The sequence below is a fragment of the Nelumbo lutea genome, chromosome 7 (assembly GCF_056320005.1).
Source record: "Nelumbo lutea isolate HS-2025 chromosome 7, American lotus-T2T, whole genome shotgun sequence".
Classification (NCBI taxonomy): Eukaryota; Viridiplantae; Streptophyta; class Magnoliopsida; order Proteales; family Nelumbonaceae; genus Nelumbo; species Nelumbo lutea.
Window position 1 is genome coordinate 61,575,875 of NC_142690.1, and position 109,671 is coordinate 61,685,545.

Consider the following 109,671-nt stretch of genomic DNA (forward strand, 5'->3'; position numbering starts at 1 on the left):
GCTAATACATTTGACCCAAAAGTTGAACTATTGATCTTTGCCAAATAATAAAATAATTTCATTTTTGGTCAATTCTAAATTATGTACTAGCATGGCCCGTGCGATACACAAGAAAGCCCAATATCCAATATCATGTCATAAGGGATTAAGAGAAAATGTAAATCTTACATCATTTTGTCTAAAGAAAAAAATAATGAAAAAACCATAAATCCATTTAAGTCAACAATATTATATTTCAATTGAACCAAATCAATTTGAATACAATCCATGCATTAAACTGAGAGTGTGGGCATCCAACCATACATCAGGAACACCTCCTGCATACATATACTAGAAATATTCCCAATATGTGGTTGAATGTTCATGCTCTTAAAGTGCTAGTACGTTTTTTTGCTTTCAAGAGATCCAAGCTCCTGGTGAGAGGCCAATTTCCTTGATGATGTGCAATTTCCTATAAAATTGACAAATTAAAGAAAATTGATTATGTGCAAAGTTAGTATTAGGGCAACTTAATTTGGATTATACTATTTTATTGTACATTACACATTGGAGACTACACACCAATTGTGGAGGGAATAAATGATTATATTTGACCCAAAGTAGAAACTCCAATATCAAAACCACCATCTCTCCTCCTTATCAGTCTCTTCTTCCTCCTGTAATTCTGTATCAATTGCTCCAAATCTATATAAACTCCTCAAGTTGGCTAAAAAACCCAGAATCTGTGATCTAGGCTTACAGAAATGAATTGAAGAAATTCAAATGGTTAACTCAGCAGATGGAGGTAACTATACAGTGGGTGATGAGGGAGGCAAATGCTTTTGCTGATTCTCTAGCTAACCAAGGGGTAACTAGGGAACAATTGTACTGGGCCTAATTGTAAATTTATGATTTTTATGTATCAATGAGTGAGGCTGCACCTCACGCCTCATTTTGGGATGCTTGTAACGATCATTTTATCATTTGCTTCTAATGAAATCAATTGAATTTTATCTATAAAAAAATGTGTACAATCGGGCTGAGATCAAGTTAAGATCAAGGTTTTTAAAAAACGAATTGGAAACAGAACTGGTCAGGGGACCAATTTTTGGTTAAGTGGTTCAATCGTTCGGGTTGAATGATTTGATCCATGATGTCATAAATAAATTAAAAATAATAAAAATATATTTATAAATAATAAAAATAACATAAAATTAAATAAAAAACAGAAAAAATACAAAAAATAAAACTATATAAATAAAAAATAATACAATACAAAACACATAGAAAATATAAAAATAAAATATAGAAAAATTCTAAAAAATACAAAAAAAAATAAAAAATACAGAAAAATAGCTTGAAATAAACCCTTAAATCTCTATGTAAAAATTAGTGCTCACTAACCAAGGGAATGTAAAAACCATGATTTTGGGTTGTGAGAGATGTTTGGTTGAAGATTCTTCATTCATGAAATGAAAGACCCCTTTAAGGAGGAGGAAATTGATTTATTGAGAACAAAGATTGTGCAGCAAGACAAATAGCCTGAAGAGACAAACTAGAGCAAGCTAAAGAAGACAAACTCACTAACCAATTCTTCATCGTTTTTTTTCTTAGCAAGGCGCACTTAAACCGGAACTCACCCAGCTTGGTCTGGTGTTTTTCCAAAAGAAAAAAAAAAGAGACAAAATCACGAGTTTGGGTTGTGAGAGATGTTTGTCTGCTGCAAATTCGTCAGACAGCCACTGCAAACTTGCTTGCCATAACTCTTAGTACTGGAGCCCGGAACTCCGGAAGTGCTACAAAATACACTGGTCACCGTTGCAAACTTGCCGTTGCTGGTAGCTGTTAATCGCCGTTGGTCGGTGTGTGTTTCCATCAGACGCCAGAGGTGCTGGCAGCCGTAGGTGGTCGGTTGGGTGTGAGGGTTGAGAGGAGGGAAGGGTTACCCTAAAAGGCCTTAAACATTTGATTTTAATTTGGGGATATTCAAGTCATTTTATTTTTTATTTTTTATTTAAAACAGTGAAAATAAAAAAGGAAAACCTACAAACCAATACTCAGGTTGAACGGTTTTGTGGTCCGACCGCTTAGGTCAATGGTTTTCTGACTTTTTCAACGTTTTTTTAAGAAAATTTCAGTTTCTAGTATAACTGGACCCGGGGCTGACCGGTTACCAGTTTTCCAGTCTGACCGCCCGGCCATAGTTAAGATAAGGTTGGGCTGGACTAAAACCGGGTTCTGATTACCTAAGGACTAAGCCTAGGCCCAACCCAAAAAATAAAACAAACCTGAAGTCATGGCCTTGAGCCCAGCCTGCTGAGAACCGAAAATCCAAGCGCACCCATCTAAAATTTAGTTCTGGGTAGGTCCAGGCTCTGGTTGGACCCACCCAAGCCCCTATAATCTCCACCATTAATATTAACAGAACAAGAGAAAGACAGACTATCCTCATTAGGCTAAAATTAATTGTTACATCTTAAAATTCTAATCTTTCGGATTTATAGATGATAGGACTGCGATCTTAAAAAGAATAAGACAACAACATATCATAGTTGGGATTAGAAAATATCACACCAACGTATATCTGATAAATTCTTTAACTAAATCAATCCAACAATTTTACCCATAAAAGGATAATTACCTGGCTTGTTGTCTCTGCGTTCTGGTCTTTTATTTATTTATTTTTTTCTGGTACTGGTAGAGTGGTAGGCAATGTTAACATTTCCTTTTAACTACACTGTCATATATACAAAAACTTCATCATCAGTGATCAGTGAAGATGCACCACCACATAATAGGAGTAGAAACACTGAAACAAAATGGGTCAATTACAGAGCTTCCCTACCTCACCTGCCATTTTGCCTTGTGGAGGAGGATGTGGCCAATCTGAGCCATCCACCCAAAATAGCCTTTCGATTGGCCACATGTTGAACTCTCCCTTCCTCATCAGGATTTCAGATTTGATCCTCTCACCGTTTTTATAATATTTTGCAGCCATGTATTGAGAATATTTTTATAATTATATGCTTTTATTCTTGGGGAAATATTCCTAATACACAGCTGTAAGGGGCTGTGAGAACCAAATTCAATTTCCCACAGCTGCAAGGAGATATTCCTTCCAATTAATAATGGCCATTGAAAGTTTCAATATATTTTAGTATGAATGTTAGTGAAGAAGTGAAGGATTTATTCTGATCCTGTTGCAAGGATATAGGTAGAGGTAAACATGGGCCGGGCTTACCACCTGTAATAAGGGTGATAGCCCGGGCCTGGGCCTCGTTCCAGGCCAATGACTTTTATGCATAAAAGATTAAATATATAATATTTTATATTGTATGCAATATAATATGCATATAAAATTTATTTTACACAAAAAAATATTATATATAATATATATTATAAGTGTCATATTATATTATTTACATATAAAAATATAACATAAAATAACATATACAAATGTATATATGTATGTATGAGCCAAAACTTAGACCGAAATTTAGAATTTTCGGGCCGACCTGAAAACGATCATCTCTAGATAGATATATGGCTCAAAAATGAAAAAATCCCACTTTTGTAGGTAAGTTCTTCTTGAATTGTGGAAACCCGTGATTTAAGTTGGGGTGTATAGCTGATATGGACGGTTTGGACTAAACAGCTAGCCAGTGCAGTGGGCCATTTATCTGATGGACGGTTTGGATTGGTCACAAGATTGATACGCTTGGCAGAAATATGCAGATTTGTGTAGGGAATTTCTCAACTTGACCCCACTAGTGCATCACAAAGTTGAGTTCTTGTTGCAATTTGTTTATACCTTTTTATATGGAAAATAAGATGGTGATCTCCAACGAGTCTTTATTGACATTTTATTTATTTAGAGTTGGATAGTGAAGAAATTTCAAATGATGCATTCATGCATAGTTTTAGCATTTTGAACAACAATTATTTTGTGCATGATGCATGGAATACAATGGTCTGGCATCAGTGGCTCAGCCCAGTACTAATTAGACCTGTTCATGGGTCGGGTTGGGCCAAGTTTGGGCCAGGCTTTGCCACTTTATCAATAAAAAATGTACAGATCCGAGTCCGAGCCTTGCTTGAACATTGGGTTTAGATTTTGGGCCCGAGTCTGGATCTTATATAAAGTTTGAAGTCCGATCTGCACATAAGTAGTAAATTAATAAATTAATTTGTCATTCCTAATTTGACAATAATTTAATAAACAAATATATATTACATATATTTATTATATATAGCATAAATATTTTTTTATTATATGTAATAGTGTCGGACTGAGCTTATTTGAGAAAGCTTGAGCCCAGCCCAAAAAATAACGGACTGGGCTGGGCCAGCTCATCGGGCTACCTGGTCCATAAACAGATCTAGTCCTCATATGACCGACTGGACTCTAATGGGCCGGGTGACATCACTGCTTTTGCCTCTGCTGTTACTGTTCAGTATTGTTTTCCCTGAATTATACTAACCCAACTTAAAACTGCATAAATGGGACAATTCTGTACTTGAAAAGAAAAGAATACCCAAAAAAATTGTGACCAATTAAATAATATCATAAATGTGATAATCAATTAAATGGTATTTATCAAAATTTATGAATAGATTTTATTTGATAAAGCTCTTCCAATATCATGCCTTTCTGGCATCCTAGATTTCCCTTTAAACATAATTGTCCGGAAAATAAATTCGTATCATGAGAGAGCAAAGAAGTTATACACAAAGATAGCCTCTCCCCATCCTATCCCGTTGGGTTTCCATTTCTTCGATTCCCTTCCAAGCTCTTGCATTGAGCCGATAGTCGTTGTGTTCATTCAAACATCTTGTCGCCATTCAATAATTATGGCCTATAAGGGCTTAGATGCGCTCAGATCATTCCATGTTATTATTGATACCAAAGCTTTTTTGTGTAAGCAAGTACTGGGGCCTATAACCTATCCCATTCAACATATGATGATAATTAAAGAAGAAGATATATATATATATATGGCATTAGTCCATGAAAAAAAAAAGAAAATATGAAAGCAACTGAACAAGAAGAATATATACTTTTATTTAGAAATTTATCAATTATGTTGTGTACAACTTGAATTTTGTTTTGTGCAATATTAAGAAATAATTTAACTATGAATATGACACTGAATAGAATTAAGAAATAATCAATTACAAAGGTTTAGACGACAATAATGATGTTCTGCACGACCCGATCACATATATCTCACACCTGCTCTTCGATTATTGTATGATTGGTAGATGTTGCTTCTGCTTGCAATATAAAGCAATGAGCAATCAACATGTATGGCACATTATTTTATGGAGACAATTTTGCTGATGTAGCATCTAGCTGTTTTTTTTTTTTTGATGAAAATCCCCTTAATTAGATTAATTTATTTATTGATCAATAGCTTCAATTATCCCCTCTACAATTATTTGGGTTGTCTAAAAGTTATCTGATTCATCTTTTTTTTTTGGTATTCTAAATAGGGCCCTCTAATTAGACATTTTATGGGAGATATTCCTGATGTGTGGCTACAGGTGCTGTGAGGTGCGCTTTATGTGGCTACAAGTGTTGTGAGGTTGATGTGTGACTACAAGTACTATGAGGTTGGTTCGAACTAGACCTGTTCATGGGCCGAGTAGCCTGACGGTCCAAGTCGGCTCGACCCGATCTAAGTCGAGCTTGGACAAGATTTCAGGCCTACGGGCCCGAACCCAATTTGATAATGTATTATATTAATACGAATATATTTTATATAATAAAAAGCATATATATAATATTTTTTTTCTCTTTTTTCAAGTAATAATGAGACTTCATTATTTTTTTAGGTTTTGAGGTCTTTTAATATAAATAAAACAGCTTTTAATTGAATAAAAAATTCATATTTTCCAAATTTCTAACCTGGCTCAGATTCAGGCCTGAGCTTTGGGCTTTATATGAGATCCAGGCTAGGACTCAAGACCTAGGCCCGATAGTTGAGCTAAGCTCGGGTTCGGGCCTGAACATATTCTATTAATGTAGAGATAAAGCCCAACCTGTGAACATGTCTAATTCAAACCACATAAAAGTTATTTTTAAGCCACTCTATTTATGTTATACAATATCGATCAAAGTAATTTCCAATTAATGTTTCATTAATGGTATGTAATATTTTGATGATTTCTAAACCAATGGATAAGATTCACTTTGGTATCATAATACCTTATGCTTAATGGTATGAGCTATTTGTTTTGCGCCGCCCACCTAATTTGTGATGGGAATAAAACTTCATATTTGTAAAGGGGATGAAAATGTAGCTCAAGTATTTCTACCTGAAATACATTTCACACTCATCATATACAAAAACAAGTGCAATTTTAGCATAAATAATTGGGTCAGGCATGGAACCCACCATGTCACAGAGAGTACATGCCCATCTTGATTGATGTACTACCTCAATTATACAGTGCACATAGGACTTACATATTCATGCATAATGCACATCAATTAAAAGAAGTAGTCCGTCTGGTTATAATTCCTTATTTCAATGCTAGGGGTGGCAAATGAATGAATTGGGTGTGAATTGAGTACCAATTAAGTCATTCTTATTGACTCACTAATCCATTTACCACCCATATTAATTGGGTGTTAGTGAATCACAACCCATCCTGACCCACTTTAATCCAATCCTTTTCCATGACCCTAATGGACTATTTGACCCACATTGGCCCCCGAATCAAATGGGTGATTTTCAAGTGGGTAGGCTGGATGGGTCAAATGGATAATGGATTTGGGTGAAAATGCCAACCCTACAGTGCCATGTGGCTATAGTTGCAGGCTAGAAACTTGGGTTGTTCAGACATTTGTCTTTCTCCTTCAATACCATGTGAAACATGATCAGGTGGTGAGACATATCAAAGGTGTCGGTGATATCTGTCACCTTTAATTGCTCCATTTTCATAGGAAGAAAAAGAAAAGCTAGCTCTAGCTGATGGGTTGAAAATGGAAGCAGCTGAGTTGGATGATACAACAATTGATCATGTGGCAAATCCGAAGAAACTCCATTCATGAAGAGTTCAAATGGTGATAGGGCCTTCCCGCGGCTTCCACGAGGCAGAAGCCAACCCATATAAAGGATGCTGTTTATTAATTTACATTTATATAATATATTGCTCACGAGAAGTTGCCAAGTCTACTCTCTCTCTCTCAGGTCAGGTCACACAAGCAAGAAGCAGGAACATTGATCTACTTCCAACCTGTCTCCATGACTTGTCTATTTGGTTGAGCTAGTATGGCAGTATTATTACCAAAACGCCCTATATTAATCTTATGTGAAAAACACAAAAAATATATACCTAGGCCTATCAATGATATCTTAAAAGCCGAGATTCGATCCAATTATCTCATGTATAGATTTTACAATCTACATATGATTAATAATAAGACCTGATTCTAATTTGACTCTACCTGAATGAATTAAAATTCGAATCTGATTATATTATAATATTTATTGATTTTAATATATAAATTTTATATAATTTTTTTTCTATTTTAAAATTAAAGCGAATTAGATAATTAAAATCCAATATCTTCAAATGGGATCAGATTTAAATGCAAGTTTTAAAAAATCTGACCCAGTAGAGGATAGTATTATCACTTCACGTCAGCATTATTATGCGATGATGTGTGTACAATGTTGATGAAGAGTGTAGGTAGGCTTTTGTGTTGCAAAAGTCATACAAAAGGAAAAATGACCCACATGGGTTCTATGACTTTTCATTGGCTTTCTCTCTATCTTATTTGGTCGTCCCAAGTCCCAACCCACACCAACATACGTAGTGAGTAGTTACCGGGAAAGACGCCTTGATTTATGAAAACCACATGATCCCCTTCTTCCCCCTTTCCCTAAAAAATGTCTTCAACGTTTACAATTTTTTTTTTTTTTTTTGCACTAATACTAATGAATGAGTGTAAATGAAATCGAAAAAAAAATGCAAATTATTGTTTACTCAAAAATGTCAGCAATACAAGCAAATAAATTAAGTCAAAACTCAGGAAGATATGCACTCAAAGCATTTCCACTCCCATACTTTTGCAGCAAGGAAATGAAATTGCACTTTAGGCTGAATTTGGAAAGAATACAAATACAAATATGTAAAGTGCAAAACCTTATATATTGTATGTATTTAGGCTGTACATATTCGCATTTGTACTGTTTCCAAACTGAATTGTACTCTTTCCAAACTATATTTTGTATTATTTTATATGTATTTATATTGTACATATTTGTATTTGTACTCTTTCCAAACTGAACTTTAATACTATATATTACGAGCAGTACAGTGTTCAGTCTCCGGTCTCATCAGAGGAAATTTGTTGACCCCAAACCCATCAAATTAAAACCTGATCAAATGACTCTAAGCTTGTTGTTCTGAAGCCATCTTTCCCTTGCACCAATTGGGTTTTGATCCATTCAGACATGACAAATGAGAATAAGGTCTGTTGTGCTGCTCCTTCATATAATCATATTATCATGTCCAAATGTATCAGCTTAGCGAACGAGTAGAGGTCTTAATTATAATTGGGTCAAGTCTGAGGACCGGGTCTACCATTACCCGGACCCCAACCCGACCCATTGACAGCACTATTTAGGACAAGCCTGAATTATTGGTTATAATTAATGTTATGCAATCAATTGGTGTTGGTACTTGGTATGTCCCAGTAAACTTCTAATTAATGGGTCCTTGTCTTTATCTCTCTCTCTATATATTTTTTTTTCTTTGAAGTAAAGAAGAAAAAAAAAAAAAAAAAACCACGATCTCCATCATTTTCAAATCACGGGAGGACCGTCTTAATCCATAGTTATCATTTGAGCGAGGAATGAGTTGTTTTCGTTACTTTATTTATTTCAGAAGAAATAGCAAAACACAAAAGTCTAAACACAAATGCAATCCATAAACAACACACAGCATACTATATAGCTAGGGTCTAGGAGAAACATAAATTGAAGGGGGACCCAAATAATAATCATATTTAGAAAATATTAGATTGATCAAATCATAAATTGAAGATGATCAATAGATGATGATATTGTGTATAGTATCAGACATTAAATTACAGAATTAATGAAGAAGTAGGGAACGAGCTCAAGAATATTACAATTTAATGATGATGAAAAGCTCAGAATTAATCAATGGAGAAGGTAATTAAGCTTGATTAATTGAATATTAAGCGCAGCTGGAGGGTGCAAAACCCACCCTCTCTCTCCTGAGATCCAGCTCCCAGAAGAAATTCTGTTGCATTATGTTGCCAATTACAGAGATACCCGGCCAAAAAACAGACCTGAAGCCAAGACACTTGATCCCGTCGGCCACATCGATCAGGTAGCTCTTCACCGGCGGCAGCAGTCGAGCTCCACCAGCAAAATGGATTCCCAGTCTAGGCACTAGACCCTCATCAAATGCTTTGTCCACCTTGATACAAACCTCAAATTCAGGCACCTCCGCTTTCTTGTACATAATCAGTGCCACCTTCAGAGCATCGATCACAAGCCGATAAGCCGGTTCAACTAGTAACGTTAAGCTGGTACCTGAGTCCAGAATCGTTCCTCCGTTCTTATCCAAATTCCATACGCTCAATGGAATTCTTAACAGCACACCACCTATGGAGATGCCGATCACATTGACCGCGTAATATGGGAGGACCTTGCCCACCATCAGCTCTGTGTATTGCATCTCCGGCGGGTTCACATTCACAATATGGTTGCGGCCGAAGACGAGATAATTTGACACATTCTTGGGGCTCAGGTGATCGACCAGGCAGTAGGAGAACTTGCTGCCGAACACTTGTAAGACTTTAGCGGCGAAGGAGTTAGGACTGTATCCCAACCCAAGTATGCCATCAACAACATTACTGAACTTCTGGCCTTGTGTTGTCTGGGTGCATCCCACCAGGACATGGTGGATTTTCATCTTCCTACCATTCGTGAGTCTCACAGTCACAGATTCATTGGCGAAGAAGCCTTGTGCCGATTGCCCACTTGAGTAACTATTCAGATGGCGATGAGAAAATTAATTAAACCAGATTAACAGTATTACTATATCACAGTACTTATTAACATCGATACCTATCAAGTTATATTCAGTAAAACTCGATCGACCGAGATCGATCAACCCAGTTGACCGGTAGTTGTATATATGTATTAACAGTGAGTACTACCGTCGCTGCTTAATGAATTGATGAAGATATATATACATATGGGAATTACTTGGTCGAGACGAGCGAGAGACATGTCAGCCTGCTCGCTTTTACTTGTCGGGCATTGGTTGGTTTTGTTTTCTAGCTATTTTCTTCCCTCCCTTTAATTTTCAGGTGGCCAAACTCGATCAGCACAAGCAGCTGGCGGAATGATCCAATCTCCGATTTATTTTTCTTAGTTCCCAAAACGGGAAAATTTTTCGATCGAGCATATATATATATATATATTAATATACGCTAGCTACTTCGTCATCTATAGTTCCAATTAATGATCAAGTTTGTTAAAACTTTGAAATAAGTTGATAACTGATCGAGATCCCAAGGGAAGAAGAAGAAGAAGTCATACCTGTAGTCATACTTACAGGGGTTCAATGGCTTGGGACAATCAGTCAAGGAAAACATAACAGCGAGATCATTCTTGCACATCTGAGACAAGCATGGTATGGTTGTGAAGGATGATGACAAATCGGCGTTAAAGAACCTACGGCGACCAACTTTCCTCCCACAATTGCGACAACCATGAATGCAATTCATCCAAGTGAGGTCACTCCCAGTGTCAGCGACGAGCAGCACATTCTGCGCTGGAGTCCCCACTCTAAATGGAACAAAGTACAGACCCTCCCCGGCAAACGAGCCGGAGAACATCGGAACCGAAGCCCCACTTGAACCAATAACCTTACCAGTCCAAGCTGCCGCCCCATTCTGTCCATCAGCTCCACCCTCTGCATCCTTTCTCCGTTCAGTCCGTTGACCTATCCTATGGTAGATCATCTGGGTACGTTGTTCATCCAATCGAACCAGTTCCCTCACTTGTTCAAGACGGGTTTTTGGCAACCCCGCACCCAACCTCCCGGAAAGCTCCGGCGAATGCCTGTGAATCATTTCAAACCGCATTGTGTCGCAAAATGCCGGAGTAATCGACATGAACCCATTAACGGAAACTAACAAGGCTAAAAGCAGGAGAGACGACATTAGTTTCGGTTTTAGCTCTCGTGAAAAAGAAGAATAAGAGAGGCAAAAAAATCGATTTGTTAAGCTTAGAAGGGTATATTAATATATTAAGAATATGGCGACCGAGCTGAGAGATTATTACTCTGGATCTATAAATATAGGACGCGGCTTTGGTTATTAATAAACATTTGTATAGATTTGGATTTAGGATTCAACATCGTCGCTCTGTTTTATCTTAGTCATTGTTGGTAATTTAGGGGATGTTTGGTTTTATTGCCGTTTATTTAATAAACATTTTGTATTTTTTTTGTCTTAAAAAAATGAGAAAAAACTGTTTATTGATGTTTTTTTGACAGCTGGCGGCCGTTATACCATTAGGAATCACATAATCTGAACGAAAAAACGTCGCTGTCGGGGGAATATTAAAATGAAGCTTTCTCAACAGATGAATTTCATACAAACTAAATGATTTAACCAAATAGTATTTTAAGAAAAATGCCTGTGTGGCACTCAATTAGGAGTGTCAATAAACCGGTTTTGGATTAATCCTCGTCCAAATCAAAATCTATTTGATCGGATTAAATGGATTAACAAGACATATTGAATTACATCAATCTAAACTTAAAGTATTTATTGAATTATATTAGACACATTGTTCATTCGAAATGAATTTATATTGTATTGAGCTAATATCTGATTAATTAATAAAAGATAAGAATTTAAGTGTCAATGGATGAAGTGTGGGTTGGAATCAATCTAAACTAAAATATTGAATGGGTCAGACGTTAAATTGGACCGATCTAAAATGATCTAAAATATTCTTTGAATGAATTGGACCAAATCCAGTCCATATATATATACACCCCTACACTCAACTGGTGTCATTTTTCAGATAAAACCACAATGGAAGCTGGAACCAAACTCCATCTTAGAGTTATCATTCCATTTTTCATTTTCAATTTTACTTTTTTTTTTTCATTTAAATATACTTCAGATTTCAGAAGAATTGTAGAAATTAAAAAATAAAAATAAGAATAATGGTGGAGATCGACAGGAGAATCTCAAGTTCACAGAAAACTACAATCCATAAAAACAACATCAAATTTGAGAAAAAAAAAATTAAGGTGGGGCCAAAGCCCAAAGATGAACCTACAGGAGATATCTCATATGATCACCTGAGTAGAAGATTTCAATAGGTCCCATAGTAATAGTAAGGGGCTAAGGGCACTCAATTACGGGAAAACCTAGGCTGTCGACGGGTGACGGGAATTCCTGTCACTTGCCAAATTCCTTGTGACACTTGTCCTCTCTCTTAGGTATTGTTTGGCATCGTGGTGTTGTGCATCCGTTTCCAGTCCACGTATGCACCACATAGGCGTTTAGGCTCCAACGGTCAAAAATCATATTTGGCTAGGCCGTTTTCAGTTAAAAGTGAGAGGAAACAAAGACGCATAGGAATCCGCAAAACTCACAATTGCTTGAAACACCAAAATGTTTCAAGCAAGAGATCAACGTTTCTCGTGGAACCGAGCAAACAATGAGCCCTAACAAGAGAAGAAATAGAGTACTGCCGCTCGTTGATTCATGTTTGGAGCTCTCCCATCTTCCATTCTCATTCTTGATTCATTTTTTTTTTTTTGTTTGAATTAATCTTTAAGATTATTATTTGTAGTAGTGACATGGGGGAAAGGGAGTATAGAAGAGAATAACTTCTGTAGAATATAAGAAACTCCAACGCAGCTACAGGTAGAGTTCATTCTCGTCTAGCTAATGAGCGTGTTTTTTTCTTAGGCTCAGATTGAAAGGAGTATAAATACAAATTTGTAGAGTGTAAAACCTTATATTTTGTATGTATTTGCACAGTACATATTCGTATTTGTATTCCTACCACACTGTGCCTTAATCTGCTATGTGAATGGTTCTCTCATTTGCTTTGTGAAAATTTGTCTATTATGGTTTAGATATATAAAACATAGCTTCGGTGCTTTGTATCTCTTTATCTTCTGTGATTATTTTCCATACTCAATTTTGTATTTTCGTTGAACATATCTTTGAGTTGTTTGCACTGAATGGTTGTTGTGTTTGATAGGCTCTTTACATTTATATTATGTACCGGTTATTGGGATATTATGTTTAGTTGTTTATTATGCTAAATTGCTTTGCAAAAAACACATGACTAAAGGGATATTTCTATCACTGCTCATGTGTAAAGGGAGAGATGACACTATACATGGCAAAAACTGAAGAAAACTATGGGTGTTGGTTTTCATGTTACTCAATGAGAGGGAATCATTGGGCTTCCTTCATATGGGCAGACCAATACTTTGATACACACCAAATAGGGGTGGATTTGAGCTGAGCCAAGCTGAATAGTACTAGGCTCGAGCTAGGCTCAAGCTTGAGCTTGAGCTCAGTTCGAGCCAGAACCTTGAGGTTGAGCTTGGCTCGAGTAAAAAATTCATAAGCTTAGTTCGGCTCGAGCTCGATTTTGAGACCAAGCCAACGAAACTAGTGGTGAAGGTTGATTGCGTCATCTCCAACAAAACTGATGAGTGGAGCTTCCTACTACACCTCCTCAGGTCTATACTCCGGTCCTTACAAGATTGATATCCCTGAGACGACTTCCAATCTATTGAGGAGTTGACCACCCCTAGGCTTCTTCCTCCTACCAAAGAGGGATCTATATCTCTTACCAAAGAGAGCTCTAGGTCCCCTACCAAAGAGAGCTCTAGTCTCCCTGCTAAAGATGAATCAACTACTATTCAAAGAATTCCTACCATAGAGAGACCAATCAAAGCAAAAAGGAAACTCTCCTCTTTGGAAGTTTCCTAATGAAGCTCTTGCCTTAATTTATTATTTATATTCTTGTAATTGTTTCTAATTATTTCATTATTCTTTTTGTATATATACAGCCTTATACAAGCTCCTAATGGTTCAATGAAATTTGACCCATTCTTTTAGACCACTTTCTTCATATTGTTTCTTTAACTTTGTATCAGAGCCATGGCTTACAACACCTCCATTGCATCTGAAGCAATGAGACCAAGCTCATCCCTTTCCCAAACCTCTTCTCTACCTATGAGCATCAACTCAATTCCCAACATCATTCATTACTTGACAATCAAGATTAATGGTGACAACTTTCTCCTCTGGAAGGCCCAATTGCTTCCTATACTTTGAGCTCACAAGCTGATGGGGCTAATTGATGGATTGGCCAAGCCTCCTTCAGAAGAGATACCTGATCCTAATGACAAAAGTAAGAAAATTTTGAATCCTAAATTCTTTACTTGGGTACAATTAGATCAGCTGGTTCTAAGCTGGCTTGTTGCTTCTCTAACTAAGGGAATCCTAGCACAAGTTGTTGGACTTTCCATAGCTACCGAAGTCTGGAGTGCTTTTGAAAGGTCATTCTCTTCTCTTTCTCGATACAAGGCACTACAACTTAGGCGCCAGCTTCAGAATCTCAAGAAGGGAAATCTCTCCATTAGTGATTTTGTTCAGAAAGCCAAGACCATTGTAGATAATCTTTCTACAGTTTCAGAACCAGTAGCAAAAGAAGATCTGGTTCTATATATTTTATCCGGTTTGGGAAGTGAGTATGAATCCCTCATTACAGCCATCACCTATCGAACTAATGCAGATTAGCTCGACATTAGTGATGTTCTTGGGTTACTTTTGAGTCATGAAGCTTGGCTTTTACAACATAATTTTTCTAGTGAGAATCCTAATGCGAATGTTGCTATGAATAATAAAAATGTGACTAACAGTTTTCAGTCCTCTCAGAACTCCTATAATCAAAATAGGAGTGGCAACAACCGTGGTAGAGGCAAGGGGCATGGTGGTCAGCCCTCAGGCTGCGGACAAGGTCATGGAAAAGGAAATAACATTGTCTGTTAACTTTGTAATAAACTAGGCCATGGAGGACTGAACTGTTACAAAAGGTTTGATCTCTCATATCAAGGAGAGAGCAGTTCGCATCCAGCAGATCCTACAGCTTTTCACGGCAGTGTCTCTCATAACGGTTCTATGTCTAGATCATAGTTTGATCCAATTTGGTATCCGGACAGTGGTGCCACTCATCATATGACACCGGATGCTGATAATTTACAAGTTTGGACTGAATACCAAGGTTCTAATCAAGTCTAAATTGGTAATGGAACATGTTTGACTATTAATAGTACAGGGTCGACTTCTCTAGTTAGCAATCATAATCAGTTTGCTTTGAAGAATATTTTTCATGTTCCTTCTCTTACTAAGAATTTGCTCTCTGTAAGTAAATTTACCAAGGATAATAATTTGATCTTTGAATTTCATCTGGATTTCTTTGTCTTGAAGAATCATACGAGGAGAGTTTTATTCCAAGGACCCAATAGAGACGGACTCTATCAGTTTCCTGGCGCAGTTCAGCACAAGACAGAGAACTTGGCAGCTTTTGTAGGCAAAAAAACCTCCTTGGCAGAATGGCATCAATGACTTGGTCATGCTTCTCTAAGAGTTGTGACATATATTATTTTTAAGTTTGGTTTACCTTATTTTGGATCTCTTAATTGTTCTTTTGTGTGTGAAGTTTGTTAGTTGGGCAAAGCCCATCGTTTCAATTTACTATCATCAAATACAACTTTTTCTTCTCCTCTTGAGTTAGACTTTTCTTATGTGTGGGGACCTGCCCCTATTTTGTCCAATAAAGGTTTTTGTTATTATGTTTTATTTATGGATGCATATTCAAAATTATCTTGGATTTTTCCACTTGAGATGAAGTCGGATGTGTTTAACACCTTTCTTAAATTTAAGAATCTTGTTGAGATGTTATCTTGATGATGCTGGAGTGATTGGGGTGGTGAATTTCAAATTAAGATGTTCCAGAGTGATTGGGGTGGTGTATTTCACTTTCTTTCTCGCTATCATGATAATGTTGGTATCACTCATTGTCTCAACTGCCCACATATGCATGAGTAGAATGGTAGTGCTGAATGCAAACACCGGCACATTATTGAGTCCACATCGTCTCTACTGGCATCCTCCTCTCTCCCCAGTCCGTTTGGGCTGATGTTGCTGAAATTGCAGTCTTCCTTATCAACTGATTGTCGACTCTGGGTCTTGGTAATCTCTCTCCTTATGAGAAGTTGTTTGGCAAACCTCTTGATTACTCTATGTTAAAGGTGTTTGGTGGTAAGTGTTATCCTTTGCTTCGTCTTTATAATTCTCATAAGATGGATTTTCGATCTGCTCCATGTATATTTATTGGTTACAACAACAGTCACAAAGGGTACCGTTGTTACAACCCCGCTACCAGCAAAGAAATCATTGCTTGCCATGTTGTGTTTGATGAACATTCCTTTCCTAGAATGGTACCTTCATCGCCACCTTCCAGCTCTACTGCTCCTACTAGCGTTACTCTCTCTTCCCTAGGTCTCATTAATGCTGACATGTGTCTAGCTCGCCATGTTGTTCCTACTACTCCTCTTAATCCTGGTCCTCTTGATCCAGCTCACCATGTTGATCCTGCTCCTCCTGATCTAGCTCACCATGCTGACAAATATGTTACTTCTTCCTCTGCACCAGAACAGACAGTTTCCACTAGCACTGATGTATTACCAGCTTGGTGCACCAGACCTATTCAAGAACTGCTCGACACCACTCCTGTCATAGGACTTCCTTTGCGCACCCATTCCATGGCAACAAGGATTATGACCTCCACATCAGCACAGGCTTTATTGGCTACTCGCTATCCAGTTCCGTCTGCTCTACTTCATGATGTTGCTTCTCACAAAGAGGAGCCCTCTTCTTACGGACAAACTGCTAAGTCCCCATAATGGCATTCTGCCATAGCTGTCGAGTTTCATGCATTGATTCAAAATGGTACTTAGGAGCTGCTTCCCTATGATACTTCTATGAATGTAGTTGGATCTAAGTGGGTGTTTAAAATCAAATGGCACCTTGGTGGTTCAATTGACCACTACAAGGCTCGCCTTGTTGCATAAGGCTTTACTCAGGTTCCAGCGGTTGACTTCACTGAGACCTTTAGTCTTGTGGTTAAACCTGCGACTGTGCATACTATTATCTCACTTGTAGTTTCCCGTGGATGGGACATTCGCCAGTTAGATGTCCATAATGCCTTAATGGTTTTATCACCGAAACAATTTATATGTGTCAACCGAAGGGTTTTGAGGATAGCAATTATCCTCATCATGTTTGCAAGCTTCACACGGTCCTCTATGGACTCAAACGAGCTCCTCGGGCTTGGTTCTCTTGTCTAAGCAGTTGCATATATGACCTTGGTTTTTGTAGTTCACAATGTGACCCCTCTCTGTTCATCTACAGTCAATAACAGATTATCATTTACATTCTTATTTATGTTAATGATATTATTATTACTGGCACTTCTTCTACTCATGTTTCTCAACTTATTAGCAGTTTATCTCAGATGTTTGCACTAAAGGATTTGGGGTCGTTGCATTATTTTCTTGGTGTTGAATCTCACCGTGATGCCACAAGGTTATTTCTCTCTCAGCATAAGTACATCTTGGATATCTTGCTGAAGACTAACCTTACTGCAACCAAACCAGTCTCCAGCCCAATGGCTACATCTTCGTGCCTCTACGGTTGGATGGCAAACCCTTACTTGATCCCACTCAGTACCAGAGCATTGTAGGTGCTTCTCAATACGTTACTCTCACCAGGTCGGATGTTGCTTTTGTAGTAAATAAAGTTTGCCAATTCTTATGTGCTTCTATTGAAGGGCATTGGGGCGCAGTTAAGCATATTTTACGGTACCTCAAAGGTACCATTGACACTGGATTATTTTTCTCAGTATATATGTCCAACAACTTGATTGCGTATTTCGATGTTGATTGGGCCGGATGCCCAGATGACAAATGATATACTAGAGGATATGGCATTTTTCTTGGCTCTTACTTGATCTCGTGGAATGCTAAGAAACAACCTACTATTGCTCGCTCAAGCACAGAGGCTGAATTTCGAGCCCTAGCTAATGCCACCACGGAACTCTTGTGGCTGAACTCTGTATTTTCTGATTTGGGGGTCAAGCTCTGGTCTCCATTGGTGTTATACTGTAATAATATTGGAGCCGCATACCTTGCAGCTCATCTCATTTTTTGTGCTCGCACTAAACACATTGAGGTTGATTTTCATTTTCTTCGGGATCTTATTGTTAAGAAGTCTCTGGCGATGCAGTTTCTTCCCACTTAGGACCAGGTTGCTGACATTTTCACTAAGCCACTCTCCTCTCACCGGTTCGAGTGGCTTCGGTCCAAGCTTCATGTGCTTCCAGCTCACTTTCGCTTGAGGGGGCGTATTGAGGAGTTGACCATCCCTAGGCTTCCTCCTCCTACCAAAGAGTGATCTAGATCTCTTACCAAAGAAAGCTCTAGATCCCCTACCAAAGAGAGCTCTAGTCTCCCTGCTAAAGAGGGATCAACTACTATTCAGAGAATTCCTACCATAGAGAGACCAATCAAAGCAAAAAGGAAACTCTCCTTTTTGGAAGTTTCCTAATGAAGCTCTTGCCTTAATTTATTATTTCTATTTTTGTAATATTTATATTCATGTAATTGTTTCTAATTCTTTCATTAATCTTCTTGTCTATATACAGCCATGTACAATCTCCTAATGGTTCATTTAAATTCGACCCATTCTTTTATACCACCTTCTTCATATTGTTTCTTTAACTCAATCCAGGCCCAAAACAGAAACTCTCCCACTGAAATCCTTCACATATTCGAGAGTATCAGATACTTGAGGTCAAACTTCCAACTGGAGATCTTCATTTAGAGAAGGATGTGGTTGTGAGATGGAGGTCGGAGTTCGGGAAAATATTGAAGAGCTGCATAATTTTTGCGGTCTGGACCATCAGAGAAGCGACTGGCGATGGGGGAGGCAACGGAGAGACAGGGATGACATGGGCTTCAACGATGAAGACAAAGGGGAGGACTGAAGTTGAGAGTGGGTGGACTATTAGCGCTTTGATTGCGGCTTGGCAAGGCATTATTTGTTAAGAGATGTGATTAGAGAGCACAAAGAGATGAAAAGCTTGGTATTGAAGGATAGAGAAGAGGAGGGGACGATGGTGATGGATAAGGAGGGGCTGAGGGAGTTCGGGAAGCTGCAGTGGAGGAGGAAAGAGAAAAATAGAGACCGGAGGTGGGGAGATTTGTTCAAGGTTTGTAGGAGGAAGGAGATGAACAATGTTTCTACCATTTTTCTATATATTTTTTTAAAAAATTACCCTATTCTAAAAATTATTTTAAAAAGATTATTTTTATTGATAATAATACCTAAAAGTTGCCCTTATCAATTATAATCCCTATATTTAACTTTAAACGTGGTCTTTAGCAACGTCAAGGAACATGAACTTTAACGTGTAGTATGTTAACCTTTAACGTCCAAATCTAAAATAGTTGTTTTTTTATTCCATTCCTTTTTTTTCAAAAGGAAAAAACCTTCAAAAGTGAATCTTAAAAATCTCTTTAAAAAAAATCCTAAAAAAATAAAAAAACCTAATATTTGTTTATATTTATTTCTAATATTAAAAAGAAAAAGGAAAAATCTTGAAAGTTGTATCCTAAAGAAATCAGAAAACCTATCATCGTCCTTCCCCTGATCTTCTTGTGCTCTAACTTTTTTTTCTTTATGTTCTTTCTCTCCTATCTCACATCATTGTTCTGGCCCAGACGAGAAAATACAAAAATAAATATTTGAAGAGATTTCATGTGTGATTGGTGATTTCTTTCTTATTCTTTCTTCGTTCATATTAAAGCATTTTTGTTTTGTATTTGCATACTAGAGTTATGTACTCAAAATATTAAAATATGATAAAAAATTCTGTTTATGACTTTCCGTACTCTCCCTCTTGATTTTCTCTACCATGGATTATCATCAGATAGCAGAACTGTTTTATCTGTCATGATTCTCACCACTCTGTCATGAACGTAACTTTAATTATTAGTTAATTAATTAATTATAAACAAGTGGTAATTTAGGATTAGCATATGACGTATGAAGAAATTGATTAATTAATTCTGTTGATTGGATTTAGAATTCTGATCATAATTTCATCGTGAAAATTTTCTTCTATCATTTTAACTTTTCAATAAGTTCTTATTTTTAATCATGTTTTTGTTTAACTTACTCTAGGACCGAAATTGAATATCATCACAATTATTACTAATTACTAACCAATAAATCACTCAACTGAAATTGAATATCATCAAAATAAATAAAACACTTTGATCTTTAAGCATTCTTCTGTTGACCTTTTATAGTTGATCTGGTGGTATTTTTAAAATTTTATAAAAATTGAGGCTTCAAGGATCCTAAGACTATTGATACGTAGAGCCCAAAAATTTAAATTTGATGACACTAAAATCATTCAAATCTGATATCGTTTACCCTTTCATCCTAAGACCCGAAGTCAGAATCGATTTTGATTGTCCGATTAGAGTCATTTTGACCATGAACATCATTTTATGTCAAACCAGAAATTCAAAAATCATTAGTACATAGATCCCAAAAATCCAAATCCAACGACACCAAGATCACTCAAATCTGACACCACTTACCCCTTCATCCTAAGCCCTAAAGTCGGAACCGATTTTGATTGTCCGGTCGAAGTCATTTTGATCATGAACCTCATTTTACATCAAATAAAAAATCTGAGACCATAAATACGTAGATTTCAAAAATCCAAATCTAATGACACTAAGATGACTTGCATCCAATACCGTTTACTCCTTCATCTTAAGACCCGAACCCAAAACCAATTCCAATCATCCAATCAGAATCATTTTGCCCATGAATTTCATTTTACATCAAATAAAAAATCCAAGATGTGAACAATCAATGTCAATTAATTGGTTTTGGATTGAACTTGTCTAATCCAATATCAATTTGGACAAATATAAAGACATTGGATTTGATTAATCCAAAATATTTTTTAGATTGGATTGGACCTGATCGTGTGTAATAAATTTATATTGGATTAGGTTGAATTAAGCTGATATCTGAACCGTTATATAAGATAAGAATATAAATATCAATAGGCTGGGTTTGGGTTAAAACCAATTTAAATTAAAATAAATTTGAATAGATTGGACGATTCAAACATTAAATTGGACCGATCCATTTTGGATATTTTGAATAGATTGGACTGATTCAAACATTAAATTGGACTGGTTCAAACATTAAATTTGAATAGATTGGATTGAACGACTTACATTGGATTGGATCGGATTGGACCAAATCCAAATCCAGTCCAATTGACACTTACGATAGGTTCTGATTTGGTTAGGTTTCAAGTTTGAAGGTTTGGGCGCAAAGAAAAATCAGAGGGGAAAGGACAACGATAGGTTTTCTGTTTTGGTTAGGTTTCGAGTTTGAAGGTTTTTCCTTTTTTTCTTTTAATATTAGGTGTAGAATAAAAAACAAATATTTTTAGATTTGGACGTTAAAGGTTAACTAACATACTACACGTTAACGTTAACGTTACTAAAGACCACGTTTAAAGTTTTCCCCTCAATTCTGGTTTAAAAAACCTCACCATGATTCGTGCGCGGCGGAGTTAAGATGTGGGACCAGCATCATCGTGTCGTTAGGAACTTAGGATTAATGTCGTACCATAAATTTTCCTTTTATTTTTTCTTCCGCAAAAAAAAAAAGAGCTTTTTTATTAATCTCCATCACTCCGGAGTCTGGAGTTCACTACTCGCTTCCGACCAGGTGAGTCGACCAGGTGGGTCAAAAACATAAATATATACAATCTAAGGAGTGTTGAGAAGCAATTTTATTGCCACGGTGCAGTGTGCCGGTTTAACAGGTTTTAGCATTTATTTCCATGGGCCCCACTTATATTTAGAAAATTTGGTTTCTGTAATATATTCATGTATTCCTTTTAGAAAATCTTTGGAATTGGTTTTTTTATTCATTAAAAAAAGATAAAAATTCAAAAATAATTAAAATTTTTAAAAATGTATTTACATTTTTACATTTTCACACATAAATATAATTAAAATTTTATTCATGTATTTACATTTTCACACATACACACACATATATATATATATATAAAAAGAGAGGGAACTATCTGCATTTTCACTCTAGCCAATACCAATTATATATTTTATTTTTTTAGTTCGATTATATATCTTACTATTAAATGAAAACTTGTTAAATATAAATATACATATTTACTTAATTTGCTGGCTCCTCGATTTACCATCTCATCATCATCATCATCCAAGCAGCCTTATCTCAACCACATAGGGTGGGTTACATGAATCCTATTTCGCTATTTCCTTTCGTTTAATGTCGTGTCATATCCATTGTTAAATTATGGGGTTTAAATCATTTTATTGTACTTTGACCCATGTCATTTTTAGTCTATCATTCTTAGCCTTTTTAGGTTATATTTGGTTCGACGTAACTCTCGTTTTTGTTTTTTCTTTCCTTTTATAAAATTTTAGAATGGGATATAAACCGGCAAAATGATAAAATGCTGCTATAAATAAAATACTTTTTTTTTTCAAAATAAGGAATTCTTTTTATGATGAGAATGAGAATAAATTTTGAACCTGTCTAGCTATAAAATTAAATTTTATTCTTTTTTCATCAATTAAAATAATAATATATATAGGTATATATACAGTACTCATTAGCAAATATACATAGCAGATACATGAGAAACCTATGCCAATGAAACACAAATCAACTATGTGGGCCCCACATCAATAACACAAAGTATAAAAAGAGAAAAAAGGGAAGAAGCTTTTCGCATTTGGTTGCACAGAGAAAATATTAAATGAAATTTAAAGGAAGAAATTAGGACATATTTAAAAGCAATTGCTTAATTGATTAGGCTGTTGTGCAAATGAAGAAAAGAGCTTGGAACTTGTAAATAGAAATAGAATTTATAAATTGTAACATTAAATAATAAAATAGTATCATGAATAAGTACAAGATGTCTAACTATTTTATTGTACTGTTCATCTTCATTCTTCAAGGAAGCTCTATGCTAGTGGTCATAATCCTTCGGTTGGCCTAGGTCTCCAAATTACCATTGGCAAAGATTTTTAGTGGAGGATGGCCAACGGTTAAAACAAAATATGGCCTTAGCCTCTCAAGTTTGAATTAAATAGATCAGTTCTTCTTCGGGGGCATTCTCTTTTTGGATTTCAAGAGGGGGTAAGTTGGTCAATGGGATTTTGGTTCCCATTGACCAAGAATACCATATTCATTTTTCAGATTAATGTGGGGACAAGGGAAAGTTTATTTTCGTGGGTATCACTTACCTGGTACCCATCTCTTAGGTGAGTAAACAACTTTTCCACTTAGGAGAAAAATTGCTAACACTTGAATGGGATAAAAAATGCCCCTTTTAATAATGGATTTTTATGACCAAAATGGTCATTACCTTATCTACTTGAGAAATAAAAGAACATGGGTAAATGCAGTGTTTCCCAAGAAAAATTTAACCAGGTAATTGCATTTACCTAGGCAAATAACTTACCGAAAAATGAACGGGGCCTTAGGGGTATTGTCCATGGTCTTTCAAGTATGCATGTACTGAGCTTGCTTTTGTTGGACCCTTTGGTCCACCACCCACCCAATCTAAAAATTGGAACAACACTTAACAACAATTAAGTGCCACCAAGCATTGTCTTCTTCCCGTCCTCTTTCTTCCCTCCTTTCTCCTCTCTTCTTTCCTTCTTCTATTTATCCACCTCTCCTCTTTTGTTTCTTCATCACAGTCACTATAACCAACTCAGAAACAAAGTCATTATATTGCTTCCCATCCTTCCTCACTCCTCTCTCTCTCTCTCTCTCTCTCTCTCTCTTTCTCTCTCTCTTCATTTTCTTGAACAATGAATAGAGACCGTTGAACAAAGAAATAGTGGTAGTCAGTTACATATATAGATACAAGTAGTTGAATCCTAACAAAACACTTTAGTATTGAATAGATGAGGATAGGCATGAGCCAGGTTATCATGAGCTGGATGGATGCTTTAGCTGGGTGTTACTCGTCTCATATCCCCCCTTAAGTAATATGGGGATTGACCACGTTTAACTTGAAACAGAGTAAAACAAAACGAGGATGGCTCAATGCCTTGGTAAGTCCATCTGCTAGTTGATCAGTAGAGGCAACAAACTGAACTCCAAGATGCCATTTGTTGACGTAATCTCTCACAAAATGAATGTTGACTTCCATGTGCTTCGGTCGAGAATGGAGCACTGGATTAGTCGCAAGAAAGGTGGCACTGAGGTTGCCACAAAATAGGGTAGGGGGAGAATGCAATGGAAAGCCTAGTTCGAGAATGAGAGAGCAAATCCATAAGGTTTCAGAGGCAGCAACTTCAAGGGACATGTATTTAGATTCTGTGCTTGAACTTGCAATTGTTTGTTGTTTCTTCGAGCACCAAGACACCAGATTGTTCCCAAGAAAAACATAGAAGTTGCTTTGGGATTTTTGATCATAGGGGTTCCCTACCCAATCAGCATTAGAGAAGGTGGAAAGTAGATCAATAGAAGATGGAGTGATGCATAGGCCATAGTGCATAGTACCCTTAAGATAGTGCAATATGCATTTGCCAACAGTCCAATGGAGAGTGGTGGACGCATGCATATATTGGCAAACCTTGCTGATTACGAGTGCCACATTAGGATGAGTGATTGGGTAGGGATCACCAATAGCGCAACGAGTAGAGCCAAAAGAGAGAGAGGTATCTTAGCAGGTTTAGCATCGAGTATACCCACTTTACTAAGCAACTCATAAACATATTTATATTGTGATAGAAACATGCCACTGTTTAGGCAAGTGACCTCAATTCTCAAAATATAATGGAGTGGACTGAGGTCTTTTAAAGCAAACTTGGAGCTCAAGAGAGCTATGGTGGAAGAAATCAACTGAGAGCATGATCCAGTGATGATGATGTTGTTAACTGATGAAGGATGATTTGACCCGATCTATGAAACGACCACATGTGGACACTAACTCGACATAAGCGATAGTTCAGCATCGCGACCCAATACAGCTAAGTAACGGGCCCATAAAGCAGCTCGCTACGTCATAGCGCGCAAAAGGAGGAGCTCATCACGACGCTAGCGCCGGGTTTCCCGAGCTACCTCCAAAGGGATATTCTAAGGCAATTTTAGCTCGCGAGCTAAGAGAACCAACTCGCCCGAGCTCCCAAGCAGACAAGTCATCTCGAGGACCAATTCTACTAAGGGTACTCCTGAAGTATTCCGAGCTCGCTGCAAAGTAGCTTGCGAGTGGGCCGCACGAGCATTCCTCAGGAAGCTTCTATCTGACAGGACGTACCAATCAGACTGTGCCATATCCCTTTCTGACGGTGCAGTCCCTGTCCTTTCGATAGTCTACGCCCACGTCTTTCAGTAGGCGGAGGCATGCCTGTCACTTCGAGGACGTGTCACTCACCCGGATAAGGAGTACGTCGTAACGGCCACCTGCGCAGCCTTGGCAGGTAACGACTGTAGCAGGGGGCCCAGTGGCGATTATGCCCGATCTCACAAGGGCGCCCCTATAAAAGCCTTTAGGGCAGAGGAGAAACTTTTGGTGGAGACCTCTAATTTCTCGAGTATAGTGATAAAGCGCGACCTACACTCTTGGCCTTCGTTTTTTCTCTTTGCTTCCCATGCACAGTACTAACTTAAGCATCGAAGTATTCCCATCGGGTAAATCCCCGGGAATCCTTTCTTTCATCTTCTCAGGTGTCGTTCGTTGCCAACAAGGAGCCAGCCAGCAGCCAGCTAGGAGTGCCCGTATCGCGCTACATCATTTGGCGTCATCCGTGGGAAACGCTTCAAAAGGCTTTTCTCTGTAAACTCTTTCAGTTCCTTCTTTTTCCTTTAAACAATCCAACATTCATGGCTTCCTTTAGCAACGTCGGACGAAGCACGGAAATGGATAACTCCAGGGAACAACCCCAGCTTCCTATTGTCTGTATCGGACGGTTCACCGTCCCCCTCTCAGCGGACAAAATCCCCAGCTTGAACGTGCCTCTCACAATGGCACTTGTCATCGCCCCACTCCCTACTACAGTCGGAATGATGTTCACTGAACCTTCGGTCGTGCCCCTAGTGGCCAGCCCGAACCAGCTGGAGGATCTGATGCAATGCATGAGAGCCATGCAGGCCCAAATGCAACAGTTCCAGCAACTTCAGCTCTATCAACAGCATGTGCTGCACCAGGTCTCCCAGTACCAGTATCAGCAGCAGTTCCCCCAGCTGCCCCAACCTCAGCTTCAACAGCGTCAGCTCCAGCCTCAGCACCTGGCCTCGCAGCAAGCCAAGTCTCATCGCCAGAGTGAACACTCCAGCTGAAGAGAGGCCCCCCAAAATCTCCCAAAAAACCAAGCCTCCCCCCACGGTAGACGGGAGAGACCGGCTACCCCGATCTCGCCGCGGGCGGACAAGTCGGGAGGACCCCGGCTCGGCAGGTCAACATCGCCTCGACAGTCGAAGTTTGGAACCCCGATCCTTGAGAACCGGTTCGAGATCCTGACAATGGACTCCAAGAAGGCCCCTTCTATCCGTAGCCATCCCCAGCGGACCGGGCTACCCCCGGCGTAAACCGTTCTGGATAGCACAGAGGTGAGCAACACGAATGCCAAGCCCGTCAAGAAGCAAAGATGCCACCGCCGAGCTCGCCAATCTGTCACCCGCGATTTGCCCGAGCTCATGGGCAAAGAAGAGGTAGGCTCAGCCGAAGCCAAAGCTCCCCTCCTCTCAGTTCCATCCCCCCTGTCTTCCGAACTCCTGGCAGTCCCGAGGCCCAAGGATTTCAAGCTCCCCTCTCTTGACAAGTATGACAGGTCATTCGACCCGAGTGATCATATAGATGCCTTTCAGTCACAGATGCACCTGGTGTGAGCCAGTGAGTCGTGCATGTGCATGGCCTTCTCCACTACATTCAGTGGAGCAGCCCGCACATGGTGCTAGAACTTGGCCCCCGGGTCGATAAGAAGTTGGGCGCAGTTCGCACAAGCCTTCACGTCCCACTTTGTCAATAGCAAGCGGTGCTCGCGAACTAAAGAAAGCATCTTCAACATAGAACAAAGAGAGGGAGAGTCCATCAAGATCTATATCAAGCGGTTCAACGACGCTTGTATGCAGATACCGCGCTTGGATCCCGTCGTATGCCTTGTAGCGGCCAAGAAGGGCGTGAAGTACAAAGAGTTCAAGTGGCACATGGTCGTCAACCAACCCGCGACCATAACTGAGTTTATGAAACTTGCAGATAAGTTCATAGCCACCGAAGAGGAGATCAACCAGAAGGGTGAGGGCGCACCCAAAAAAAGAAAGAGAGAAGGGGAGCCTTCCAATCAAGAGGACACCCGAAGGAAAAAGGAAACAGCTCGGGGTGCAAAGCCGGGTCAGTTGTTCTGAGCTCCTACTCTGGACCGAGCTGATTACACTCCACTGAACGCGAAGCGGGCCAAAATCCTGATTGCGATCAAGGACGCCCTGTACGTGAAGTGGCCACCCCGTCTGAGGGGGAATCCCAATGAGAGAAATAAGAGTCTATATTGCAGCTTTCACAAAGACCACGGTCACAGTAACGGGAATTGTAAAAACCTCTGTGACGAGATAGAGGAGCTCATCCGTCGCGGATATTTGAGAAACTTTGTACAAAATAATAATAACAATAATAATAGTAATAGAACAGGTCGGCAAGGGGAGCATGGTAAAGACGCTCCCGAGTCTAGCAGCAGGCCGGCCGAACAACCGCAAAGGCAGCCTCCAGAGGAGAGGCTAGTTCGGGGGACCATCCACATGATAGTGGGAGGTTCAATTGTTGCGGGTTACACTTCAGCGGCAGCTTGGACGTCGGTTCGTGAGGTCACCTGGGAGGAGCAGAACCCCCCAAAGCGTCCAAGAATAGAAGAGCCGATTTTCTTCACAGAAGACGATGCGCGAGGGGTCCATTACCCCCACGATGACGCGCTCGTGATAAAGCTGAGAATCAACGACTTCGAGGTCAGGCACATACTCGTTGACTCAGGCAGCTTGGCCGACATACTTTTCAAAGCTGCGTTTGACCAGCTCCAATTGCAGAGAAGCGACCTGAAGCCCATAGACACTCCTTTAGTGGGCTTCAGCAGAGAGGAAGTCCGCCCCCTTGGGAAAATAACAGTACCTGTGGAGATCGGCACATGGCCTTGTGTGGTGAGATTCGAACACAACTTCCTAGTGGTAGCGACCCCCTCTCCCTACAATGCCATAATAGGTTGACTGATCACCCATGTCCTACGGGCGGTGGTCTCCACTTACCACTTGACTATGAAGTTCCCAACAAACTTCGGTGTGGGAGTAAGGTGGGGCGACCAGCTCAAGTCCCACAAGTGCTATGTTGCCGCCCTAAAGGGGAAAATCAAGGTGGCCGATGACCTTGAACTGGAACGATCCACGGAGCAAGGCAAAGAGCCAGCCGCACCCATGAAAGAAACAGTCGCAGTCCCAACCTCAACAGCAGGCCCAGCTTGGACGCTTCAGATCGGCTTTTTCGTACAGGAGCCCCTACAATCCGAACTACTAAGTTTTTTACTTCAAAATTTAGATATTTTTGCATGGTCTGCGGCAGAAATGCATGGTATAGACCCCAGACTCATAACTCACAAGTTGAACACTGATCCTGTAGTTAGGCCTATTAGGCAGAAGAAATGCAACCTAGCCCCGGAACGGTGGAAAGCGGTCGACGAGGAAGTCGAGAAGCTCCTTGTAGTGGACTTCATAAGAGAAGTTCAATACCCGAGCTGGGTAGCCAATCCGTCCTGGTAAAGAAGGCCAACGGCAAGTGGCGCATGTGCGTCGACTACACTGACGTGAACCAGACTAACCCGAAAGACTGCTTCTCGCTCCCCCGAATCGGCCGTCTGGTGGACGCGACCTCAGGGCATGAGTTGCTAAGTTTCTTGGACACCTATTCGGGTTATAACTAGATCAAGATGGACCCGAAAGATGAAGAAAAGACTGCCTTCATCACGGAATTCGGCCTATACTATTACAAGGTTATGCCCTTCGGGTTGAAAAATGTAGGGGCAACCTTTCAGAGGCTTGTAAATAAATTGTTTGTGCCGTTAATCGGTAGAAAAGTAGAATGTTATGTAGACGACATGGTCGTCAAAACCCAATTCTCACATGAATTAATACAAGACTTGCATTCTGTTTTTGAATTTTGCATAAGTTTAACATGAGATTGAATCCAAACAAGTGTGTGTTTAGTGTGACGTCGGGTAAATTCCTAGGATACATCATTAACCGGCACGGCATTGAAGCCAACCCGGATAAGGTTAAGGCCATCTTAGACATGAGACCACCCTGTAAGTTGAAGGAGTTTCAGAGGTTGAATGGCCGCATAGCCACCCTGAGCCGCTTCATGTCCAAATCGACAGACCGTTGTCTGCCGTTTTTTAAGGCAATCAAGAGCAAAGGGTTCAAGTGGACCCGATACTGTCAGCTTACGTTTGACGATCTCAAAGAATACCTTACTAGTGTGCCGACCTTAACCCGGCCCGAAGAGAGCGATGTTTTAGAATTCTACCTCTCGGCGAGCGACGAGGTGGTCAGTTCAGTACTAATAAAGAAAGTAGATCGGGTCCTGTGACCCATCTATTATGTTAGTAAAGTGTTGCAGGGAGCAGAAACGAGATACCTGGAGATGGAAAAACTAGCATACGCATTGATAATTGTAGCTCGGAAGCTTCGCCCGTACTTCCAAGCTCATACTGTTATCGTCTTTATTGACAAACCTCTGAGGCAAGTATTTCTTAAGCCCGAGGTCTTCGATTGGTTAATGAAGTGGGCCGTTGAACTCAGCAAGTACGATCTCTAGTATAAGCCGCGAACTGCCATTAAGGCTCAAGCCTTGGCAGATTTCATCACCGAGTGCACATTCAGCTCTGAAGCCCCCAGGCCAGTTGAGCATGAGGCTCCCAACTCAGGCGAGCCCGAAGCTCCCAGGCCGAGAAAGTTTGAGCCCTGTGAGGTAGTAACTAGTGTGGCATCTCTCCTAGTTTGGCCAAGCCCGAGCTAGGATGAGGAGCCTGGATCCTTCACGTAGATGGCTCCTCAAACCAGCAGGGCAATGAAGCCGGAATAGTTCTGCACGGCCCAAGTGGCACAAAACTGGAGTACGCGCTACGCTTCGAGTTCACGACATCTAACAATGAAGCGGAGTATGAGGCATTGATAACTGGACTAGCTCTAGCCAGAGAAGTAAAAGCCAAGCACATCGTTATCTGCAATGACTCCCAACTTGTGGTCAACTAGGTTACCGACGAGTACGAAGCTCGCGAACCAACCATGATCGCCTACTTAGAAAAAGTCAGAGAGGCCCTGGTCAACTTCTAGTCACACTTTATCAAACAAATCCCTAGGTCAGAGAACGCCGAGGCTGACGCCCTGTCCAGTTTAGCCAGCACCAGCGACATCACCATGAGAACCGTGTACATAGAGGACCTGCCTCAGCCTAGCATTCCCAGGGGCAGAGGAGGTCGTTTTCGTCGTTCAAGCAGAGCCGAGATGGATTGACTCGCTCGCAAGTTTCTTGCTACATGGGACCCTCCCTGCAGACCACAATGCAACTAGAAGGGTGCGGCGCCAGGTAGCCAATTTTGTCATGATAGACGAACAACTATACCAGAGATCTTACACACTTCCCTACCTGTGTTGCTTGTGACCTACCGAAGTCGAGCTCGTACTCCGCAACACCGATGAGGGTTTATGCGGTGGGCACTTGGGGGCAGGGTCCTCGCCCAAAAGGCAATCCGACAAGGGTATTATTGGCCAACAATGAAAGCAGACGCTATTGAGCTCGTCAAAAAATGTAACAAATGCCAAAGACATGCCAATATTCACCACCAACCCGCCGCCGACCTCAAGTATCTCACCAGCCTATGGCCCTTTGCGCAGTGGGGCATCGATCTACTTGGGCCATTCCCGCCAGCAACGGGTGGAAGAAAGTTCTTATTAGTGGCGGTGAACTATTTTACCAAGTGGGTAGAAGCCGAACCCCTTGTGACGATCACAACCCGAAATGTCCAAAACTTCTTTTGGAAGAACATTGTATGCCGCTTCGGATTACCTTGGGTTTTGATTTCCGACAACGGCAAACAGTTCGAGGACATCGAATTTCAAGATTGGTGCCGAGACATGGGGATCCAACAGAACTTTACTTCAGTTGTGCACCCTCAAGCAAACGGTTAGGCAGAAGTCACAAATAGAGCCATCCTCCACGGGCTAAAGGCACGGTTGGACCGAGCTAAAGGGTTGTGGGCAGATGAACTACCCAGTGTTCTATGGGCCTACTGAACCACGGAGAAGACCACCATGGGAGAAACACCCTTCAATCTCACCCACGTTACCAAAACAGTGACCTCCACAGAGATCGAAGTACCTACGTTGCGCCTAGAAGCATATAGCGATCAAATAAACGAAGATGAGCTACGTACCAACCTCGACCTACTCGACAAAGTAAGGGACCTCGCATACATTAGGACCGCAGCCTACCAGCAGAGAGTAGCTCGGTATTATAACGCCAGGGTCAAGAGGCAAAACCTTCGTGTTGGCGACCTGGCCCTTCATAAAGTTATGGTGCCCGAGCCCGGCACTGGCAAGCTCGGGTCCAACTGGGAAGGTCCTTACCGAGTGAAATGAGTGTTCGGGGAAGGAACATACGAGCTTGAGATCCTTGAAGGGAAACAAGTACCTCGAGCATGGAATATTGTCAACCTGAGGCAATATTATCTGTAAAAATCGAGCGGACTACGGGTCCCTCCCAAAGTCTAAGGGCCAGAATACCGAGCTAACACGACCTCGGCACAAGAAGACCCCAGTTGCCGTTTTGGCCTGGGAGAAATCCAAGAGTGGACTATGGGTCCCTCCCAAAGCCTAAGGGCCAGAATACCGAGCTAGTATGACCTCAGGACCTAGCCGCCTCTATGGCATGGGCAAACTCCGCGATTGGGCCACGAGCCACTCCTTCAGCCCAAGGGCCAAAACACCGAGCTAACAAAGACCTCGGCGTGAAGAAAGACTTCAGTGGCGAAGGCAAGGTATGAAATATCAAAGGCGTAAGTAGCTCGGGTTCAAACCATGCGAAGCATAGCTCGCCTCGATACATTGGTCGAACTGAGGAATAACCAAGCAATGCGTAGCTCGGTCATACATTGTAATCACTCCGCGGGATACTACAGGGGCCTTAAACGTGACAAATCGGGATAACGCCTATCGAAGAGGCATACTTCGAGTATGTAACTTTAACAGCTCTAATGATGAGATTGCTTTGGTAAAAATAAAGAGAGTTCATTATACTCAGAAGAAGGAAGAAACTTTCATTGTCAAAAAAGAAAAAAAAAACAAAAACGAAAACAAAAAAAAAAACAAAACAAAACGATAAAGAAAATAACAAGTGCAGTACCCGAGCTAAACAACTCAGGAAAGGTTTGATCATCATAAGGCACAACCACCCAATTGAAAACTTGTGAAAGACCGGGTTTACGGCACCCGGAAGCCACACAAGCCCAAAGAAATGCCACCTCAAGGATCCGCCTCCTCATCCTTCGGAGAGTCAGACTCGTCTTCATCCACTTGGTCTGCTATCTCAGGGGATAGACCCTTCATAGTAATGCCGTCGAGGTTGAGCCTGGAGAACTTCTTCCAAACCAGCCACCGGCAGAGCTTAAACCCTTAGTGGTATGAACCCGAACCATACTCCGCCTGGAGGTCATGAAATTCCTAGGAGTCTTTAAAATCCCAAACCGCTTTCTCTCGCTCAGCCTCCATCATCTGATCAAAGTTTTGGGTCCGATTCAGAAGCTCCCTCTCCCCTTCCATCCTCGACGATTCCTCCCTATAGCGTGCGCTTTCTGTAAGTCGAGCGATTTGAGCCTCCTGGTCGTGGACGAGCAACTCCTGAGACTCGCTCCCCTTGCGGGTGTGATGGAGCTCGCCTCGGATCCAGTCGAGCATGACCTAGAGCTTCTGGTTGGTAGCACGCTGGTCGAGGGCGTCGACACGATGGATGCACGTCTAGAGAGCCATGGCATGGATGGTAGAATTTACCTATCGGCGAAAAGGAAAGATTAGAAGACAACGGAAAAGGGCAAAACAAGAGAGAGAGAGAGAGGGAAAAAGGTCACTTACCACCATGCAGTGGGTAGAGGCAAACGCGGAGAGATCCCCGGGCTCCATGTTTCCCCACTGAGCAATCATGTCATTATTGATTGCTTTCCGGCTCCTTCGGCGAGCTACCAGATAATCGTTTACCCCTTCCCAATTTCCCACTAGGAACCGGGGGTAAGGACGGGGCTGAAGGGGGTTAAAGGGGGCCTCCCCTGGCTGAGGGAGCTCGCTTCCCCCATGGTTAGTCCCACTAGTCCCCTCAGGAGGGGGCATCGGAACCTCAGGCGGAGGAGAGGGCAGGACTGAATTGGCAGACCCGAACTCAGTGCTTCCCGAATGCGGGGTTCGGTCGGGGTGCATCCTCTTCACCTGGCATCTCTGGCTGCCCGAGAGAAGGCGGCACGAATCGGCACTAGACATGATGGCTGCCACAAGACCACAAGGTATTAGTCCAACAAGAAACAAAATGCATGTGTACACAATAGTCACAAGGCACTATGCGACCTAAAAGACCGACCTACCCGGGCTCAAGCCTGCCTGCACGAGCTTCTCCTCGGCTAAATAGTCCAAGCAATGGAAGCCTACTGACGCCTAGAACAGCATCGTTTTCCGAGTCTCAGGGTCCAGCTCGGCCCCGGGGTCCTGGATAGCGCCCCTCCAAGCAGTGGGGAAGGGCCACCCCTCGGGATTACGGACCACAAAGTAGTCTTGTTTCTAGGCGGGAATCTTATGTGGCAGCTCGTATAAGAGCTTATAGCCATGACAGGGGGAGAGGTAATAAAAGCGCCTCTCCGGAGGAACCCCAGGAGCAGCATTCTTTATACAAAGGATAGAGGCAAAAATATCAAGGTCCAAAGGAAGGCAGTACTCTTGACACAGGGATATAGTCCCAGCTATGTTCCGAACAACGTTGGGATGAAGCTGGTCAATAGTGATGCTGAAATGATTTAGTACCTCCACTATCAAGGGGTGCAGGGGGAGACGCAAGCCAGCCTCGAGCTGTTCTTGGAAGATTACTATATCATTAGGACCGTGCTCCCAGGGGAAGTTGCCAATAGGGAGGCTGTAAACCAGGTCCCCAGGGAGGCGAAAGTAGAGGATCAGAGACCTGAGTCTCACCGCTGTCATTAAGGAAGGGCCAAAAGTGTCAGGCTCCCTCCCCCTAGAAGTAGACGCCATGTCGCCAAAGGCCTCCCGAGCCTCTAGGATATGCTCCCAAGCTCCTCCCGAGCTCAAGGGAGCATCATCTTCATTCTGGCTATCGCCCCTGTGATAGGTATGGCGTGGGTACCCAGACATGGCTGACGGCGATTGGGACTCACCAGAGTAGACAGAATGGAGCAGACTGGGGAACTCGAGTAGACTAGGCCAAGTACGCAACCTTAGAATCCAAAAGATGGAATGGAAGAAGATAGGGCCCGAGGGGGTCCCCTATTTATAGCCCCCGTCCTTTCAAACTGATGGCCTGGATCAAAGTAGATCCAACGGTCCACAGACACGCTGACCGCACGCCTCCTAAAAACTGAAGGCGATTGGCGGCACATCTTCCACAATTAAGGTAGTCGCAGCCGCACGACGTTCGGAATTAAAGGCCACCTCAGCACGTTTTCGAAATCCAAAAAGTCAGGGAAGTCAGAAGATCCCTTGATCCCCGCAAATGCATTTAATGGGGGTAGTCAATCAGGTTTGAATTTCGGTCAAATCAGCCCATCGCACTTCATAAACTCCCCGTGCTAAGGATGATTTGACCCGATCTATGAAACGTGGACACTGACTCGATGTAAGCTACAGTACAGCATCGCGGCCCAGTACATCTAAGTAATGGGCCCATAAAGCAGCTCCCTATGTCATAGCGCGCAAAAGGAGGAGCTCGTCACGACGCTAGCGTCGGGTTTCCCGAGCTACCTCCAAAGGGATATTCCGAGGCAATTTTAGCTCGCGAGCTAAGAGAACCAGCTCGCCCGAGCTCCCCAAGCAGACAAGTTATCTCGAGGACCAATTCTACTAAGGGTACTCCTGAAGTATTCCGAGCTCACTACAAAGTAGCTTGCGAGTGGACCGCACGAGCATTCCTCAGGAAGCTTCTATCTGATAGGGCGTACCAATCAGACTGTGCCATATCCCTTACTGATGGCGTAGTCCCTATCTTTTCGACAGTCTGTGCCCACATCTCTCAGTAGGCGGAGGCGTGCCTGTCACTTCGAGGACGTGTCACTCGCCCAGGTAAGGAGTACGTCGTAACGGCCACCTGCGCAGCCCTGGCAGGTAACGGTTGTAGCAGGGGGCCCAGTGGCGGTTATGCCCGATCTCACAAGGGTGCCCCTATAAAAGCCTTTAGGGCAGAGGAGAAACTTCTAGTGGAAACCTCTAATCTCTCGAGTATAGTGATAAAGTGCGATCTACACTCTTGGCCTTTGTGTTTTCTCTTTGCTTCCCATACTCAGTACTAACTTAAGCATCGAAGTATTCCCACCGGGTAAATCCCTAGGAATCCTTCCTTTCATCTTCTCAGGTGCCGTTTGTTGCCAACAAGGAGCCAGCCAACAGCTAGGAGTGCCCGTATTGCGCTACATCATCAACATACACCGAGATAAATAAAGAGTCAGTAGTATAATGCTTATAAAAGAGTGAGTCGTCATCTTGTGAAAGTTTGAAGTCAAGTCCAATTAAGAAATGAGCAAGCTTGTTGTACCATGCACGAGGCGCTTGGTGTAGGCCGTATAAGGAGTGTTTCAAGTAGCATACATGGTTTGGAAGTTGAGGATCCTTGAAGCCCAGTGGTTGATACATGTATGTAGTTTTTGTGAGATCTCCATGTAGAAATGCATTTTCCACATCAACTTGATGAACATGCCAACCCTTAATCACTAGACTGAATGTATAATGAAAGTCCACCCCTGATTGTTGAGAGAAGCCATGGGCTATGAGGCGAGCCTTATAATGAGACACATGTCCATCAAGACCTCATTTAATATGAAACACCCACTTGCAAGTGATAATGTTTTGGCCCTTGGGTTTGGGTACAAGATCCCAGGTTTGATTGCGTTGAAGGGCATCAAATTCCTCTTGCATGGCGGAGCGCCAATGAGGGGTAGCTAGGACCTAGGTTATAGATGAAGGTTCAAATTCAGGTGAGAGAGGAGGGTACTTTGTTGCAAGAAAGGCCTTTGGTTTGAAAACTCCACTCTTAGCTCTAGCGGTCATGGGGTGTGTGTTGGAGGGTGGTGGAGGTTGATGAATAATAGAAGTGTTGGGTAGTGCTGATATAGGTAACAAGGGTAGGTTATTATGTGGCATGGTCATTGTTATGAGATGGTAGAGGTGAAGAGGGAGGGGAAGGTTCAGTATTGGATGGAAGAGGAGAGCTATCGGAGATATCTGATTGTGTATTTATGGTGGGATATGGTTTGGGTAAAATAATGGAGGTGATGGGTAGTGGGGCAGGTTGAGATGGTTGTTGTATTGATGCAAGGGAAGAGGGCACCTCCTTGAAAGGGAAATGTGTCTCATTAAATAATACATGGAGAGATATGTACCAGCATCCAGTTGCAAGTTGAAGACACCTATAGCCATGATATTATGGTTATAACCCATGAAAATGCAGGGGTGGATCTGAAGTCCATCTTATGCTGATTGTAGGGTCTCAAGTAGGGAAAACATTCACAGCCAAATACCTTGAGGAAGGAATAGTTTGGTTTGGTGCGAAAGAGTTTTTCCCATGGTGAGACATGTCCAATGACTTTGTTGGGCATTCTATTATATAAATAAGTAGTAGTATAAAAGGATTCCCACCAAAAACACATGGGCACGGGATGCCTATGCTAGCAAAGTTAAACCAGAGGTGTGAAGGCAACTAAGCCGATGTGAGATACCACACTGCTCAAGAATGGGATGACAAGAAGAGAATTCCTTCCCACCATCATTTTGTAATGCCTTATAGAACATCCAAGTATATTTTTAACATTAGCCTTGAACTTGATGAAAGCATTTAAGGCTACAAACTTTAGTTTAAGAGGAAAAATCCACAAGTACTTACTAAAAGCATCAACAAATCTTATATAGTAATTAAAACCATCATGAGAGGTAACTGGGGAAGGTCCCAAAATGTTTGCAAATATCAATTGTAATGGTGCAGTGATAGTAGATGAACTAGCTAAAAAGGGTAACTCGTGACTCTTACCCATGGGACAAGAGGAACAAAGACTTAATGATTTACTTGAGCTAATTGGCAATTTATTCTTGAGTACTACTTGTCTAACGATGTTGGGTGTTGGATGTCCAAAACGTTGATGCCAAAGATCTATTGAGGTTCTTTCTCCTACGAGAGCAAGATTTTCTGCACTTGTAACTTGATCATTCCACAGTTTATAGAGTCCATTGCTAATCGACCTTTCCAGTAGGATCTTTTTCATTTATCGATCATTCACAACAAAGAAACGAGGATGAAATTCAAAAAGCACATCATTTTCTATAGAAAATTGAGCATTGATAATAGATTTTTGGTAATTTCTACAGCATGCAACACGTTTCTAAGAATGAGAGGTCATGAAAAAGATTGTATACAAGAAGAATCGATATTCTTAATTTTCAAACATACTCCAGTTGTCATTCGAATCTGATCTGTCCCACTATAGGATGAGTGAAGTTTCAAGTTACCAAGATCTATAGTTAGGTGGTTTGTGGCTCTAGAGTCTGGATACCAACTCCCATCATTATCTGTGGAGGCAAAATTGATTGAGTTTGTTGTTTGATCTGAAATAATAATTCTTCGTAGTGTGGTTTTTCTTTTTACAGATTTGACATGGTCCAAGATTAGTATTGATCCTTTTATTTTCGTCAGTGGTCTGTTGTCTTTGTCTAGGTCAATTATCTTGACCTTTGTTTTTGTTGTTATTGAATCTAGACCCTCCTTGTTGATGTCCACGTTGAATAACATGGATACTTGATACAATATGATCTATGCTAGCCCTCAAGGCTTCCATTCTAAGTGCATGATTATAAAGCATGCTTTGAATGTCATCAAAAGTAAGTGAATCAGTTAGAGTACTCACATATGTGACGAATGCTTCATAATCTGATCCAAGGCCAATTAAGGTTTTAATCACCAAGTCTTGATTAGTGATGGGTTGTCCAACCATGGAGAGACTATCCGAAATATTTTTGACCTTTTGTAGATATTCATTCATTGGCATGGTGCCTTTCCTTAGGTTCATCAACTCTACAAGAAGTTGTATAACTCTGGCCTTGGATTGGGAGGAAACTATCTTTTCTAGAGTGCTCTGAATGGCTCTGGTTGTGGTGCAGCCAATGGCTTCGCCGAGGAAACTCTCAATGAGTGTAGATAGCATCCAATTGAGTAACAGTTGGTCTTGTTTTCCGCTACTGGGTGTACTCTGGGTTGGGAATCTTTTGACCATCCACTTCAATATTTTGAGGTGGACACGATAGTGATCCATTTGCATATCCGATCAAATCTAAATCATCTAATGTTGGCAACACTTGTGATCTCCAAAGCATATAGTTATATCGATCTAGCTTCACAGTGACAAGCTGACCAAGATTTGTAGTGAACATGCATCCGATTTGGAGTTGCTCGGCTTGGGTTTGAAGGATTGAAATAAGGGAGGCCAAAGTAGAGCAGGTGTTACTAACCATGGTGACCTATAACTCTGATACCATAAAAGACAATGCAAGAAAAGAAATAATGGACGAGTTTATTGAATTGTTTGAGTTACATATATAGATACAAGAGGTTGAGTCCTAACAAAACACTTCAGTATTGAATGGATAAGGATAGGCATGATCCGGGTTATCATGAGCTAGATGGATGCGTTAGTTGGATGTTACGTGTCTAATAGTAGCGATAAAGTTTGATTACCGATGAAATAATGCTTATTGACTAAGGGTGAGCATGGGTCAGTTCAGTTCGGTCCTATGGCAGAACCTAGAATAACCTACCCTATAGGAGTTGGTTCTAGGTTTCTAGAATCAAAATCTATCTTGTGAAGGTCAGTTCTAGGGCCTACCTATGGAATTTGTTCTTCCTTTAAAAACTTATTTTTCAATTATGATAATATATAGTTTAAAACTTATATTATTTTTATTGATTAAATTGAGTAATTTAATGTGTAGATCATCATAATTTATTAATATATGGTTCAGAAATTGTCACTATAATTGAATTTTCATAAATATTACCTTTTATATTATTTATTATACATATTACATATTAAAATGAAAAAAAAAATGATCAAATCACTTAAGAAACTCAATGGTGAAGTGAAACAATGGCTTTTGTAACCACAAGTGCTTGGGTTCAAATAATCACATCGTTAAAAATATTTTGGGGTTTATTTCAAGGCAAGTTTGGTTTCAAGGTTTGTTCTGTCAAGGCCAACCAAGGCCGATTAGGGTAAGGTAAACCCGTAGACCCTGGAATCGACATGGGTGGGGGTCAGTTCCAAGAATTTGGATCAATACCCTACTGTGTAACAGATTGGGTAGGGTTGGTTCCAGACCAATTCGAGGTCGGTTCTAGTTAGGACCTACCCATTTGCTGACCCTTATTAGTGACTAGCACTCAAACAACTTTAAGCCATCTACCATTGGTTGTCATTATTTTTTTCTCACTTGAGAACATGAAGAAAAGAATGACAAGGGAAAGGAATGAAAGAAGAAGAAGAAGACGATGATGGTGATAGGAGGAGAGTTGTAAGCAAATGCCATTAAGCCTCATTGATGGAATTGCACTCTCTGATTGGAGGGTCCATGATGTGGTGGAACGGAGGGTCCAACAAGTGCACGTTCGCACATGACTAAATTAACTATTTCAGTTTACTTTCTCTCATTTTATCACCTATTGAAGTTGTATCATAGTTTTCTTTGAAAGACTGATTCATTTATTTAATCAATGTTTAAGTATTTTTAATAAATTATTTTAATTAGTTCTAAATTTATACTACTTTAAAAAGTACGAATAGCCTCAATAATATTTCTAAAATTTTTTGAGAACAAAATCTACCCTTTCATATTTAAATTTATTTATAAATAAAAGAGGGAAAATAGGGTAATGGGTTATTGATATTAAATGACTTGAAAAGAGATAATTTTAATATATTCAAATGCATTCAATTTTCTCTCATTAAATCCAACATTTAAGGTATTAACTTGCATTTACATTCGTTGAATCATATATTCAGGGCATTTTTGTTTCTTCTCATCATGAAATTCTATTAATTAAATCCATATATAATAAATTAATAACTTCAATAACACAAAAACTTTTACTTTTAAAATATACCTTAAAAAAGTGTTTTCATCTAGGTGGTGATAAGAAATTAAACCATTTTGGGTCAAATGGGACAATCCATGTTGTCATGATTAAATAATAAAATTCAAAAAATATAGAAATAAAAAATGGGAACATTTTTAACATCATTTATTTGACATATTAAACAAGAATAAGTATGATAAATAAGAAATGATTTTATTAATGATGGAAATGGAATGTAAAATTAAAACCATTTTCCTATTTTCACTCATTAAATCTCATATCTAAGGTAAATTCTCTCATTAAATTCTATATTTAAGATATATTTTCTCATCATTAAATTCTACTAGTTAAATCCATAACATTAATCTTAATAGCATAAAAAATAAAATTTCAAAAAAAAGGAATTTAAAAATAAAACCATTTTGTTCCCTCCAGTGGTGGGTAAGCAATTCTATTATATGGGGTCAAATAGGTTAATAAATAATGTCATAATTAAACAATAAAATAAATTAAATATATAATAAAAATAAAAATAAAAAGAATTGGGCATATCTCTAATATTGTACATTCATTATACTAAAGCAAAATAAGTATGAAATGTAAGAATTAATCTTACTAATGTTGAAAATGGAATTCTAAATTTAAAATCAACCTAGAAATGAAATGATGCCATAATCAAATAATAAAATTTTAAAAAATACAAAATACAAAGAATCACAAAAATAAAAAAATAGAGAAACATTTAGGCACATATCTAATGTTACATATTTATAAAAAATAAAATATTTGCATACATATTTAATATTATACATTCACTATATATTATACATAAGAAATAATTTTATCAACAATGGAAATGTAATACAAAATTTAATGTCGACATAGAAATCAAACTATTTTTCTTTTTGGGTGGTGGGTTAGTGATTTGGGTCAAATGGATTAATCGATGATATGATATCTAAATAATAAATCTTTAAAAAATAAAAAGTACAAGTAATCAAAAGAATATATAAAAAATAATATATTATTTATATCAAATAAAAATAGGTATGATAAGTAGAAATTATTTATATAATGTAGATGATATATATATATAATGAAACTCATGATGTCATAATTGAATAATAATAAATATTCAAAAGGATAGAATACAAAAAATGAAAAAGTGTAGAATTTTGTCAAAAACATTTGGGAACATTTCTAATGTGTTATATTCATCATATTAAATAAACATAATTGTTAAAATAAAAATTATTTTTATTTATGATAAAAATGGAACGCAAAAAGTTAATAATAACAATAATAATAATAATATGCTATTATAATTTAAAATTTTTATGTGCAATGCACGGGCACATTTACAATAAGCATTTAAGTCTAATTTTAATCATATTGTTAGTTTTATTAATTTTCAATTTCTATCTTAATTATGATATATCTAAAATTCAAGTAATTAATTAATAAACATTAATTATTACTAGTTTTTACAATAAACATTAATTATTAAGAAGAAAGAAGAGAGAAGAAAGAAGAAAGAAGGGAGGATGCTAATTAATGATATACAGATGATGACAATGCATTTACATGGAAACCGTAGAAATGAAAAATTAATGAAAGAAAAAGAAATTAAGAAAAAAAGAAAAATTAAAAACAAAAATTATAATCTTAAAAAAGCTCACCACCACCACCACCGCCATCATCATCATCACCACCACTATCACAATTTTAATTTATTAATCAATGGCCATGTTGAGTGCAAGAGGAGGGTGCAAAACCCAATCTCCGCTTCATGAAATCAAACTCCCAAAAATAATGTTGTTGTATCAAATTCCCAATTACGGAGACACCCGGAAAAGGAACAGGCTGAAAGGCTAAACACATCAATTCGGGAGCCGCTTCGTGGAGATAATTCCTCACCGGCGGCACAAGACGAGCCCCATCGGCGAAATAGATAATTAATTTAGGCACTCGTTCCTCGTCCAACTCTCCCGGTTTGACACTGATGCAGAACTCAAAATCCTCGTCGTCCACCCTGGTGTAATCCTTCAATCCCGGCGACGAAATGAAAGCGTCCATGATAGGTCTGTAAGCGGGTTCTGCCAGTTGCATCAAGCTGGTACCGGAGTCAATAATGGTTCCTCCTTCCCTGTCTTCATTCCAAACACTCAACGGAATTCCTAATAGCTCTCCACCAACCGAGATTCCGATCACTCTGACTGCATAAAACGGGGCTATCTTGTTGACGATGAGGGATGTGAACTGCATGTTTGGTGGATGTACATTGTGGCCGAACACTATGTAATTTGATACGTTCTTTGGGCTCAGAATATCAACCAGGCAATATGAGAACTTGCCTCCGAAGATTTCTACGGCTTGACCAGCGAAGGAGTAGGGACTGGCTCCCAACGCCAGCATTCCATGAATGCCGTCGGTGAAATTTCTACCTGGGGTTGCCAGTGTGCATCCCACCAGGAATTCACTCAGCCTTATCTTCTTACCAGTCGATAGGTACACCGTTACTGTTTCGTTAGCAAAGAAACCCTCTGCCATTTTCCCGTCGTAATAACTGCTCACAGTCAGTCATGATCAATCACATTCAACCATCCATCCATATCAAACAAATTAACCAATAACAAGTAGTGTATATATATATATATCACTGATTAGTATATTATTCATACAATTAAAACAATAATCAAATGATGATTATGATACTCATGAAGATAAGATAGATAAAAGAGTTGGATGGATTTTCAATGCAAATTGATCTGACCCTGAAATAGGCCAATTGAGAGAGAGAGAGAGAGATAAAAGGGTACGTACCTGTAATTATACTGGCATGGGGCTTCTGGAATGGGACAGATATCTAAAGAATAGAAGGGTGAGAGATCAATAGAGCATAGAGAGGAGGAGCAGGGAATTGGAGAAAATGTAGACGACTCGTTGGGCCTGAAAACTTTATTATTATGATCATCATCGTAACCCTCACAGTCGGGACAAGGCCGAAGGCACTTAACCCAAGTCAGGTCGTCGGCGGTGTTTGCAACAAGCAGCAACCTCTGCGATGGAGTCCCCATCTTCAGTGGAATAAAATATGATCCCACCTTGATATACGACCCAGAGAATATCTCAGTTTCTATTGAACTGCTGCTGAAGTCGATTTCTTCGTCATTCTCATTTTCTTCGAGGTCGTGCACCTTCGAATAATGATGATGATGATGATGATGACGATGACGATGACGATGACGATGATGATGATGTATAGAAACCTCTCTAGCCATCCTCCGTTGGCTTAGTACTCTGGAGATTACTTTGTTATGTTCTCTATCCACGTTAACCAGTTCCCTAGTTTGTTCCATCCGGGTTTTCGGCTGTTTATGGCCTAATCTGTCAGCTATTTCTGGTGAATGCCTGTGAATCATTCTCATCTGCATTGAGTCTGCTCCGGAGGCCGCTACCTGTTGCAAGCGGCCATTGATGGAAATCAGCAAGAATACATACAGGAGGGACATTTTTTGGTCTAATCCGGCCACCCTCCTTCCACTGCGCGATGGCTTGTATGTGAAGAAAAGAAGAAGAAAACCAATTAGGTTTTGCTTTCTTATGGTGTAAACTGACTAAGACAATGCCTACGAATAAGGCGTTTGATGAGCTCCACAGATTGTGGACCTTCTTACAGTTGAGAAGATGGGGTTAGCTCGACAACCAACAGAAATACGCGCCTTAATATTAATATCATCACCAGTCACCACAAAAACACGGGAGCCATTCATTATTCTCATTTTTACCTAATTACAGCCATCTTTGGGGGAAAAAAAAAAAATATCGCTCCTTCAATCAACTATAACAATACAAAAAATTGCTGATTTGGTCAACAATCCATTGATCCATACAATTGTTGAACTGTTGATATGTCTATATATATTCTTTTTTTTTTAATTATTGCTTTGGAATTAAGGATGGTAATATTTGGCCTGACACATAGTATCAAGTCAGCAGGTTTTCCTTTTCATTAATGGTGTCAACTTGTTTAACACGATTAAAAAAATGTGTCAATTTTGATTTGGCTTAATTAACATGAAATTGACCCGTTTATGATCCCAAAAAAAATACGAAGGTCGTGTCAATTAATTCATCAACATGCACAACAATGATCTATTTAGACTTATTGTTATTTTTAATTATATATATATATATATATATATATATATATTATGTATGCATATGTATAAAAAAATATATTCCCATCCTGCTAGACTGGAACATTGAAATTGAATGCTTATTATATTATTGAAATCTATTTATGATTTAATTTAAGGGTTGAATTGCATATGATACTGGAAAAATTTAGAGTTAGTCAATTGGTATCATAAAATAGATGATCAATCAGATGGTGTTCATCAAAATTTAGAGGGGTTGTTTTGATTGGTCAAAGCTCATTTGGTACCTTGTTGTCTTTCTAGTATCATAGATTTTTCCATTTATATTAAATATAGAAAAATAAAGAAGATTTGTATAGTTATAATTTTAGCAAAAAAAATTAGAAAAGTAAGCAAAAATATCATTTCTTTTTATTTTTTTTAGGCTACTTTGATATATTTTTCTAGGCCAATTCTGTTAAAGAATATCGACCTATTCAAGGACCTCACTTTAAGTTTTTAGGTTGAATAATGACAATTAATGTTCTCTTGTTGTATTCATGTCGAATTGAGGTAAGGGTATTTGGACACAGATTGACACAAAGACAACATAATTGATAAATTGTGTCAATTTTTCAATTACAAATATGACCCATTTGTTATACTGATAATATGATTCTGACCTGATTAGACCTGCATAATCTGTTTAGTTAAATAGATAATTTTGGGTTGATACGACACAACATGACAACATGTGCTTAATAACCCATCTAATTTTATACTAAATAACATTTATAACCTGAATTCACAGAAAACCAACACGATTAATGTGTTTAAATTAAAAAATCTTGATATAGGAAATGGATACCACCTTATTGGTAGGGGTGTCAATTGGACTGGATTTAGTCCAATCTGGTCCAGTCCAATCCAATGTGAGTTCATTACAAATGGATCAGGTCCAATTCAATCCAATAAATATTTTGGATCGATCCAATTTAATGTTTTGACCGTCCAATCTATTCAAATTTGTTTTAATTTAGATCGGTTTCAACCCAAACCTGGTCCATTGATAATTATATTCTTATCTTATATCAATGGACCGAATATTGGCTTAATCCAACTGAATCCAATATAAATTTATTATGGACGGACCAGGTCCAGTTCAATCTAATAAATATTTCACACCGGATTGGTCCAATCCAATATATCTTGTTGGTCTGTCCAATCTGTCCAAATCGATTTTGGACTGGATGTCCAGTCCAAAACCAGTCCATTGACACCCTTACTTATTGGTCATCCATTTTATGATACTGGTTTATTGATTCTAAGTTTCTACATATCATAGTCGAGCACATAAATATGTTTAGTATTATTGACTGTCTTTATAAATATGGTCTTCCATATCAGTTGAACACTTAGGCTGCATTTGGCACGTCTTTCTGCATGATCTTTTGGCTGTTTACAAGTTGGGAAGACCGATTTTTGGTCTATTTCCGTTTGGCGCATGGAAGATCTAGCCGCCAAAAGACGGAACGATGAAAAGACACGAAAAACCTATTTTGGGGTAATTTCGGGAAGCTCCAAATGAAGCTTTCCGCGTCTTTGCGTTTTATTCTTGCATGGAAAGATGCGAAAAGACAAACAGAAAGATGCATATTTGCCAAACATGCTTCGGACTGTTCAGATCTTCATGCAAAAAATCAATGCGTCTTTTAACTATCATAGCTACAAGAAAATGTTCCAAAAAAGACACACCAAACGAGCCCTTAGTAATATAATTGACTGTCTTTATGAATACGGTGGATATATGGTCTATTACCTGGTGAATCGACTCGCGAGTAAACTTGACTCGATAGTCTTCCGAGTCGAGTCTAGAAAAGCTCTCTCCTTACCCACTTCCAAGTTCCGAGTCAAGCCTAAATACGTGATACTGGGGGCATAGGGTTAAACTCAATTTAAATCCTCTTAATAATTTATCAGTTAATTAATTAACATAGAAAATTTTATCATTTTATGTAATTTATAAATCATGGGTTCCTTCACTAACATGCGCATGAGGAGCATTCTCATCTACAAGGTGCTAGATGTTTGACTTAGCTCTATCAGGCCAGCTAGTGGGAATTGGTTGCATAGTCTATGTATATTTGTATATTTAAGGGACAATGACCTTTGTGTCTCTTCCCATCTCTCTCTATATATATAAGGGTCTGGAAACAGAATCGGAATGGATTCCGATTCTAACTGTTTGGTTAAATAGAATTAAAATCTTATTTACATTCGTGTTAGAATGGCATTCCCCCATTTGAGGGAATGGCCATTCCCTGCCCTTCCCTTGAAAATTGAAATTTTATTCCTGTTAATTCCAATTCTCATTTCCATTCTTATCTGAACCAAACAGACTGAGATTTCAATTTTTAAAAGTTTTCAATTTTGATTCCGATTCCAATCTGGATGCGAACCAAGCAGACCCTAATATTGTTTATTTAACAGATAATCTTTATTCCCTGCTACATTGCATTTTTTTTTCTTTTCACCTCTTGTGACTGTGGATGGTCAGATATTGGAAATCTAATTAATTGGTTAAAAGGGCTTTAGGGTAATCTGCCAAACTCTCTTAATTATGGCTTTTGGGGTTAATTAGACTACTGAGAATGACAAAGATGGAAGGTCCAATATGTCACAAGTCAAAGCAATTAATCTCATCCGATAATGGGACTGGAATCAGGATACATAGAGGATATTTGTACATGACTTAATATAAAAGGGGCTTATCCCCACTAGCTACTTATTATTTAATTAAAAGAAAGATCAAAACGCCTTATAAGTCTTGCTGAAACCACATTATTCTTTCATTCTTTCATGTTAATTTATTTAAAAGAAAAAAAAAAGAACAAACTGCAGATAGTGCGTTTGGATTAATCAACAACCCAAGAAAATATTATTTTCTAATCTCCAATGGGCTTATTTTACTCTAGGTTTATTTAATTTAACAAGTCAGCATGTTTAAAATATTGGGTTTTTAATAGAACATGAACATGCTCTTTTTTTTTATATATTCCTAGGACCCAATCTAGAAGGAAATCGAGACCCCTTTATTTTGATTAATGTGACCAAGGGAAGATGGGCAAATATGTACACAAAATTTTCGGGATTTTCGGGAATGAGATGGGAACATAGTGGGGCACAAAATCCAATCCAACGATGGATTTGCTAGCATCATCTTGGGGATACGATCTTTATTAATTTTGCTAATGTTTCTTGATATAAACTAATTATGTTATGTTTGGTTTTATTAGCTAGAGAGAGAGCAAAGACTCAAAAAGTGTAACAAAACAAACCTGCAGCTGGTGCAGGCAGGAGAAATGGGAATATGATCTGTCTTATATTTCTTTTATTAACTTTAGAGAATAGTTGAGTTGAATTGTAGATGTTTGAAGTTGTGATGAAGCAGCTGTCAAGAACCAATTGTTTTCAATGCAGGAAATGGAGTGATGGACAAGATTTAATATAACTAATATTTGAATAATCACCGTTTCGGTCATGATTTTGAGATATTCTTCCCAACTTTGATTTTTGAGAACAGCTAGCCATTGTTTGAAGTTTGAACAAATGAGGTTAATTGATTTGTTAAAAGCCTCACTACAACAAAAATAGGGAGATTGACGAATTAGGAACATACAATATTTAGAGCTCAAGTCATTTGAAGTTATGTTGGTAGTGCCTTGTTGGAAGCAGATCTGGGCTCCTGCGGAGTTTTCATTTACTGCACAGAATAAACTTGAGCAATGAGTTGACAAATCCAGTTCATGGTTTTCAAAATCACACTGGACCGGACGGTCAGATTGGAAAAATTGGGAATCGATCAGGTGACTGCTTTTTGTTTTCCCCAAAATCGGATTTTCTTCAGAAATCGTTGATTTTGATCAATAAACTGCTGACTCAGGTGGTTACGGTTTTAACTGTTTTTTATTTTTTATTATTTTTTATTTTTTTGTTAGAACATGTCGACCGTTCGAACCAAACAGTCAGACTATTCAACCAGTTAACAGGACCCCTAACCGGTTCGGTCTCCGAGTGGATTTTAAAAACCACGATCCATCTACAGTAAGATTGCAAAATCTCCTTGGTAGTTAAGCCTTCTACAATAGATGGCCTCTCGATATTTTATATATATATATATCACAAAATTGGTTGTGATCTTGTGGGTGAAGTTGAATAGCCTTTATGTTTGATGTCTTTTATTTTTAAAAAATTCAAAGGATTCGACTCTGATATGGAAAAGATATGATATCTGAAAAAAATTCTGACTAATCAACTGGAATCATAAACGTGGTAACCAATCAGGTGTTATTTATCAAAATTCATGGATGGGCTTTGATTAATTAAAATTCTTCCCATACTATATCTTTTCCACATCATAGATTTCCCCAAATTCAAAAGGTTTATAAAACATGGACCAGTTCCACTTATATAAAAATTGAAGTGTTAGGAAAAGTGTAAGCAATTCCTCCTAAGGATGTGTTTTTTCACAAAAAAAAAAACAAGAGAAAAAGAGAGCCAAGGAAAAGGAAGTCTCATCAATTTAGGTTTCATTTGGATGAGCTTTTTGGAAGTACTTTTGTGTTCCAACAGGGGGAGAGAGAGGGGGTGGAGCCAGGGGGACCCAGGAGAGCCATATGTCCCCCCTATGGTTCAGAAATATACACTTTTAGTAGTCTTTCATGTAATTTTTCCCCTTCCCCCATTCATCACCTCAATAGTTAGTAGGGCCAAGGTTCAAAGTATCAAGGGCATATCGGCCTGTATTGGTATTTTTTTTAAGTTTTATATTTTTTTTTCAAAACTAATTCAGAGGGGTCACTTTAAGACCCGGCTACCCTCTAAACTATAGTCTAATCCGATACAATCCCTAAAGGGGTGTATCAAGAAGCCATTGGCATGATACATATCAGCCAATACAGACCAAACTTATCGATACTTTGAACCTTGACCAGGGCCCATCCATATTTATTCCCCACTCCCACCCCCAATCCATTTTAGTTTTTGGCCCCCTTAACTCCACCCCTGGAGAGAGAAGAAATTTGAAGTCTGGTCAAATGTGCTTTCTTGAAAGTAAAAAACAAATTTGCAACAAAAAGAACAAAATTATTGGCAACTTTGTGCTTTGATTATGTACTTTGCGCCAAATATACTTTTCAGAAAACACAATCTATGTGACCTTACCATGTGTGATGTAAAAACAATAAGGCACATACATGACAAATATATGCCACAATTGTTACCAATCATACATTGTAAAATATATGCTACAAGACAAAATTATGAATATAATAAAAAATATGCAATGTGACAAATTATATGTCACATGGCAAAATTTTTGACATATGGCCAATTATATGTCATGTGAAAACATTTGTGACATGTGGCAAATACACGTGGTAATATATATGGGTTTATGGAAAAAAATTGACACATGACAATATACACCATGTGTCAAGTTTATGACACATGGCAAAATATATGCTAAGTGCCATTAATTTGTACTACATGGCACAATTATGGATACATTTTTATATTATAAATTTCAATGAACAACAAATTTATACACGGAATTTATTATATTATAGGTGGTAAATCAACACTTATTTATGTTTTTAATTTTAAAAACAATGTTTACCAAAATATAGTAAAAATATAGAAACATGCTGACATGTTTTCGTACTCTGGAAAACATGAAAACAAAAACTTATCCAAACACAACCCTAATGTTTCTACAATCACTTCTCCTATGAATTTCTGAAATCTACCTAAACTTGTGTTGATATTTTTATACAAACAAAGGCATTAACAGACGATTTTCACATGTCTATGCTAAAATCCTGTTGTGGTTAATTATTTAAAACTCAATGTAAACAAGTGCCAGTTTCCCAAATCCTCTGATTCACAGTTGTTTGGTTTTATTGAAGGACAGACATGCCCCTTGGTCTGATTGGGCTTTGCCCATACCAAGTAGATCGATGGGCCTTGGATTCGTAATTGGATGGTTGGGAATTGGGTGATGCCCAGATAAACTGACAGGGCTGCTGTTTTTAATAAAATCAGTTTGGACTTTGGACTTTGGATCTGGCCTCCTACAGGACCTGGGCCATGCATGGATATATTCAGCTAGAGGTCGGTCCAAGTAGGTTGTTCTTGGCTTGTGAGAAACGATTCAATTAATAGGAGTCCTGTGCAAATGTTTGGGCCACAACTGTGAAATTATGTATGTTTCTCTGATCTCCCCTGGTCAGTCTACTAAATACCACTGCTGCCTGCGTCCTCTTCCAGTTATCAAAACTCAAAAGCTGATGAACCCGCCATCTCCCAGGCCCAGGCCCAAGTCTACTAAGGAACCACATGGTCGGGTCTAGGGGTGTTAATTGGACTGGATTTGGTCCAATCTGATCCAGTTCAATGTGAATTCATTACAAATGGACCAGGTTCAATTCAATCCAATGAATGTTTGGACCAGTCTAATTCAATGCCTGGACTGTTCGATTCATTCAAATTCGTTTTAATTTAGATTGATTTCAATTCAAACCCAATCCATTGACACCTATATTTTTATCTCATATCAATGAACTAGATGTTGGTTTAATGCAATCCAATCAATATAAATTTATTACAGATGGATCAGGTCCAATCCAATCTAATAAATATTTTGGACTGGGTTGGTCCAATCCATCCAAAGTGGTTTTGGACTGTTCGCCATTGATACGCTTAGTTGGGTCACCTTGGCCCGAGAGATTCTTATGGCCATTGAGATATTCATCATTCCTTACCATTCCATAGTCCATACCTCTGATCGAATTCTTTTAAGTTTTAACCAATGATGAACTCTATATTATTTTTACACATTATTACGCTCCATTTATTTGCAGCGCAATAATACAAATGTATATAAATACAAATCAAAGTGTAACTTCTGGTTCATAAGATTATTGCTTTGGGTTTTTATTTTACTTCATTTTTAAATTCTTTTAATTAATTGATTATATATATATATAATTAATTAATTACATATAAAAAAGGAAGGAAGGAATAATTATATTGGGTACGTATGTATACATGTGTGCTAGGTGCAATCAGCTAGTGCATAGCCGAGCTTGCCATTTATGAGATCAAATTCCCAGAGGTAACCCTGTTGCATAAAGCTGCCGATGAGGGAGTCGGCAGGCCAGGGTGTGGGCATGAAGCCAAGACACCTACCGCCCTCACCGGGGTTAATGACATAGTTCTTGACGGGGGGTTCAAAGGTGGCCCCATCGGCGAAATGGATGACTAACTTGGGCACCCTAGACTCATCAAATGTAGTAGTGTTATCCACAATGACACAGTACTCCAGACCTGTGACGGTCACCGGCGGGTAGCCCTCGAGGGCTGCCTTGAGAGCATCGACAATGGGGCGGTAAGCCATTTCCGGCAGGGCGAAGGCGCTGGTGCCGGAGTCAAGAATGGCTCCATATCCCATCTCTACATCCCATACATACGGTGGAATATCTAGCATAACACCACCGACGGAGATGCCACGCACATTCAGGGCGTAATGGGTACCCACTTTGCCCAGCACCAGCTCCGTGTATTGCATTTGCATCTTCTTGTTGTCTTCTCCAAACACGATATAATTGGACACATTCCTGCTGCTCAATACATCCATCAAGCAGTATGAGAACTTGCCACCCAATTGCATGGCTGCCCTGTAGGCGAAGGAGTAAGGGCTGTATCCTAACCCTATTATGCCATCTGCCTCTAAGAAGTCGGTGTTTCCAGTGGGATCCGTGCATCCGATCAACACTTGGTGGATTCTCGTGTGCCCTTTGTTTCTGCGCTTTACTGTTACTGTTTCATTCGCGAAGAACCCTATCGCTGTTGTACCACCTGAGTAACTACACATTAATTATAGATTTCATCAAACAACATTTTATTTTTATGTACGTAATCTAGCTAGCTTTCAATTCCCTAGCTACAAATTACATATATTTACTAATTATTGGAGTTCTTAATTACTTTATATATATATATATATATATTCTCTGATAATTAATGGGAAGATGCATGGTTGCCTTTGTGATTTAGTGCTTGCCCAATGGTGCAACGATGAATATATAGACTCCGGCCAACTATATCTAAAGACTTCGATTTACTCGATTTGCTGGATTGCGATTTATGTCTTAGGTGAGTTTGAACGATTAATTACAAGAACAATACAATTGGTGGGTTTACTCGATTTGAATCTGCAACTAGGATTGTTGGCAATCAACGAGGGTAATGGTGATGGATATGGGACAAGGTATTCAAGAGTACTAGACCCTGGTTTGATCGAGGAGGGAAGGACAAAATGAAAACTGAAGAGTGGGGAAAAAAGGAAAGCGGAGGGGGAAGAGAATGGCCGTAGTCGGGCTGATAACTGGTTCAATTCAAATGGTAGTGGAGGGTGTGACCTTTTATTCAATGATGAAAATTGAAAGTAGGCTGGATTTTATCCGAGCCGAATATTTGGTTATTCGAGCTCAGCTGACCACTAAACTATGAGGTTCAAGTTCGATTTGAACTGGAGACTTGAAGTCGAATTCAACTCGAATCAAGAGTTCAGAAGTTCGAGTTCAACTCCACTCAAACTCAATTATGAATCAAACATTTTATAAAAATAAAAAATTAATTTTATTATATTTGTAAAAAAATAAAAAATAAAAATATATAGTGTTTATAAAAATATTATATCTATATTACTTTAAAAAGTATGAATATTTCTAGATTTTCTGAAGATAAAATTTACTCCTCTATATTTAAATTTATTAATGAAAATGAGGGCAAATAGGGTAGTTGGTTATTGATATTAAATTAGTTGTAAATAGGTAATTTCAAGATATTCAATGCATTTAATTCTCTCTCTCTCATTAAATACAACATTTAAGGTATTAATTTGCATTCACCTTCATTTAACCATATATTTAAGTTTTCTTTTTTGTTTTTTCTCATCATTAAATTCTATAATTAAATCTATACATAATATATTAATAATTTTAATAACATAAAAACTTATACTTTTAATATCTACTTAGAAAAAAAAAATTCATCTGGGTGGTGGTAAGAAATTAAACAATTTGGGTCAAATGGGTCAATCAGTGTTGCCACAAAGAAATAATAAAATTCAAAAATATATAAAATGCAAAAAATATGGAAATTAAAAAATGGGAACAATTTTAACATCATTTATTTGATATATTAAACAATAATAAGTAGATAAACAATGTTTTAAAAACTGATCCAGAGGCTGACCCGCTTTTGCCTTCGGGTCACAAATCATCGATCCAACTATCAAGGTCAATCGTGTCAAACCACTATGTGCCAACGCTACATATGTATGTTTGTGTGCGTATGTGTAAAAATACATATTTTATCAATAAATAGTATAACTATGATTTATATATATTATAGTTTTGTTTTGAATATATTTTATAATTATGTTTTACATATATTACATATAATATATGTATTATGTTACATTTGTTTATGTTTTTAATTCATATTTTAATTTTTTTTATTTATAAAAAATATTAAAATTTGCAATTTGGGGGCTAAAAGGGTTTTTTTTTTCGCGAAAATAGCAAGGCAAGGCACCTAAGGCCCTTGGGACGTGCATATCTTAAAAAGTTACTCAAAAAAAAAAAGATAACCCCAATGAGACATCGGAGTGCAAAGTTATGGCTTCCAAAAGTTTGCATATAATTAAGTGCACAACTTGCAACCTAGTTACTAGGTCGAACAGGGCAATGGTTGAATTGCTCGGGTTAAACGGTTTTTAACTAAAAGGGGGAGAGTCAACAAAACCAAACCTAGGATTAAGGCGAGTGACGGTTCGAACAATTCAATCGCCTAGTTCAACGATAGGTTGAAAACATTGATGATAAATAAGATTTTTTTTATTAATGATGAAAATGGAATGTAAAATTTAAAACCAATTAGAAGTAAAACTATTTTCCAATTATCTCTCATTAAATCTCATATCTAAGGTATATTCTCTTATTAAATCATATATTTAAGATATATTTTTCTCATCATTAAATTCTACTAATTAAATCCACAACATTAATTTTAATAATATAAAAATAAATATTTTGTAAACAAAATCATTTTGTTCCCTCTCGATGATGGGTAAGTGATTCAACCATTTGGGGTCAAATGCATTAATAAATAATGCCATAATTATATAATAAAAATAAAATAAATAAAATATATAGTACAAAAATAATAATTGGGCATGTCACTAATATTGTATATTCATTATACTAAACAAAAATAAGTATGAAATATAAGAAGTATTTTTATAAATGATGAAAATGGAATGCCAAAATTAAATTTAACATAGAAGTGAAATGATGTCATAGTCAAATAATAAAATTTTTAAAAATAGAAAATACAATGAATCACAAAAATAAATGTTATACATAAGATATAATGTTATATATTTATAAAAATTAAAATATTGGGTACATCTGTAATATTATACATTCATTATATTGAACAAAAATAAATATAACACATAAGATATAATTTTATCAATAATAGAAATGTAATACAAAATTTAATGCCAACCTAGAAATCAAACTTTTTTTGGGTCATGGTTTAGTGGTTTAGGTCAAATGAATTAATCGATGATATGATAGTTAAATAATAAATATTTAAAAGTAATAAAAAAGTACAAGTAATCAAAAGAATATATAAAAAATTATGTATTAATTATGTCAAACAAAATTTAAGTGTGATAAGTAAAAATTATTTATATAATGTAGATGAAATATAGAATTTAAAATTGATCCTAAAGCAAAGTTATTTTTTTATCTAAATGGTAGGTCAATGATCTAACTTTTCAAAATAATGCATGATGTTATAATTGAATAATAAATATTTAAAAAAAGACAAACACAAATAATATAAAAAGTACAAAGTTTTGTCAAAGACATTTCGGAGCATTTCTAATGTTATATAATCATCATATTAAATAAAAATAATTGTTAAAATAAAAATTATTTTTATTTAAGAAAGAAATGAAACATAAAATTTATAGCATAGTAGTAGTAGTAATAGTAGTAGTAGTAGTAGTAGTAGTAAGGGAAAATTCCCAATAGGTACCTTATACTTTAGGCTGAGTGCCAATTTAGTACCCAAACTTTAAAACGCGACAATCTAGTACCCAAACTTTCATTTTGGGAAAATCTAGTATCTACTACTAATAAACTGTCAGTTATGTATGTCATGTGACCTCATGTGTGATTCAAGACTTCTAAAAATGTCAAAACTACTCTTGGACACTATTCATCATCTTCTTTCTCAAGAAAATGAAATGGAGCCCAAACACACTGTTCATCAACTTTTTTTCTCAAGAAAATGAAGATTAGGTTCCGGGAACCCAAATCTCTTGATGGAGGTGAAGCCTCCATCCACCACCAGCCAGATGTTCTTCACTGCCTCGAAGAATGCTTGTAACAATGGCTTCAACCATGTCCAGTGCCACCCCAACATCGCCACTGAAGAAGCTTTTCATCAGCAATCTAGTAATAGGCCCTTAACTTTACAATATTGGGGAGCTTAACGCGTACAATCACCTATATCTCCGCTGCAAATTCTTTATACTTCTGTCCTCCACCTTCACCCAATCTCCTCACCGCCACCGAAACGTGCAACTGCAACTGTCAGAATCTTTTCTCTTCCAGTATTCCTCTTCCCCTTTGTTCGAATAGAGTTGCAGTGGCGATGGCATCCCTCTCAGTCCCTTCCTCCTCCTCTCTTCTTCTTCTTAAGCCATGTCTCCAAAGCTCACTAATTCAGGACCATTAGTGTTCATTCTCAAAATTTGTCCACGTCAGCACAAATGCAGCTCAAATACTATTCATCTTCTTCACAGAGAAGTAAAGTGGCAGCAGATCTGAACATTGTCGTAACATTTGTCTTTTTGCATGCCACTTAATGGCTGGTTAATGTCGGTAGTAGATTGTTGCAAAATGAAAGTTCGAGTATTATATTGTCGCGTTTTAAAGTTCATGTACTAAATTGGCACTCAGCCTAAAGTACAAGTAGACCTATTCATGGGCCGGGTGGCCCCGACCCGGTCCCCAGACGGGCTTGAACAGGTATATAGGCTCGCGGGCTTAACCTCGGGCCAAAAAGCCTAGCCCGCAATAAATTCGAGTCGGGCTTGTGATTTGCCAAAATATCCCGGCCTGAGCCCGGCCTGGCCCGGTCCCTAGATGGGCTTGAACAGGTATATAGGCCCGCGAGCTTAACCTCGGGCCAAAAAGCCCAACCCGCAATAAATTCGAGCCGGGCTTGGGATTTGCCAAAATAGCCTGGCCCGACCTATAAATAACCCAAAAAACCTAGTTGAATACCCCTCTTTTTTTCACCTCTTTCCCTTCTTTTTCCAACCAAATTCTTCTTCTCCACATCCTCTTTACCTTCTTTATATATATTTTTTAATATAAATAAATTTTGAATTTATATATATTTTTAATGTAAATAAATTCTGATTTATATTGATTATTGAATAGGGAAAATTTCTAATTTTTTTATTAGGTCGGGCTTTGGGCTCGGGCTCGGGCTTCGGGCTTGTTATTAGGGCCGGGCTCGGGCCCAAGTTGTAGGCCCATTGGTCGGGCTGGGCTCGGGCTCGGGCCTAACATATTTCTGTTAGTGAAGAGTAAAAACCCAGCCCGAGCCCGGCCTAGCCTAGCCCATGAACAAATCTAAGTACAGGGTACCTATTGGGAATTTTCCCTAATAATAATAGTAACAATTGTAATTTAAAATTTCTGCACGTGCACATTTAGTACAAGTATTTAAGTTTATTTTTAGTCATATTATTACTTTTATTAGTTTTCAATTTATATCTTAACCATGATATATCTAAAATTCAAGTAATTAATATGAAAAAATTTCATGCATGCAATGCATGTGCCTATGTGTATGTGTTTATATATATATATATATATATATATATATATATATATATATATATATATATATATATATATATATATATGTATGTATGTATGTATGTATGTATGTATGTATGTATGTATGTATGTATAAAAGCACGATTAAGCCCGAAAGCCTGGTGAACCAAACTTTACTGGGCTTGAGTTTGGCTTGAAGCTCGGTTTAAATCGAATTGAGTCAAACTTTTCACAAGTTGACCTTGAATAGCTCATAAAAAGCTTGGCTCGTGGCCACTCCTATTGGAGAGGATGGGATGATAGAGAGAAAGGAGAAGTGAGAGAGAGAAAGATGGTGATCACCACTTTGGTAAGGTGTTTAGAAGATCTATTCACCAATGTGCTCAAGTGGAGAGAATGGAGTTTCTAGCTTGCAGTGAAATTTGAATAGGGGTGATTGGAATTGATTCAATGGCGTGCTTCATCTGCTTCGGCAATGGCTTTCATCAATTGTAGGGTTGGACATGTTGTTGGATCGTAGAGAGAGAGAGAGAGAGATGAAAGTTTGGAATCGGAAGAAATCATAGCCTAGCCATTGTAACTAGAGTCTTCACTTTGGTTACAGCATTTTGTATTACCATTGATAGGTTATCATGGATTGTAATGATGCGGCAAATTTGGAATTATGATAAAATGTATGATGCACTTGATATCACATGTAAATGGTCTTAAAAGTTTCACTAATGAAAACCATAGGGTATATTTAAATAGTGTAGGGGGCCTTCTTTTTTGGATTTTGAGAGGGGGGAAAGTTGGTCAATGGGGTTTTGATTCCCATTGATAAAAAATCCCATGTTTTATTTTCATATTTATGTGGGGATCAGGGAAAGTTTATTTTCCTGGGTATCAGGTAAGTGATACCCATCTCCTAGGTGGGTAAATAACTTTCCCACCTTGAAAGAAATTTGTCAACACTTGAAAGGGACAAAAATGCCCCTTGTAATAATGGATTTTTATAAATAAAATGGTCATTGCCTTATTTACATGAGAAATAAAAGAACATGGGTAAATACACTTACCCGAGTAAATCTTTCCTAGGAAACAATTACTTGGGTAAGTGCATTTACCCTGGTAACTTATCGAAATGCTAACGGGGCCTTAGTGAAAACATGGGATATATCAAGGGCTCATTTGGTTTTGGGTTAAGATTGGAATTGGAATTCCCTAGAATTAAAATTGGAATTGCCTATGCTGTTTGGTTTAGACTAGAATATGAATTGGATTCGTAGACATTATTGTTTGGTTCATTTGGAATCGAAATCAGAATCAACCAAAAATTTTCAATTTTGTATTAGTTTATTAATGTTTTATTACTATTTAATAATCAATATCTTAGTACTTTATTATTAATTTATTAACATTTTATGAATATTTATTATAAGTTTATTAATAATTTATTATTTTATTAATTGTTTATTAGTATTATTTTATTATTACTTGAATAATATTTATGAAAATTGGGGTTTTTTTGGTAAGGAATTCTTTACTTTTAGGTTATGTTTGATTTGAAGGAAAATGTAGGAAAAGGAAGGGAAAGACAGGAACCTATACAGGGTTTATAAAGGTTTTCTTCAAACTAAACATAGCATTAGAGAGACTGTAGAATAGGAATCCCATTTCCAAGGAGGGCCTAGAATGGTCGCTTCCCCATGTGGGAAAATTCCATTCCAAAAAAAAATGAGAATCAAAATGTCATTCCAACCAAATACATGGTTGGAATTGGAAAATGGATGGTTCTGATTCCGATCCCAAACAGGAAACAGCTATTCTTAATTCCTGTTGCTCCGGAGAACCAAACAGACCCTTTAAATGGTAATTTGGTGGCCTTAAACTTAATATTATTGTAGGTGTACCGTGTACGTACCTCATGTCATACCGACATGGGCTTTTGCGCTTTGGACAGTAATCGTAGTAGGCATTGAATTCTTGCAGACCCACCTGGCACATTTCTGAGGAGCACGGGATTGATCTTATGGAAGTCGACTTATCGGCGTCGAAGATCCGACGACGACGGTGTTTTCTGCTACAATCAGAACAGTTATGGATGCAGTTAGCCCAAGTGAGGGCGCTCCCTGTGTCTGTAATCAGCAACAGCCTCTGAGGTGGAGTCCCTACTCGAAATGTAGTCACGTAGGAATTTGTATAAGAATAGCTTCCAGAGTACAACTGCAGTTGTACCGATGAGGGGAGGGAGAGGACCTGCCGCTTCTGCTGCTTCTCAGTCGTCGTCATGTTCACCACCGCCTCTGCAACCTTCCTCCGATGCTCTCTCATACGAAAAACCATCTCTATGCGTTTCTCATCCAGTCGAATAAGTTGTTGTAATCGTTCCATCGGAGATTCCGGCGCCTTCACGCCCGTCTTCTTTTCGAACTTGGGATGATGCCTGTGAATCATGTTCAACCGTATTGACTCCTGGCAAACTGACGGTACCCAGAGGAAGCCATTGACATTGAGGAATACTAACAACAACAAATACGGATACAGGGGACCCATTTGGTCTCCACCTCCTTCGATCCCCAACGGAGGACGGAGGAGATGAATTCAACATACAACAACGAATAGAATGAAAATTAGAGATTGATAGATAGATAGAGAAAATGAAAAGAAAAAAAAAAAAAAGATATTTCACTACTACTAATCAACGGTTAATTTGGACGAATCGAATAAACAACTCAAACAAGGAAGAAGCTGTTAAAATATTTCAAATTTAGAATAGTTAGCTGTCAACGGTTCGTCCTACCAACTCAACATGTCTAATAATTAATTAAATAAGGACGTTGACCATATCTGTGATTTTCTCTTCTAAAACTCTCTTGTTCCAAATAACGTGCCTTATCTCTCTCTCCATCTCTCCCTACCACCTACACCATCGTAGGTTGGAATTTAACAGCACAAATGCCACAATATGCCACAACTAGGTTGAGGTTCAAATTAATATCATGCTTGGCCTAGTGACCAGCAACCTCCATTCTTGAGGATTCAACTGCGTATTTCCATGTTTAGGGGGCGTTTGGTAAATCTTTTTGTGTTCTTCAAAGTTTGAAATATCAAAGTTGGTCTTTCTTTATTTAACAATAAAAGACAAGAAACTAAAATAGACTTAATTTAAAATGACAAAAAATATAGGGGTTTTTATAATTCAGTCCACCCCTAGGGTGGAGCTAGGATTTCTAGGGGTGGACTGAATCGTGCCTATGGATTGATGCCACATTCATGGATAGGATGCGGTTTATATATAGGGGGGCTACTAGTAGACTAGGAGGGGGCTATAATTCAGATTTTTGAGGTGGATTGCAGTCCACTTAAGCTTCATCTGTCTTTTTGCACCTAAATCATTCATTTGACGTATCCATGGACCATAATAGACTAGGATAGTTACCAAAAGGGCCTCTTAATTTACTCTGCTTTGCTTGTTTAAACAAGTTATAGATTGGTTGCTCAACTTGAAGAAATAAAAAAAGGGTCATTTTGATAAAGCTCAACTTAGCTAAGATCTAAGAAAGAAGGTGCACAAACAAATTGTGTTGGGACCTTGAATGCACGAGAACTGTGCGAGGCAAAGACGGGTTCTGCGAGGGAACGATTGGCTTTGAGAGGGAACGTTAGCTCGGGGCTGGTGTGAGCGGAGGAGATTCAAGAACAATATCCGGTGGGAGTGACTTGCAGCGGCAAACATGGAAGCGGTTGAAGAGATAAGGGAGACAAGGATTCAAGAGGAAACGTGAAAGGTCTTAGTCAAGAAGACACTAAAAAAGGATGGATTGTATGCAAAGGTGCTAGCTGATAAACCCATGAATGTTGCAGGAGTTATTGACCAAATCAGGAGTATGTGGCGGTGGATCAAGGCTGAAATGAAAATGGAGAGGGCGAGTGACGATATTATGTGGATTCATTTTCTAGGGAAAAAGATTTGAAAAAAAAAATTGAGAGAAGAACCGTGGACAATCAAAGAGTATCCTCTGCTTCTTCAAAATCAATCCGATGAGATGCTGGTCCATCGGCCTATGGATGAGGATTCTAATGTTCCAATGGCATATTAAACAAAGGAAACAACAGAGCTCCTAGCCAAAGAAGTAGGCGAGGTTCTAGATGTGAATCCAGAAGAAGGAAAGCTGAGGAGAAGCAAAGATGAATGGAATAAGGGGTTAAGATTTAGGGTGAAAGTAGATACAAGGAAACCCCTAGCAACAGGCTCCAAAGGACTGCTTGCAGATGATAGGGAATAATGGTTCCCCTTCCAGTATAAGCACCTCCTTGTGTTCTGTTTCAGATGTGGCCTCCTAGGTCATGTTGAAAAAAATTGCAGGGTAGAAAAGCCAAACCAGAAGGTACTGGAGGAGCTGACAGATAGATTAGATGCGTATAAGTTAGACCAAACAAAAATTCTTGAAGGATATGGGCCTTGGCTTAAAACTGATGTTGGAGATCAAAAAGACCATTTCTTGAATGCAGGTGGTCGGGTGAAGAAAGGGATCGAGAAGATCCAAAGAAGAAGTCAACAGATGGACCACAAGATCTGGTCAATGAAGGCAAGGTTAGAGATGATCCCCAAGTTTAGGAAATTTCCTTTCGAAGCAAGCAGACATGCTTTTTCCTTTCCGGGTAATGGTGTAAGTAGTTCAATTGCTGAGATACTACCGATGGAACAAGAAAAAGGAAAAGAAAAGCCCACAAGGCAAGTCTTACTAGATTCGGAAAGCAGTCTTGAGAAGTCAAAATCTCTAATAATAGGACAGATATCCAAAGAGAAGTATTTTTCTGAAGCAGAATCTGAAGCTTTAGCAGAAATTGAGCAAGAAAATGATTGCTGGGAAGAGGGGATAACAAAAATGGGTTCGGATCCGGGTCAAGAGATCCTAATCCTAGAAAATATTTCTAACCCGAATCCAAACCCAAACAACCCTTCAATGTGAAATTCAGAGATTGTTGTTGCTACCCTGGTGAAAAGAACCAGAGAATACACTGAAGATGTGCAAGAAATGATAGAAGTTCAGAAGGAAAAAAGATGAAGCTTGCAGTTGAAGAGGAAAGCGATGGGATAGAGAAGGAAGTTATTAAGTTCTTCAACTGTGATCTCTATCAATCATCTGCGTAGAATTTCCAGTTGTCTTCGTCAACTTCAGATCAAGTAAGCCTAAACTTTTTCTGTGACATGTTTGAACTGTGTTACTTTGAAAGAAAAAACAAAGCAATATTAACTCTTGACTGCCCTGTTTTAATTAATTTTTATAATAGAGGAGCTGATGACCTACGAGAAGAAGAAGAACCAAAATTTCCTGCAAATATTTGTCATTGTAAAGGCATAAACCTGACTAGAACAAAACCTTTGGAATATCTGCTTTGTAAGCTAAAATATTTTAACAATACAATGTCTCATGCAACACCAACGGTTGTTTCCTCTGTGCAGGAACTTTATGAGTTTGCATGCTCAGGTCCTCTTGTAGAGAAACTGGGTCTGACCCCAAAAATAATTGCAGATACTTTTCATAAGTGGTTAAAATGTGGGCTTTACCTCTACCTATTATTTCAATTCAATGAACTTAACCTATCAATCCCTCAGAAAGCCAGATTTTATCACTTTTGTATACCGGTGTTCTTCTAGTGTGAAGATCAAATTTTCCATCACAGGTCAATGTTCAAGGATGCAGAAGATATCCCTCCTTTAGTGGTAGAGATATCCTTTTGGACATATCTTTTTCCTTATTTCCTTATCACTGTCCATAAGTATGTCAATGCATAAGCAGCTCACATAGATAATTTCTATTTGAGGTACAGATTGGTTTCGCTGCTCCACAAAAAAGTGGGAAGACTACACTTATTTCTACTCTAGATTATCTTTTATGATGCACTGGAAGGTTGGTTGCAAACTAATGCAATATTTTATATAAAATTTCCTTTTTAGAGTGAAGACTATATAAAAAATATGGAGTTTCTGAGAGCTATAATTAAATCTTAGGAAATCTGCAACAATATCAATAGATGATTTCTATTTGACAGTTGAGGATCAGGTAATGATCATTTGTAGTTCATTTAAGTATTTTTCCCCCTCTTCAACTCAAACTTTTGTTTCTTGTTTGATTTTATTGTAGGCTGAGCTGCGAGAAGAAAATCCCGGAAATGCACTTTTAGAGGTAGCAACTGAAATTAATGCCTTCCATTTGACATTTTAATTATTCTTCTCCTTAACTTGTTAAAAGTAGATATAAGGGATTTGTTCTTTCAATTTTTGTCGAACTTTGCCTTCATCAGCTTTAGGGGAATGCTAGAAGCCATGATCTTCATCTCTTTGTTGAAACACTGGTGGACCTATGCAGATTCACAAAAGAAGGTATGTACGTCTCAACAGTCTGCATTACTGCCTTCGATGATTTTTAAGGCTCGGTTTGGAAAGAGTGCAAATACAAATATATACTATACAATGCAAAATTGACACTGTACATATTTGTATTTGCACCCTTCCCGAACTAAGAAAGTGTTGAATAGTGATTCAAACTTAGTGGGAATGTGGAATAGTGCTTCAAACTTAGTGGGAATGTTGAGTAGTGCTTCAAACTTAGTGGGAATGTTGAATATTTAGTGGGTGAATTACTTCCTAGTTGTTAGGCATTATTTTTGAGTTAGTGGACCATGTTTATCCACTTTCTAGTTTAATTGCTTATTTTTAGCTAAGGTTAGTTTTGTTGTAAGCCTATTTATTTGGACCCCAGACATTGCTTTTTGAATATGAATAGAATTGGTTGTGTGGCTTTGTTTTTTTTTTCAGCATAAAATTTCAATCTCCCAACAATTTCTTTGGTATCAGAGCCAGGTTCGATCTTTATCTAGGCAAAGGGTAAAGAAGAGAGAAATTCCGCCATGGCAAGCAACGGAACCAATTCCTCAACTCTGCCCCTAATTCCAGTCTTTAAAGGGGAAATTATCATTTCTGGAGCCTCAAAATGAAGACCATGTTCAAGTCTCAAGAGTTGTGGGACTTGGTGGAGAAGGGATTTGAAGACACAAATCCAACCGAGCCCGATCAACGATTGCGAGAAACCCATAAGAAGGATGCAAAGGCTTTGTTCCTCATTCAATAGGCCCTTGATGAAGAAATTTTTCCAAGAATTGCAGCAGCTAGCACTTCCACTCAAGCATGGGAGATTCTAAAGCAAGAATTTTTGGGCGACAAGAAGGTAATTACTGTAAAACTACACTCTTTGTCGTGATTTTGAAACATTGGCCATGAAAGAAAAAGAATATGTACAAGTATTTTTATCTAAGGTGTCTGGGATTGTTAATCATATGAAGTCATATGGTGAAAGTGCTAGTAATGAAACTGTTGTGAGTAAGGTTTTGAGGAGTTTAACCTCAAAATTCGATCATGTAGTTGCTGCAATTGAAGAGTCTAAGGACTTGTCTAGTTATACTTTTGATGAATTAATGAGTTCTCTGTTAGCCCATGAAGCTAGATTAAGCAGATCCTATGAAAAGGTTGAGGAGAAGGCTTTTCATTTTCATGTTAAGGGGGAGTCTTCTTACAAGGAAAGTCAGAAAATTCAGGAGGCCAGGGATAGAGCAAAGGTGGTCGAGGTTGCGGTGGCGGCAGAGGAATAGGCGAATTTGATGATCAACACCAATACAAAAGCACCATCCAATGCCGATATTGTAAGAAATTGGGTCACAAAGAAGTAGATTGTTGGACCAAGCAGAAAGATGAACAAAAACAAGCCAATTTTACAGAGAAAGTTGAAGAGGAGAGCAAGCTATTCTGGACAGTGGATGCTCCAACCATATGTCTTGAACAAAGTCTCTTTTTAAAGAACTTGACAAGTCACATAAAAGTGAAGTTCGATTCAGAGACAACAAGCAAATGCAAGTTGAAGGGAAATGTACAATTGTCATTAAAACCTCACAAGGTAATGTAAAACTCCTCCATGATGTACAATATTTTCCTAATTTAGCTCATAATTTGTTGAGTGTTTGGCAATTGATAGATGGTGGATACTCTATTTTGTTTGATGATGGTTGTTGTTCTGTTCAAGATAAGAAAATAGGACATATAATAGTTAGCATTCCTATGGCACAAAATAAAATGTTTCTGTTAGAAGTCTCTAAAGTAATAAATTGTGCCTTGATTGCTAGAGCTAGTGATGCAAAAATATGGCATTTGCATTATCGGCGTTTAAATGTGAAAGGGCTGAAATTGTTAACTCAAAAAAAATATGGTTGTTGGGTTGCCGAAAATTGATGGTCTTGATTTTTGTGAAGGTTGTGTCTATGGGAAACAAAGTAGAAATTCATTTCCTGTAGACAGGTCATGGAGGGCTTCTGATTGTCTTGAATTGGTACATGCTGATGTGTGTGGTCCAATGAGTATTGAATCATTTGGTGGAAGCAAATATTTTTTGTTATTTATTGATGATTACAGCCGCATGAGTTGGGTGTATTTCTTGAAATTCAAATCAGAAACTTTTGAAACTTTCAAGAAATTCAAAGCATTAGTGGAGAAGCAAAGTGGGCATTGTATAAAGGCACTTCGTTCCAATAGGGGTGGTGAATTTACCTCTAATGAATTTAATGTTTTCTGAGGAAAATGGCATTCATAGGGAGTTCACAGCACCGTACACACCGGAGCAAATTGGTGTGATTGAGTGGAAGAATCGAATGGTGGTTGAAATGGCAAGAAGCATGATGAAAGCAAGTGGTGTTTAATCAGTTCTGGGTAGAAGTAGTGGCAACAACAGTATACCTTCTCAATATCTCACCTACAAAGACTGTCATGAACCAGACCCCATATGAAACTTGGAAAGGCAGGAAGCCGTGGGTAAGCCACTTAAAAATTTTTGGTTGTATATCCTATGTCTTGGTTACTTCTCCAACTCGCAACAAACTTGATGAAAAATCAAAAAATGCATTTTTGTTGGCTATAGCCCTCAATCCAAAGCATATAGGTTGTATAACCCTATGAGTGGCAAAGTAATCATAAGTAGGGATGTTAAGTTCAATGAAGAAGAAACTTGGGCCTAGAACAACGACAATGCAACACCTACAGCACCTCAAGTTACAGAAGATGCTAGTATAACCCCTATGACAGAACCTCCAAAACCAGCTAGTCTATATGCTGGTAGCAGCAGCTCAACCATTCACTCATCTCCCTCCAGCAACAGTAGCGCATCTACTCTAGCAAACTTGCAGTCCTCATCTTCAAGTTCTTCTAGTGAAACATCTCCAAGAAAATTCTGATCATCATGTAGCTTTGCTTTGTATGTTTCTGACCCCACTTGTTATGATGAAGCTGCAGAAAGTCAAGTTTGGTAGGATGCAATGAAAGAAGAGATCAGCTATTGAAAGAAATGAAACTTGGGAGTTGATTAATCTACCAGAAGGCAAGAATGTTATTGGGCTCAAGTGGGTGCACAGAACAAAGTATCATGCTGACGGTACTATACAAAAACACAAAGCTCAGTTGGTGGCAAAAGGGTACTCTCCGGTTGCTCGCTTTGAAATGATGAGAGCCTTTCTAGCCTTGGTTGCATAATTAAATTGGGTTGTGTACCAATTTGATGTTAAATCTGTCTTTTTGAATGGAGAACTAGATGAAGAGGTGTATGTTTCTCAACCTAAAGGTTTTGTTAGTGGCAATGACAACAAAGTTTACAGGTTAAAGAAGGCTTTATATGGCCTAAAGCAAGCCCCGCAAGCTTGGTATAGCAAGATTGACTCTTACTTTCAGCAGAATGGATTTGAAAGGAGCAAAAATGAACCAACACTTTATGTAGAAGCAAGGTAACTCTAAATTTTTGGTGGTGTGTCTTTATGTTGATGACATAATTTATATGGGATCTTGTGAGTCTCTTGTTGAGGAATTTAAGTCATGCATGATGAAAAAATTTAAAATGTCAGATTTGGGTTTGTTGCATTATTTTCTTGGTTCGGAGGTGAACCAAAGTGTAGATGGGATTTTTATTTCTCAAAGAAAATATGCTAATGGTTTGTTGAAAATGTTCAATATGTTAAACTGTAAAATAGCTCCAACTCCCATGAATGTGAATGAGACACTCGTAGTTAATGATGGCACCAAAATGGTGAGTGCAAGGTATTTTAGAAGTATGATTGGCGGTTTGAACTACTTGTCTCACACAAGGCTTGATATAGCATTTCCAATCAACATTGTTTCTAGATTTATGCATAACCCAACAATGCATCACCTCGGGGCAGCAAAGAGGATCCTTTGTTATGTTGCTAGAACTGTTGATTTTGGAATTTGGTACTCAAAAGTATCAAATTTCAAACTTTTGGGTTTTACTAACAGTGACTGGGCAGGTTGTTTAGATGATAGAAAAAGCACTTCTGGCTATGTTTTCTCCCTTGGTTCGAGTGCTATTTCATGGAGTTCAAAGAAGCAAGAGATCGTGGCCTTGTCATATCAGAAGCAAAATATGTTTTTGCAATGGCATCAGTTTGTTAAGTAGTTTGGCTAAGGAGATTGTTAGCTGATTTTTGCCAAGTTCAAGAAAGTGCAACTCAAGTGTTTTGTGACAACAAGGCAACAATCGTTATGGCAAAAAATCTAGCTTTCCACAGCAGAACAAAGCACATTGACATCCGCTATCATTTCATCTGAAATTTGGTTGCTAGAGGAACAATAGCAATGAAGCATTGTGGGATCAATGAACAAGTAGATGATGTTCTTACCAAGTCACTGCCACGTGCCAGGCACGAGTACTTCAGATTGCAGATGGGAGTAATAAGTTTTGAAACAAGGGGGAGTGTTGAATAGTGCTTCAAACTTAGTGGGAACGTGGAATGGTGCTTCAAACTTGGTGGGAATGTTGAATAGTTAGTGGGAATGTTGAGTAGTGCTTCAAATTTAGTGGGAATGTTGAATACTTAGTGGGTGAATTACTTCCTAATTGTTAGACATTATTTTTGAGTTAGTGGACCATGTTTATCCACTTTCTAGTTTAATTGCTTATTTTTAGCTAAGATTAGTTTTGCTGTATACCTATTTATTTGGACCCCAGACGTTGCTTTTTGAATATGAATGGAATTGGTTGTGTGGCTTTGTTTTTTTTTTTTTTCAGCATAAAATTTCAATCTCCCAACAAAAAACATTGATTTATCTGTAACAATGGGTTGTAAACCATCCAGGCATGAGGATGAAGCTTCCACGTTACAACAAAGTAAGCAAAAAATTATCATTAGCCCTTTTCTTTTTTTTTTTTTTTTTGAAGATTCTTTATGAGTTTAAGATTTTATATTGATAGGATATACATCTCTCTTCTGCGTTTGGTGGAAGAGGTGACGGATTTGATCCTTCAACATGGCCAGAGGTTGAAGGGCCACTAGCAGTAAGATAGTGATCTTCAATTTTTTTATTATTAAAGGTTATGCTTGGATAAGCTTCACATATGAGTTTTGGGCTGTGGGAAACAAAAATGTGACAAAAAGTGTTTTAAGTGTTCGATAAGTATGCCTTTAAAGAAAAGTATAATCTAAACTAAAGTCCCAAAACACTTTTAAGCCCCAAAACACAAACCTTAGAATTGGGGCTTTAAAAAGCACAACTCCTGAAGCTTATCCAATAGCAAGTTTACTGAATCAATAATTTTCCATTCTGTCTCATTATTGTTTTGCCCTTTGGATGGTTCAGGCTATTTTGTTTGAAGGTTGGATGCTTAGTTTTAAACCCCTTGAAATGGAAGTAATCAAGGCCATTGATCCACAGGTTTGGGCTGGTCAATTTGTTTGTTTCAATTAAAGCTGAGTTTGGAGGAGTACAAATACAAATATATAGAGCACAAAATCTTGTATTTTGTATTATTTTATATGTATTTGCACTGCATATATTTGCATTTGTATTCCTTCCAAACTCAGCCTAATGTTTTATTTCTAAGGCTCTCTCATTTTGTATATAGGTTTGAAAATTTTGGATCTAAGATGGTTTTAGTTGTGTGTAGCTAGTGGTTGTTAACAAAAACCTTGAGGCTTATTATGATGCATGGGACAAGTTTGTTGATTCATGGATGATAATCAAGGTTAATGACCCAAGTGTCTATGAGTGGCGATTGCTGGTATGTGTTATCCATGACCTCTCAAAGTACAATTGCCACCACATACATGGCATAGTTGGAGCAAGAGAACCAACAATTTCAGGCAAAGGTGGACAATTTTCAATCGGACATGGTGAACCTGAATTCACACGTGCTACATTTGCAATCCTTTATGGAGCGGATGGCACAATAATATGGCATGCCTATGCCTGATCCATTCCCCACACTCAACACAGTTCAGGTATGACTATCACAAAAAACTATAGACATTTCCCAGAAATTTATCTTGTTTCTTGTGGACCTAAGAAAACATTGAATTGCACAAACTACCAATTACATGCTAGAGAAGAGATTACTACTACTACTTAGAGGAGCATGAATGAAGCCTTTTAATGGGTCCTAATGAGCTCATGGGAAGAAATTTTTTTTTTTTCTTTTGATTTCTATGAATGACTACTTATAACCATATTATACTGCAAAATGAATAGACTATTATAAGGTAGAAGTTGAATCAAACATAAATCAGAATTTGCACTTAAATCAATTAATTCACTCCCATGCTTTTGTACCAATGCAAATGGAATTTGCATCGCAAGTCTTGAAACAAATCAAGCGAACATGATTTATTCAGATGGGGTGAGGAGAATACAAATTTCTGATTTCCACTGCAGAACTATAAGCATTCAAAATGTCAAAAACCCTGGGCTGAACCGTCACTCTCCCTTATAATTTTCTTTGCTACTCTCTCTTTTATTTATTTGGTTTACAAATTGTCTCCTGAATTTTGGTTTTCTTCCTTCCTGTATTCATCATTTTGTGGCTGGATTCAAATAGTTTGGTAGGATTATCATATTTGTTTTTATTTTTCAAAAGTTCTATCACAGCTTTAGATTCAAATCTTATTTGCCATGAAGGTTTCTTTCTATCTAGCAGACCTCAAGTGAGTTAAGTAGTTTTCTAATAGTTATAGGCTTGTATCTAGCTCATTTCATAGTAAGAAGGTTGTTTTTCTTTCATATATTTTTATTCTTTTCCTCTTTTAAGAGAAAACTATCTCCTTGATATTCCCTTTTCTAATTATTTTATTACTGTTGTTTTATAGAGGCTTCAGCTGCATGCTAGATAGTGCCATGCATAAGCAGTCAAACATCCCATTATATATTTTCCCTTACTCATGCTAGCTAGCAGGCATATCCCTGCAGCCAAATACACCCTCACATTGACAATCTTGCTTGACTGTTTATATATGTATACCGCGTCAAGTTAAGCCTTTCAGGTGGGTGGGGAACCAAGGTAGTCCCGGCCCCACTTATGTCTTATTCTCTGCCCTCTAATGGGGTCCTCCACCCAACAAAGATATCTAAGAGAGAGAGAGAAAGAGAGAAAAGTCCACGCCACATTTCTACAAAAATCCCATAGTGTTTTCTAGTTGCTTCTCATAATCTCATCTCACCTATCCAACCAAGAAATTTCTACAAAAGAGACCAACTTGGGGAGGAAATTGAATTTCTTCCACCATTAACTGTCCCATTCAAGGAATTTGAATTTCCTTTTGTATTAAATAGTTTACATCAAACCAGTCTCACTCACAAAGTACCCTCGTTCAATAAACCAGTCCTAGGAAAACAAATCCCCACCCTTCCCTTTCTTTCTCCAACATTCTTGGCCCACTTATCCTTCCAAAATCTGTTCCAGATTCAGTTGGGGACTTGGGATGGATGGTAATGGGTCTGGTCAGGTCTCATTACCACAGTAATAGTGAACAAGCTTCACAACCCCACAAAGCATCGGTACCACAAGACATGTTTCTTACGGGAATATTATGGTACCCAATATCATGAATTAAGTTGGATTGAGCTGTAGGTTTTGCATTTCATGTTTTAGTGGAAGTGAGAACCACATTGATCCAGCAATTCAGAAAACCACTAGTTTCAGTGTTGGGATGCAACACCACTTCCATCTTTGTATAGAATCTCACAGATCTATGGTAGTTCACCAATTTGGGACCTAAAATCATTGTTTTGTCAATTGTAGAAATGCTCACAATTCTATGGTAGTTCACCAATCTGCTATTCTTGCTTTTTATCTGTGAATCATTATTTGGAACAAAAAACCAGCATGATTTAACTGATGATCTCAACTATCTATTCTTACCCTCTTTAACCCTATGTTAATAATATTTAATTGATAAGAATGTTTGAGTACACTATGTTTTTTTTTTTTGTGCAGAGCCATAGGTCGGAAAACATTCCTGTTCCACTTAGAGATTTTGATTCCCATCATGCAAGTCCATCACAAACCCAGTAAGATAAGCCAAATTTAATTTCATATCAACCAAGAAAAATTATGTTATACTTTCACATCTTTTAGCGAAAATATAATATAATTATTGTCTTTTTGTAGGACATTGAACCAGTATCTGGTAGAGGGTCCTCTTGTGCATATGTTATAAGTAGGGAGGAGAATGTGAATGCAAAGGGGAAATCCCTTCATTTTGGATGTTTTTTTATCTTCTGTTTTGTATATATATATTTTTTGTTTAAACATAAATGTTTAATTGTAAGTATTAAAGTTTTATATAATATTTTAATATATGTATATTATCAAATAAAATGTTATATTGATAAATGTGATTAATCAAGTGTAAAGCATGTGATTTAAATTTATTCGAATAGCTTTAAAAATGAGGAAAATATGAAAAAAGAAACACTCAACTTTTGGTGATGTTTGTCACCAAAAGGTAGTCAAGGGAAAATTTTTGATGGCTTTTGGCGACGTTTACAATTGTCGTCAAAAGTTATTAATATGTGGCGACATTTATAAATGTCGCTAAATGTGGACTTTGATGACGTTTACAAATGTCGCCAAAAGTGTATTCTTCTCGTGACGTTTGCAAACGTCACTGAAAATTGCTATTTAATGTCACTAAAGACTGATTTCAATGACATTTGCATACGTCACCGAAAATCGCTACAAACGTCGTGGAAACTTTTCCAAACTTTTATAGGTGCGATGATTGCGCAAACGTCGCGAGAAAGTTTCTACGATGTTTGTAGTGGTTTTGGCGACATTAGTATTTTTTGTAGTGTCACTGAAAATTCCTGCTTTATCCCACTTCCAAATTCTCTTATCCCTATTCATGAAGCCAAGAGTTATGCTAGACAATTGCTGCATCATCTTCATCTACTGTCCAACCTCTCAATCATTTAGATTCCTTCTAAACATCAGACACCAAACTATTGTATCCCCTACCTCAGCCACCAAGCAGTCTTTGCTTTGAGCAATCTCATAAGACATTCTTGTCTCAGTTGGCTCCCATATTGAATCACCTGCACCATATTTAGCTAGAACAGTCCTTCCCCATAAAGCATTACTGTGAAAAAATTGGTGCATAGACCCCGAGAAGGTGAACAGTGAAGTAGCAAATGATCTACCCAACTGAGTTACCCAATAAACCTAAAACTTCTATTACAAAGATGACTAAAAATGTGTGATCTATGCCTTTTCGGTTACCCAATAAAGCTTTGTAATAGAAAACTGAGTTACCCAACTTAAAAACTGGATATCTCAGATTCATCACCTGCCAAAAAAATAGATGGCCCCAAAAAGGAAGCTTCATCACCTGCTAAGAAAATAGATGTCCCTGAAGAAGAAACCTCATCACTATATAAGCAAGAAAACAATTATCTCTGCAAATTGAGTTTCATCACCCGCCCAAAAATTGGGTCACACATCTATGATTATGACTAATAAATGAAGAAAAAAACAAATTTTTGGTTCAATATTTCTAGATAGAACATCAAATAAAGGGCTTCACCACATGCCATCGTCTGTTACACCCAATTTTTTGGTTCAATATTTCATTCCAATGAGATAGTTGAACAAAAAAAAAAGAACAAGAATGAAGTTAGTTGAACAAAAATATATCAGTTCCATCATATATATCACTGTCTAGAAACCTTTCTAGAAGTTAGTTCCATCATATATGTCCTGAGACAAAAACGCATAACAGTCTATTCAATGATATTAAATATCACTTAATATGGTTGTGAGTATCTCAATTCTTGGCTGCTCCGACCTTCAACTACGAAAATTTAATGATAAAGCTAAGTCCATATGTTATAGTATCGAAATGAAATTGGATAGAGCTAGAAGATACTATAACAATCTACAACATTAGCAATGTTACCTGACTGCTTGATTGGCCAATATGTGAATGTTGAAACACTCCACTATTGATGCCACCCCTCCTCGGAACACTAGATGATCTCCCTCTTGTAACACCAGATGCTCTTCTTGTAGAGGATCTAACCTCAGAGGTTGGTGGAACAGGTGTTGCTATAGATGAAGAAGCCATCCCCATGGTGCCATGCACTAGGTGGGTACTTAAACCCCCCCCCCCCCTCATGATATACGAGAGTTTCCTTCTAACCATCCGGTTGGTTTGAGCTTGTCCTGGAGCAAGCACATCAACCTACAAGGGATAGTTAAATATTATTATTCAAGTGAAAATTATAACTATTAGTGTGTTCAAATTTTTAAACAATGACACATGTACATTAGTATTGTTGCCACTGGGAGGAGGAGCACGAGAATTCCTTCTATTGTGCCCAATTCCACCACAAATAGAGCTTCTTATTGACTCACATTCCAATAGGCCATGGTGGGATGAGCTTGCCTCATCTTCTTCTCTTCTCCTACTAATTGGAGGTTGACCTGGCCTTCTCCTCACTGCTGGAGGTTTGATTGGGTGGTGGTCAACTAGTGCCCAATACTTTTGCCCAGGTAGTGCATGTATAAGGTGGCTATACACTCTTCAATATGTGGACTTGTGAAAGGCCATATCACACAACTCCTCCATTGTACCCCGAGTGTATGTTAAAACTGCAAGTGCATGACAGCACGGGATGCCATTGATGTCCCATACTCTACAAGTGTAGGTCTTAGCATCCATCTTAGTCACATTATCAACCAAACCATTCCCTCTTATTTGGTACTCATAATGTCTAGACCTGAAAACCCTAGCCGACCTACAAGTGTAGTTAACATGAGTGAGCAATGTACAATTGATTCAACTAATGAAAAAGATAAAATCTATATAAATTAATATGCTTTTTAACCAATAATCACTTGGCCTCTCTCCTCCTTCTACTGATGATTGATTCCACCCTTGGCATTAGCATAGATGCTTGTGCGTTGGCAGCCTCATGTCTCTCAAATAGTTTTTGCATCAGCCTCTTTCTTACATCTTCTAGCATTTTTATGATTGGCATAGACCTGGACTCCCCAATCAAAGAATTGAATGACTCAGTCCAATTGTTTGTGATGTCATCCGATTTAACAATTGGGTCTAGACCATGTTGCAGGGAGGATATTACATAGCCAATCATATGCTTCTTTAGAACAGCTCTTTACAACTTCCATATAGTGAGTGAAGTCAATTTGGGTGTATGAGTTGCCTTCTGCCTATCTGACATAAAGAAAAAATGAACTCAAAGATAATAGTTGTATACATAATAAATCAAAGAAAAGAATAAATTCAAAATATAACACACATACCTTCTGCCTATCTGACATAAAAGTCCTTTTGTGTGGGTCATCAATACACAATGCATCCCGAAGCTCATTCAAGAACCACAACCAACTTTCTTTGTTCTCGGCTTCCACAACAAAATATACAATGGGGTATATGCCATTATTTCCATTTAGGCCTATAGTCAATAGAATTATCCTTCCAATTGCACTAGTATTAGTGTGACAACCATCCAACCCAACAATTTTTCTACATCCCTCCAAGAAGCCATTCTTGCAAGCTGTAAGGCAGATGAACACTCTATTGAATGTGCCATATGTGTCATCTACTATGGCTAGCGGAGTATGCAGTTTGACAATAGACCCAGGGTTACTTGCCAATAAAGTTGTGCAGTACTTAGGCAACAAAGAGTATGATTCGGCCAGAGACCCTCTAATCCTATCGATTGCCTTTAGGCGGGCTCTATGTGTCCTCCTCCATGAAACTTCTATTCCATACAACCACCTGATTTCAATAGTGGGTACATGTACTGACAAGATGGGGTCAACCCTTAACAGCCCCTCAATCTTTGTGGATAGTCATGTGTTGGTAGCTTCTATATTTGTTGTCACCCTCAAACAAGTATGTCTGTCACGGAGTGTCTTGATAATTCGACAAATCAACTGTATCTCCTTCTCTTTGGACTGTCATTATCACTCAATGACTCATAATCCGACAAATCAAATGTATCCCTAACTGATGATACACCAACACCATCATGGCCGGTTGATGGTACACCAAAACCACTCAGTTGTTCTGTATCAGAGTCACCAACACCACCTTCCAACCAATCATCATCACCACCTAGCCCATCTCCACAATTCTGATATTTATCAAATTCACCATCATCACACCATTCCATAACCACACTCATGCTCAAATGCATCATCACCGGATACATATTAAATAATGCAACAATTACCATTTTCCATGGTCACCGCTTTGTCCACTTCTTTCAACACACGTGTCATCAACTGATACACATTTAGCATCCGTAGTAGTGACATATAAGATTCTCTCATGCATATAATCATGCACAACAAGCATCTACAACATGTCACTCTCACTTCCCAACAAACCCAATTGCTCCTCTAGTTCATGATTAGGTACCTTGTAGTTAATGGTTACCGTATTGCTAGGAGGTATCTGACACAAACTGCAAAAGTCGTCCATGATGTCTAGGTAGCAAATCATGTCACTATTCAATGTTATCCACATATCTCACGTTACCATCGACATATGACAGTTTCCCATTAATTGTCTTCCATTGGCCACCATGGTTGACAACGAACATATATCTCCCTCCTTCCATTCAAACATGATGGAAACAAGACTTTAGCCAATGAAAAGGAAAGATAAAAGCATTCACATCACATAGAACATTTCAAATCTGATAGCTTGGAAAATGTTGTTGCTACTGTTGATGGGAACATTGTTAACCAATTACAAATCTGATAGTTGTCTCATGCTCTTTGTCTACTTGTCAATTTATCATTTTTTTAATTAATTCATATCTATTTTTTTCTCTTAATGACCATCAACAATACCATGTTAGATCAAGTCTATGCTCTTTGGCTTATTTCCTGATAATTGATGTTTTTGTACTCGAAAAGCAAATTATAGATACAAAATATCAACCTTAAATTGGATAAAAGAAATACCATCATTGTGTTAGCTAGAGATATTTACCAAAAAAGTCATCAGGAGATATGAATGTAGTAATGAACATCACATACACAAGGTGCACACAAGATATATAAACCAAAGTTTTTGGTATTTATATGTTCTAATTGCTTGGCCCTGCTCTTATGGATGGACTCCTAAAATTCCAAGAATGATAATTCCTATTAGTTATGGACCTTATGTTTGATTGTGTAGTTTTTTCATTGCTGCTTTATTCTCTGCATTTTTTAATGCTTGGATAGTAGACTAATATATTAACAATTCTTTTCCTTTGTTATTTTTTGTCAGCATACTATGCTTCTATATGCACCGAATTGCAAGTGGTGTCTCTAGAGGCTAGAACAACATCTTGTCAAATTTGGAGCCCTGTAGCCTTCTAATGATGGAGGATAGCTTGACCTCATTTCATTGGCAACACAACCCTTTCTAGGGGGTTCAGGCATTTAGTCGAACACATGGGGTTGTATTGGCAACACAACCCTTTCTAGGCGGTTCAGGCATTTAGTCGAACACATTGGGTGTATTGAAAATACAACCCTTTCTAGGTGGTTCAAGCATTTAGTCAAACACATGGGGTTGTATTGGCAACACAACCCTTTGCTTTTGAAGTAGTCATATGTGGATCCAATGTTTGCAATGTAGCAAACACATAGGTCCCAAAACCACCATTTGGCTCGGTCTAAGAATTGACATGAATGCGGCCATAGGCCACGAATCTCAAAGTATGGTTCCCTACACACACAAATCACAAAGAGATGGTCCCCTACCACATACAAGGCATTTGTACATACCTCAAAAACTACAAGTTTCAATAAAGAGCACACTCAGTTCGTCTGTAGAACTCACTACAAAGCGAAAAAAAATAACCCTGCAAAAGTGAAAAAATAACACTCTATTCTAATCAGACACTACATATTCCTTTAGTAAAAAACAAAAAAAAAAACAAAAAAAAAACTCACCTCCATTTTGTTTAGGGTTTATTAACGCTAAACAAACAAAAAGGGGTGTTAAGAAAAAAAAAACCCACTGTCGACCTCCGTCGGACTTTCGCGCATTAGACCTCTATCATTCGGTATTTGCAGCGACCTTCGTCGGTGGAGATGGCAATGACGATGGTAGCGTCGAGCTGTCAATGGATGGTGCTCCTCTCTTCTCTTCCCTTCGACAGATTGGGCGAGTGTTTGAGAGGGATTGAGTTAATTTAAAAACAGGGTAAAAAATGTAATTTTGTATAAGGGTATAATGGGCATTTTACCTTTTTCGTCCATATTTAACAGTTAGGGGTATACTTAGTGAATTGTCAAAAACGGTAATGGTACACTAATAAACTAATAATAAAATATTATTGAAGTAATAATAATATAACAATATATTAATAAATTAATGATAAATACTAAGATATTAATTTTAGCTACTAATAAAATAATAATAACAAAATAATAAAAATATTATTTAATAAACAATAATAATAGCTAAGTAGAAATAAAATATTAATATAATTAAAGTAATAATAGAATTTAATTATTCAATAATAACTAAAAATGATATAAACTAATAAACTAATAATAAAATATTCATAATTAATAATAAATACTGAGTTATTAAATACTAATAAAATAATAATAACAAAGTACTGATAAAATAATGATTATATATTCATAAAATAATAATAAAATAATAAATGAATTAATACAAAACAAAAATCAAACAACTAAAAATTGGAATCCAATTCTAATTCCTTATTAAACCAAACAAGCATTAAGAATAAGTGATTTCAGTTTTGATTCTTCGGAGTTCCAATTTTGGTTCTATTTACAATCTTGTCCATGAACTAAATAGACCCTTAATCTTTTTGTGGACAATGTTTTTGTGTAATTAAAAGTTTAATGTAGGGTTACTTTAGGTTTAGATTGAAAGGAGTAAAAATCTTTTATTTTGTATGTATTTATAGTTTTTTCAAATTGAGCATTAAATATTTAACAAAAAAAAAGAAAGAAAGAAAAAAGAAAAGAAACTAGTAAAACATAATATATCCTAAGGCCATTTTCGTAAATAAACGCCGGAGACTCTTGAGGTCATATATAAGTTCTCTTCTTTAGGGTTTTGAGCTTCTCACATAGTCGCATTTGCTCATACGGCATTCTGCTCTTCGTCAGCTGAGTTCCGCCAACATGGTACAATCTCGTCTCATTCTCTTCTTTCTTTGTTTGATTCATTCTCAATCTTTGTTTCCCTGAAGAGCTGATCGACCTGGGCCTCTTTTAGTTCTATTTTTCATTCATGCTTTGCGGATAAATTTCTTACTTTTGCTTAGGGTTGATTATTCTTAAATTGTCGTTCTAGGGTTTGTAATGATGAATAATTCGTGCGTTTTTAAGGATTTATATTTTCTTGGATGGAAAATATAATGCTAATCTTTCATACATTTGTCAATTTGATGTTGGGGTTTTGTTTTTAGGGTTCATAGTAATGCATTTGCCAAATTTTAAGTATTTATATGGTCATGCATAGATGGTGAGCTAAATGCTGCTCTACATGCTCGTTTGTGATTTGGGGGGTATTGTTTGGGTTCTGGTTGGGATGCTAGAGCGGTTTCACATATGATCGATTTGATATGTCTTTCTGTTGATTTTTCCTGTCATTTTATGCTTCTGTTTGGTAGATTCAATTTTTTCTTGGTCGGAAAGCACTTAATACTGCCTACCAATTTGAATACAGCGTATGGTGCAGGACCCTTTTTATCTTGATAGACTAGTAAAGAGTGAAAGATAGAAGTAGATACTTGCAGAACTTGTAAGATACTTGGAATTTAAATACATCAGTTGTATTCATAAATCAATGAATGTTTGGGGACACCTTATACTTTGTGAGTCATCCCATGTTCCATTTGTTATGGTACATGGTTGGTTGGTTGTATATAAATAGAAATAAGGCATATAATTAAGAAGATGGTGATGTATCAAAATTCAATAAAATAAAATAAAAGAAGATGGTGGAGGATAACCTTTTTCCTTCCAGTCAATGCGGTGCTGGTTCTAAGATGCCATAGATAAATAGGAACATTAAATTGGCAAGACTGCATTTTTTTCCTAACAAAAAGTTGTGTTTTATATATATATATATATCATTCTTTTATTACATGTTGCAGTTCATTTTGGCTTATATATGCGATTGTGTTGATATTTTATATTTAGGAACTATTCATCTAACATTGACTAGGGAGGCCAAAACATCTAACGATGCACTAATAATTAGGGGTAATAGGAAAATTGGTAATGCTAGTTTACATGACAAACAAGGGTTATGTGGAATCGTTGATGTTGCTTCTTTCTAGTGTGCTTGAAGTATGATCAATGCATAAGGAGATACCCAGATGGCTTTGACATGACATAGTGCTTGAATATCTGATCATATCTTGCTTTCTAGTCCTAACATGTTAGAGACCATCTTTAAATTAGCTAGTACATGAACTCGTACATTATCTTTTCTCATATACCAATCTGATTGTTATGAGCAAGGTTTGGCTGAATGTGATAGCTGTTCAGCAGGCTGTGGAACCAATGATAAAGTTCCACACCAGTAATAAAGTACATGGGGCCTGCACCTATCACAGTGGGGTCCGTAAATTTATTACTGGCATGGAACCTCATCATTGGTTCCACAGCCAGACAAACAGCCACTGCATTCAGCTAATCCGAATTCGATTGTTATGGCCAACTTCTGAACGTAGGATAAAAATGGAGACCAATGTAAAGCCTTAGAATAGCTATATATTTTAGCAGTTATAAACTTCAAGTATTTATTGCTTGCTTCTCTCCATTTTGCAGACTAAGAGAACTAAGAAGGCCGGAATTGTTGGCAAATATGGTACGTATAGTTGTTTAATTTTCATTTGTTCAGTTTCGTTGTATTGTTTTCTGCTTTTTATATTTTTGTGCCGGGCTGATGCATTTGATTCCCATGGAACAGGCACAAGATATGGTGCCAGTTTAAGAAAGCAAATTAAGAAAATGGAAGTAAGCCAACATAGCAAGTACTTTTGTGAGTTTTGTGGCAAGGTATTTCTTCGTGTCTCATTTAGATGTGTCTATTGACCGTTATCTCATCAGATCACTATCCTGTATATAGTTTTAGGGGCAATTCTAGGCTCGAGTGTTCAGTCACACAATTTTATATGGCATAACTGCAAATGTAGTTCGCGTCATACATACAGGGTTGTAAGCCACAATTTGGGCAAGCACAAGCTTTTAAAATGTCACATAAATGACTTTGGACATTGTAGTCATGTAAAAAATATGGTGGGGGAATGATCAAAAAATGGATTTAAATCATTTCTTGTATGGTTGAGGAGCTGAACTCTTAATTAATGCGATAGATGAGAAAACCTAAATTGTGTTATTGTATTTACCTTCGCTTGACCTGTTTATAAATTGAGCTACAGATCCTTTTTCATAATAGTGCAATGTTGGTTCTGTATATTTCTTCTGAAATTGTGAAATTTATATGGTGAATGTGTTTGGTGGTTTATCTAGTATGCTGTGAAGAGAAAAGCAGTAGGAATCTAGTATGCTGTGAATGTATATAGTTTTAGGGGCAATTCTAGGCTCGAGTGTTCAGTCACACAATTTTATATGGCATAACTGCAAATGTAGTTCGCGTCATACATACAGGGTTGTAAGCCACAATTTGGGCAAGCACAAGCTTTTAAAATGTCACATAAATGACTTTGGACATTGTAGTCATGTAAAAAATATGGTGGGGGAATGATCAAAAAATGGATTTAAATCATTTCTTGTATGGTTGAGGAGCTGAACTCTTAATTAATGCGATAGATGAGAAAACCTAAATTGTGTTATTGTATTTACCTTCGCTTGACCTGTTTATAAATTGAGCTACAGATCCTTTTTCATAATAGTGCAATGTTGGTTCTGTATATTTTCTTCTGAAATTGTGAAATTTATATGGTGAATGTGTTTGGTGGTTTATCTAGTATGCTGTGAAGAGAAAAGCAGTAGGAATCTGGGGGTGCAAGGACTGTGGTAAAGTGAAGGCCGGGGGTGCTTATACCCTGAAGTAAGCTATCTTATTGGATGCCTATACCCTAATTTCCTGCAATTAAACTTTTCTTTGGCATAGATGTTAACCTCATTTTTGTTTATTTTTTCCTTGTTACCAGCACGGCCAGTGCAGTAACAGTGAGGAGCACCATCCGTCGTTTGAGGGAACAGACAGAGGGATGAGGAGTAGCTGTTGCAGGCTTGCAGCAACTCTATTTTGTTTGTAGTAGCAAGTTTTCTTGACTTTTGTCGATGAACTTGGATAATTAATGACTGGAAGAGGTTGATTTTTGTCTCGCTTTGGAATTATGCTAAATGCAGTGTTCAGGCGTTTTCTTATTTACATTACTTAATCCTGTCACTTGATTATTTTTCTGACATAAAAACAATAGCTCTGTCGAGTGCTTAATTCTCCACAAAGAATGTACCGGCTCTACCAGCTGCCTGGTCAAGTATTAAGCACTCGAGAGATGCTTGAATGACGTTCGGACCAAGGCTCAATAGTATTTGAAGGAGAGGTGTATCAGGAATCAAGGACAGGCGATTGATATGGTATGGTTTGGGTGGAGATTATTAGGATGCAAATGAATAAATATGAATATAATTTACTTTTGATGACGACGATCTTTTTCACTCTTGCTACAGTTTGCGAGGCCCATTCTAGGTGTTAGGTTAATTGCCTTTTTAGAGGGTGACTGAATTTAAATTACCCTAAATTAATTGCCTGTGAAAGTGAAACATTGTTTACTGATCCGTCATCATTTGCGGCCCCTAATTCCTAGTCTGTATTCTGTATGTACGTGTAGATATTTTCATTAGGAATTAGGGTTACTAGTACAATTTGCATGGTGTGACCTTTAAAAGAACTTCCATCGCTACACCACGTATCTTCCTAAATTCTGACGAGGGTTAGTTTAGAGAGAGAGAGAGAAGATGATTATCTGGAGGAAAAAGCCTCGATTAATATATGGGATTTTAATTATACGCCCACAAAGTGCTCTACGGAAAAGGCGGTATATTTATTTGCTGATGGGGAATTGAATAGAATTGGCAGGATTGAAAAACAAGGCAATAATAGAAAATCAAACTATCAGAGATGGGATAAACTATTTTTTGTGTATAGAAGTTGCAAATCGCTAACAAAATGCCCAGATTTTCGATTTGGGCGCCAAAGGAAATAACTCAATTAGACAATTTTTATTTATAAAATGCTCAGATTGCAATCACAGGAAGAACAAACAGTGAGGAGAATAAGTAAAAAATTCTATGATTTGCTGTGCAAAAGTGGATGCCATGAGCATCCACTGAATCCGGGCTTACATAGGCCGACACCTACCCCTGCAAAAATTGACCAGACAATAATAAAAAAATAACTGGTAATTTGTTGCAACCCAAAGAGGAAAATATTGACATGCCAAGCCCATTGATAGTCGTTAAAATATCCAAGCCAATTAACTGAACTGAAAATCATGAAACACCACGTCCACTTTGTTCCTTATACTTACTTCTCTATAGTACTATTAGCCATGTACTTCATTATAAACACCAATCTACATCCCATAGTTTCTTTATCAATAATAAAGTATCGAATGTGTGATCTCCTATAGAAGGTTAACTTGGTCCAAATTTAGCTAATATAATTACTCTTTACCAATGTTTAGGAAACTGGACCAGATTGGCCGGTTGGACCTATTGAACCGTCACCAAGCATGTGTTCCATTCAGTCATACCCTAGAAAGCAGAACAGGTTGAAAATTGTCCAAAATCGATTGATCAAGTTAACAGTAAAACTGATCCCGATTTCTTAAAATCACTTGGGTCTCAAATGACTGAAATTTTCAAAATGCAAATGACAAGGTTAGGGCTGTCAATGGGTCGGGTTCAACCTGACAGGCCGGAACCGATTGGACCATTTCTAGTTATAGGGTGCCGATTACTATCGTATCGGAACTGGTTCCACCTAGTGTCAAACCGATTCAGACCCGACCCGATATATATATATATATATATATATATATATATATATATATATATATATATATATATATATATATATATATATAAAGTATAATGTATTAAATAAATTATATATATGTAAAATATTTAATATATATTAAACATAAATATTTATTTTTCATTTATTATAATCAGGTCTGTCAGGTTAGACCCGATTGTCTCAAGAACCGGTAGGTTCGGTTCTGGGTCCAAAAATTATAGACCCTGTCGGATCTGAATCCTCAACATTTCATGTCCGACTGGTTCCGATTCTAGCTGGTTCTGACCAAGATCCGGCCCGTTGACAGCCCTAGATAAGATTTGAACCCATAGCCTTTTTTCTATGCATATTGTCTTGTTACCATTAATGGCAAGATTTGTGTTCATTTATATATGTATGCACCACATTATCACAATTTGGCATTTGATTTAACCACGGTTGAACCTCTGGCTTGTGAACCTCTCCCCTTTCCTGTTGTATCATCTGGTCTGGTTCTTTGAACATTGCTGTTTACAAATATACATTCTTATAGAGTATCCTCTAAACTATTTTTTGATTTTCCACTCACTAAACATTTAAATATTTCAACCTTTATTTCAGATGTGTTCACTTGTTCACTTTATATTACTAGCAAATGATGATGATGATATGTGTTCAAATTTTTCTACAATATTTTATTTGTTTATAAAAGTAATTTTTATTTGTCATACTTGTTTTTGTTTAATATGATGCATATATAATATCAAGGATGGACCCAAATGTCTTCTACAAAATTTATGTATTTTCTTTGTGTTTTTCTTTTTTCTTTTTATTACTTAATCAAGGTTGACACATTTAACCTAAAAAGTTTAACTGTTGGCTTTCCACCAAACATGAAAACAGTTATTTCTAGCTCAGTGTTAAATTTTATATTTCATTTCCATCACAAATAAAAATTAATTCTTGTTGGTTACACTTTTCTTTCTTTAATATGATTAATAAAAAATATTACAATGTGCCCAACTTTTTTTTATTTGTATTTTAACAATTTTATTATTTAACCATGACATAATGGGTTGACCCGTTTGACCTAAATGGTTGAATTTCTTAATTGCGACCTGGACAAAATAATAGTTTTGGTTTGGGTCGATTTAAAAAACATGGGTTCTATATTATTAAAAGTATTGGATATAAATTAAATTTATTCATGTGGCTGAGCCCATACAATTGGAATAAAGCTTAGATGATGATGATAATTATGATATAAATTGAATTTATTGCTAAATAATTAATTTAAATATAAAATTTAATGGGAGAGAATAGGAATTAATACCTTAAATATAAGATTTAATGAGAGGTTAAAGTATTGATACTTTAGATATGCAAATTTTGCATATTGACAAGAGACCTATAACATCATTACATCACATACTAGAGTTCGAAAACATTGAAATCATATACCTCTTTTTGTTAAGCCTATTGGTAACCTTGAAAATCATGAGATTTTAAACCTTGAATGAAAGGAAATTGAATGAGGCGACAATTAGTAACGATAGCCAACATCTATTTTTTTTTTTTTACCTCACAATTAGGGAAGGACAGATAGGCTATTATGACAATCTGCTACCAATCAGGTTTACCAGTCCATAATACTAACTTTATTATATTTTTGGATATTAAGTTTAAGTAGTTTTGATGGAATATACATCTAACTCAATAACGATAGCCAACATCTATTTTTATTATTGTTTCTCATGCATTAAATATGTTATCTTCTGGTAACATAAAAGGAGCAACAAATAGTCCTTCGGAGCCTCATAAGTGGGATGTGACTAACATCTAGTTATATTTCCTCGGTTCATCATGGGGACCTGAGAATGGCCATATCAGAGCTTCCTGAGCAAGGCTTTCAGATGTGGTTGAAGACTATTCAAATTGGTAGCCATCTGAACCACATAAGACAATTCACCATTGACAACCTCGAAAATTCGAGTTATCTCCTTCACCTGACCAAGAAAATAGTAAAAAATAGTTAAAATGATACAAATTTTGCATTTGCCTCAATGCAGAATTGAAAGATCAATCAGCGGCTTGCAATTACTTTCCAACGAATAAAAGACCCATGCTTCTTTCAATTACGTACTCCCTGTTGTTTTCTTGTGTATAATCAGACCTACCATTCAAGTTCAAGGTGTCCCACCCCTATACTTTCTCAGACCTAAGTTTGCTATTGTGTTATGGGATCTCTGCTATTACAATGGCTGCCATGGTTAGTAATAGTTTTAAACTCATCAAGCTTACTATCAACACAAATGAGGCTAACAAAGATCTAATGATGAAATCGACAATGCATGCTATGTTCTGACAATTTGAAGGAAATGGTCCATAATAAAAATGGTTATTGTTGTTGGTCTGAGGAGAAAAGAGAAAGAGAAACATCTTGCAGAGTGGGCAATAATTAGGACATAGTTCAAAGCAGGACATAATCTGAAGGTGAACAACATTGCATTGTTAATAAAATTGAGAAAATGTCAATTCAGAATCTTTAAAGCAGGAATGAAGGTAATAGGAAAAAGCAGTACTTTCTAGCCACTTTTATCTGGAGAAGTTAAATAGTAACAGAAAGAATCAAATTCCAGGTTCTATTAAAAGCATTACTACTACACAACCCACTTGCAAGAACCAATGACTTGATGAGTAGAACTTCTATTGGGACATCTCAGGGTCCACTACAATGAATTTTAAGGAAGAATTGTTCCATGATAAACTTGCAACAAACTTAATCTCAATTCTGCAACCAATATTTAAAATGATTTGGGGAAAGGAGTTCAAACTGGTAACAAGGTAAACAACTTCAAGGTTCCATGTATGGTGGCCCCATTCTGTTATGGTATTTTTAGTTCCCAGCCCCCCACACCCTCCACCATCCATGGGGTGCTTGCAGGTTAAAGCTTTGAGCAGGTCATCATCAAGAGCAACATAACATTTAATTATTGCTCTCAAAAGGAAGTAATTTGGAATTCAATGCAGTGTTATCAATTGGTGAAGTGATGATTAGCCATTTTGTCCTCTTTAGTCAGTGCAATGACTAGTTGGTGCCTTGGGCACTGATTACATGAAAAACGCTCTCATATGTCAATATAGATTAAATAAACCATACAAGAAAAGAATGATATTGTACATTTAGGTGGTTCTTGATACTGTAGGTTTTTTTTTTTTTAGGAATACACCACACCTACTGGATGGTCATTTGGGGTGTTCTGCTTTTTGAGATCATAAACAGATGGTTCTGATCCACAAAATATTGTGGAATTTTGTTTGCATGACTGGATTGGTTTCATCCATACCACGCATCTGGATACTGCAGAACCAGACACCCCCATAGTTTACAGTCTTTGTTTTAAAAACATAATAAAAATTAGGCTGGATCAGCTGGGATAGGAAATTTGCAGCCTTTGTTTTCCAAAGAGAGAGTTCAACCCTGACTATTTGATAGACCCTTTGTGGCAATTCTGTACCAGCAAACAACTTATTGTTCCCTATTTTATATACCATCACCCAATCATGTTTAATTACAAAATGTTTTCATAATAAAAAAAACTACAAAATGTTCAAAGCAAATGATGCACTCTGTCTGACCCTGTGGTTAACTAGGATGACTAATCATTAATCAACTAGTTGACCTAGCTAGGCTACCACATTGAGTATCAATTGACTAGTTAATGATGCACTCTGTCTGACCCTGCACTGACTAGCTGATCAACTAGTTGACACTTTGATAACACTGATGGAGGATTATATTTCTTACCCTCTTTTTGTCTCCAGAACTCTATAGTTCATTCTATCGTTGCTAAGGCTATCCTTACAGGGGTCCTGGGTGCGTTGGTCCACCCCCTTTCTGGTTGGATTGGATTCTTTGCAGCAACATGCTGGTTGTTTAATCTAATTTGTTGTCTTTATGGAATTCTTGTACATGAACTCTTCCTAGGTTCAGAAAGACCTTGTGTATTCATGGTTTCCTGCAGGTAAAACTAGCTTTTGTTGGCTGACATTCTTTATCTGAGTTTGCCTAGGTTGAGGATAGTTTGGCCTTAAAGGCTATGCACAAAACCAGTCTTATGCCCAGTTTAAGTTCTATGTAAGACTAGGTACTAGGGCCAGCCTGCATAAATTTATGTATGACTACATTAGCAGCACAAACTTAAGACCTAGCCTATAAACAGGCTACAAGCTTGGCAATTAGTCAGGCTTTATATGGGTTGGTCTACCTCATGCATAGGAGAAAGTTCATCTTTTTATTTTTTCTGTTTTCTTTACTTCTTTCTTTTAGTCTTTACATCATCTTCATTACTGGTTCTGCATCTTCATCTGCTTCATACTGCATGTACTTTTATCTCCCTGCATGGTGCCGCATGGGGGTAGCCCATTGCCATATGACCCTCCTTTTCCAACAAATTTTTTTTTTTTCCGATAATTTCCTTTTCCAACAAATAATCTGTGTTGTCTTTACTGTATTGTGGTATAAATTTAATTAAAAATTTTGTTTGTAGCATTCAGGTTTCTGTTTCCTTCTTCCTATCCACATTCCCCCTTTTTTATTTGTAGCATTCCAATCCTTTAATGACCATGTAACCCTGTTTTCAGGGATACGAGAGGGGTTATCTAACACCTTCCCTCTCGTACAAAATGAATCCCATGTGTAGATTTTTAGCTGGTAGTTTTTGGAGTCATTTTTCCCTGATTTCTTTTCCTCAATTTCTTTACCCCAACTTTAAACTGATGGGTGGATACTCCTAAACACTGGTTGCATGGCCCAAGCCGTGGTATCCCAGTAGTGAAACACGTTTGCATGGTTGATATCATTCAGAAGTGATGAAGCAGAATAAAAATATGGTAAACCACAAATATGTCATAGGATAGGAGTAAACCATTGCACTGATAGTGTTCACCTTCACATACAAGTTCAAAATCATTGAAGGTTGAAGTAGCAATAAATTACTCATTCCAGGAATTCCACCATGTACATCACATGTGACACCAAACTAGTGTATTAAAAAGCCAAAGTGCCTCATAACTAAAGGCTAAAAGCAAGCTAGAGAAGCTAAAAATTAACCATTGAGACTCAAATACAAACACAGTTAAGACCTAGAGACACTTCACCATGGTCTGATCCCCCCACCCCCAACACAAAGCGGAAATGATCAAAACACCCTTGTTCCCAAAATTAAAGAATGAAGGAAAGATATAAATAATAATCCATATTTACCTTTCCAAATGAACTTGTATAGCTGCTACTTAGGATCCCCATCAGATACCCTCTTGAAGTACATTTTTTAAAGCCTATTGACACATCAATTAACTCAAGATTTTCTCTCATGGGAAGAAAGAAAAGTAAAAAGATGCACATGCATACACATGCTAGTAGGATTTAAAAAGATAAATAGCAAAATAAACAATCAGAGAAAACAGGGGCTTACTGTATCCTATAGTTCAATCCAACTTACAGCAGCCAACAAGTTGTTCTAGAATATAATTTACCCACACTGAGGAAAATGATTAGCATTATATGTTCAGTGAAGTTCCTAGTAGATTGTTAAAAGAACCATTATAAAATCTTCCAATTATTGTATTCCACAATGGCTAATTTAAATACCTTCGAAGCATTGCCCACAAGTTCACTATGAAGGGTAACAACTTTCTTTCCAGCATCAAAAGTCCCTTTCTGCAAAATAACAATAACAATAAAAACAAACAGATAAATAAAAACAAAAAGATTCCTTTTAATCAGAGCTTTAGGCAAACAACATCTATTCCTAACAGATATGCTCATTGTTATCAATCCATAATGAGAGACAAGAATCTAGGTTAGTTTTGCAGAAATACCTGTGCATTATTGATTAATTAGAACTTAACAAAATAAATAAATTAAATTAAATGTATCATGTTTGAGGCAGAAGAAAGGACTGATAGAATAGCAATCAAGCTATTGGCTTGCTAAATATATCAATAAATTACTGGCAAAGGAATAAGGTTTGCATTGGCCTCTGTATTCTTGAAAAATTATTTCCTAAAATGAAGTTTTTTTCCACGTGCATCAAAAGGGTGAAACATATAACTTTGTGAACACTCTACTGGAAAACAATTATAAATAGCAGACATAGCATGCTACTTGGCACTTACTTTAGGAACATGAGAAACCACAAGTTTATAATTAGAGTTATTTTAATACCAAGGGTTGTGAGTGTTATAGATGTTCGCAACTCCGCATTGCAAAATGATAGAACTGTAGTACTTATTTTGTATTGAAACAACATAGGATTAAGGGATGTTTGGTTTTACTCTTTTCTGGTTTAAATGACATGACAGCCACAGGTCATGCTTTAGCATTGTTCTTATAGTTAACTCTAGTGAATGCCTAAAAGGAGTCTTATACTCCACTTGGTGTCTCTTATTTGAAGACTCAAGATTGTAATGAAATTTAGAAGAACTAACTGTTATACTGTTAACCAGCATGGGGTAATAAGCAGAACTGTCTTGAAGAAAACAGGACACAGCTAACTTCTTCATCCCATTTTGTGTATGTATAAAGGCATGACTCACGAGTGGCATCTTTAGGTAGGGCACATCTAATACTAATTTTCTGGGGAATATCAATGATCTCCTTTAAAATATTAATTAAAAAAATGAGTTTTATACAAGGATGCCCTTACTTTAAGTGTTGCATATGGTAAGGTGAAATTTGTATATTCAATGTTCCAATGATCAGTAGTTTTAAATTTTGCCATCATTTTCTCAATTATTTGGTCATCTTGATTGTAAGAGCAAGCGAGCAGAAGAGTTAGGTCCCCATGCCATTCCAAATTGGGGGAGAGGGTGGGGGTTCCCTTTCCTTGGTGATGGATTTTGTCTCGACATATATTACCAAGGTTTTCTTCACATGGAATGCATGACCTTACAACCGACAATTTGATCTGAAATGGAAGAGATAATGGACCAACCATGCCCCCTACGTCAATCTAAGAATGAATCAGCGAATTACCTACTCACTCATTATGGTTACTCCCTTCGGGTAAAGTAATGGATTGCCTCAAGAGATCTGGCTATTCTTATTGGTGCCTAACCCATTAAGGGTTTCAGCAAAGAGGGCATTGCCTTTGCAAATTAGCACCCTTGACAACTTGGAGTTGATAAACAGTGCAATAAGAGTATATGTGTTAACAAATCAAGTACTGAGCCGCCCAGAAGAAACTGGTGGAGGGCACGATGCATTTTTGGTATTGGCAGATTTCTCTGATTTTAACTTCACTTCTTTCTGTAAAAACTAAGATGATATTATATTTCCAACCTTCTGATAATGTTGATAATGTTGCAAAGAGAAGGCAATTGACGCAGCGTGGAAGCAATAAACCGGGCTGGCTATGCAAGCACCGGGCGAACCAAGTTTCTAGTGAAACAAGAAAGAGAGAAAATCTCTAGAGGAGAGAGAAAAGGTGGCGAAAATTGAATAGAAAATCTGAAGTGTCTATTAACTGAAAACAATAGCAGTATTTATAATACATCTGGAAATCATAGAATAACTAGGAAAGAAAAACTATAGTTGATCTAAACATCTCAATCTCATAGCTGGATCGAACTCTTCTTGATCTTGGTCTTGATAGGATCGAACTCTTCTGGCTGGATCTTCACCGTTGGATCTTCTTGGATCTAATCCATGAATCTTGGGAGTCTTGGATTATCTGGAAGTCTTGATTATCTAGAATTCTTGAATCCTTGATGGATCTTGAATTCTTGAATTCTTGCTTATCTTGAATTCTTGAATTATTGATTATCTTGATTTCTTGAATTCTTGATGGATTTTGAATTCTTGAATTCTTGATTATCTTGAATTCTTGAATTATCTCTAGCCCTTATCCTTATCCTATGAGCTGCCGCCCCTAAGGTGATGTGGGCCTTGGGATGGGCCTCCATCAGCAATACAGTAGGAAATCTTTGGTGAATGAAAACAACACACTACTTAAATTCATTAAAAGAATGGCCTTTAAATAGGCACATACATCAACAGATAGAAGCATAAAAATAGGAACTAGTAACCACTAAGCTAAAGATTTGGTAAAATCACAACCACTTAACAAACTTGCTGAAAACTAGTTCAGCAATGCTCCAACTAATAACAATCTTCCTAAAAACTAGGACAACTGACCAACAAATAACAAAATAAAGATTTTTTTCAACAAACCCTCCCTTAAACTGATGTCTACAGACATCCAGTTTAAAACATTCAGAATCCCCTCAAACTGAGTCTTCCAGACTGCAAACTCCGAGTAATTTCCTCAACTTCAGAAAAACAACTAATTTGAGGGGCTTAGTAAAAACATCAGCAACTTGGTCCTCACTTCTACAATAAACGAGATCAATGACTTCATCCTTTGTGAAATCACGCAAGAAGTGATACCGCACGTCTATGTGCTTGCATCTTCCATGAAGAACAGGATTTTTGGAGAGCTTAATTGCTGAATTATTGTCGCAGCAAATCTGGGTAGAACCTAGTTGCTCAAACTGCATCTCGAGAATTTTTCTCAACCAAAGTGCTTGACAAGCACAAGAAGCTGCTGCTACAAACTCGGCTTCTGTTGTTGACAAAATAACTAATGACTACTTCTTTGATGACCACGAAACAGCTGCAGAACCCAACATAAAAACATATCCAGATGTGGTTTTTTTGTCATCCAAATCTCCAGCACAATCACTGTCTGTAAATCCAATCAAGTATGATTGTTCACCCTTCTTGTAGAAAAGCCTGAGCTTAGTAGTACCACGCAAATACCGAAGAATCCTCTTTGCAGCTAGAAGATGAATTTCCTTTGGTTGCTCCATATACCTGCTAATAAGACTTACAGCATACATAAAATCAAGTCGTGTTGCTGTCAAGTACATTAAACTTCCAACCATTTGCTTGTAAAGAGTGTTGTCAACCCCTTTTCCTGCTGGATTTTTCACAAGCTTCAATCCTGTCTCAACTGGAGTAGTGGCTGAGTTGCAGTTCTTTGTAGTCTACACCAAACTCTTTCTTTCATTGCAGCAACAATTTCTATGGCTTCTAAAAATTTTGTTCAACCTGCAATCCCACGCTTTGATGGTCATTATGATCATTGGAGCTTGCTGATGGAGAATTTCTTGAGGTCCAAAGAATATTGGCAAGTCGTTGAAAGTGGCATAAAAGAGGCAGCAGCTGGAGTTGTTTTGACAGATGCACAAAAGATAGAACAGGAGGCACAAAAGCTGAAAGATTTGAAGGCAAAAAATTATTTCTTTCAAGCTATTGATCGTTCAATCTTGGAAACAATTCTTTGCAAGGGCACTTCCAAGCAAATATGAGACTCCATGAAGAAGAAGCATCAAGGGAACGCAAGGGCAAAGCGTGTGCAACTCCAAGCTCTTCGTAGAGAGTTTGAGGTTCTTCAAATGAAGTCAGGGGAGTCAGTTTCAGAGTACTTTTCGAGGACGATGGCAATTGCAAACAAGATGCGGATTCATGGAGAGAAGCTAGAGGATGTGACCATTGTTGAAAAGATCCTTCGTTCAATGACACCCAAGTTTAATTTTGTGTCTTGTTCTATTGAAGAATCTAAAGACATTGATATTGTTTCAATAGATGAATTGCAAAACTCTTTGCTGGTTCGTGAGCAGAAAATAACCCAACAAGGCAATAAAGAACAAGCACTGCAGGTAGCAACGAGCTCAAGAGGACATGGAAAGGGTGGATGGAAAGGCAAGAATACACACCAGAGACAAGGAGACAATAAAGATGCCGAATCTAATGGAAACTGGAAGGCTCGTGATGCTCAGAGTTCAACAGGATCTAAACCAAAGTCAGTTGACAAATCCAAGGTGGAATGTTATCGTTGTCACAGGTATGGTCACTATTGCTCAGAATGCCGTACAAATTTAAATAAACATCGAGGGGAAAGGTCTAACTTTGTAGAAAAGGAAAAAGAAGAAGAAGTTTCTCTCCTAATGGTGTGTCATACTATGGAGGAAACTCACCGAATTTATGGTACCTAGATACGGGCTGCAGCAACCATATGTGTGGAGACAAATCAATTTTCTCTGATTTGGATGAATCATTCCGAGATACTGTTAAATTTGGTGATAACTCTAGAGTATCTGTTTTGGGAAAAAGAAAGTGTTATAATTCAAACCAAAGGAAAGTCTCATTCTATTTCCAATGTGTTATTTGTTCCAAATCTAAAAACTAATCTGCTTAGTGTTGGCCAGCTTCAAGAAAAGGGATATGAGATTTCAATTAAGGATGGAGTTTGTCGAATCCAAGATGAAAAGTTGGGTTTAATTGCCCAAGTAAGGATGACAGCAAATCGAATGTTTCCTTTGTATCTCCATCACATTACCCACAAATGTCTCGCTGCAAAACTAAAAGACACAGCATGGCTATGGCATTTCCGCTATGGTCATCTCAGTTTTGGTGGTTTGAAGACCTTGCAGCAGAAAAACATGGTGCCAGGCCTTCCCGAATTTGAGTCTCCTTCAGAAATCTGCAAGGAATGTGTTGTTAGCAAACAACACAGAGATGTTTTTCCAAAAGGAAAATCTTGGAGGGCTAAGAAGGCGCTGGAACTAGTACATTCTGATTTGTGTGGGCCAATTATACCAACATCAAATGGAGGTAAACGATAAAATATCGTTTATTGATGACTTTAGCCGAAAAAACAGGGTGTATTTTTTGCAGGAAAAGTCGGAGGCTTTCGCAGCCTTTCAAAGGTTTAAAGCACTAGCTGAAAATGAAGTTGGCAATCCAATTAAGATTTTACGTACCGACCGAGGTGAAGAGTACAACTCACAAGAGTTTGCTGATTTTTGTGGCAAACATGGAATTAAAAGACAGCTGACCGCAGCTTATACACCTTAGCAAAACGGTGTAAGCAAGAGGAAAAATAGAACGATTCTTAATATGGTGCGAAGCCTTCAACAAAGAAGTGGTCTTCCTAAGAGTTTCTAGCTTGAAGCAGTCGGTTGGAGTGTTTATATTTTAGACAGAAGCCCCACACTAGCTGTTCAAAATATAACTCCTGAAGAAGCATGGAGTGGAAATAGACCAGTTGTAGATCATTTTCGTGTGTTCGGGTGTATAGCATACGCCCATGTTCCAGACCAAAGAAGAAGAAAGTTAGATGACAAAGGTGAAAAATGCATTTTTCTTGGTTTTAGTGATCATTCAAAGGCCTACAAATTGTATAATTTTATCACCAAGAAAATTGTTATTAGCCGTGACATCATTTTTTATGAAAAAAAGACACGGTTATGGAGCAACAATACAGGTGGACAGCAACTTCCAACAGATTTTGATGAGGGAGATGAAGACGAAACGCAGCAGCATCAACAACAAAATGCTCCAGCAGTTCCAACCCCTCATAATACTCAAAATGACATCCCTACAGCCTCTGAAACTTCACCACCAACAACAGAATCTGATGAACAACTTGATGCTGCAGTAGGTTCTCGTTCTCAGCATGTCAGAAGAAGACCAGCATGGATGTCAAACTATGAGGTACCCAACATAAATGATATTGATGATCCACTTACACATTTTGCCCTATTTTCAGATTGTGATCCTACAGCTTTTGAAGTTGTTGTCAAAGAAGAAAAATGGCAGAAAGCCATGGATGAAAAGATTGCAGCTATTGAAAGAAATAAAACCTGGGAATTTACAGACCTTCCAAAGGAACAAAAGACGATCGGTGTTAAGTGGGTTTACAAGACGAAGTTGAAGGAGAATGGCAAAGTTGACAAGTACAAGGCGTGTTTGGTGGTCGAAGGTTATAAGCAAGAGTTTGGTGTGGACTACAAAGAAGTATTTGCTCCTGTAGAAAGACATGACACAATCAGATTGATGATTGCATTGGCAACACAAAACTCATGGCCCATTTTCCAATTGGATGTGAAATCTGCATTTTTACATGGAGATTTAAAAGAAGAGGTATTTATTGATCAACCTCCTAGTTATGTGAAACTCGGCAGTGAGCATAAAGTTTACAAATTAAAGAAGGCTCTATACGGACTAAAACAAGCACCTAGAGCTTGGTATAGTCATATAGATTCTTATTTTTTAAATGAAGGTTTCAAAAAATGCCCATACGAGCATACGCTTTACACAAAAAGTGAAAATGGAGGAGAACTGCTTATTGTGTGCTTATATGTAGACGATTTGATATACTCTAGAAATGATAGAGCAATGTTTGAAAACTTTAAACAATCCATGATGCTTGAATTTGAAATGTCTGATCTTGGGATAATGCATTACTTTCTTGGCATAGAAGTAGTGCAATCTGATGCTGGAATTTTTGTGTCTCAAAAGAAATATGCCCAAGAAATTTTGGACAGGTTCGATATGAAGAACTGCAACTCAGCCGCTACTCCAGTTGAGACAGGATTGAAGCTTGTGAAAAATCCAACATCAGATTGCACTACTTCTATGCCAAGAAAGTAATGCATTATCCCAAGATCAGACATTTCAAACTCAAGCATCATGGATTGTTTAAAGTTTTCAAACATTGCTCTATCATTTCCAGAGTATATCAAATCGTCTACATATAAGCACACAATAAGCAGTTTTCCTCCATTTTCACTTTTTTGTGTAAAGCGTATGCTCGTATGGGCATTTTTTGAAACCTTCCTTTTTCACTTTTGTGGCTCTGATACCACTGTTGCAAAGAGAAGCAATACAGTACGAAATCTCTGGTGAATGAAAACAACACACTACTTAATTTCATTAAGCGAATGGCCTTTAAATAGGCACGTACATCAACAGATAGAAGCATAAGAATAGGAACCAGTAACCACTAAGCTAAAGATTTGGTAAAATCACAACCACTTAACAAACTTGCTGAAAACAAGTTCAGCAATGCTCCAACTAATAACAACCTTCCTAAAAACTAGGACAGTTGACCAACAAATAACAAAATAAAGATTTTTTTTCAACAGATATGTACCAATAAACATAGTTTTACTTCTGTATATAGGGCTCAACCTTACATTCTAGCGCACAGTGGACAATACATGCGTCAGATCGATTTCAGAAATCAGTATCAATCATACATGATTTTTTTAAAAGAAAACCCATTACATTACAGAGATGTTAGCATCGAAAGGTACATAACAGTATGTCAAAACAATAGAAAACAATACCTGAACTTCCACAAGACCAGTGCTTTGAGCAATTACGACTTCAATGGATCCGTCCGGTTTGGGCCGCCAGTAACCACTCTCTGCGTGCATTGGCTCTCCAGAGGCCAATTTCCATGTCTTTTGAGAATAAGATATAACAGGCTTCTCGAGTATCAAAAGAATTAAAACAGAAAAAGAAAAGCAAATTACTAAGATGAATGAAGCTTTTAACATCCCAAGTCACCAATTTCGAATTTCAAAACAACAAATACAGACAAGAAAAAGAAATAGAAATTTCGGCATACCAGTTACTTAAGAGGAAAGAAACATAGATCATGGTCTGGAATGAAGTAAAAAATGCGAGGCGAGGAGAGTAGTGTTTTGGTACCTTTCCAGAGTGAGAGAAACTGAGTTCTTCTCCATACTTGAAGGAGTTGATGGTGGGAAAACCACCCTCACCTTCGCCTCGCCATGTCCCCAACAAGTATGACAGTGGTGCAATTGCTGGATGCAGAGGAGGTGTTGTTATCTGCCCAGGAACAGCACCTGCCTCACCACCAGTACCATTCATCGCTTCCGCCTCTCTCTATCTCTCTCTCTCTCCCCCCCCACCCACCTGTGCCTGCTTGTTGCGGATGGTATGCCTAAGCCGCTGTGTGAGACTTCGTTTGTTGACTTCGGGATCATTGTTGATTTGATTTGTTGTTTTCTATTTCCCTTTTGGTCCCCGCCCCACCGTCACCATTTGGAATTTGGCGAACCATGCATTCAGATTCTAACCCTTTGCCCCATCTCAAATAGTCAAATTCTCACCATATCCATATCTTTCTTTCTTCTTCTTTTTTTTTTTTGCAATTTTAGTATTTTTTTAGTATGTTCTCTTTTTTCTGCATTTTCTGTATTATCTACAATTTCCTATTTTTTCTTTATTTTCTAATTTTTGTTACATTTTATCAATTTTCTACGAAATGATCTTATGAAACAGGCCAGTTTGGGATTTTAGAAATGTTTAAACTTGACAATTTTCTACAAAATGATCTTATGAAATAGGCCAGTGGGGGAAAAGTGTTAGAATCTGAAAGTCGAATGTGGGGGAATTAATGATAAGGTTACATGTCAGTAATAAAATAGATGTAACCTATACCAACCAATGATAAAGTTACATGTAGTAATAAAATACATGGACCCATACTTTTCGGAACCTTTTCATTGGTTTTGCAGCCCATTAAACAACCATTGCATTCAGTTAATCCGAATTCCTTGAAATAGGTCAAAAGGCCATTTGTATTGTGTTTAGAGTATCAAACAACCATCTATACATTCATCTTAACAACAATATAATTAGGGTAAGGTGTAAATACCAAGAAAGAATGTGAGACACGGGCGTTAAATGCTAACTAGTTCGGTTGGTAGTAAACAGATAGGTTCTACCCAAAACTGAATGGAATCGATCTCGAACTAGCCTTGAACTAACCCTACCTAATTTGTTATAGGGTAGGGTCTAGTTCCAAATTCTTGGAACCGACCCCCACCTAGGCTAGTTCCAAAGTCTAAGGGTTTACCTTACCCGAACCAACCCAATGAATTGGCCTTGGTGGAACTAGCCTTGGAATCAAATTTACCTTGAAATAAACCCTAAAATACTTTTGAAAATGTAAACTTAAGCACTCATGGTTACAAAGGCCATGGTCTCACTTAACCATTGAGTTAAACGATTTGATCATTTGTTTTCATTTTAATATTTGAATGTGTATAAAAAGTAATGTAAAAGTTAATATTTAAGTTTTGAACAATTATTATTATATCACAATAACCTACATATGAAATTACTCAATTTCATCAATAAAAACAATGTAAGTTTTAAACTATATATTATATTTATTGAAAGTCGAGATTTGGAAAGAACATGCTTCTTTTCTTAAGGGATATTGTAAAGAAAGAACAAGTTCCATGAATAGACCTTGGAACTGACCCCGAAACTTCCAATCCTAGAATTGGCCCCAGAACCGACCTTCATAGGGTAGGTTTCAGTTCCAAAAACTTGGAACTGACCCCTATAGTGTAGGTTCCAGGTTCTGCCATGGAACTGAACTAAACAAACCCATGCTCACCCCTAGTTGATAAGGCATCTAGCTGGTTGGTTGTAATGGAGACTTGGGATTGAATGCCACGTTCACTAGGGTTTGAGCTTAAGGCCCCAATTTGTCCAACCAAGGCCCAACCCAAACTAAAATTTGGCATACTCAGGTTGGACCCGGGTTTGGGATGGGTTCAAGTTGGTTAATTGGGTTTGATGGGTGTGCGTGTGTGTCTGATCAGGCTGGGATCAGCTTACCTAAAGGATAGACCCGAGTCTGACCTAAAAAAATAGAAAAGGCTGGTGTTTTGGGCCCAAGACTAAGGGTGGTCAAGCCAAATTCAGCATGTCTAAGCCAATTCAACTAAAATACTCCTATATTCAATTGGAGTTCGAGTTCAATTTGAACTCTATTTTCCGATTCAAGTTTCATTCAAATATATATCCAATAAGTTCAAGTTCAGCTTGAACTAAGGAAAAACTAATATATTTTTACATTTTATAAAATTAATTGCACTTACCCTAAGATTTGAATCCATTGGCATTGAATTCGAATCAAGCCTAATCAAATTCTATTAAAGCTTGATTCGATTGTACCCCTACCCAATACCAACTCTTGTAAAATTGTGAGCTAGGCTCGTCTAGGCTCAAGTCAGGCTCACCGAAGTTGCACTCTTAGCTACTCCTCCATTGTGTAGCCCCATGGTACCACCAAAAAAAATGAAGAAGAAGAAACTATACAATTAAGATATGTTTGGTTTGAAGGAAAAGGTAGGAAAATGAAGGGAAACTTAGGGAAACCTATGCAAGGTTTTGTAAATGTTTCCCTACATTTTCCTTCCTTTTCCTACTTTTTCCTTCAAACCAAACACTGCCTTAGTGATGATACAGGACCAAGGCCAAGATGGGTTGGTCTGGCCCCAACTTTAGGCCTACTATGCGTCTTTGCTCTATTTACACGTAGGGTACAAGTTGAGCTAGTTGGCCTAAGTTTAAGGTTAACTTAGGCCCAACCCTTAGACTTAGGCTTAAGGCCCAAATCCAATCTGTAGGCCAGCCTATACTGAAATTTGACATACTTGGATTGGGCTCAAGCTTTTGTTGATTAATCAGCTCACATTGAAAATTTACAAACGTATGTATATGTGCAAAAATATTTCATTTTTATTAATTTTATCAGGACCTATGGAATTGAATTAAATTGAAGCAAAAGGAGCTATATGGCATTCCCATTAATGTCAACTTTTACTTATCTTAAATTAATATAATCATTTAAATGGAATATAAATGGAATTGAATGAATATTAAATTATAATAAAATGAAAGCTTGAAATATATTTTCTCAATAATTTATTAACTATTTTATAATTTTAAAGTTTTATTTTATCAATTACATTAATAAAATTATTATAACAATTTTAAATCATAAGGTTATATTGTTACATAACTTTTACTGTATTAAGTAAATGGAATTTCAATTTTTATTAATAATTTATCATTTTATTACGAATTTTAAATTATTGTAATCATTTGAATAATTTTTTATATTTAAATAAATATTTTTAGTTGTTAACAAATTTCAATAATTTTATTATTTTTAAGTTTTGTTAAATCTATTTTATTTTAACAATAATATTATTATATTTACAATATATTGTCTTATGCTATTTATACTAATTAAATAATTTATTTATTTATACATAAATAATATATAACTAATATTATTTTATCTGGTTAATAATTATGATTTTAATTATAACTTCTTAATTATGAATCAAGCGTATTAATTCTAAAGTTTTACTTTACTTAATATTAATTAAGTAATTTTTTATCAAAATTAGATGTCAGAACCGGATAAACCAGGATCAAGCCCCGTTCTGAAATGGTGCTAAGTTCATTTGAACCGGACAGCTCATCCATGAACTGATTGGTCTAACAATAACCTCTTTCTGAACACCGGACGGTACAGAAGATTACAGAATAGATGTAAGAAGAAAAAGAAAATAATAATAATAAAAAAAAAAAAACGAAGTGATCAAATTCAGGCTATTCAGCCATTGGAGCCAGTTTGGGAAGCAGGCCACGTTTGGCTTCCAGAGTTCCAGGGTTGGTATATGGTGGTAGCTTGTGATTTATCATTATCACTCATCAGCTCAGCGTACAAAATAACTCCGAAGTCTGAACGCTCATTAGTCGCATTACTCGGACTCTTCCTCTCCACTCACTCTCACACTCTCACACGCCAAAAACCAACAACAGAAATCAAGTACGTACTGTGAAAAGTAACATCTCACATCTCTCTTCTTGTGTTGTGGAGCAAATTTCAAAGCTCGGACTTAAAAGAATGGTTTCACTTTCACAGTTTCTCACAATGAAGACAAATAAATGCACTGTGTAATTGAAATGAAAGAACAAACCGGGTGAATTGGGTGGTGATATTATGATCCAATCAATTCCAACCGACTGCAGCTTTGGTTATATTTATATATATATTAGATCGTTGAGCTCAAGATAGAGGAAAACACTGACAAAACTTGTATACACAGAAACAAATATGAGGAAAGCTCATCGTGAAGGGAATGTGCTTGGTTGCTTAGCTTGTACCAGCATCTGAACAACTTCCCTCATGGTGGGTCTCTCCACACTGTGCTCTTGGACACAGAGCATACCCACGAAGAACACCTGCATCGCCTCATTCAATGGAACATTGGTTAAACGTTCATCCAGGATTTTCATCACCCCTTCTTTGTTCCAGTTGGTGTTCATCTTAGTCCATTGAACAATGTCTAATCCCTCCTCTCCAAAATCACCAACAGGCCTTCGACCTGTTATCAGTTCCAACAGTACCACTCCAAAGCTGTAAACGTCACTCTTCTCGTCCACTCTCAATGTGTACGCATACTCTGTCACACAGCAGAAGCAAACAAAATTAGGCAATGCAGGGGTGCGTCTTTTAATCTTAAAACACAATAGCGTAATCTTTAACTTGTATGTCTCCTACTGGCTCTCAAGTGTAGATCTCTCTGAACTTAACCCTTCAAGTGAAGTTCAGAAGGGTCAAGTATGTCTTTTCATCCATACCCACCATTAAATTTCAATTTCAATCACAGAGAAGAGTAAAATTGATCTGCCTAGGAAAGTAACAAACCTGAGAATAAAAAGAAAAGGAACTTGTGCTTTGTGTACGTACTGTTTACTCTAATAGTAAATATGTATTTTCTTTCTAGGGTTCAGGAAAAATAAAGCTTGGATCCCGATCAGGATCATGTTTTAGTGTATCTTGGACTCTTTTTTTTTTCCTCCTTTTTCTTTTCCATTGGGATAACTGATAAAATTGTGGGTTTCAGTCAAAAAGGTGTTTGCGATTGGTCTGAATGTGCATGGTTCATAGATTCCAAGGCAAACAAAAGCACAACCCTTTATTGTGGTGGAGTCTGGGGGAGGAAGAAAAGTAAAAGGATTCTCCTTTGTGTTGGTGCTCTTGCTCTCTCTTATTGGACTCCACATGACCATTATTTACCACTCTGGTAATTGTTCAGCAAAAGGAATCTCTTGTTTCTGGATTTCTTAGCTTTTTTGTTATCCAAAAGCAGATGAACAAAGTCCAGGATCATCCAACCCCTGACTCAGTGAGCCATAAATTGATAGTGCCTAGTTTCAACTGACCATAAACTGCAAGAGCATCAACAAACAGTGGCTTACAGCCATTGCCTCAATTGAACGGAACGGAGTATATATATGGTCTGCATCAAATTATAGGCCAATGATGACACCACCACCACATAATCCTTCTAGTACATAAGAGCCCGGAAACCAAGACATTGCATGGCTTGCTGTGACTTAGATGAATGATATCAGGGTCCCTCCTGGCCAATGAAGGCTCAGATCCCACTGTCCTATGGAAGACACAGACCTGGGGCTATTGCATCAATTTCATGCCCTCTACATTTACTTTACTTTATAGCAAACTTAATTATTTTTCTGCTCAGATAATGTTCCAAGTGCATGAATGTCATCAGGGTCGGGTCACTGAGTTAACTGGCACAAGCTTAGCTACATCTTAGGTTTAACATTTCCCTAACATTCTTCAATTAGATCTGAAATGCATTTGCTTCATGAGTAGAGAATTAGAAACATACCTGGAGCAATGTAACCATAGGAACCAGCAATGGCAGACATGCACTCTGAAGTCCCAGTATCTTGTAAGAACTTGGCCAAGCCAAAATCTGCTACATGGGCTTCAAAGTCAGAGTCCAGCAAGATGTTATTTGACTTCACATCCCTATGGACAATTAGTGGAGAACAATCGTGATGCAAGTAACACAGGCCTTTGGCAGCTTCAATGGCTATTTTGAGCCTAGTATCCCATTCCAGATATCCCCCTCTCTTCCCATGGAGAACTTCACCCAGGCTCCCATTGGGCATGTATTCATAAACAAGCAAATTGGTTTCCTTATTCGAACAAAATGCTAACAACCGCACGATATTCCGATGCCGGATCCTGCCCAGTGTCTGTATCTCAGCAGAGAATCCATTATCATGGGAAGAACCTTTGCTTATTCCCAGAAGTCTCTTAACTGCAACTTCTTCTCCATTTGGCATTGTTCCCTTATAAACAATCCCAGCTCCACCTCTTCCTATGATGTTGTTTTCCTTCAAGCACTCCAGAATATCTTCACTGCCAAATTCTAGCTTCTGGAATGCTGTCAGCCTCCATGTCTTTGAACTCCTCCTCCTTACAGAACGTGTCTTGATGACTGCCAGAATTACAAAAACCACTGAACAAACCAAGAGGCACAATGCAAAGAGGAGCTTAAACCTGCTGGTGACTGGAGGCCTAGCACTTTGTCCATCATCAAACTGCAAGGGTGCCGTAGCTGAATAGTTGCATGGGTTCAAATAGGACCCACAGAGTCGAGGATTACCCACAAATGAAGTGGAGTTAAAATATGCAAATTGGCCGCTCTCGGGTATCCGACCAGAGAAATCATTGTGTGAGAAATCTGCTGAGGTTAGGCTCTTAATGGCTCCAATTTCCTTTGGAAGGCTTTGGTTTAAGTGGTTCCAGGAAATGTTAAGGTAATTCAGTATGTGAATTTGAGAGATTTGAACTGGGATAGGACCAGAGAGTTGGTTCTGGCTCAAGTCTAAATAAGTCAGTAGCAGGCAATTACCTATATCTGGAGGGATTCTACCAGTCAGGTTGTTTCTGCTCATGTCTAACTTGAGCAAATTTTTTAATCGGCCCAATTCAGATGGAATCTCCCCTGTGAATTGGTTTCCACCGAGTAAAAGCGCCTGCAAGCTTGAGAAATTTCCGATAGAAGATGGAATAGACCCAGATAGGCGATTGTTTGAGAGATTCAACTGGCCTAGTTTCGAAGGTACCTTGTTTGGCTCTTCCGCAAACCACCCAGTAAGGTAATTGTTCTGGAGTTCCATTAGTGACAGCTCCGGCAAGTAAAGAAACCCATAAGGAATCGAACCACTCAAGTAGTTCTGCCCAAGCCGAACTCTCAACAGTGTCACACAGTCTCCAAGATCATCGGGAAGTGGCCCAAACAGAAAATTGTTGAGCAAAATCAAGATTCTGAGCTTCCTTCCCAGGCAGAGAGATCTAGGGACCAAACCAGTAAGCTTATTAGTAGAGAGATCGAGTTCTGTCAGTTTACCATTCTGTCCAAGCTTTGGGGGAATGGTCCCTGTGAAGTTATTCTGCCAAAGCTTCAACACTTCTAATTTTGGTAGCTCTGCAATGAAACGTGGAATCTCCCCGTGCAGCTTGTTGATAAATAAATGCAAGAGGGAAAGCTCCCGGAGTTCTGAGAACTCAACCGGAATCTCTCCCGCGAGACCATTGTTTGAAAGATCAAGAGATTTCAGGCTACTCAAGTTGCCAAACTGGTGTGGAATAGAACCGCTTAGCTGATTGGTCTGTAAGAACAGAGTGTCCAACTTGTTTAGATTACCCAATGCTGGCGGAATTGGGCCTTCCAATCCGCAACTTGAAAGGTCGAGATGAACCAGATTGACCAGCTTACCGAACTCCGGCGGGATACCACCATCGAATTCGTTGAAGTAACCCAAATACAGCTGCTTCAGGTTAGTAAGATTGCCAAGCTCACCCGGTATAAGACCTCCCAAATCGTTTCCAGCAAGGGAGAGATAGTTCAGCTCCTCCATGGCTCCATAACTGGGTGGTATCTTCCCTGAGATATAATTCCCACCAAGATCCAAATGCTTCAGTTTCGGAAGCTCCGTCACCCCAAGAGGAAGAGACCCGAAGAAGTTATTGTTGTAAACGTCCAACACTTCCAGCTCCCTTAAACTTGAGAAATTCCAGCTCAAGCTCCCATTGAACTGGTTGTTGGATATGTTGAGGAATCGAAGACTGGTTAGCTTATGAAGTTCAGGCGGAAATAAGCCGGAGAAACTATTTCCAGCGATGGAAAGGTTCAGAAGACTTTGGAGTTCGCCGATTGCAGGGGATATAACGCCGGAGATGTTAAAATTGGATATATCAAGCGATACTACTGAACTTCCCATGTCATCACATTGGATGCCAGTCCATGAACAGAGGGACATAAAGTTGGATTCATTCCAAGTATCAAGACAAGTGGTGGGAACGTAGAAAGCCTGTTTAAGGGAAAGAAAGATTGAAGCTTGCATCTGAAGAGATGATGAATTGTGTAAAGAAATTGAATAAGAAGGAGAAGAAGAAACGAGAAACAGAAGTAAAAAAGAAAGGAAGACACGTCTCATAGCAGAAACAGCCATTGAAAGCTTTGTGGAATGGAGGTGGATTCCTTCTACAGAACCCATTCCTTTTTTTTTTTTTCTATCAGGATTGAAGAAAAGCAGTGGGCATTTCAAACTTGGAAGGTTTCTTTCCTTACAGAGAGAGGGGGGGGGGGGGGAAGAGAAAGAGAGAAGAGAGATAGAAGAAGCCTTGGATGCTGTTAAGACAGAGTTGTGGGTTTGAATTGCTTTGCTTTTCTTTTGGTATATTTAGCGTTCATCTTTACTTTGTATAGAAAAGTTAAAGGGCTCGGTTTATATAAAGTTGTGCTCGATCCCAGCAACAGCAGGGGGACTGTCTGATCGAAGAAAATTTAGAATACCGTTATTTTTATTGTTTTATTGAGAGAGAGAGAGAGAGAGAGACTTCGGCTTTCTATCAATTCAATGCAATGTTGTAGTTGAAAGCTCACTCGACGATAGCCTTACCACAGCCACCCTAAAGGGGTATTGAGTAGAAATAGCAAATTTGAGCATCGGCATTAATAGCTGAAATGTGAAATTTGATGTTTCAGTAGAAATAGTAATATGTCTTTTTTTTTTTTTGTTTAACGTTTCCTAGAGCAATAACAACATTTTCTGTTTAGTATCATTGTTCCATCTCTGTTTTCAGCACGGTTATCCATTATAGGAAGTCCATGTCACTGGCACATCACATCTTCATTGGCAGTAATGAGCTGCAATTTGAGAAAACATTAAATTCGATGTTGTTTCAAACCACACCTTCTCGATTTCCAAGGCATGATTTAGAACACCATTTGTTTATAGAAAAATGATTCCAAACAAATAGATGTTTCCTGGAACGCCATGGTACTGATGCACCACCATTTTCTGGAGCAACAGCATGGATGCCAAAGAGACGCTACATTTCATGAGGCGTTCTGTTGCTTTTTTTATGTAGTATGTTACCGTGGAGGGTTCAATTTGAAACTACTCCAAGATAAACAAAATTGTAAGCGGTTTATCAATTCATGGTTGTGTAGTTGGATACATGAGTTTTTACTGTCAATGAAAATATTAATGTCACACCCTCAAATGAAGGTGGAAAGGATATATCTGCCTTGATATTGAAACCAATTGACCCATAAAAACCTTGAAATATTCAGGACCCAGAAAGCTCACCAAGTCACCAGTTCAAGAATTTGGATTTGCTCCTCCCACTGCCCTCCTTAATAACCTCATAGCACATTAGAGCCATGCATTGGAGACATCCATATTTATGAATGACAACATACATACAAGTATGGGAGATGTTCCCAATGTGCGACTGGATTCCCAATTCACCGGTTCAACCAGCATTTCTGACCATTAATGTAGTGTGGTGCCCCAGTCCCCAGATAATCTGTATGTAAATTCCATAAAATTGTTTTTTTTTTCTTTGTTTTTTGCTAGACAAGTATCATATTTTCCTGATTGATTTTCATGTCTTCTCTGAGGGAAGACTTTGACACACCTAAACCCTACATATATACACCTTTTCCTCCTTGCATTTCTAACCATTAATGGTGGTGGTAGTGGCTAGTGGTGCCCCAGCTATCGGCCGGCTAGTTAGGTATGTCTCGCTTCTATTTGCTAGTGGCACATCAAAGTGATGCAACATTGAATCTAAAGCCTAAGGCTATTGTCTGGTATGGTAGAAAATAAGGGGAAAATAGAAATCAAGTTTTGAGGGAAAGATCTTTACAAAATTTGTAAAATTCCTATACAACTTTTCCTCAACTTGGTCTCTGTTCTCTATAATTTTTTGTCAAATCAAATACAGCCTGAAGGTCTAGGTTTGAAGAATAAAAGGATGAGAAAAATAAAAGAAAATTGGAGGGACTGCAACCCAATAAGGAGAGAAAAAAAAGGGAATACCAGAAGAGGAAAGTGGTCCATATATGAATGGTAATGGTGGGCTTAAGAAAATCAAGCCCAAGACAACACGCAAAGAAAAGAAGATTTTATTTAATAAGGAATAATGAATCAACTTGTTTGAAGTAGAATTTATTTAAACATCGTTGTTGGTATCTATGCATGGAATTTCTCTGCTTTCTAAGATGGAGATATACCTTCCCTCTCTTCTTGGGGACCAGCTCTCTCTTTGTTATTTGCTTAGAAATAAGTAGTAGTATTCGAGGCACCTCTCACTTTAGACTAAGAGGAAAAAAAAAGAAGAGAGAAAAGCAACACGGTTGATTTGAAAGCATGTTGGCATCCTTCACTTTATATAAGCTTTACTTTCCTTCTCTCTCTAACTATCTTCTCTCTCATGCATGCATAGAAAAGAGAGATGTGTATAAAGCTTAGGTTTATTTGGCCAAAATGAGTAAGACTTCTTTTGATTTTTTTTCTTTTGTATTAAAAAGAAAAAGAAAAAGAGCCTAGGAGATGGGTCCTTACTGAGAGTGAGTGTGTCTTTGGGAAAGATGAAGAAATGGAAAATGGGGAAGAAGTGAAGAAGCTCCAAACCAGTTATGGGCCCAAACAGGAATATCTTTAATTGAAAATAAAAAGCGAGATCACTAATTGATCTTCATGAAACAGTTGTTTTTCTGAACCCATGTAGGCCTCTATGTCTCCATCCTCCAAACATGTTGATGATGAGGGCTTATATGATGATTCATCATCCCTTTCAGCCTCCATTGACTCTGCATTTGTAGTTAGTTGCTCTTCAACACATGGCCTAGTTCCAGTGTTTAAAGAGACCGGTCGGAGTGAAAACCGAAATGATCTTTGGGTCCCGGTTTTACCGATTAATTGGGCGGTTTGCCCATCCAACCTGTCAAAATCGTCATTTAACCGGAATGTGGCCATAAAGACCACCGGTTCCCGGTTGTCACGGTCCGACGATCCGGTCCAGCCGTCCAGGCTGACTATTAAAACACTGTGCCAACCACACCACAAACTTGGATTCTTTATTTCATGGGCCATATCATGAATGGGCCCATTTGACTTTTAGGTTTATGGAGGCTTTGATGATTATGTCCTCCGCGTTTGGCTCTAGGGTTAAGGGAGGGATATTCCCCCACCCCCTCCTTACAAAAGTTGAACATTATAAGTCCAATTGGACATTTAAAAATGAAAGAAATGAATGATTTCTACGTAGCCATGGGGCCAGGTTCAATCTAACATCATCCTCAGAGATAAAATGGATCGTTAGCTCTGATCAAGCGGTTTTAAAAGATGGATAAATCTATGATGCCGGAAAAGTCAGATACTATTTCTAGTTTTTTTAATCTTTTTGAACAAACACAGAGAGGGAGAGAGAGATTGAGAGAGAGGAAAAGAGTGAATTATATTGCTCGTAGCCTACTGGTAAACCAATGAGGTGTCTGAGAAATGCAATGCAGATATCGAGGAGAATGAAGGTGAGCCATGGTATCTGTGTAATGGAGTCTGAGGTTCTAATGCAGATATGAGCTGCTCTCTTCCTCACTTTATATAAAGTTGGCTGACGTGACTTTCCTCTATCTGTTGACCACTTTAATAAAGTAGTTATTAATAAATAGAGAATATGAACACCCGTTATTAACTCTGAACCATCT

At 37.9% G+C, this 109,671-nt stretch overlaps 6 protein-coding genes, 1 long non-coding RNA gene and 1 pseudogene across 12 annotated transcripts; 2 read left to right on the top strand and 6 right to left on the bottom strand.

Moving 5' to 3' along the window:
• Nucleotides 1-8,961: 8,961 nt before the first annotated feature.
• On the bottom strand, nt 8,962-11,309 carry LOC148846669 (aspartic proteinase NANA, chloroplast-like). The gene is made up of 2 exons (XM_088953493.1): nt 10,569-11,309; nt 8,962-10,012 (listed from the first exon to the last, which is right to left on the bottom strand). Exons 1-2 carry the CDS (start codon nt 11,192-11,194, stop codon nt 9,193-9,195), a joined length of 1,446 nt encoding a protein of 481 aa, XP_088809619.1. The 5' UTR covers nt 11,195-11,309; the 3' UTR covers nt 8,962-9,192.
• A 30,817-nt stretch (nt 11,310-42,126) lies between these two features.
• Nucleotides 42,127-44,298, bottom strand: LOC148846670 (aspartic proteinase NANA, chloroplast-like). The gene is made up of 2 exons (XM_088956166.1): nt 43,422-44,298; nt 42,127-43,164 (listed from the first exon to the last, which is right to left on the bottom strand). Exons 1-2 carry the CDS (start codon nt 44,108-44,110, stop codon nt 42,336-42,338), a joined length of 1,518 nt encoding a protein of 505 aa, XP_088812292.1. The 5' UTR covers nt 44,111-44,298; the 3' UTR covers nt 42,127-42,335.
• Nucleotides 44,299-51,799: 7,501 nt separating this feature from the next.
• LOC148846671 (aspartic proteinase NANA, chloroplast-like) lies at nt 51,800-60,532 on the bottom strand. Its single transcript, XM_088953283.1, has 2 exons — nt 59,633-60,532; nt 51,800-52,662 (listed from the first exon to the last, which is right to left on the bottom strand). Exons 1-2 carry the CDS (start codon nt 60,262-60,264, stop codon nt 51,852-51,854), a joined length of 1,443 nt encoding a protein of 480 aa, XP_088809409.1. The 5' UTR covers nt 60,265-60,532; the 3' UTR covers nt 51,800-51,851.
• Nucleotides 60,533-63,139: 2,607 nt separating this feature from the next.
• LOC148846672 (D-glycerate 3-kinase, chloroplastic-like) lies at nt 63,140-72,367 on the top strand (annotated as a pseudogene). Its single transcript, XR_016101716.1, has 9 exons — nt 63,140-63,439; nt 63,547-63,626; nt 63,728-63,779; nt 63,861-63,902; nt 64,021-64,099; nt 68,902-68,933; nt 69,018-69,101; nt 69,404-69,478; nt 69,711-72,367. The product of XR_016101716.1 is annotated as a D-glycerate 3-kinase, chloroplastic-like (transcript).
• Nucleotides 72,368-73,573: 1,206 nt separating this feature from the next.
• Nucleotides 73,574-78,241, bottom strand: LOC148846673 (uncharacterized). Of its 4 annotated transcripts, none has more exons than XR_016101719.1 (5): nt 77,850-78,241; nt 75,363-76,680; nt 74,934-75,273; nt 74,362-74,833; nt 73,574-74,277 (listed from the first exon to the last, which is right to left on the bottom strand). It is a non-coding gene; the product is annotated as an uncharacterized LOC148846673 (long non-coding RNA). The 4 variants fall into 4 exon arrangements; XR_016101720.1 differs by having other exon boundaries at nt 74,924-75,273; XR_016101718.1 differs by having other exon boundaries at nt 74,451-75,273.
• Nucleotides 78,242-79,120: 879 nt separating this feature from the next.
• Nucleotides 79,121-82,458, top strand: LOC148846674 (large ribosomal subunit protein eL43z). Its single transcript, XM_088954835.1, has 5 exons — nt 79,121-79,232; nt 80,886-80,925; nt 81,028-81,116; nt 82,049-82,131; nt 82,235-82,458. The coding sequence occupies exons 1-5, from the start codon at nt 79,230-79,232 to the stop codon at nt 82,296-82,298; spliced, it is 279 nt and encodes a 92-aa protein (XP_088810961.1). The 5' UTR covers nt 79,121-79,229; the 3' UTR covers nt 82,299-82,458.
• Nucleotides 82,459-85,725: 3,267 nt separating this feature from the next.
• LOC148846675 (nitrobindin heme-binding domain protein) lies at nt 85,726-98,072 on the bottom strand. 2 transcript variants are annotated; one of them, XM_088954838.1, is made up of 5 exons: nt 97,658-98,072; nt 97,291-97,431; nt 89,744-89,812; nt 89,357-89,430; nt 85,726-86,096 (listed from the first exon to the last, which is right to left on the bottom strand). In XM_088954838.1, exons 1-4 carry the CDS (start codon nt 97,838-97,840, stop codon nt 89,398-89,400), a joined length of 426 nt encoding a protein of 141 aa, XP_088810964.1. In that variant the 5' UTR covers nt 97,841-98,072; the 3' UTR covers nt 85,726-86,096; nt 89,357-89,397. The 2 variants fall into 2 exon arrangements, with proteins under 2 accessions (XP_088810964.1, XP_088810962.1); XM_088954836.1 differs by lacking the exon at nt 89,357-89,430.
• A 3,672-nt stretch (nt 98,073-101,744) lies between these two features.
• BAM3 (Leucine-rich receptor-like protein kinase family protein) lies at nt 101,745-106,374 on the bottom strand. The gene is made up of 2 exons (XM_088952847.1): nt 103,486-106,374; nt 101,745-102,249 (listed from the first exon to the last, which is right to left on the bottom strand). Exons 1-2 carry the CDS (start codon nt 106,166-106,168, stop codon nt 101,912-101,914), a joined length of 3,021 nt encoding a protein of 1,006 aa, XP_088808973.1. The 5' UTR covers nt 106,169-106,374; the 3' UTR covers nt 101,745-101,911.
• Between the last annotated feature and the right edge of the window lie 3,297 nt (nt 106,375-109,671).

Coding starts and splice junctions, on each gene's coding strand:
- LOC148846669 (XM_088953493.1), bottom strand. CDS start 11,194: ATGTCGTCTCTCCTGCTTTTAGCCTTGTTAGTTTCCGTTAATGGGTTC. Junction 10,013..10,568: donor CCCTGTAAGTATGACTACAG/GTATGACTTCTT, acceptor CCATCTGAATAG/TTACTCAAGTGGGCAATCGG.
- LOC148846670 (XM_088956166.1), bottom strand. CDS start 44,110: ATGTCCCTCCTGTATGTATTCTTGCTGATTTCCATCAATGGCCGCTTG. Junction 43,165..43,421: donor CCATGCCAGTATAATTACAG/GTACGTACCCTT, acceptor GACTGTGAGCAG/TTATTACGACGGGAAAATGG.
- LOC148846671 (XM_088953283.1), bottom strand. CDS start 60,264: ATGGGTCCCCTGTATCCGTATTTGTTGTTGTTAGTATTCCTCAATGTC. Junction 52,663..59,632: donor CCATGTCGGTATGACATGAG/GTACGTACACGG, acceptor ATTAATGTGTAG/TTACTCAGGTGGTACAACAG.
- LOC148846674 (XM_088954835.1), top strand. Junction 80,926..81,027: donor CGGAATTGTTGGCAAATATG/GTACGTATAGTT, acceptor CCCATGGAACAG/GCACAAGATATGGTGCCAGT. Junction 82,132..82,234: donor GGGGGTGCTTATACCCTGAA/GTAAGCTATCTT, acceptor CCTTGTTACCAG/CACGGCCAGTGCAGTAACAG.
- LOC148846675 (XM_088954836.1), bottom strand. CDS start 97,840: ATGAATGGTACTGGTGGTGAGGCAGGTGCTGTTCCTGGGCAGATAACA. Junction 89,813..97,290: donor CTGGTCTTGTGGAAGTTCAG/GTATTGTTTTCT, acceptor GTTATTTTGCAG/AAAGGGACTTTTGATGCTGG. Junction 86,097..89,743: donor TTGTGGGCAATGCTTCGAAG/GTATTTAAATTA, acceptor TTTCTTGGTCAG/GTGAAGGAGATAACTCGAAT.
- BAM3 (XM_088952847.1), bottom strand. CDS start 106,168: ATGGGTTCTGTAGAAGGAATCCACCTCCATTCCACAAAGCTTTCAATG. Junction 102,250..103,485: donor CTATGGTTACATTGCTCCAG/GTATGTTTCTAA, acceptor GCTGTGTGACAG/AGTATGCGTACACATTGAGA.